This window comes from Erpetoichthys calabaricus, chromosome 9 (assembly GCF_900747795.2).
Source record: "Erpetoichthys calabaricus chromosome 9, fErpCal1.3, whole genome shotgun sequence".
In the NCBI taxonomy this organism is placed as follows: Eukaryota; Metazoa; Chordata; class Cladistia; order Polypteriformes; family Polypteridae; genus Erpetoichthys; species Erpetoichthys calabaricus.
The window spans coordinates 188,901,815-189,045,993 of NC_041402.2; the positions used below are offsets into that span (position 1 = coordinate 188,901,815).

At 42.7% G+C, this 144,179-nt stretch overlaps 4 protein-coding genes across 13 annotated transcripts in view; 2 read left to right on the top strand and 2 right to left on the bottom strand.

The window, feature by feature from the left end:
• Positions 1-5,443: 5,443 nt before the first annotated feature.
• Positions 5,444-39,880, bottom strand: LOC127529239 (uncharacterized). Of its 2 annotated transcripts, none has more exons than XM_051932294.1 (10): positions 39,749-39,880; positions 35,046-35,821; positions 34,893-34,953; positions 32,592-32,732; positions 27,779-28,434; positions 26,759-26,987; positions 26,483-26,609; positions 24,530-24,621; positions 24,325-24,455; positions 5,444-6,629 (listed from the first exon to the last, which is right to left on the bottom strand). In XM_051932294.1, exons 2-10 carry the CDS (start codon positions 35,752-35,754, stop codon positions 6,454-6,456), a joined length of 2,322 nt encoding a protein of 773 aa, XP_051788254.1. In that variant the 5' UTR covers positions 35,755-35,821; positions 39,749-39,880; the 3' UTR covers positions 5,444-6,453. The 2 variants fall into 2 exon arrangements, with proteins under 2 accessions (XP_051788254.1, XP_051788253.1); XM_051932293.1 differs by having other exon boundaries at positions 26,759-26,990.
• ntmt1 (N-terminal Xaa-Pro-Lys N-methyltransferase 1) lies at positions 22,163-68,387 on the top strand. 5 transcript variants are annotated; one of them, XM_051932324.1, is made up of 5 exons: positions 22,163-22,174; positions 43,138-43,244; positions 58,151-58,332; positions 62,431-62,683; positions 67,740-68,387. In XM_051932324.1, the coding sequence occupies exons 3-5, from the start codon at positions 58,171-58,173 to the stop codon at positions 67,994-67,996; spliced, it is 672 nt and encodes a 223-aa protein (XP_051788284.1). In that variant the 5' UTR covers positions 22,163-22,174; positions 43,138-43,244; positions 58,151-58,170; the 3' UTR covers positions 67,997-68,387. The 5 variants fall into 5 exon arrangements, with proteins under 5 accessions (XP_051788284.1, XP_051788286.1, XP_028664487.1 ...); XM_051932326.1 differs by lacking the exons at positions 22,163-22,174; positions 43,138-43,244 and adding an exon at positions 43,042-43,129; XM_028808654.2 differs by lacking the exon at positions 22,163-22,174 and having other exon boundaries at positions 43,117-43,244.
• Positions 68,388-80,843: 12,456 nt separating this feature from the next.
• Positions 80,844-109,012, bottom strand: asb6 (ankyrin repeat and SOCS box containing 6). Of its 3 annotated transcripts, none has more exons than XM_028808658.2 (7): positions 108,952-109,012; positions 98,985-99,149; positions 98,099-98,277; positions 97,074-97,180; positions 93,543-93,651; positions 84,953-85,039; positions 80,844-81,905 (listed from the first exon to the last, which is right to left on the bottom strand). In XM_028808658.2, the coding sequence occupies exons 2-7, from the start codon at positions 99,089-99,091 to the stop codon at positions 81,184-81,186; spliced, it is 1,311 nt and encodes a 436-aa protein (XP_028664491.1). In that variant the 5' UTR covers positions 99,092-99,149; positions 108,952-109,012; the 3' UTR covers positions 80,844-81,183. The 3 variants fall into 3 exon arrangements, with proteins under 3 accessions (XP_028664491.1, XP_028664493.1, XP_028664492.1); XM_028808660.2 differs by lacking the exon at positions 108,952-109,012 and adding an exon at positions 108,844-108,920; XM_028808659.2 differs by lacking the exon at positions 108,952-109,012 and adding an exon at positions 108,640-108,802.
• Positions 109,013-117,536: 8,524 nt separating this feature from the next.
• The window catches only part of LOC114656979 (rab-like protein 6), a 98,926-nt gene continuing 72,283 nt past the window's right edge, over positions 117,537-144,179 (top strand). For 2 of the 3 annotated variants that reach the window (XM_051932290.1, XM_028808657.2), the window contains exons 1-3: positions 117,623-118,044; positions 126,605-127,105; positions 138,618-138,752. In XM_051932290.1, the coding sequence (XP_051788250.1) occupies positions 126,976-127,105; positions 138,618-138,752 (265 nt within the window). In that variant the 5' untranslated portion in view covers positions 117,623-118,044; positions 126,605-126,975. The other variant, XM_051932291.1, reaches the window with a different exon arrangement.

Below are 144,179 nucleotides of genomic sequence, written 5' to 3' on the forward strand. Positions count from 1 at the left end.
CTATGGCAACTCCTCCAAGGACCTCAACAGGGTTGCCCACCAAAACTACAACCCCCATGTAGCTATGTGGGTGTCCAAATGGTAAAGCACACCAAAACCACAACTCCCATGAAGCCGTGCAGGTGTCCACATAGTAAAGCACACCAAAACTACAACTCCCATAAAGCCGTGCAGGTATCCAAATCGTAAAGCACACCAAAACTACAACTCCCATGAAGCCATGCAGGTGTCCAAATGGTAAAGCACACCAAAACTATGACTCCCATGAAGCCGTGCAGGTGTCCAAATGGTAAAGCACACCAAAACTACAACTCCCATGAAGCCGTGCCTGTGTCCAAATAATAAAGAACACCAAAACTACAACTCCCATGAAGCCTTGCGGGTGTCCAAATGGTAAAGCACACCAAAACTACAACTCCCATGAAGCCATGCAGGTGTCCAAATGGTAAAGCACACCAAAACCACAACTCCCATGAAGCCGTGCAGGTGTCCACATAGTAAAGCACACCAAAACTACAACTCCCATAAAGCCGTGCAGGTATCCAAATCGTAAAGCACACCAAAACTACAACTCCCATGAAGCCATGCAGGTGTCCAAATGGTAAAGCACACCAAAACTATGACTCCCATGAAGCCGTGCAGGTGTCCAAATGGTAAAGCACACAAAAACTACAACTCCCATGAAGCCGTGCGGGTGTCCAAATAATAAAGAACACCAAAACTACAACTCCCATGAAGCCTTGCGGGTGTCCAAATGGTAAAGCACACCAAAACTACAACTCCCTTGAAGCCATGCAGGTGTCCAAATGGTAAAGCACACCAAAACTTCAACTCCCTTGAAGCCATGCAGGTGTCCAAATGGTAAAGCACACCAAAACTACAACTCCCATGAAGCTGTGCGGGTGTCCAAATGATAAAGAACACCAAAACTACAACTCCCATGAAGCTGTGCGGGTGTCCACACAGTAAAGCACACCAAAACTACAACTCCCATGAAGCCGTGCAGGTGTCCAAATGGTAAAGCACACCAAAACTACAACTCCCATGAAGCCGTGCGGGTGTCCAAATGGTAAAGCACACCAAAACTACAACTCCCATGAAGCCGTGCGGGTGTCCACATGGTAAAGCACACCAAAACTACAACTCCCATGAAGCCTTGCGGGTGTCCAAATGGTAAAGCACACCAAAACTACAACTCCCATGAAGCCATGCAGGTGTCCAAATGGTAAAGCACACCAAAACTTCAACTCCCTTGAAGCCATGCAGGTGTCCAAATGGTAAAGCACACCAAAACTACAACTCCCATGAAGCTGTGCGGGTGTCCACACAGTAAAGCACACCAAAACTACAACTCCCATGAAGCCGTGCAGGTGTCCAAATGGTAAAGCACACCAAAATACAACTCCCATGAAGCCGTGCGGGTGTCCAAATAATAAAGAACACCAAAACTACAACTGCCATGAAGCCATGCGGGTGTCCACATGGTAAAGCACACCAAAACTACAACTCCCATGAAGCTGTGCGGGTGTCCAAATAATAAAGAACACCAAAACTACAACTCCCATGAAGATGTGCGGGTGTCCACACAGTAAAGCACACCAAAACTATGACTCCCATGAAGCCGTGCAGGTGTCCAAATGGTAAAGCACACCAAAACTACAACTCCCATGAAGCCGTGCAGGTGTCCAAATGGTAAAGCTCACCAAAACTACAACTCCCATGGACCAGTGTGGGTGTTCAAGCACACCAGAGGGATGCACAGGCCCTTTTAAAGCAGTGTTCCCCTTGCACATCCATTATATTGGCCTCCCAGCCAGGAAAGGTACCACTAACTAACCTGGTCAGGATGCCCGTTGACTCACATCCTATCATTGAAAGGCCTCACAGCCAGGTAAGTAAGGTGCAATCCCTCCCAGCTCAAATGCCAGCCAACCCGTGTTGTCCATTACTCTATAAATCCTTTGAGATGTGGAGGGAAATCCCACCGTGACAAAGAGAGAACATGCAAACCGCATAGGATAGAAAGAAAAAAGCACAAAGGCAACACACTGGGCACAGAATTAGGGTCGGGTCTGACCACTTTGTACACAAACCACAAAAGCCACGCATGTCTGCTTGAGCTCAGCCTCCATTACCTGCTGTCATGTCTCCAGCCACATTAGAAGTACAGCGCGATTGCAGGGAGGTAACTTGTGTATTTATTTTATTATTTATTGAATATTTTTTGTTGCACACCTCATTGTTGACCCCCAATAACCTCCCCCCACCCCCCCTCCCATCGGCTGGTGTTCTTCCACATCAGCCATATTGTCACTGTCACTGGCCACAGCCGCATTTCATTTGCAAACACTGGCAGTGTTTTATATGCCAGTCATGATGGCACAAAGCACACACTAATCATAAGGGGCTCGCTGTGCCAGTCTGTACCAGTGTGGCCACCCATGGGTTGCAAGCAAATGGCCCACATGGGCGTCTAATGTCCCTCCCCTCTGTCCACGCGGACGACTGTGCTGCTGTCATAAGAGATGCGTCTTTTTAATTATTAAGAAATTCCCCCAGGCATTTTAAAAATTAGCCCATAGCACAGTGGCATAGAGGGGCTGACATCACTTAGAGCACGGTGGTACAACATTTGTTTGAAATGTAATTTAAATTTTTTAATTATGGGGGAATTTTCCATATTTTATTAAAGACTTTTTAAATATCGTTATTGTATCGAGGTTAATTATCCAGTGGCAGACAACTATTTTATCTAATTTATTGCATTCTAACACAGTCTTCCTTTATGTAATGTGACACGGTGTCAGAGAATATTTTCTGCGTAATTAGCAGCATCGTGTCAAAGAAATCTCTAAATATAATTTTCTGTTCGGGAGAAAATATCTTTCTTAGTAATTAATTAAGTAGTGGCACAGGAAATCATGCGCCTGTCCCTCAGTTTCCTGACCTGCCGGGGGCCGCAGTCTCTCCTGTAGAGGGCGCTGCTCCACTGCCAGGCTGCACAAGTCTGTCAAAAGCCACAGATACGGGGGGGGGGGTGGCAGTGCCAGGCACTCTAACACCATGACAGCTGCGAGGAGATCTTTGAAATGCACATATTTAATTTTATGAAACTATACGAGGGGGAGTCGAGCTAAAGTTAGAAAATGGGATTTTCGGGTCAGAGAGGGTTCTTCTGGAGGGAGGCTCAATGGCAGGTGGGCTGAGAGGACCGTGGACAATATGTGTGTGTGTGTGTGTGTTTGCACGTTTGAATCCCTCAAAGAGCTGGCATGTTCTCCTGGTGTTTCACATCCCCAGAGACATGCAGATCTAGTGATTTGTTTTTGGATTATTGATTACTTTGGTTGATTGAAGGTTCCAGTTCCTTTTTCCGATTTTGTTTTCTAATGGGATGATGCCAGTCTCCCAAATTCACACTTGTTGTCACCTATCTGAAAAGGGAAGGCTGATCGCCTGGACTACAGCAACTACAAGGGGTTAACACTGCTCTCGGTGCCGGGTAAGGTCCTCACTAGGGTCGTCCTCAATAGAGTCCATGATCACTTGCTCACCTACCACTGACCGGAACAGTCTGGTTTTACGCCTATGAGGTCTACCATCGACCACATCCTGGCACTGAGGGTTCTCATGGAGCGCAAACACGAATATCAGCAGAGTTTCTTTGCAGTCTTTGTCGATTTTTGCAAAGCGTTTGACTCAGTTGATCGAGAGTGTGCCCTGTGGGACATCCTGAAGATTCACGGGATCCCCTCGAGGTTGCTAGATATCATGGCCGGCCTGTCCACTGGTACTGGGAGTGCTGTGCAGAGTGGAGGCAGGACCTCTGTGTTTATCCCACTTGATTCTGGGGTTCGTCAGTGGTGTGTTCTGCTCCTACTTTATTCAATGCTTGTATGGAGTGGGTGGTGGGCAGAGTCATGAGGTCCAGCGGCTGTGGGGGGCATCTGTTGATGAAGAGAGGTTCACGGATCTTGACATTACAGACGATGCTGTGATCTTCGTGGAGTCAATGGAGGCTCTGATCGGGGCGCTTGAGAGAATGAGTGAGGGGTCTGAGTGTCTGGGCCTGCGACAGTCCTGATAAATACCAACAGCCAGGCCTTTAATGACCTCTTGGGCACGGCCATCAGCAGTGTGTCTGTCTGCGGAGAGAGTGTCGACCTCCTCGAGGGGTTTACTTACCATGGCAGTGACCTTCATGTGTCTGGTGACTCTTTCTATGAAGTCAGTAGACGGGTTGGGAGAGCATGGGGGGGTCATGAGGTCACTGGAAAGGGGTGTGTGGCGCTCCTGATATCTCTACTAAAGGACGAAGGTGCAAGTCTTTAGAGTCCTGGTGCTCCCTGTTTGCGAGACATGGACGTTATCCAGTGACCTGAGATGAAGACTGGACTCCTGTGGTACTGTGTCTCTCCGGAAAATCCTTGGGTACCACTGGTTTGACTTTGTGCTGCTCATGGAGTCCTGAATGAGGCACATGACCTGCACTGTGAGGGAGCGTCAGTTACGCCACTACGGCCCGAGGGTGATCCCGCTCGTGAGATCCTCATTGTTGGGGACCCGAGTGGCTGGACCAGGCCAAGGAGTCGCCCACGTAACACCTGGCTGCGGCAGATAGAGGGTCATTTCCGGAGGGTAGGACTGGACCGCGTGTCTGCCTGGAGGGATCCCGAGTTGTTTCGTCGTGTGTTGGGTGCATCAGCGCTCTGTACCAGTGCACGCTCCCCAACTTGACTTGACTTGACTTGTTCTCTAATGGTTCAGAGCAGTGTTTCTCAATGGCTGGGGTGCGACTGACTTGCTTCCACTAGCCCACCCTTCACCTGCAGTATCTGCGTTGTGCTCGTTGAAATTCCACTCGTTTTACCGATAGGATTCCTTGATTTTTATATCCCATTTCCACCATGAGGTGCCCCCATCCCACACTTCACATTTCCAGATGGGATTCTCAGATGACAAAAACAGGTCAGATTCAGACCCGAGGCCATAAAGATTGAGAATCTTTGTAAAAATAAGCCTTGTTTTTGTCATTGTGGGCCAGGGCCTTTATATGGTTTTTCCCTCTTCCCTTCCCTTCCTTCCCTTCCCTTCCTTTTCTAAGGTTTGGAATTTTAAGCCGTGCCCATATATTTTTTTTTTTTTTTTTTTGCTCTTGGTTTCTAAATTTTGAGGTGAGGCTCCTCTTTGGTGGTAGGCCTCACTGGAGCCCTGGAGCCTGAGGCCTACTTCTGGAACCAAAGCCTGGTTTTGAATTTTGTGAACTAGCAGGAACTGTAACAGGAAAAATCTCATGAGTTCATGGATCTGTCCCACCAGATGGTGGTGCTATAATGTTTTTGGACATGTTGCCGTGACACTGTCTTTTGACAGTGACATTTTGTGATTTACGAGGAGTTGCTCTTGAGTGCTCCCTTAACTAGAACAATAATTAGTCAAGACCCAAGGTACAAGGTATTTACTTGGGAAATCCAGTATAGAGAAGAGGGTAAAACAAAAGGATGGGAACAGGGAAACATAAAAGGTCAGTCACATACAAATACACCCCCTGTGGGCCCGAATCAACACAAGCGTCAGGCTTTTCCAGCCCCAAACAATATTCTCCTTCCTACCTCTAAACTGTAGTTCCTTCTTTTATTTGATTTCCTCTTCCTCCTTGGCACTCCATCCACAACTCCAACCTCTCTGACCCTGATAGGCCGTCTCTTCTCAGAAGCACTTTCTGTATCGTCCTTTTTCCGACATCTTCATTTCTATACCTGCACAACACCCTGCGGAATTAGCACAGTGACTACATTTCCCAGAATTCTTTGTGGGCTCTGGGACTACCTGGAAGCGAAACATCAACTGCCCACTAGTGGGCTGGGGAACTGACTTCCTGAAGTTTGCAAATCTCCAGCTGTTCTTCCATTATGTGGGCATCCCGACTGGGCAAGGTACCTTTGGGAGTCCAAGCCAGGACATGCCAACCACTTCAGTTCCCTTCAAATTCCCACTGTGCACCTGAAATGGAATGGCATGGCTGGCAGCGGTATTCTCTGTCAATGGGCATTTCTTTAATATAATATAAACTGTCGGGGTCATAGTCATGAATTATTCATAATACATAGGCACCAAAACGGCATTAGTTGGGTGAGACCATGCCACACATCAAGAGACACGTTGGAGCTGACACCTTCACCCCTGTGACGGGTGCTGTCCTCACAATTCTGGCTAACTTGCTTTTAGTCAGTGGCCCCCTAGTGGACATGTGTGGAATTTATTAGAAAAGAAAAAGGCATGTGGGGAGAACGACATAAAAATGACTGGCACGTTCCCCTAATTTACTGTGCTGACACATCAGCTGGCTATGAATTTTGGCACTAAGTAGTTCTTCCGATATTTAATCTTTTTTTTCGAGACCTTGGTGGCTCAGTCTGAAGTTCACAGTTCCGAAACATCTGGTGGATTTCCTCACGCCAGCCCTGACGGCTTCACCAACAGTTGTACCCTGTCACTCCCAGACATCCGCCAGCTGATCTCATCCAGGGAGAGGTCTTCTGCGACACAGTCGTCAAACTTGAGGACCCGGTCTCCGACTCCCAGAATTCCTTCTGCATAGGGCACCGTCACCTGAGCCACGTAGACACCTATAGGAGTCAAGAGGGTAAGTGAATGAGCATCCTGAAGGATTTAGTGGAAGATGGGATACAGAATCACACAGTTACGTAGCACCTTCATGGGTACAGTGACCCAATTCTTCTAATGGGAGCACCAGGAGGTGACTTGGTGTTACCTAGAGAGTCAATGGAGGGCACTGAGCTGATGTTTAATGGCGCTATATAGTTCCTTTCACAGTAAATGACTTCCCATGATATACAGTGCATCTGGAAAGTATTCACAGCGCTTCATCACTTTCTCCACATTTGGTTATGTTACAGCCTTATTCCAAAATGGATTCAATTCATTATTTTCCTCAGAATTCTACACACAACACCCCATAATGACAACGTGAAAAAAGTTTACTTGAGGTTTTTGCAAATTTATTAAAAATAAAAAAACTGAGAAGTCACATGTACATAAGTATTCACAGCCTTTGCCATGAAGCTCCAAATTGAGCTCAGGTGCCTCCTGTTTCCCCTGATCATCCTTGAGATGTTTCTGCAGCTTCATTGGAGTCCACCTGTGGTAAATTCAGTTGACTGAACATGATTTGGAAAGGCACACACCTGTCTATAGAAGGTCCTACAGTTGACAGTTCATGTCAGAGCACAAACCAAGCATGAAGTCGAAGGAATTGTCTGTAGACCTCCGAGACAGGATTGTCTCGAGGCACAAATCTGGGGAAGGTTACAGAAAAAGTTCTGCTGCTTTGAAGGTCCCAATGAGCACAGTGGCCTCCATCATCCGTAACTGGAAGAAGTTCGAAACCACCAGGACTCTTCCTAGAGCTGGCCGGCCATCTAAACTGAGCGATCGGGGGAGAAGGGCCTTAGTCAGGGAGGTGACCAAGAACCCGATGGTCACTCTGTCAGAGCTCCAGAGGTCCACTGTGGAGAGAGGAGAACCTTCCAGAAGGACACCCATCTCTGCAGCAATCCACCAATCAGGCCTGTATGGTAGAGTGGCCAGACGGAAGCCACTCCTTAGTAAAAGGCACATGGCAGCCCACCTGGAGTTTACCAAAAGGCACCTGAAGGACTCTCAGACCATCACAAAGAAAATTCTCTGGTCTGATGAGACAAAGATTGAACTCTTTGGTGTGAGTGCCAGGCGTCATGTTTGGAGGAAACCAGGCACCGCTCATCACCAGGCCAATACCATCCCTACAGTGAAGCATGGTGGTGGCAGCATCATGCTGTGGGGATGGGAGACTAGTCAGGATAAAGGGAAAGATGACTGCAGCAATGTACAGAGACATATTGGATGAAAACCTGCTCCAGAGCGCTCTTGACCTCAGACTGGGGCGACGGTTCATCTTTCAGCAGGACAACGACCCTAAGCACACAGCCAAGATATCAAAGGAGTGGCTTCAGGACAACTCTGTGAATGTCCTTGAGTGGCCCAGCCAGAGCCCAGACTTGAATCAGATTGAACATCTCTGGAGAGATCTTAAAATGGCTGTGCACCGACGCTTCCCATCCAACCTGATGGAGCTTGAGAGGTGCTGCAAAGAGGAATGGGCGAGACTGGCCAAGGATAGGTGTGCCAAGCTTGTGGCATCATATTCAACAAGACTTGAGGCTGGAATTGCTGCCAAAGGTTCATCAACAAAGTATTGAGCAAAGGCTGTGAATACTTATGGACATGGGATTTCTCATTTTTTTTTATTTTTAATAAATTTGCAAAAATGTCAAGTAAACTTTTTTCACGTTGTCATTATGGGGTGTTGTGTGTAGAATTCTGAGGAAAAAAATGAATTGAATCCATTTTGGAATAAGGCTGTAACATAACAAAATGTGGAGAAAGTGATGTGCTGTGAATACTTTCCGGATGCACTGTATCATAGGTCTAATGCATTTGCTTCCATATTCCTTTAGTGTGAGCACTGAAATGACTCCCTCTGGGTGGTCAGTGGTGGAAATTAAAGCATTAACCCTTGTATTTTTATATAGCGCCTTTCACAGTAATCACAACTTCAAGGCACTTTACATGGAAAGTAACAGTTGTGACTGATTATCCCATGGCGCATTATACAGTCATGGCCAAAAGTTTAGAGAATGACACAAATATTAATTTTCACAGAGTTTGCTGCCTCAGAATTTATGGTGGCCATTTGCATTTACTCCAGAATGTTCTGACGAGTGATCAAATGAATTGCAATTAAGTGCAGAGCCCCTCTTTGCCATGATAATGAACTGAATCCCAAAAAAAAACACTGCATGTCAGCCCTGCCACCAAAGGACAAGCTGACGTCACTTCAGTGATCCTCTTGTCAATGCGGGTGAGAGTGTCGATGAGGATGAGGCTGGAGGTCACTCTGTCATGCTGGTCGAGTTACAATAGAGAGGTGAAGAAGGCCTCAGGGTGTCCAAGAAAGTCCAGCAAGCGTCAGGAGCGTCTCCTAAAGTTGATTCAGCTGTGGGCACCACCAGGGCAGAGCTGGCTCAGGAATGGCAGCAGGCAGGTGTGAAGGAGGCAACAACGTTTGGAGGATGGCCTGGTGGGTGTCAAGAAGCCAAGAAAAAGATCAGGAACAAACTGATATTCTGGGATTGGACTGCTGGGGTCAAGTCATTGTCTCTGATGAATCCCCTTTACTGATTGTTTGGGGCATCCAGAAAAAAGAAAAGGTGAGTGGCGCTATCATCAGTCCTGCGTCAGGCCAGCAGTAAAGCATCCTGAGACCATTCATGTCAGCCGAGGCAGTGCAGGGCTCAGAACACAGCCATGAATAAAGAATGGGACACAAACATCAACCGAGAGCAACTTCTAACAACCATCCAAGAACAGTTTGGCGACCAACATGACGGAGCACCGGGCCATAAGGCAAAAGTGACAACTAAGTGGCATCGACCAGGAAACTCCACATTGAGAAGAGGCGGGTGGACAAACAAAAACCCACAAATTCTGATTATGCAAGAATGGGCGGCGGCCATCAGTCAGGATTGGGCCCAGAAGTTGATGGACAGCCTGCCAGGGCGACTTGCAGAGGCCTTGAAAAAGAAAGAAGGGCCAACACTGCAAATATGGACTCCGTGCATGAACTTCATGTCATTGTCAATTAAACCCTTTGAAACTTCTGAAATGCTTGTAATCCTACTCCAGTACACCAGAGAAACATCTGACAGAAAGATCTAAAAACACCGAAGGAGCAAACTTTGTGAAAACCAACATTTGGTCCACGGCTGTAGGCCTAAAGCAGTTCCTTCTACATTCGTTGAGTGAGCACTTAGAGGTTTATTCGGGTTCTCACTGGGTTAACTACAGGGTCAGAGCAGGTAACCTTGTGCTTTTATATAGTGTCTTTTAGAATGAACTTTCACCCAGGATGTTTTACTGATGTAATAAAACTGACCGCCGGCAGGTGGGTTGACTCACTCAGCTCTTCATCAGGTGTGTCACTAGCTGCAGCATGAAGGGGTTATAGTAATGCCGTCACTTGTAAACGACATTCTGATATCCTCTGATGAAGGAAACTCCACTGTGATTATGTTGTTGGACTTAAGTGCAGCATTTGACACCATCGACCATTCTATTTTACTGCACTACTGCTTGGTTTAGTTCTTATTTATCAAATCGATTTCAACATGTACAGAAATGTGCTGACAGGACTCCATCATTATACACAGAAGTTCAATATGGTGTCCCGCAGGGCTCAGTACTGGGACCTTTACTGTTTTCACTGTACATGCTTCCACTGGGATCTCTCATTAGGAAACATCATGTTAATGTTCACTCGTATGCAGATGACACCCACTTATACCTTTCTTTTAAATTAAATGAAGTTTCTCCAATGTTGTCTTTAATTAGTTGTGTTAGTGAATTAAAGGAATGGATGGATGAGAACTACTTGTCTTTAAACAGATAAAACAGAGATGTTAATTGTTGGAGGGAATGACGCTGATCATAGCAATATTCTGTCATTATTTAACTCAGTCAGAATCCCCATTAATTTTACTGAATCATCCCACAATCTCAGTGTTATCTTGGACTCTAACATGTCATCTAAAGCGCATATTGCAAAGTTGTCCAAAACATGTTTCTTAAATCTTAAAAATGTTAAGGTGCTTTCTAAATAAACAGGATTCTGAGAAAATAATTCCTGCATTTATTTCTAGTAGGATTGACTACTTCAATGCAGTGTTAACTGGATGATCAAACTGTTCTCTATACAGCCTCCAGTTAATCCAAAATGTGGCTGCAAGAATTATTACAAGAACTAGAAAATACGAACACATCACTCTAGTTCTTAAATCCTTACACTCACTCTCGGTTAAGTTTAGGGCAGATTTCAAAATCCTCCTTTTAACATATACAGTAATCCCTCACTTATTGCGGGAGATAGGTTCCAAGGCCGACCGCGATAATTGAATTTCCGCGAAGTAGGGACACTATATTTATTTAATTATTTAACGTGTATTTGGACTTTTTAAACCCTCCCTGTATTGTTTACAACCCACCCTTTACTCTATTAATAACAGGGACAACTGCTAAGCAATATGAAATCGGTAGATAAGTTTACACTTACTGTATAGCGAAGTACACGTAGCTATATATGACGTGATGATGGTGATGAATATGCTGCGCAGTAAAAATGATGACGATGAAGGTGATGATCCCCTGAATGCAGTAGCAAGAGCACGTTAATGCTGAATGAGTGAGATGAGACTTCCTGGTTAATGCAGCACTCCGTCGCTGAGCCAATCAGCAGCACACAGGAACTTAACTGCATGCTGTGATTGGGTAGCATCTCAGCCATCCGCCAATACCATCTCTGGTATGAAATCAACTGGGCAAACCAACTGAGGAAGCAAGTACCAGAAGTAAAAGGACCCATTGTCTGCAGAAACCCATGAAGCAGCGAAAAATCCGTGTTATATATTTAGATATGCTTACATATAAAATCCGCAAAGTCGTGAATCCGCGAAAAGTGAACCGCAAAGTAGCGAGAGATTACTGTAAAGCATTAAATGGCCGAGGTCCGGCTTACTTGTCTGAACTTATCAAGACTTACAAACCAGAGCGCACATTAAGATGCCGGTCTGCTTGTGATTCCAAGGATTAATAAAATAACAGTGGGAGGTCGATCTTTTAGTTACAGGACCCCCTAAAGTGTGGACTGGTCTGCCTGCTACTATAAGAGATGCCCCTTCAGTCTCAGCTTTTAAATCCTGGCTGAAGACTCACGACTTCAGTTTAGCACACCCTGCCTAGAGCTGCTGATTAACTGTACAGACTGCATCTCTGTTGTTAGTCATTAGCACTATAACATCAGTAACATGATAGTTAGAATTGGATACTATTCACCTGTTCTGTTTCTCTTCTCGGTACTCAAATGTGCCACTTGGTTCCACGGCCCACCTGCCATGTTGTTCTGCCTGCCTAAGGAACAGTCATCCCTGATGGAGGATTACAGTAATTGTGGGGTAGAGGGGTCATTTCATCGGATTGGCTGACCCAACGCTATCTCAGCTGTGGAATGGCCAAATGGGGGAGGCAGCTTGATGGCTGAGGTCTCCAGGACTCTAAACAAATCCAAATCTTATTATGGGATATCATCTACTGTTAAATTCTGCTCCGTATTTCTAAAATTTTTATTTCTATACTGTATTGAGGATTTGTTCTGTTTTGTGTATTGTATTGTATTGACCCCCTTCTTTTTGACACCCACTGCACACCCAGCCTACCTGGACAGGGGTCTCTCTCTGAGCTGCCTTTCCTGAGGTTTCTTCCCTTTTTCCCTACAAGGTTTTTTTTTTGGAGTTTTTTCTTGTCTTCTTAGAGAGTCAAGGCTGGGGGGCTGTCAAGAGGCAGGGCCTGTTAAAGCCCATTAAGGCACTTCTTGTGTGATTTTGGGCTATACAAGAAATAAATTGTATTGTATTGTACTTCAATATATGTGTTGGATGGAAACCAGAGCGATTGCCATATGTAATGAGCCTGGCCCATGCAAAGGAAAGGAGGTTTTGCACAGTTGTCCATGCAAGTCGAAATTCAGAGCGGGAGGACGAGGATGGACAGGATTAGAAAAGAGGACATTAGAGGGTCAGCTCAGGTTGAGAGACAAAGTCAGAGAGGTCAGATGGTGTTGGTGTGGCCATGTTCAGAGGAGAGATGCTGGGCATATTGGGATAAGGGTGCTAAGGATAGAGCTGACAGGCAAGAGGAGAAGAGGAAAGCCTAAGATGTGGTGAGAGAGGACATGCAGTTGATGGGTGTGACAGAGCAAGATGACGAGGACAGGAAGATATGGAAGAAGATGATCTGCTGTGGTGACCCCTAACAGGAGCAGCCGAAAGAAGAAGAAGAGCAGCTGGGCTCTCGGACATCAGGCGCTGGAAGCCTAACTCAATTGGACTGGTTAGAGGTGGGGGTCTTTCAAAGATCAAGGGCTGGAAGCCCCCACCTTTAACGACACCGCTGTGGCACTTCATGCAGACACTGAGAGAACGTGCACAATCCAGCTGGGTGTGGGAATTGAACTCAAAGGCGGCATCACCAGGCACTAGGAACGGTGTACGGAGCAGTGGCTGCTCTGCATTCTCGACAGATGAGGCACTACTCCTGATCTGCCAGCAGATGGTGCTGATGTGCATGAATGGAATCAGTACTCCACTTGCCTCAATAATTGAACATGTTGTTAAAATATTTATAGTCAACTCAACTTAGCCGTCATAATCCAGTTTTCTAATTTCCATGATAGGCTCTGTGCAGTTTTTTGGTGCCTGGCACCGCTGGCCCTTTTTCTGATTGCTTGCTCAGGCCTTTTCACCCTGCTGTGTGTTCTGCCAGACTTATTGCTCAGGTGTGCGCAGGAGCAACCTGAAATTTTAAGTTCCGCCTTGGGGAATGAAGGCTGAGCCCTTTTGAAACGACCCACTGATTGATGTTTTTAGAGCACAATTTAAAGGGTGCGTGAACTTGCACGTCTCACGATTTTTGGAGTCTCTGTCACCGTTATTACGAATCAAGTCAATTATTTATCAACATTATGATCTAGCGCTTTGCCATTGAACGAAACTTGGAAATTTACAAAATTACTGATTAGTGCATTTGAGTGTTCAGTATTTGATGTTGCTGTCCTTTGACATTGATAGATCTTCATTTTGGGTGAGTTTGCTATGGCGTTATTTGGCTGATATTTTATCATCATTGGTGCTGGTAGACTAAGGAGGTGCCAAATGTGTCGTCTCTCTTTTGTCCCATCACAGGTTTAACAAGCACAGTCCCCCTTCTCTGCAGCCCTCCAACACCACTACTGCCCCTCCAATCTTCCATGATTCTTTCTATACAACTCCAATGATCCTTCCTCTACCATGTCCCCTACCTGTACATGCGTTTGACCCCACCTCACTCTGCTCACTTTAGGGTCAGGGGCAACACCCTTTACACTCACTTTCAAGATGGTAAGGAAAATCAACTTTTATATTTCAACTCGAATCACAAAATAAATATCAGAAATAGATTCTGCACATAGGAAAAAAAAAATTAACCAAAATTACGCATATAAAGATGTGGGGAATGGACCACCCAAGAAAATGGATTTAAACAGAGGAGCAGGTCACGGAAGTGCTGCTGTTTCAGTGCTTCAGCATCTGTCATTTGCTCTCACACATCCTATGCACACCTTCTCAGCAAGTCCCTGCCCCCTCCTGACTGCATCTCTATCAGACCCCACCCCTTCTGACAGAATCTCTCTATCAGACCCCACCCCTTCTGACAGATACTCTCTATCAGATCCCACCTCCTTTTGACAGCATCTATCAGACCCCGCCCCTTCTGACAGAATCTCTCTATCAGACCCCACCCCTTCTGACAGAATCTCTTTATCAGGCCCCACCCCTTCTGACAGAATCTTTCTATCAGATCCCACCTCCTTTTGACGGCATCTATCAGACCCCGCCCCTTCTGACAGAATCTTTTTATCAGACCCCACCCCTTCTGACAGAATCTCTTTATCAGACCACACCCCTTCTGACAGAATCTCTCTATCAGACCCCAGCTCCTTTTGACATCATCTATCAGACCACACCCCCTCTGACAGAATCTCTTTATCAGACCACACCCCTTCTGACAGAATCTCTCTATCAGACCCCAGCTCCTTTTGACATCATCTATCAGACCCCACCCCTTCTGACAGAATCTCTTTATCAGGCCCCACCCCTTCTGACAGAATCTTTCTATCAGATCCCACCTCCTTTTGACGGCATCTATCAGACCCCACCCCTTCTGACAGAATCTTTTTATCAGACCCCACCCCTTCTGACAGAATCTCTCTATCAGACCCCACCCCTTCTGACAGAATCTCTTTATCAGACCACACCCCTTCTGATGGAATCTCTCTATCAGATCCCACCTCCATTTGACACCATCTATCAGACCTCACCCCTTCTGACAGAATCTCTCTATCAGACCCCACCCCTTCTGACAGAATCTCTCTATCAGACCCCACCCCTTCTGACAGAATTCATCAGTCCCTGCCCCTTCTGATAGCATCTCTCTAATAAACCCCAACTACTTTTGACAGGCCCGACTCCCTTCTGACAGCATCTCTATGTGTGACACCCAACTTCTTTTGACAGCATCTCTCACTCAAGCTCAGCCCATTCTAGCAGCATTTCTTTGTGACCCCTAACCACAGCAGTCTATCAGACCCCACCCCTTCTGACAGCATCTCTCTGTCAGACTCCACCCCTTTTTCCAGTATCTCCCTCTGTGACCCCTGACCACTGCAATCTACCAGGCACGCCCCTTTTGACAAAATCTTTCTGTTAGACTCCACCCCTACTTAAATCTATATGACAAAAACTATGTTAGGCTCCTCCCCTTCCGTCCACACCTTCCTTCTCCTCCTGAGAATTTTTGTGTGTGTGTCTCTCTCTCTCTCTATCAACCCACCTTACACACACACACACGCGGAATTTTCACGTCAAAAACGCCCCCTAACGGAAGAACTTTTGTAACCAACAGGAATGGAAAAAAGAGGCTGATGTTAGCAACTCGATCACAGCTGCTTACTTGGCTGGCTGATTGAATTGCTCCTTTAATTTAAAAAAGTGCAAGTGAGCACAGTATTGTGGCATAAGTGTGGAGTTTGCGCTTTCAAAAAGTCTGCTGCTGCCCACCAGCTTTCTAGAAGATGCCCCTCCATGTTTTTCCGTTATGCTGAACTGCGCTTTAAGCCGGTGCAGATGACACGATATGATTTCAATTAATAATTATCCGTTTTATTCATATGGCGCCTTTCCCATGCTTAGAACGCTGCAGATGCAGTAGCGCACCAAGCTCTTATGGCGATCCTAAGATCGGCGCTCGTCGCAGACCTGCCACTGGGCTGGACTTGACTGGGCAGTGTCAATGGTCAGCAGGTTGCATTAGTGGAATATTCAGTTATGTTTGTGGGGGTCGCAGGATCATCTTTTCTGCCCCTGTCAAGGAAACCTACTCTGACAGGATCAGACAAATTATTCAAGAGGCCTTTTAATTTAAATGATTACTTTTTTATTTTCAGAGGAGGTTGGTTTTAATCTGCTTCCTATTTTCGTTGCTCCTGGGTTTTTTCCTAATTAGTCAGCAGCGCCGGTGTTTGCCGGAGCCTGCAGCCCCTTTACAGTTACTTAACCTGGCTGACACACTCGTGTACGTCGTAAGGTTGAGAGGCAGCCGCTCGGAGGGCCCGAGGTATCGAATTTATTACAATTAAACGCGCACTCGCTGCGCAATCCTGTCCTCTGCCACCAGGTGGGGGCAAAGTGCCGCGCAGGATGGTGACGATCACTTAACCCTCAAGAGTCATCCAACCCCAATTAAAGTCATGTAAATATGACAGAAGTATCAAAACACAGCGCTTCATTATAAAAGCGAATCTTCTCATCGACGCTTCCTATACTCGTCTTAGAAGAAGCTCTGCTGATAGTGACTGAGATGCAGATGTTTCGTGATTTTTTTTAAAATAAATGTCTATCTGATATATCCCGATATATTGTGTTTACAGATAAGAGCGCCCTAAACCTCTACATGTGCGACCGGCAGTTAACGGGAATTGAACAACGGTGGACACGAGACTGTGAATTTTGAATAGGGCGGCTGAACCGGTCACAAAAAGAAAAAGCAGAAACAAAATAACAGACGCCACCACGCAGACGTTACACATCCTCGTGTCACGCGAGTCGCTCGTTCATTGATAACTAATCGCGGTTCAGTCGCGTGTCTAATTTAAAAACGACTCCACGCGCCACAGCACAGCTGAAGGAAGGGAAATACTCGCCAGAACTATTTTATAGTTTATGGCAATGAAAACAAACTTTGAAGCGATGATCACTTCTTCCATAAATGTGTTTGCGGTGCTGGCCTGCCCTACTTGTCGATGGACTCAATAGACGGGCTGATACAGTATTTAAACGCTTCAGAAGAAGGCGCTGAGATCGGCTTGGCACAAACGGCACCACATTGCCACCTTGTGCTCAACCTGTCAAACTACAAGCCACTGACTGCATGCCGCTCTGAAAATGCTAACGATTTATGTCCGCAGAATAACAAATGTCTACTGTATAATGTGCTGCCTTTCGTGTCTGTCTATCTGTTATATAGTGCCTTTCACATCTATCGTGGGGCGTCATTTTTATTTTATACAGCACCTTACATGGCAGTCTGTCTAACAGAATGTAGATATTGCTTTTCACATTTATTTGCTAAATAGTTCCGGTGACACCTCAGCACCACACAAGTTCAGATGGAATGGAACCAGTGTGAGGTTTTTTATGGTGGCCAGAGTGCCAATTCTGCCACCAACCCCCTTTATGGTGTTTAAATATCTATTTGTCTGCGTCATTCTTTATTTTATATTGCATTTTACATGGCAATCTAATAATGTACATTGCCTTTAATATCTGTTTCCCATAATGGCCTTTTATAACTATCTATTATTTGGTGCCTTTCATGTCCATCTTATTGTCTGACTCAATTTTTATTTTTTAGCACCTTACATGTAAATCTACTAATATAATATGTAGTGCCTTTCACTCCATCCACCCATCAATTTGTCTGCTATATAGTGTTTTTAATACCTCTATTTATTATATAGTGCCTTTCATATCTCTGTCTATCTATCTATCTGTCTATCTATGTAATGTTGTGATCCTGCCGACTATACTAAAATTTCTATCTATCTATTATATAGTGCCTTTCATATCTCTCTATCTGTCTACCTATCTATGTAATTTTGTGATCCTGCCGACTATACTAAAATTTCTATCTATTATATAGTGATTTTCATATCTCTCTATCTGTCTATCCATCTATCTATGTAATGTTGTGATCCTGCCTACTATACTAAAATTTCTATCTATCTATTATATAGTGCCTTTCATATCTCTCTATCTGTTTATCTATCTATGTAATGTTGTGATCCTGCCGACTATACTAAAATTTCTATCTATTATATAGTGCCTTTCATATCTCTCTATCTGTTTATCTATCTATGTAATGTTGTGATCCTGCCGACTATACTAAAATTTCTATCTATTATATAGTGCCTTTCATATCTCTCTATCTGTTTATCCATCTATCTATGTAATGTTGTGATCCTGCCGACTATACTAAAATTTCTATCTATCTATCTATTATATAGTGCCTTTCATATCTATGTAATTTTGTGATTCTGCCGACTATACTAAAATTTCTATCTATTATATAGTGCCTTTCATATCTATCTATCTATGTAATGTTGTGATCCTGCCGACTATACTAAAATTTCTATCTATCTCTCTATTATATAGTGCCTTTCATATCTCTCTATCTCTCTATCTATGTAATGTTGTGATCCTTCCGACTATACTAAAATTTCTATCTATCTATCTATTATATAGTGCCTTTCATATCTATCTATCTATGTAATGTTGTGATCCTGCCGACTATACTAAAATTTCTGTCTATCTATCTTTCGATCTTTCGGCTGTATAGCCTTCCATATCTGCCTATCTGCTATATACTGCTTTTCATATCTGTTTATTTATCTAATATATACAAATCAATCTGCCTAGATATTATACTGATTATAGTGCCTTCCCTATCTATCCACACAATCCTCCAATCCAACTTCCACTGAGCTGTTCACAACTAACAAAGCAGCTTCCTTGTCGAGTCAATCACCATTAGACACCCACCTGGCTGTCCACCTTGTCTTCACTTCATTTAGATAGCAGTTCACTTACAGTATCCATCTTTCTGATCAGTGCTCACGCCACCCACCCACAATCTATGCACCTTATTGCTATCAATATATTTCTCAATTCAGGCAAGCAAACAAAGTGGCCATCACAGCAGCCAAACCATCGAGCCACTGGGTCCGTTATTCATCCATTGAACGAGCTGACAAGCTGCGCTTCTATTCATCCCTCCGTCCCTCCTTTTGTCACCGATACTGTTCATCATTTTTAGTGGGAGAACTTCCAGGCACAGCCAAAGGGGTGGAGGGGCTCTGTTTTGGTGAATTTAGGATCACATCTCTGGTTTTTACAGATGAGGTGATCCCGTTGTTGGCTTCATCAGATTGTGACCTCAGGTGTGTGCCGGGGAAGTTTGTGGCCAAGTGTGAAGTGGCTGGGATGCGGATCAGTACCTCCAAGTCTGAGGTCAAGGAGGGGAGTGGGAAGGAGATGCTACCTCAAGCAGAGGAACGTTAGAACAATCTGGACAAGAGCAGGCCATTCAAGCCCAACAAAGGTCGCCAGTCCAATCCACTTCATTCTTCCAAAATAAAGTCAAGATGAGTTCTGAAGGTCCCTAAAGCCCTGTTGCCCGACCACACTACTTGGCCACATATTCCATGTGTCTGTGAATCTCTGTGTGAAGAAAAACTCCCTCATGTTTTTGTGATATTTACCGTCCACATGTCCCCGTGTTCTTGATGAACTCATTTTCAAGTCACCATCTCGATCCGCTGGACTAATTCCCTTCATCATTTTAAACCCTTCACTCAGGTCTCCTCTTCATCGCCTTTAAATGTTCAGGTCTTTTAAACCTTCCTCAAAACTCATCCCCTGTAGCCCTGCAATCATCCTGGCTGTTCTTCACTGGACCTTTTCCAGTGCTGCTATGTCCTGTTGTAGACGTTTAGGTATTTCAGGGTCTTGTTTACAAGTGAGGGGAGACAGGAGTGGAAGATCGACTGGTGGACTGGAGTGGTAGACTTGCTACCGGTCAGTCGTGGTGAAGACAGAGCTGAGCTGACCAGTCAATTTGCGTTCCTACCTTCACCTATGCCCAGGAGGGTTAAGTAGTGACCAAGTGACCAAAAGAATGAGTCCATAGTCACAAGTGGCAGAAATTAACTTCCTTCACGGGGTGTCTGGTCTCACTTTACAGAAAGGGTGACGAGCAAAGACATGTGGGGATAAGCTCAAAGTAGAGCCACTGCTCCTTCACATCGAAAGGAGCCAGTTGAGGTGGTTTGGGTATCTGATTAGGGCCAACCTCGGGGGAGATGTTTCAGGCATGTCCAACCGGGATGAGACCCAAGATGTGCTGGAGTGATTATATCTCTTAGCTGGCCTGGGAACGTCTTGGTATCCCCTAAGAGGAGTCAGAGGAGGCGTTGGGGAAAAGGGACATCCGGGCCTCTCTGCTGAGATGGCTGTGCCGGCGTCCCGAACAGGATAAGCAGTAGAAAATGGAAAGAAGAATTAAACAGCATCTATAGGTAAAGGCGATGTTAAAAAACATCAAGCCACAATGACATTTTGAAGTCGATTGTATATTTGAAAAAGTAAGTGCACCCTCTAATTCCTCAAGTTAGAATGAGGTGCAAATGATCAGAACATCATGAGGGAGGATCTTGTCTGACTGTGTCTTATTTAAATTAACTCAGACTCTTCATAAGGTGTTGACGTGTGGGCTATCACCCTGTCGAGATCCAGACAGTCTCACTGAGGCCTTCAGAAAGAAGATTCTAGATGCCTTGGAGTCTGGAGAAGGTATTGTAAAAGATCTACAGACAATTAGAAATCAACCATTCCACTGTCCAGAAGATCATCTACTGTACAAGTCGAGAAGATTTCAAATAACTGCCAATGTATCCAGTCCAGGTGACCCCAGGAGGCTCAGCTGGAGAGCAGAACTCAAGATGCTGAAAGAAGTTTCTAAAGGATGATTTATATTTCTACGTCCAGCCTACGCCATACGTATGCCATCGCCTGTGTAGCCTGATGCACACCACCTCAAAAACGTGAATATGCATCACATTGACACAAAAACTATGCCAACCCCTATGACTCTGATGGGCCAGTTTGGTAACTTACATATTTCCTGACGTTTCCTTTCATCACCTAGTCTGAAAGTTGGCGAATGTATGAAAAAGTGGAAAAATGAGAGCGGTGACCATGGAGGGCAAAAACGTCCTGCATTCTAATGGATCATTCACTTTCCTTTGTGCTACAAATGCCACCAACGGGCGTTCAGACACGTGCCAGCGGCACAGCGTGACCCAGAAGTATTAATTACCTTCAAGAGCGCAGCCTCCGCACATCACTTACGGCGCAGGCTCAACATCCTTAAGTAGGCCAGGATTTCATCACGTGACCTCCGTGTAGCCCTTGACACTGTGGACGAGTCTACCACGCTAACGTTTCACAATGAACACCTTCTTAAAAAGTAAACCTCTGGAACGGACGAGGCAAAGATGGAGTCATTTGGCCACAGTACCAGAAGGCATGTTTGGCAACAAACCAAACACGGCATTTAAGCAGAAGAACTCCATCGTTCCTGCCACCAGTCACTGCTGTCCTCCTCCTGCCCTCTCCAAGCTTGTCAAGAAGTTTTGACAGAAGCATGAAGGTCCAAGTCTTTAGAGCCCTGGTGCTTCCTGTTTGTGAGACATGGACGCTATCCAGTGACCTGAGATGAAGACTGGACTCCTTTGGTGTCTCTTCGGAGAATCTTTGGGTACCACTGGTGAGACTTTATGTTGCTCGGAGTCCCAAATGTGGCACATGACCTGCATTGTGAGGGAGTGTCAGTTATGGCACTACGGCCATGTGGCGCGATTACCCGAGGGTGATCCGGCTCACAGGACCCTCATTTTTGGGGATCAGAGTGACTGAACCAGGCCAAGGGGACACCCACGTAACACCTGGCTGCAGCAGAAAGAGGGTCATTTCCAGAAGGTGGGGCTGGACTGTGTGTCTGCCTGGGTGGGGTTGCCAACCAGGATCCCAACCTATTTCGTTATATGGTGGGTACGGCAACACACTGTACCAGTGTCTGCTCCCCAACCTGACCTGACCTGAACTAAAACAAAAAGAAGTTTCACCAGCCCAAGTTGTGCTGAAAGTGCAGCCAGCAGAGTGTTTCAGTCTGTGTCCACAGCTGAAGGATCATGGGTTGGCTTCATTTGTCTCCAGGCAACCCACATGTAAACACCACCAAGATAAATGTGCTATCTTGATTTGCTACCCGGCAACACAACGGTAAATAAATGTGAACTCAGTGGCCCCCAACAGAAAATATTTGGCTTGGATGGAAAGGTAGAAGTGAGGTGGGACCAGGAGAGTGAAACTGTTGAAGGCTCCTGGCAAGAAAGGGCTGCAGAACTTCGGTTTAGTTTTGTGTGCTTGTTTAACCACTTTGGAGATCTGTGGAGAAAATGGGCATCGGCTCTGAAGCCACGACACCACTGGAGCAGGTAGAGATGTGTGACAACAATAGGAATGTTCTCAACCCTTTGTCTGACGGCACCGGACCCAATCCTGGACAGTACGTCATAGACATCTCACAGTCACTCACACTGGGACCATTTTAGGGTCTCTAAGCTGCCTGTCAGTGGAGATTTATGCAAATAAAGATGGGTGGGGCTTCTGTGCTGCTTGATGGATGGAAATATTGGGTCAGAGCTGGTCAGCAGGATATGTGGTGTGCACCCGTACTGTGCAAGAGTGGGACCTATGGACCTGGGACACTGGACTCTGATGCCCCTCTGATGATTCTGCAACCTAGGACCCTGGGCATCTAGTAGTTTGTAAACCAAATTCTCAGAGATGGAGTCAAAAAATAGGGTCATAAAATCTAAATAACACAAGAAAACTCACCAACACAACTTGAGCGCCTTCAGTGAACCGCAAGGAACTGTGGGTTGTACTCAGCCTTCATAGGACAGTGATGCCCATTGTGGCACTTCCTGTGTGATTATGGGCTATACAAAAACAAACTGTATTGTATTTATTGTATTGATGGGCAGGTGGGCCCCGCCTCCTGGGAACCACCCACAATACCTGGCTGGGGTTCAAATGCTCGTTTTGTGTCTTCGTTGCACATGTTTGATTTATTTGTATGTGTTGCTGTTTATTTTGTTGATGATCTACGCCATTCCTGTGATTTGTGGGTGCTCCCTCAAGAGGTGGGCACACCTGCCAATCAAGGCCTGGTGCTGTGCCCCTCCCATTGTAAATTGAACAAAAACCAACAATGTGTGAGTCGCACACCACCTTAACTCTTTGAGGGTTGAATATTTTTTCCAAAAAATGATGCTTTCACACAGAAATCAACATAAAACGTCTGTTGCTGCATGCTGTGGCTGCTGGTTTGCCAAGAATGAACGGCAGGCTTGCTGCCAGGCTGTCTTCACATGGCTGGGACAGCAACGGAGGCAGTCACGGTCACAGTGCATTACAATCTGGATTCTACCTCTTGTCATTTTTAAGTGGCAGTCCTCCCTGACGAACATTGTCAGTAACCCTACTAGCTGGGGACCGACCAGCTGAAGCTGGAACCTAACATTCATTTTCGATCACTTTTATCAAAATCTGAGTCCAACAAGGAATGGGCGAAACTGAAAGCAATAGCATTTTGCTTTTCACATTCGCTTTGATCTCTCGCCAGATCTCAGTGCTATTTTTGCCGTTGTGTGCGCCCTGCTACTCACGTGAGCGCAGGGAATCTCGGTCAAACCAATGAATCGAACTTTCCTTCTAGCAACGAGAGTCCAACGTAATGGTTGGTTTAGTCACAGTTTACAGTTGATTACCATCGTCAACTCCTCCTTTTGACAAAAGTTAACATCAGCCCTTAAAGAGTTAATGAACGGACACGTGTCGGTTTGTCTGTCTGTGTGCCCGTCTGCGTGTCTGTCTGATTGCAATGCTAGATGGCTGAAATACTGTATGACAGTTATCTGGGACGACATCCAATGGAGAAAATGTAAAGATATCTCAACGTAAACATCAAATACTCAACGCTGGGAATAAGAGAAGAAAATTTCCAATTTTTGATCAATGTTCAAAGTTGTCATTGATTTGATTCATGATGATGGTGATGACTACTCCGAAATAGTGGGCTCAACTCAGAAGTGAGCCACCGCCGCCGCCGCCCCAGTTTGAGGTGGTCTGCTCTCTGGAGCGGGTTTACTTCAAGGACCTCTCTGTGTCTGGCTGCATTTAGCCCTCCCTCAGCTGTGACCAGTCTCTCTGTCCATGCACCCCCTGATCCTGCCACCGCCATGCTCCACCGTAGGGATGGCACAAGAGAGGTGGGTGAGCAGTGCCAGCACCATCTGCCCAAAGAATTCACCAGACTCTCCGAGTCCTTTAATGTCATTTGGAAACGGGCAAAATCCACAAAGAAACCTAACAGTAGGAACAGACCTGTGCCACCATGCATGACAGGCGAGGATGATGTCCTGCCAGACCTTACCTCGATCAAAACCCTTGGAGAAGCCGATTCCTGCAGGTCCCCGTGTGGGGAAGCCCCATTCGACAAGCACACTGCCATCGGGATTCGTCCTCTGCACGACGGCCCAGCCCGTCCTGTGCTTGGCTCGGTCCCTATGGAAGTGCAGAGCACAGAATTACGCAATGTCCCCAGACCCATAGCAGCGGGTAAATGGGTATTCACGTACCCTTTAGCTTCCGACACTGGCAGGACCCCGTGCCAGCCTTTGGATCTGCCCTTCCTCAGAAAGGGCTGCACCTTCTTGGAAACGGCTTTCTCCTGCAGAAAACAAGAAGTCAGGTGAGGGAGAAACAAAGCACAAAATTGTGTTTTACAAACTTAAAGTCACAAAAGTATACCATTCATAGTTTATAAAAGAGGTGAATTATCCGAAAAGGAAACAGACCAAAAAAACAGTAAGTAATTAATAACCTTAAGAAATAAACAAGAAAATAAAACAAGGACTGCATGTCTCAAGGCTATATGTCCCCCCAAATCCACTAGATGGCAGCATCCCTGGGCTATGGGACCCATTCGGATACCTGCAGGGAATGCTGGGTAATGTAGTCCGGTAGTGCAGCCATGCTGGGATCCATTGGTGCCATTATAGGGTGTTGAATAGAGTACTTTCAATGGGTGAAGCCCTGGCACTGGAATAAAAGAAACTGCCGTGCCTTGTCCAGGTGAGTTGAAGCCATGAGAGGAGATGGGCAACACTCGCCTACGAGGAGTAGCAGTGGAGAAAGTGTGTGTAGAATTGCTGTGTGGATGTATTTGTTTAAACTAAAGGCCTTCATTTTAAACCCGGGATCTGTCTGTATGTCTGTGTTTGGGGTATGGTTGGGGTATGTAGCGCCCCCCTGTTGACCACAATATATGTAATAAAACAGAATGTCTGCCTGTCCCTCATATAATCATACACCCCTTGACCGATCTGGACCAAATTTTGTATATTTGCTCTGTAGGACAATGCGGACAAGACAGACCACTTTAGAACCCAAACTTTTGACCCTAGGGGTCCCAGTAGTTTCTTATGTGCTACAGTTTTGATTCCAGTGCCATCTGCTGGGTCAGAGCAAGTATTACAATCCTACCCGATTGAAAACATTACTGTAAAAATGTCTTACACTATTTAACAAAATGACAATAAAAGGCACTAGAAAGAAAGAAAGAAAGAAAGAAAGAAAGAAAGAAAGAAAGAAAGAAAGATATATAAGGTAGTATATTATTTAAAGAAATGACAATAAAAGGCACTAGAAAGAAAGAAAGAAAGAAAGATATTTAAGGTAGTATATTATTTAAAGAAATGACAATAAAAGGCACTCTTCCTCCTTAATACAAGGACAGGTCTGTGTGTCTGGATGTCCATCCAATTGCTGTGTCATACCAACAGATGGCACACTGCAAACAGTTGTAGTACTGCATTTTATTACTACACATATTGGTGGCGCGCCATCTGTTGGAATGACAAATGCAATGCCCAGTTACACTATGGTTAAGGATAAGACCCAAATAATGACGACTGTTCATTAAGTCAATTCCAGGTACTTGGAGCTCCAGGGTAGAGGCTTTGGGCTACAGAGATACCAAACTCAATTAATCGGCAAACAAAGTGACATGGCAGAAAGAACAAGAAAGGTAACAACATCTGCTGAGCGTCAAGTAAATCGCAGCGGCTGATGATACAACAAAGAGCCCCATAAGAGGATGAAGAAGAGCAGCTCCATCTACTGAGCATCAAGTGCAGGACATAGAATACAAGAATAACAAAGACAGAGAAATGCATGGGACTGAAGGTATGCAAGTTTTTTCACTCGTTAAACATTGAAATATGTTGGCATTCCAAACCTCAAGTAAAAATGATTCTTTGCAAATGGAAAGATGAATATCATAAGATTATTATTTTTTCTTAAAGATTCAAATGTCATAACAACAGCAATCTGCAGCCCACATAATAAGCACAGATTTAAGGGTGCTGCGCACCAATAGGGGCTCAGGTTGCAGCCTTTGTGCTCCAGAAGAGGCCAGCCACAGCGGGCAAGGCCACAATGTCTCCTCCCACTTCCCAACGACAGGGCAAACAACTTGTCCGGCATCGTGAGCTTCTCTCCACCCCCCAAGTGTCCCCATAATCTCTTACTATCTCTATTGAATTCAGGTGGGCTGCCCTCATCTCGTCCTCTTGGGTGTCACTGTCATGGAAAGTTGGCTTTCTCTGAGGAGGAGCACACTTTATGGTCCGTCTTACTGAGTCTTGCTTGCCATTTCTGGGAAGAGAAATAAAGTCTGCATCATTTAAGAATATGAGGACCACCTGAGGGGCACTCTGGTCACCATGACCCAGTTAGACTATTTATGAATCCCCCAACACGCTGAACAATTTTTAAGCAAGAAGAGCACACACATCGAGACCCACCTCGGTGCTGGAGATGGGTTGTCTCTCACAAGGTAGGGCCGCTCCTTTCTTGTGATGTGCATGGTGCCCTCTGACACACCTGCCCGCAGGACAAAGCCAATGCTGTCAAAGTCAGTGCCCCTGCCCGGCCATTGCTCAGTAGCCTTTGGCGTCTGCATCCTCTTCACAGTGGCTTTCAACGTCCGCTTCACTTTGGTGTAGAACTGCATCAGGTCTGTCGAGTCCCTCTCTGCTACAGGATATAGGAGACTGATAAGCTGGGCACAGCATGCAGGTGACAACTAAGATACGCGTTACAATGTTTTTGTTTTTAATTATAAACATATTTTCTTACACAAATAGTATTGTTAATATGTATGTGAGATTGCTCATTGATCCAATGTCTAACTTGCATGTACTGGTGAGGGTGGCGTGGTGGCACAGTGCTTAGTGTTTCTGACTTACTGGCCCTGGGTTTGACACTGTGCAATGCTCTCCCCCTCTTCATGCCGGGGGGTTTCCTCGTCCTCCTCCTCCAGATTTTCTCCCACATCCCAAAGTGTGCAAGGTTGGTTACTTGGTGATTCCCCTTTGGGCACATATGGGCAAGAGTAGACCCCGTGATGGGCCAGCAGGGTGGGCCCCCTACCTTATACCAAGTGCTGCTGTAACCAACCCTAAGCTGGATTCAGCAGGTTTGGAAAGGTTTAAAAATGACCAGGATTTGCTGCCATCTTGTGCTCAGTGTTGGCGTGAAGGGCTCCGATGCTGGCTTACCATGGTGTTGCTCTCATGTGCTTCTCCCAGCCCACCATTGTCCAGACATGTAATTTCTATTTGGACTTGCACTGCCCACCAAGCCCCTGACCCCCCAGTGCTCGATTATCCTCAGTTTGTCCATCATCAGCTCAGATACTGACTTACCATGGAGTTACAGTCACGTGTTTCCTCGTACCCACCATGCCCACTTTTGCCTCTGGTCATTTTCCCCAGAGGTCTGTGCTGCCCAGCTGACCCCCCATGCCCAGCCCTGACACTCACCTTTCTTCAGTCGGCTCTGTACCGACAGCTGATTCTCCACAGGGTTGAACTCCAGGTATTTCTGGCCAAGGCCATTACGCTGTTCAGGCATCGCAAAGTTCCGGGGGGCACTGTTTGTTCTAACTTGGCCTGCCACCTTCACGCCTTTCAGACCCTCTTTGTCATCAGAGTCAGCTTTCAGGTTGGCTTGATCCATGGGGAGCTCTGCGGAGTGAGACCTGGAAGCACTTCTGCTCTTCTCATGGCAGGTCTCAGCACCTTTGTCCGGTGCCCCTTCCTGTCTCACTCTCTTCAGGACCCCAGGGGCTGGACCTTGTTGCCTGTGATCAGTGTTCGAAAGCTGTTGACATGGTGGCTCCCTGTCTCCATTGCCTCTGGCCATGCTGTGTGGGCCGTCCTTCTTATTGTTCACCACAGGGGTCTTTTCTATGACTTGGTTGACCTCACTGGCCAAAGGTGCACATTCTTTCCTTGCACACAAGAGATCTTCACAGCTGCCATCTGTGGTGGTCCTGCTCTGATGAAATCTTTCCCTGAAGCGGGATTCTACGTCCCATATGGACTCATCTCGGAATCGCACCCTGGATGGAACTCGGCCTTCTTTCGCTGTTTCGGGACGGCCAGGGGGCTTCAGTTGTCTTGGGGACTCCTTGAGTCTGAGGATGAAGAGGAGAGAAGAGAGGAGACATCTTAGCTGTGGTTTTATGCAAGAGGCTGGTTTACCAGTTCACTTTAATCTCTGAAGACACTGTTAAGAGGGAGCTGGGGGGCTAATGGGTAACAACTTTTAAGTAAAGGGGTCATTTTTTAGTTACAGGGCCCCTAAACTGTGGACTGGTCTGCCTGCTACTATAAGAGATGCCCCTGCGGTCCCAGGCTTCAAATCCCGGCTGAAGACTCACGATTTCAGTTTAGCACACCCTGACTAGAGCTGCTGATTAACTGTGCAGACTGCATCTCTGTTGTTAGTCATTAGCTCTTAAGCCTAAGGAATATCCATCCATCCATCCATTTTCCAACCCGCTGAATCCGAACACAGGGTCACGGGGGTCGGCTGGAGCCAATCCCAGCCAACACAGGGCACAAGGCAGGAAACAATCCCGGGCAGGGTGCCAACCCACCGCAGGACACACACAAACACACCCACACACCAAGCACACACTAAGGCCAATTTAGAATCGCCAATCCACCTAACCTGCATGTCTTTGGAATGTGGGAGGAAACCGGAGCGCCCGGAGGAAACCCACGCAGACACGGGCCTAAGGAATATGATCGTTAGAATTTGTTACTAACCATCACCTGTTCTGTTTCTCTTCTTGTGTCCAGCAGGGAGCATTAGCTGGACATCAGCTCCCTGGGAATGAGTTCTTTTGTAATTGCGTCGTGTTACATAACCCGAACCAATATAGCTATGATATACAAAGGCGATCCCCCTCCCTTAGTGAGACGACGGTAAGAAAACACATAGGAGAAATAACTTAGCATTGTTTAATGTCGGCTTACACTGCATAACAGACAACGGAAGCCAATGGCAATGACCCAGTTCGGTCATTTTTGCTGCTGCATTGGAGGAATTTTCAGGATCGGATGACGTTATCTGCCATCCGTCCATTGGCTTCAGTGTCCCAAGGCTTTATACTCTTTCTTCTTCACCTTCTTTAGGTGAATCATGCCATTCCAAATAAGGCAAAAGAGGATACAGTTTCATGATGACTAACAATAGTATACAACAGTCCTCAGTCTGACTGGCCGCTTCCCAGTTCTCTCTGTCTGTCTAATGCTTGCCTAGCAGTTCTATATGATGAGCCCCTGTGCTAAATCTGGTTCTGTGTCAACTGTGCATGTGAGGAGGAAAAGGCAGATTTATAAAATATATTTGCACAGAGCACAGTGACATATTAAACTTATGCTCTTATTACACTTCTCGGTACTCAAATGTGCCACTTGATGCCACTGCCCACCTGCCAAGTTGTTCTGCCTGCCTGCTCCATACTTCTAATATTTCCATCCATCCATCCATTGTCCAACCCGCTGAATCCGAACATAGGGTCATGGGGGTCTGCTGGAGCCAATCCCAGCCAACACAGGGCACAAGGCAGGAACCAATCCCGGGCAGGGTGCCAACCCACTGCAGGACACACACAAACACACACTTGGGCCAATTTAGAATCGCCAATCCACCTAACCTGCATGTCTTTGGACTGTGGGAGGAAACCCACGCAGACACTTGGAGAACATGCAAACTCCACGCAGGGAGGACCCGGGAAGCGAACCCAGGTCTCCCAACTGCAAGGCAGCAGCGCTACCCACTGCGCCACCGTGCCACCCCTCTAATATTTCTATTGTACTGTTATATTGTACTAGCCAACCCGCAGCATAGCATACGCCGCATAATTATTTATTGATGGGTGAACACTTCCTGAAAGACACAGTTGTCCAAATGGGGTGGGTTTAAGGATACGACTGTAGGTGAATGAAAAGATGGAACTCTGGAGAGAGGATAGCATACAATTGTCCGTGATTGACAATTGGAGGACTGCCGTCATACGCTGCACACAGTGATTCACATCCGCGACAAACATGCCTCTTCTTAGATGGTCCTGCCGCATCCACCCTTGTTCTCGAAGCATACACACCGCCTGGTCATGTGCCCGCTCGCAAGAGCAGCTCACGGAGACCCGCCCACCAACTCTAAGACCATGGCGTGTAAAACAGTTTGCGATGGTGGACGCGGCTGTGCGTCATAATCGAAAAGAATAATGAAAAGTCAGCGTGGCTCAGAGGTGCATGTGGAGTGTAGCAGAGACGAACGCAAATGACGCCCTGTGTTGCGAGTTGCTGCATCTGAGTTGGTGGGCGTGGCTCTGCGAGTTGTCGTCGTATCCAATGGTCTTAGAGTTGGTGGGCGTGGCTCCGTCCTGCGTGCTTCCATGGGTGTCTTGCTTGCGCTGGTGGCTGCTTAGTGAATTATATATATATATATATAGATATTGTGTTCTGTGTATTGTGTTGTATTGACCCCTTTTTTTTTTGACACCCACAGCACACCCAACCTTCCTGGAAAGGGGTCTCTCATATATATTGTGACAGACAGGAGCGCTACCGTCCCCTTGAACCCTCGGACAACACGTACTGATACCAGATAAAAGTCCAACAATGAATTTATTGTAATAAATATGTGCACAAAGCACCTCTACTCCACAATACTCAAACAATAATCAATACTCTAATCACAATCCTCCTACTCCCAGCAGCTCAGTCACCCTTTCCTCCCGACTCGGCTTAACTTTTTGGTGTTTCCCATAGTCCTTTTATATCTCTTGACCCGGAAGGGCTTCTTTCCCTCAAGTCACTTCCGGGTCAGACGCAAACTCCTTCTTTTCTTCAACCCGCAAGTACGTCATTTCTTCTGTCCCCGTGACTGGGAAGTACTTCCGGGTTATATGGAAAATACAAGTCCTTGAACCTCCCTGCAGCGTCCCCTGGCGGCCCCCACGGTATCCAGCAGGGCTGTGATGAAAGACTCCAAGTTCCGTGATGTCCTGCTGGAATCCGGGGCCCCTCCATGTTGCAGGGATGGCTCCATCTGGCAGCTTGGGGGTATTGGCCGGGATAAACTGTCGGCCATCCCTCACAATATATATTATTAGACAAATATAAATGAGAGACCTGTGTGTGTGTATGGAGCAGTCTGCTCTGCTCACGCTCAACCACAGCCACTAGATGGCGCATGTATGCGCTTTTAGATTTTTCGACGCTTGCCTGCACCTTAGTTCTCACTATGAAAGACGTGTGTGTGTGTGAGTGTGTGTGTGTGTGTGTCTGTGTGAGCAGGGACTGGAAGGTATCTTTGTTTTAAAATGCTGTATTTACGCTGCACATACACACCACGACTAAAAAATAAATCCAAGCATATTGGGCCTTCAAAGTTGCTGCTACAGTAAAATATTTTATTACTTGTAAACTTTAAAGGCCCCGTCACATGAGATGACTTTATATAATCTTAGCATGTCACTCCAACTGTCCCCGGGTTCGATTTTGTCATTTGTCAAAGGGATAGCTCTGTGCATGTGACAGCTGACAACCAATGAGCACTCAGCCGGAATTACAGTGAATAGAAGGCAGCGATGAGGATTGATGAACATGTTGGGGGGGGGTGGATTTGGACCTGACAAACGGGAGAGAAGTTCGCCCGCCTGACGTCACGTGTTTTATGTACTGCGACAGAATGGAAAAAAGAGAACAGAAAACAACACTGTAGCTGTTAACCCTTCATATACTTCCAGCTCTGCTATTGGCTGTCACATGCAGGGGTGCGCAGACCTGGGCTGGAAAGTCCCTAAATTTATCACGTAAACTGTAAAGTGATGAAGTCCTGTCTGCAAGTCTGACTAACCCCGAGACTGTAAGTGGCATGATGTGACTCCAGAGAGCCACCGTGTGCACCAGCTGACACACATGGCGCTGCCCGTGTTGGTGGCACCATGTAAATGACAGAATGAAACGTAGCCTTGAGGTGTTCCCCTGTCCAGATCCGGGGGGGTGGGGGGGTAAGGTTTACCAATGAGGATTTGAATGCCAGACAAACACAAGCAGCTGTAACCGAGCATTGCACCGGATAAGTGGAAGAGCGACAACAAAATGTTGGATTGGAACGCAGTGTGTGGTCTTCTGCTGCACAAGTGGGTCTGTGTGCAAAACTTGGTGGAGACACATTGAATGGTGCGGATTTGCATACCAGATAAACACCTTTACATATCAGACAGAGACAGCAAAACCTCCAAAAAAAGAAAAAAAAAAAAACGGTACTTACGGGGCGCTGTACTTCGGTGGGATCGGGATGGTGTGGTCCGCCTTTAGGGGGCCTGTCTTGCCTTCTTTATGATGGGCGAGTATGCCAGTGCGATGGACGAGTGGGGCTTGTGGCCTCGAGGCTGACGAAACAGTTGGGGGGCTGAAGGGGGGGGGGGAAGAAAAAAGAAAACTGGAGCAGCAGCAGCAAATGAATGCGATATAGCGCCTTTACTCTAAAAGGGGTTACACACATTTAAAAACATGTCAGATACAAATACAGCAGGCAAATGGCAAATCTGAAAATCCCAACGCTTATCTTCTATGCTCAGACAGTCGTAACCTGGATGTTTAAGATTAAAGAATATTGATTTCATCTCTCTTGTATAGTGCCTTTCACTTTCCAGATTATCATAAAAGCGCTGAACAAGTGTTAGGTGCTTTTATCTGCAGGCACTTTACTGACCAAATGTAATGTTATATAGTGCCTTTCAGCAGAGGCTTTCCTGGTCCAGTGTCATCTTATATAGCGCCTTTCATAACTAAAACTACCAGAAAGCCTCCAGATTACCTGCAGACACTCTACCAATCAACACTCTTCTTATATGGTGCCTTTCATTATCAGCACTGCCTGCTAGCACCGGAATCATCAGCAAATGCTTAACCAATCAATCTTCATCTTCTACAGTATAGCGCCTTTCAGCCTACTCAGTCTTCATCTTGTGTGTTGCCTCTCTTCACTAAGACAGGCCAGAAAGCCTCCAGATTATCTGCAGGCACTTTACTGCCCAAATGTAATCTTATATAGTGCCTTTCAGCAGAGGCTTCCCTGGTAAATCTTCATCATATATAGCGCCTTTCATAACTAAGACTACCAGAAAGCCTCCATATTATCTGCAGGCACTGAACAAACATAATGTTATATAGCGCCTTTCACCAGAGACTTCCCTGGTCAATTTTCCATATTATATAGCGCCTTTCATCAGAGGCTTCCCTGGTCAATCTTCCATATTATATAGCGCCTTTCATCAGAGACTTCCCTGGTCAATCCTCATCTTATATAGCGCCTTTCATAACTAAGACTACCAGAAAGCCTCCATATTATCTGCAGGCACTGAACAAACATAATGTTATATAGCGCCTTTCACCAGAGACTTCCCTGGTCAATTTTCCATATTATATAGCGCCTTTCATCAGAGGCTTCCCTGGTCAATCTTCCATATTATATAGCGCCTTTCATCAGAGACTTCCCTGGTCAATCCTCATCTTATATAGCGCCTTTCATAACTAAGACTACCAGAAAGCCTCCATATTATCTGCAGGCACTGAACAAACGTAATGTTATATAGCACCTTTCAGCAGAGGCTTCCCTGGCCAATCTCCATATTATATAGCACCTTTCATCAGAGGCTTCCCTGGTCAATCTTCCATATTATATAGCGCCTTTCATCAGAGACTTCCCTGGTCAATCCTCATCTTATATAGCGCCTTTCATAACTAAGACTACCAGAAAGCCTCCATATTATCTGCAGGCACTGAACAAACATAATTTTATATAGCGCCTTTCACCAGAGACTTCCCTGGTCAATCTTCCATATTATATAGCGCCTTTCATCAGAGGCTTCCCTGGTCAATCTTCCATATTATATAGCGCCTTTCATCAGAGGCTTCCCTGGTCAATCTTCCATATTATATAGCGCCTTTCATCAGAGACTTCCCTGGTCAATCCTCATCTTATATAGCGCCTTTCATAACTAAGACTACCAGAAAGCCTCCATATTATCTGCAGGCACTGAACAAACGTAATGTTATATAGCGCCTTTCAGCAGAGGCTTCCCTGGCCAATCTCCATATTATATAGCACCTTTCATAACTAAGACTACTAGAAAGCCTCCAGATTACCTGTAGGCACTTTTCTGACCAAACGTAATCTTATATAGCGCCTTTCAGCAGAGGCTTCCCTGGTCAATCTTCATCATATATAGCACCTTTCATAACTAAGACTACTAGAAAGCCTCCATATTATCTGCAGGCACTGAACAAACATAGTGTTATATAGCGCCTTTCACCAGAGGCTTCCCCAGTCAATTGTCCATATTATATAGCGCCTTTCATTAGTAACACTACCAAGATAGCATCAGGATTGTCACACCAGCTAAGCTGGTCATCGAGTTTCTCCCCGTCGATGTGTGATTAAGAATCTTTCAACCTTCAGGCTGACCTTGCCAGCCCCCCCAAGAGAAGCAGCGGCCATTGATTATTCAATTACATGAAAGGTCAGCGGCTCATTAGGGGAAATGTCAAGCGGCTGCCCCCTGATTACCTGGACGCTGGGAAGCCCATGGAGATCCCTGAGTCGGCATCGCTGTCGGAGGCTGACAGTCCTGCACAGAAACAGAAGACGAGAAGAAGACCCTCAGTGACTGCAAATGAACATCAGCAAAGCGCCACTAAAGTGCAATGAAGCTCTGCTTACGGCTGGTGCTGCCCGGCTCCACGCTCTGACCACCTGGTGCCTCTTGAAGCTCCAGCTTAGGCTTGCTGGGCAGCAGCTCAGAGGTCCTGAAGCCCACAATCCTCACCAAGGACCTCGGGGATGAGGGGTCCTCCACCTCTTTGGGAGGCTGGACGGTGGCTCCTGAACTCTTTGGCTGGGCTGAACTTGGCTCCGGACTCCTAGGCTGGGTGGGAGGATGAGGCTTGACCAGTGGACTGTCCGGGGTCCTGGCAGCTGGACCAGTGTTGAGATACAGCCTGCGTCGTAGTGCCGCCCGGTTCTGTTCAACCTGGGTGGTCAGGGTGGGCAGCTTGAGCTGCCTGCTGCTGCCTTTGGTGTCTTCCTGGAGGACTGGTGCCACAATGCGGTTCTTAACAATAACGTGAGGTCGGGCACTGGCCTTGGATACCTGTGACCATCTGCTGCTACTGCTGTCCACCCGGTGAAGGATGTCCCGACCTTGTCGAGAATCTGGAGTTGTGGGGGAGCCACTGGGACTGGGGAGGATTCCAGGATGGAGAAGTGGCCTCTGCTCCAGGTGGGGCAGCTTCTTTAGAGGGGCAACGGCCTCCTCACGGCCCAGGCCTCCAGCCAAGGCAAATGTGTTGGGGTACTTCCTGCGGAGCTCGCTGTAGAAGCCATTAAAACGGGCCTCACGTTGGTAGGTTGGCACCACATCCAGAATCATGATGGCCCCTGGTCTGTGCTACTAGGAAGTGGGAGTCATTCCTGGGAATCTCCTAACCTTATGGGACCTGGAATGGGACAAGAGCACAGGTTACAGGCCTGACAATTGGGGGCGACCTGTCAGACACCATGAACCAGACCACCTTCTAAAACTCACAATAGTCGGCGGACCACAGTGAAGGATCTCCTGCTTGGAAACCAAATGTGAGCCTCGGGCAGTAGAGCAGAGGTAAGGGGACAAGAAGGACAGAGCTGGAGAGGAGACGTGCCTGCCAGGGCAAAGGACAAACTTGGTGTGTGTGTGAGTGTGTGAGAGTGTGTGTGTGTGTGTGTGTGCAGACGTGGTTGTGACGTACAAACTGGGCCAACAAAACATGGCAAATGTGAGGAGAGGCAGGCCAAAGACAGACCGCCATTGACCACGGGCCAACACAGAGTTCAAATGACCACCGAGGGGCAGGAGCCTGGAGGGAGAGCAGCAGGGCAGGAGAGCTCACCGGGTCAAATATGGAGGAGCCAGTGGGACTAGAGAGCAAGCTAGAAAGAAAGAAAGAAAGAAAGAAAGAAAGAAAGAAAGAAAGAAAGAAAGAAAGAAAGAAAGAAAGAAAGACATTACTGTAAAAATGTGTACCATTATTTAGCAAAAAAAACAATAAATGCACTATATATAAATACAGAAACCCGTAAGTATAAAAATGTATTTATACTATTTAAGCAAATGACAATAAAAGGTACTATATATAAAGAAAGTAATAAATCCATTACTTTATACATAGCATTAAGGAAATGACAACAAAAGAAACCACACAGAAAGAAATCACAATACCATAAAATGTGTTACAGTATTTAACAAAATGACAATAAAATGCACTAAAAAGAAAGAAAGAAAGAAAGAAAGAAAGAAAGAAAGAAAGAAAGAAAGAAAAATATAGATATGTATTTATACTATTTAAAGAAATAGCAATAAAAGGCACTATATAAAAAAGAAACAAACAAACCCATTAGTGTAGAAATAAACTTAAGGATATGACAATGAAAGGAACTGTAGAGGAAGACAAAAAACCCATTACTGCAAAATGTGTTACCATATTTAATGAAATAACCATAAAAGGCACTATCTAGAAACATAATTAAAGACTACTGTAAAAATGTGTTACACTATTTAACAAAATGACAATAAAAGGCTCTACATTGAAAGAAAGAAAGAAAGAAAGAAAGAAAGAAAGAAAGAAAGAAAGAAAGAAAGAAAGAAAGAAAACCCCATAACAAAAATGTATTATACTATTTAAGAAAATGACAATAAAAGGCACTATTCCACCTTAATAAAAGGACAAGTGTCCGGGTGTCTTCCCAGTTGCTGTGTCCTTCTCATTCCAACAGATGGCGCATCACAAACATTTGCATTACTGCATTTTATTACTACACGTGTTTGTGATGCGTCATCTGTTGGAATGACAAATGCAATGCGTTTTATTTCTACATCCATCCATCCATTTTCCAAACCGCTGAATCTGAACACAGGGTCACGGGGGTCTGCTGGAGCCAATCCCAGCCAACACAGGGCACAAGGCAGGAAACAATCCTGGGCAGAGTGCCAACCCACCGCAGGACACACACAAACACACCCACACACCAAGCACACACTAGGGCCAATTTAGAATCGCCAATCCATGTCTTTGGAATGTGGGAGGAAACCGGAGCACCCGGAGGAAACCCACACAGACACGGGGAGAACATGCAAACTCCATGCAGGGAGGACCCGGGAATCGAACCCAGGTCCCCAGATCTCCCAACTGCGAGGCAACAGCGCTACCCACTGCGCCACCGTGCCGCCTTTATTTCTACATGCAATACAAAATACATTCCAGTAGATACTGCACTGAAAACATTAACGCTGGGGTCCACGATGATTACTTTTATTTTAGCCCATCTTTGATGGGTATCACAATAAGTATATATATATAAATAGATAAATAAATAGACCCATTACTATAAAAATGGAATTAAGTAATGACAATTAAAAGCGCTGAACAGAAAGTAAGAATCACAATACTATAAAATGTGTTACAGTATTTAATGAAATAAACAAAAAAAGGCACTACTGTATAGAGAAAGACTACTCTAAAAATGTGTTGTATGATTTAACAAAATAACAAAAGGGCGCTGCACAGAAAGAATGAAAAAACAAAATCTCACAAGTATTAAGATGTATTTATACTATTTAAGGAAATGGCCATAAAAGGCACTAAACTGTATAAGAAAGAAACAAACAAATCCATTTCAGTAGAAAATGATTAAGGACATGGAACTACACAGGAAGAGAGAAACACAATGCTAAAAAATGTGTTATATTTATTGAAGTAATAAAATGGCACTGTATAGAAAGAGAATAAAAATATATTACAATAAAATCTCTCTTACAATTTACATACTGACAGTAAAAGGCGCTATATACAGTAAAAGAAATGAAAGAAAGAAACATGTAACTGTGACAATACACTACAATATGAGACCTCTTTCTTTTTTCCTATATTGTGCCTTTCATTGTGACACCAATGGCTTTCTTTCAGTATATGTCCTTGAAATAATTTTTTTGTGGTTGTCTTTCTTTCTTTCTATTTCCAGATGCAGCATCTGGCACAAGGCAGAAACACAATCTGAATGGGATGCCAACCACTTGCAAACAGTAACATTTTCAAACCTACTCGATCCAGTTTAAGGTCACAGGGTGCCAGATGGCATCCCGGGGGCACTGGGCATAAGGTGAGACCCAACCCTGGACAGGGTGCCACCAGTTATTTTTGAAACACAGCACATTCTCTGAAGGTCTTTGGACACTGAGCCTACCCCATCAGCAGCTTTTTACAAGGCAGGAAAGAACCCTGAAATGGATGCCAGTCAGTTGCACTCCCAGACCTGCTTAATCCACTTCAGGGTCACTATAGACTAAAGCCTATGCTGTCAGCGTCAGGTGCAGGACATGAGACGACCCTAGACAGGATGCCAGTCATTTCAAAATTTATAACATCATCATTAACATGCATAGTCCAGCTCAAGGTCCGTAGGGGCATCAGCCAATCTGAACAGCAGTAGATTCAAGGCAGCAACCCACACTGGGCTGGATGTCAGTCGTTTGTAAATAAGTGACATACTCGGCTCTTCTGATGCCACTTCAAGGCTGAGGCAGAACTAGAGGCTACGCTGCTAGGGCTGCAAGACGGCAATCAGTCCTGAGGAGAACGCCAGTCATTTCCAGATGGATATCCTCAAACCTGCAGCCTATCCCAGCAGCATCTGGCACAAGGCAGGAACCAAATTGAAACGGGGTCTCAGGCACTTCTAAATGATAACGTTTTCAAACAGGTTGCAATCCATTTCAAAATCACAAGGTACCTGGACTTATCCCATGAGCATCGGGTACAACTGTGGACTGGACTGGACTTGACCGACCACCACATAACCCAACAGGCACGTTTTTGAGACACGCATTGCCCTGACGGTGGCCAGGCTTTGACTTTGGAGTGTGCGTCCTCAAATATCATTCAGCCACATTTTAGTTTATATAGCACCTTGCAGGTCAAGCATTCGAAATGGAACAACACAAGTCAAAAACGAACGAGTACTGCAGTGCCAAAAAATTAAAAACTAAATCCAGTCGGTCAGATACAAGCTAGCAAGAAATGAGAAGGTCGCCTCAGTTTTAGGCGACAAAAAAGAGACCACTCATAAAAACCGAGAGGGGCATTTAAAGATGCAAACAGGGGCACGCCAGCAACAGTACGCCCATAAAAATATCAAATACAGGATGGCACTAACCTACAATCCACATTATGGGGTTACCCAAAAACAAGCGGCAACCTTTCACCCACCCCAGACTTCTCAAGACCCTCACCCACAACTTCACTGACCCACAAAGACACGCGGTCACCCGAACCCACTCAATGACTACCACAGCTCGGACGGGACAACCGTCGCCAGTTCGTGCACGCGTTCACCTGGTCATCGTGCGAACAGGAGCGGGACATCATTCAGGTGACCATGTCCGACGACGCCGCGCCCAACTCTTTCCTCTCCAAACTTTTTTGATCGGCAGTTAGGCTGGGTGGGATTGTTGCATTTGGCTGTCATGGTTTCAGAAACTCAGGTGCGCTCTCTTAAAGGGCCAGGCGAACGAGACAGAAGAAGCCTGAGGGTTAATGACGGTCCTGGTAGCGCTTCAGATTGTCAAAGTGACCGGCAATGATTAACCAGAAAAATGAAACACCGGAACAAGCCCGTACAGTCCGCGCTGTGTTTTCTGTGCCGTCCTGGGACACGAAAGTCAGCGTTCGGGTCCGCGGCGTCAGCTCGGAAATGTTCGGCAATCGCGTCTGATACGAAGCTCTGGCGCCCTTTCGTGTACATTCAACTGTATTACGAATGGTTTAGTTTATATATATATATATATGTATATATATATATACTGTATTTTAAACACACATACAGTGGGAATAGAAAAGAATCTCCCCCTTCGAAATATTCCCATTTTATTTGCTTTACAGCCTTAAATGAAAACACACAAACCAATATTTTTCCAGTTTTACTTACTCGAAGCAATCTCTAACATCCAAGTGAAAAATATCACAGCTACAGTTCAGAAAAATTATAAAAAATCAAAAACAAGACATACTGAGAATAACAAAGGATCTAATGTCAATATTTTGTTGACCCACCTTTTGCTTTAATGCCAGCCTTGAGTCTGTTGGGATTTTTCTCCATCGGCTTTGCCCACCTAAATTGAGTAATATTTAAGGACCCCCCCCCCCCCCCCCCCCTTCTTTACAGAACTGTTCAAGTTCGGTCAAATTGGATGATGAGCGCTGGTGGTCTGCTATCTTCAAATCCTTCCACAGATTTACACTGTGATTTAGGTCTGGGCTGTGACTGGGCCACACCAGGACATTCACTTTTTACTGTGTGCTCAATGTTGCTGTGTGTTTCATTTCGTTGTCATGTTGAAAGGTGAACTTTCTGCCCATCTTCAACTTTCTGGCAGAGAGTAGCAGGTTTTCCTCAAGAATTTGATGGTATTTTGTCCCATCCATTTTTCCTTCTACCCTAATGAGAGCCCCAGGCCCCCCACAACAGGATGCTACCCCCTCCTTGCTTTACTGTTGGTATGGTGTGTTGTGGATGGTAAGCTGCATTGGTGTACCGTTTGGTATTGAGGCCAAATAGTTCGATTTTGGTCTCATCTGACCAGAAGACCTTTTCCCAGTTGGCATCAGAATCTTCAAGGTGCATTCTAGCAAAGTTCAAACGAGCCTTAATGTGGCCTTTCTTGAGAAGTGCGACCCTCCTGAACAAGCCACAATTGTGGAGCGCTTGTCAAATTGTTGTCACATCCACACAATGACCACTCTTTGTCATCAAATCCTGTAACTCCTTCAAAGTGGTCATTGGCCTCTTGGTAGCCTCTCTTACCAGTTTCCTCCTTGCTCATCCATCCAGTTTGGAGGGACGGCCGGATCCAGGGAGGGTCCTAGTCGTACCAAACACTTCTTTATTATGGACTTTACTGTGCTCCTCAGGACTGATAAAGCCTTTGAGATTTTTTTGTCTCCATCTCCTGCCTTATGTCTGTCCACATCTCTATTCCTGAGATCTTCTGAAAGTGGTCTGCCACCCGTAGTCAGTTGCACTACCAAGCGAGGGAATGAACGCTCCTGGAACAGCTTCACTAATCCCACTCATTACAATTTATCACAAGTGGAAGGAAGCCAGTAACCGCAATGGAAATGGTGGGCACTGACACCTGATTGAGTTTAGGAGTTTGGGGGGGAATCCTTTATTAATCTCAGGATTTCTTGTTTTTTATTCTTTTAAATTCTTCTGATCTATCTATCTATCTATCTATCTATCTATCTATCTATCTATCTATCTATCTATCGAGTGGGTGCACTGCTGCCTCACAACAAGGAAACCAGGATTCACATTCTGGGTGTAATAGTTGTACATTTATTTCTTTATTTTCTACTTAAATTCCCTTTTTTGTCATTTTTGTTTAAATTCAAGTATTTTTCAGATGTGTATCATGTTTATTCATGATCCCTTTCTATTATGTACTTTAATTTTGTGTTGTTACATCTTCCCCTGTGTTAGGAAAATATAGGAGTCTCAAAAAAGGCACGAAAAGTCCCTCAAAACACTTTCACAAATGGCCACTAGAGGGGGATATACCTCCAAACCAAGAATAGATAGATAGATAGATAGATAGATAGATAGATAGATAGATAGATAGATAGATAGATAGATAGATAGATATGTGAAAGGCACTATATGATAGATAGATAGATAGATAGATAGATAGATAGATAGATAGATAGATAACGTGAAAGGCACTATATAACAGATGATATAGTCTAACAAAGTACACTGTCCTTCAGTTCTGATTTTATTAATAATTGTATTTTCATGACTAACTTCTATAAACAGAGAAACCTAACCTCACGTGACAAATAAAACATAACAGAGTTCGATGTGTTTTTATTGTTTCCCAAAAAGTAAGTAAATGTCCAGAGACTAATAGTCAATCAGAGTGATTATTAAAGAGTAGTTTTTAAATGTATGTTAATTATCAGTATTCTATTGAATATGATTTGTATGTCTTGTTTATAGTTTCACAGTCGTTGTTTTTTTAATTGTACGCTGTTCCTTCTGATGGGTCATAGTGCAATATTTTTGTTTCCTACGTGTATACCTTACATTTATTTAAACTAACTTGTATCTGCTAAGTTTCTGAAATCTGCACAGGTTCCTCTGTAAGAATTCTCCCGACTTTCCATCCCCTAGTTTGGTGACATATGTTTTCCAACTTGCTAGTAATATTTTTTTTTACCATGATCATTTATACAACCAGTATGATGTGGAGTCGATCAAATGGCGTTGGAACAGCTGAATCAGGTAAGTTGATTTGTGATTTCATAAAATAACGATCACGGGGCCGGAGAGCGGGCGTGCAGTTCGCACTTCCCCGTACTCGGTAGGCCTATATGTCACAATACCATTACTACTGCCACCTACCTCGCCCCGTCTCTTTCTATGATTTTGTCAATACACCACCTTAAGAAACCAAACAAACTAAGTCGTTGTTTTCTCAAAACATACAACACTAAAACAAAACTAGTCGTGTCGTTTGGAAATATTTTAATTTTATCTTTTATACATCAAAAAGCTGGACACCTCTAAAGGTTTAAATTAGCCGCTGATTTTTGCACTAGGACCGCCCTTCGGATACGTCACATCCGGTGACGCACAGAGCAGGAAATGACGACACTACCAACATGTGGGAGCCGCTTGTTTCGCGTGTCCGCCAGGGGGCTGGCTGGATGGTAGAAGTGTGAAGTGGCTCGTTTAGGTGGAGATCCTTCAGAGCTGAAACGGTGTCGGAGCTCTCTCTCTGTCCTTATATAGTGAGGGGCGGTGGCAGCCTGTTGACCGGCTTACTACTTTGTAAGTACGTGCGGCGTGCTTAACTTGGTGACACGTAAAGCACAGAGTGCTGCTACACCACGCGGCCGTTAACCCTGCTTGAATCGTCGCGTCTGCATGTTGAATTGCCCAGCAGCCGACAGTAAATCCAGACAATTGAATTGTAAATAGTGTTGTGAAGGTTGGGAAAATCTATACGTTTACTGCACTTGCCGGAACCTCGACTTTTAATTTCGGGATCTGTTTGCAGCTGGTGAGTATGTGGACAGTTGAATCGCGCAATGTTGTTTCGATCATCTTTATTGTGTCCTTGGGGCATCACATTATGTGGCACGGAACAAGTCGATGAAGCGCAACTTTATTGTCGTGATTTGTCTAATGACAGCTTGATTTGGAAAAGGCTTATGATAGAGTGGCACGTCAAGACGTCTGGCAGTGCATGAGACAGAAAGGTGCACCAAAGAAGTGTGTGAGGATTGTTGAGGGTATGCACGAGGGAGTGAGAACTCGGGTTAGAAGCAGGGTTGGGGTAACAGACAAGATCACAGGTCGTGTAGGTCTGCACCAGGGTTCAGGGAGGAGTTGACTAGTGGGATGAAAGACCAATCCTCCAGGTGCAGGCTGTTTGCTGAAGACATTGTGTTTAGCACCAAAAAGAAAGAAGTTGGATGAATAGAGAAGAACTTTGGAATGTAGAGAATTGAATATAAATAGGAAGAAGACAGAATATTTGAGGTTTAATGGTGAATAGGATTCAGAAGTTAGCCTGCAGGAAGGCCTACTGAAAAGATTACAGAAGTTTAAATATCTAGGATCAGTGGTAGCCCAGGGGCCTAAGACAAGGTTTATGGATGTGGTGAGAGGAGACGTGCAGGTGATGGGTGTAACAGAGCAAGATGCAGAGGACAGAAAGATGTGGAAGAAGATGATCTGCTGTGGCAACCCCTAATGGGGACAGCTGAAAGAAGAAGAAGAAGTGGTAGCTCAGGATGGAGAATTAGATGCACAGATAACTAAGGAGTGCAGCTTCAGGAGTATTGTGTGAATCAAGAATTAAGGTGCAGGTTAAATTTCACATTTTTCTTTTTAAGACCATGGTAGAAGCAACAATGATGACACAGGCAATACAGGGAGAAAAGGAGAGGTTTGTCATGGTAGAAATGAGAATGTTGAGATTGATGTGTGGAGTTACAAAAAAATGACAGAATTAGAAGAAAGCAATACAAAATTGGCAGAGATATCTAGGAAAGTACGGGTTGTAAGGTTGTGGGTTCAAATATCACCACTGACACTGTGTGACAATTAGCAAGTCACTTGACCTGCCTGTGCTCCAATTGGAAAACCAAAAGAAATGGAACCAATTGTATCATAAATGTTTGTAGTACTAGGGTGTTGTACCATGTTACATCTTGCCTGAAGATGGGGCCCAAGTTGCCTCGGAAGCTTACATATTGTAATCTTTCTATAGTTAGCCAGTAAAAGGTGTCATTTTGTTTGACTTCTCAGTATATCATAAATATTGTAAGTCACCTTGGATAAAGGCATCAGCCAAATAAATACATGTAAATGTACAGTTGTGCTTGACAGTTTGTAAACCCTTTAGAATTTTCTAAATTTCTGCATAAATATAACCTAAAACATCACCAGATTTTCACTCAAGTCCTAAAAGTAGATAAAGAGAAACCAGTTAAACAAATGAGACAAAAATATTATACTTGGTCATTTATTTATTGAGGAAAATGATCGAATATGACATATTTGTGAGTGGCAAAAGTATGTGAACCTCTAGGATTAGCAGTTAGTTTGAAGGTGAGGTGTCAGGTGTCCGGTGTTTTCAATCAATGGGATGACAATCGGGTGTGAGTGGGCACCCTGTGTTATTTAAAGAACAGGGATCTATCAAAGTCTGCTCTTCATAACACATGTTTGTAGAAGTGTATCATGGCATGAACAAAGGAGATTTCTGAGGACCTCAGAAAAAGACTTGTTGATGCTCATCAGGCTGGAAAAGGTTACAAAACCATCTCTAAAGAGTTTGGACTCCACCAATGCACAGTCAGACAGATTGTGTACAAATGGAGGAAATTCAAGACCATTGTTACCCTCCCCAGGAGTGGTCGACCAACAAAGATCACTCCAAGAGTAAGGTGTGTAATAATCGGCGAGGTCACAAAAGACCCCAGGGTAACTTCTAGGCAACTGATTGGCTAATGTTCACGTGTCCACCATCAGGAGAACACTCAACAACAATGGTGTGCATGGCAGGGTTGCAAGGAGAAAGCCACTGTTCTCCAAAAAAACATTGCTGCTCGTCTGCAGTTTGCTAAAGATCACGTGGGCAAACCAGAAGGCTATTGGAAGAATGTTTTGTGGACGGATGACACCAAAATAGAACTTTTTGGTTTAAATGAAAAGCGTTATGTTTGGAGAAAGGAAAACACTGCATTCCAGCATAAGAACCTTATCCCATCTGTGAAACATGGTGGTGGTAGTATCACGGTTTGGGCCTGTTTTGCTGCATCTGGGCCAGGATGGCTTGCCTTCATTGACGCAACAATGAATTCTGAATTATATCAGAGAATTCTAAAGGAAAATGTCAGGACATCTGTCCATGAACTGAATCTCAAGAGAAGGTGGGTCAGGCAGCAAGACAACGACCCTAAGCACACAAGTCGTTCTTCCTTAAGAATGGTTAAAGAAGAATAAAGTTAATGTTTTGGAACGGCCAAGTCAAAGTCCTGACCTTAATCCAATCGAAATGTTGTGTTAGGACCTGAAGCGAGCAGTTCATGTGAGGAAACCCACCAGCATCCCAGAGTTGAAGCTGTTCTGTACGGAGGAATGGGCTCAAATTCCTCCAAGCCGGTGTGCAGGACTGATCAACAGTTACCGGAAACGTTTAGTTGCACTTATTGCTGCAAAGTGGGGTCACAGCAGATACTGAAAGCAAAGGTTCACATACTTTTGCCACTCACAAATATGTAATATTTGATCATTTTCCTTAATAAATAAATGACTAAGTATAATATTTTTGTCTCATTTGTTTAACTGGTTTCTCTTTATCTACTTTTAAGACTTGAGTGAAAATCTGATGATGTTTTAGGTCATATTTATGCAGACATATAGAAAATTCTAAAGGGTTCACAAACTTTCAAGCACAACTGTAAGTAGATGGAAGTGGAATGGAAATGTGATGAGGAGAGCCAATGAATATGTGGGCAAAAGAGAGATGGAAATTTAAGTACAGGCGAAGAGATGGATCAATAAAGTAAAAGAAGATGTGAAAGAAAAGGATTTGACTGGGGAGGAGGTGCAGGGCCAAGCTGTATGGGGAAGGTTGATCAGGCACAATGACCCCATATAGAAATGTGAAGAGGGATAAGAAGAAGAAGAAGTAGGTTGAAAGGTTTAATGGATGGGACAGATCAACAGTGTGGTGTTTGATTGTGGAAATTGCATGTTATATATTGGGTTAAACTAATTTAAATGACAATGAGTAACATTTTCTGTTTAAAACAGATATGTGCATCGTGCTTATTCACAGATATCCAGGCACAGATTGAATTCTGGCAGATTTTCCTGTGGGGTTTTCAGGTTCCCACATTGTTAAAGTAGATATTGGGATTTCATTCTCAACTTCATGGACATGCAGGTGAACAGATTAGTACAGTTATGTGTGTTATACACTGGCAAACTGTCTGGGTGGTCTTGATCGATATAAACCGTGGCACTGGCTCCAGTTCTACTACAGCTTGACCAGAAAGGGGATGGCGTAGTATAGAATGGACGTGTGGATTTCTCAATGACTTGATTTATTTATGTACATTTTACCCCTAAGAAGTTTGCTTGAGCATTACTCTCACTCACTCTTGGCAGTCAGACTGACCTAGTGGCTAAAGGGACAGTGACAGGTGCATGTTCCACCACATTCTTAACTAGAGGCTGGCATGCAGCACGACTGAGTACATTAATAGCACTTTGCTGAGTGATCAGAAAGCCTTCCTAGCAGAGTGCACATACACACAGGACATCTGAAGTCATGTCATTCTGTCATGTACTTCCTTCCACATGCATCTATTGCTTCTTTGTAATAGGGCCTTCCATGTCTGTCTATTGCTCTTAGTTGTGATATACAGTACTGTGCAAACGTTTTAGGCAGGTGTGATAAAATGCTGTAAACAAAGAATGCTTTCAAAAATGGAAGTGTCAATCATTTATTTTCATCAATCAACAAAATGCAGTAAATGAACAGAAGAGAAATCTAAATCAAATCAATATTTGGTGTGACCACCCTTTGCCTTCAAAATAGCATCAATCCTTCTAGGTACACTTGCACACAGTTTTTGAAGGAACACAGCTGGTAGGTTGTTCCAAAAATCTTGGAGAACTAACCCCAGATCTTCTGTGGATGTAGGCTTCCTCACATCCTTCTGTCTCTTCATGTAATCCCAGACACACTCGATGATGTTGAGATCAGAGCTCTGTGGGGGCCATACCATCACTTCCAGGACTTCTTGTTTTTCTTTACCCTGAAGATAGTTCTTAATGACTTTGGCTGTATGTTTGGGGTCGTTGTCCTGCTGCAGAATAAATTTGGGGCCAATCATACACCTCCCTGATGGTATTGCATGATGGAGAAGTATCTGCCTGTATTTCTCAGCATTGAGAACACCATTAATCCTGACAAAATCTCCAACTCTATTTGGAGAAATGCAGCCCCAGACGTTCAAGGAACCTCCACCATGCTTCACTGTTGCCTGCAGACACTCATTATTGTACTGCTCTCCAGCCCTTCAACGACAAACTGCCTTCTGCTACAGCCAAATATTTAAAATTTTGTCTCATCATTCCAGAGCACCTGCTGCCATTTTTTCTGCACCCCAATTCCTATGTTTTCGTGCATACTTGAGTCTCTTGGCCTTGTTTCCACCGGAGGTATGGCTTTTTGGCTGCAACTCTTCCATGAAGACCACTTCTGGCCAGACTTCTCCGGACAGTAGATGGGTGCACCTGGGTCCCACTGGTTTCTGCCAGTTCTGAGCTGATGGCACTGCTGGATATCTTCTGATTTCGAAGGGTAATAAGCTTGATGTGTCTTTCATTAGTTGCACTAAGTTTCCTTGGCCGACCACTGCGTCTACGATCCTCAACGTTGCCCGTTACTTTGTGCTTCTTCAAAAGAGCTTGAACAGCACATCTTGAAACCCCAGTCTGCTTTGAAATCTTTGTCTGGGAGAGACCTTGCTGATGCAGTAGAAACTACCTTGTGTCTTGTTGCTGTGCTCAATCTTGCCATGACATGAAACTGTCTTCCACAACCTCACCTTGGTAGTAGAGTTTGGCTGTTCCTCACCCAGTTGTAAGCCTCCTAAACAGCTGTTTCTGTATCAGTTAATGACTGTGTTTCAACCTACATGTGACATTGATGATCATTAGCACCTGTTTGGTAGAATTGGTTGATCAGACACCTGACTAGAATCCTACAAAATCCCTGACTTTGTGCAAGTGGACCTATAATAATTGATGCTGGTTTGAAGGCAAAAGGTAGGAACACCAAATATTGATTTGATTTCGATTTTTCTTTTGTTCGCTCACTTTGCATTTTGTAAATTGATAACAATAAACAATCATTATTTATATTTCTGAAAGCATTCTTTTACAGCATTTTTTCACACCTGCCTAAAACTTTTGCACAGTACTGTACATAAAAGTTTATGTCAAATGAAAGTTAAACTAAGCTTAAGTAAACCTTAACTCCATTTTTGGGCCAGTGAAGACTAAAGCCTGCCATTTAAATGGGGTTTTGGTTGCCTGGGGTGAGGTCAATGCCAGGGATCTAAACCTGAATTAAGGGCAAGCCTGGCCTTTTGTGGGGGTTTTTGGAGGCCTGTTCCCCTTTTTTGTGCTTCTTTGTAGAAGTATCATATAACAACACTAGCTGTTTAAGTCCATGCTGTAAAATGCCTGGGGTCCTAGAAACTATTGAAATTGTCAGAAAAAAAATTGAAATGTTGAGATGTCAGGTAATTTTAAAGGAACTACTCTGGGTATCTCTCTTCTAGGAGGTCTCGTTTTGCCGATGTGCTCGCCTCGCTTGTGTATTACTGGCTGAGGGAGTTTCTGTTTCCTCGGAGGTGGAACCTTTACCCCGACTCCACCTCTCACTTCCGGGCCGAACAGACACACACACACACTTCCACGGATAGATGTTTATATACAGTATATGATGTACTGTAAATGCCATTGGCAAATTTTTCTCACCATAAAATATGAGAAGAATGGCTGGCTAATTAAACAATGAAATCAATTAGACATTTAACACACGAGAGGAGACCATTCAGGTCCAATCTGGGCCGTTGTGTTTTGTTTTTTTTGTTTTTTGTAGCTAATAGCTAAACTGTCCCTAGTGTCTCACCCAGATTCTTCTTAAAGGTTCTCACAGTTTCTTCTTCAACTCCATGTCTTGTTAGTTTGTTCCAAGTTCCCACAAATCTTTTTATAAAGAAGTGCTTGCTGGCTTCAGTCCTAAATGCACTTCTCTTTTCATGTCCACTGATGTCCTCGAGTGTGTGAGTCACCTTTTAGTTGAAAGAATTCCGTTGGATCTCCTTTATCAAAGCCTTTGAGAATTTTCAAGACTTAAATTAGGTCCCCACGCAGTACCCTCTGCTCGGGACTAAACAGGTTTAATTCTCTTGAGTCTGTCCTAGTCGGATTTGTCCGTAACTCCTTGGATTCACCCGGTTGCTCTTTTCTGCACAGCTTCAAGTGCTGCTCTGTGTTTTGTGTAGTTACTGTATGTTCAGTTCTACAATTTTGTGCAAGTTTGTGGATCTATAACTTATGTTAACACATAGAGAGTGGGGTTAGGAGCAGGCAGTGATACAGTGCATTGCTGCACCCACCACATGACAAACCAACTCAGGATCCCAGATTAGAACCCGAGGTGACACCTCAGCACCACACTCGTTCAGATGGAATGGAACAGTGGGTGGTTTTTTATGGTGACTGGAGTGCCAATTCTGCCACCAACCCCCAGGTTTTGTCCCTAAAGGTTGGAGGGGCCTACATGCAGGGCTGGATGCAGATTAACGTCATACCCAGGATGACACATAGGTCAGGCTAATATTGTAAATTTCCCTATGAACTAATAGGACATGTCTTAGCAAAGCATTGTGGGTGTGTAATAAGAGCAAAATAGAATATGTTTGCTTATCCAACTTTTTACTTGTAGCGTTTTAAATTTGTTTCACATAATATTCCTGGCCTGCAAGTACAGTACAGTTTACTATCAACAGGTAAATATGCATATTAGGGTTGTGCAATATACCAGTACTGGAAAAATACTGAAAACCCTCATTTTAAAATGGTACGGTACCAGCATTTCGGGATTTTCGGTACTTGAAGTAAATGTCAGCCTCCATTCAGCCCCTAGCCCTTTAACACTTGGTAGAGTAGATGGGGAAAAGCATCTGTTTTGTAGACTTCACAAAATAAAACTAAAGACTTCAATGCGGTGATGAGTTTACGGAGGAAATACCCGTCACGCTTTATTGCTTCGACAATTCTCACCCGGGAAATGGCAGATACTGTAGCTCATCTAGATATAATTAATATGTATTCTAGTCTGGTGTCTTCACTCATTCATTCTTTTCCAACAAGACATTACGGTGGTCCAAAACCTGGCAGTCAGAATTTTAGTACCGATCCAACACTAATGTATATAAGTTTGCTGAGGCATTAATGATATACTATACCACGGGTGTCGAACTCCGGTCCTGGAGGGCCGCAGTGGCTGCAGGTTTTCATTCTAACCATCTTCTTCATTAGTGACCAGTTTTGGCTGCTAATTAACTTCTTTTGCTTTAATTAACTTGACTCAGGTCCCTTAGTTGTCTGTTTTTCCTTAATTAGCAGCCAAACAATAATGAGACACAAAACAAGCCGCCACATGACCAGCTCACCTGTGCCCACAACACAATATCTGAAAATAAAGAAAGGTCTGGTTGATCTCTCAGCTCACCCAAAGATTTTGACCTTATTCTTAGGAATAACATGAAAAATCAACAGTTTTAGAAATGTCTGCTGTGGCAGAATGAGAGATGCAAACAAGCTGTGGAATTAAAGAACGGGTTTAATTAACAGCAAGAATTGGCTTCTCATTAAGAGATTGGCTGGAGTGAAATTGGTTGGAGTTTGAAGCCCCAGTTTAGCTGGTCATCTGTCAGCTCGTTTCAGTTTGGCTGTCATCTATATTACTAAACAAAGGTTGTATATATGCACGGATGCCAGAGGCACCGAAAACGCATGCGCACTGCGCCCCAGAGTCAAACCCAGCGGCTTCCCACAGTCAGTAGGTGGCGCCCAAACAACACAACACAACCTGTAAACTAAACTTCAGGTCACAATACAACCGCCGCCCGAACGTGAACGCGCACACCACTGCATATACAACCTTCGTTTAGTAATGTTTGTATATATGCAAGGATTGCAGAGGCCAGAAGCACCGACAGCGCACGCACACTGCGCCTCAGCGCCCCAGAGTCAAACCCATCGGCTTTCCAGAGTCAGTAGGTGGCACCCAAACAACACAACACAACCTGTAAACTAAACTTCACGTTACAATACAACCGCTGTCCGAACGCGAACACCACCGCATATACAACCTTCGTTTAGTGATGTTTATATATATATATATATAATATATAAACATGTATGCAAGGAAGAAGCACCAAAAGCGCACCTGCACTGTACCTCAGAGCCCCCGAATCAAACCCAGCGGCTTCCCAGAGTCGGTAGATGGTGCCCAAACAACACAACACAACCTGTAAATTAAACTTGAGGTAAAGCGTGCACGTCAGGTTGTATATATGCACAGATCCCAGGAGGCACAAGCAAGCCGTACACAGTACAACCGCCGCCCAAACAAGACCACGCACACCACCGCACATACCACCTTCGTTTACCGCATATGCCACCTTCGTTTAGTAATGTAGCCCTCCAAGCCCGGATCTGCCGCCATGGTCACTTCAGTACGCGAATCCACCGCCACCAGCAAACGATTTCTAGCTAACGACACAGCCATAGAAAAACAAAAACGAAACCGCATGGATAAAAACAATGAACGCCGGCGCCTACAACGTGCTTCTGAAACACCAGAACCAGATGAGTCACGGCTCCAAAAAGAAACCGCTTTAGTACAAATATATTTATTTAATTAAATGAAAACTTTCCCAGGACGCACCCACCCTCCATGATTTTTCTAATGTCCAAATATTGGAGGGAACAGAAAGTGATTGCCATTCTTGGATTTGCGATTCTTTCGAGAATCGCGGGTTTTCTGGTTTAATGAAGAAAGGAATCAATTCAGAGGACTGACTCCTTAAAACAGGGCTATTAAGATGAAGGGAAAAGGAGTTCACTAGCAGTGAAAAGTGGTCACTGATTAGGAAAAGGGTTAGAATGAAAATCTGGAGCCACTGCGGCCCACCAGACCTGGAGTTCAACACCCCTGCTCTAATCAAACTCGGTCCTGGGGGGTCCACTCTGGCTTCAGGTTTTTGTTTCAATCAGATTCGTAATCAGTGACAACAACTGATAACCCTGATCTCATTTAATTACGTGGTATTATTATTTTCTCTTCTTCTACATTCAGAAAAGCACAGCAGCAGGATTTGTACATTTATAAGGCATTTAGAAATATTTCTATTTTTTGCTATTGATTGAAATGTTTAACTCTCTTTGGTTGACTTCATTATATTTTACCCTTCCTCTGTGCAGTTTGTTCCCTTTGTTGTATCTTAATAATGACAATTAAAAATGAGCAGAGCAGACAGCCAGGCAAACAACACTGAATCGTGAAACGCTGCAACTACTTTAAGCGTCAGACCCACTAATTAGTCAATACTGGATTAATTAAACATTAAATAAAAATATTGTTAAAAAGAAAAAAAAAACATTATTCCCATATAACTTCTTGGTACATTTTAATAAAAACCTAGTTTTCTAATTTCTATATTGTTCCCAAAACGCAGAATCTGGGAAATCACAGTTCACTTAATGAGCCCAGGAGTCCAATTAAAAACAGAAACCAAATGGAACAAAGACCTTCAGCCACAGTGGACCCCTAGGACCGAGTTTGAGAACCCCTGCTCTAATCTGTATTCTAGTCTGGTGTCTTCAGTCATTCATTCTTTTCCAACAAGGCAAATGGCTGTGGAAAGTGCCGGCAGTCTTCTCCGAGCCCTTTAACTCACTTACTGAAGACCAGTTTAGTGTCCCCCATGAACCTGACGTATCTCTGGATTGTGGTGACAATGTGCAAACTCCACATGTGTAATTTATGTGTAAAAATCCATTGACTTGTTGGACCGCATATTTAAGTGACATTGGTGTTGACGACTTAAGACTCTGTGTTAATGGGAGCTCACTATGATTGGTTAGTCTTTTTTTTGTGTGTGGACCAAGTGAACGTATGTGACACCGCCAGACAGACCACATTCCATCCATTTGTGTGCTTGGATCAGACACAACCACTGTACGGCCAACTACGTATATCCTCACATGGAGGGTGTTAATCTTTCTTTTTTTTTTCATGCTGTTATTAAGGTTTTGTATTAATTTGCTTGCTGATTGTTATGCATTGATTGATTATATCTGGTTTAGTGTGTTGATTAAAAAATAAAAGAAACTGAGAAAATTGAACCACCCATCAAACTCTCAGTGTGAGTGACATCCCGTCTGGTCACTACTCTTTACCACTTTTCAGAGTGAGCGCAGTCACAAGGTACTTTTGAAGGGTCCTTCTCTGGACTTGTGTTCATCTGTGTCTTGAACAGATCTTTTACTCTGCAGCTTTACATTATTAGAATTTATACACTGGTCCACATTCTCAGTCTGGGTAATTCATGACACTTGGTGCTGTGTCTTCATAAAACGAAGCTGTATTAAAACTTTATTCAGAACAGTCCACACCTATTGTAATATGAAGGAGACAAAAATGAACGAGAGACGCTATCTTTTCCATCTTTTCACTTTAAACGGATACTCAGACATTCATTAAACAATGCCTACAACAGGAGACGCCAGAGAACCCAGCAAACAATCAACTCGAATCAGACCCCCCCATCTCACCTGGCACACACTTCCTTATCATCGCGGAGTGTCAGAATCCACGGCACGCATCCTGTCCAAATCAGGTATCAGAATAGCGCACAAGCCTTCGAACAATCTGCGCACAGTCCTTTTCAATGCCAAAAACAAGAAATCGACAGCAGAAACACGAAATGCAGTTTATAGGATTCCATGCAGTTCTTGCCCAGCGGTATACATAGGACAAACTTCAAAAAGAATCGCAACACGTATACAAGAACATCACAACGCCATCAGAAGGAAGGACTCACGATCACAGATCTATACGCATACAAAATCAACAGGACATAAATTTAACTGGGACAATGCACAAGTAAGATTTAAGGCCAGTACTAAAAGTGCCTGAGAGCTGGCTGAATCTTGGCTATCAAATGAAAACGCCATTAACAGACATTTGGACATAAACCCAGCATATACAAACTTAAGAAGAACATGTTCATAATAAATAAAATTTACGACCAATACTCCTCCCAACCCCCACCTCATTACCCCCCAAACCCCCAATTTTGCTATATATTGCCTTTGATTCTTGTATGTCTAAGCATTACCCTCTGATGACAGCTCCTGGCAGAGGCTAAAAGCTCAGGAATAATAACTACTTTATGATATGTGATTCATCTTCACCCTTTGTGGATCTCCAGCTGCAAATACAGTATATATATATATTGTATATTATATATATGTATGTGTATATATGTATATGTATGTGTATATGTTACTGTCAAAGTGCTAAATTAGTCATTTTGTAGAATGCCTAGGAAATCTATACAGTGCCGAAAATGGGACGTCAAAGTATGAAACGATTAAAATTTCAAACATTTCCTGGCATTCTATGCAATGCCAAAAGGCAAACTGGCAAAGTACTGTGTAAAATATTTCTGGTAGTGATCAGTGTTTCCTCGAATTAATTTCATAGGTGCACTGTATAATTATGCAATTTTGCAAAATATTTTTATGACAAAATTAAATATGCACAATATCTATGTTTTATCTGTAGCTAATATTAGTTTATCAGCAGAGTGCACAGGAAATAAAATACAATGCTTAATTTCATACAAAATGGTGCATGGCTGGGTCTTTAAGTGTTGTTTAGGCTTTATTTTGTATTTCTTTTTTATTTTTCTTTTCAATAAAGGCCTTTCTATGACTCGCTTTTCTTACTTTGCCAAAATAGTATTTGTCGTTCTGTACAATGCCTAGGTATTTTATACAATACCTAAGGAAAGTATCTCTTATGTATATTTCTCTTCTGGTTTGTCCTGCTTCCACTTCAAAACTGGTCCCGCCCACAGGCAGCCGACACGGCATTTCTCGATTCCTATTCGTCGTCTTCCATGTCATGCACTATACTGGCCTGCTGAACGTGTAATACATCCAACAAGTACTCGAGGTGCTGCTGCAACGGTAAAGTAGCTTTACCACCCTTGCGGGAGCCACCTGTGTCTTTACAACAGCTTTACAACAAACATCAGAAGCTAAAAATTATCGTGAACACATTTGAGAATACAACCGTTCTCTAGCGTTTGCTTCCATGGGTGCACAGATAACTCAACCTTCTGGCCACGGACCATACTGTTTTAAAATACACGGGCAAATTTATCACCAAATCTGTCTACTATACGCTAACACTTCTACCTCTCCAGGATATGAACAGTTGTATGTTTTTGACACAGCGTAAGCTACTGAAGTACGCTTACAAAATAAAGCAAACACTGCATGCAGCGAAAATGTACTTCTCCAGCTAGATTCCACGCTCAGAACCATCAACCTCTTCGCTAAATCATACAAACACATGCATGAAGTCGCTCAGTCCAATCCAGCAGCATCTGTATGAATGGTTTTCAAGGAAAACCCTAGGCAGGATTTACGACGATACAATGCCCCGACATTGCAGCGATTTTCGTCGGAGAAGATGGTGAAAGGCCTGCCGAAAGGGACATTTGCATCTATCCCATATGCAACTCCTGTAAACAGATTTCCACGCTCAATATGAATTGCGATCCCACTTTTATTACCCACTTTTATTCCCTTACGGAGACATTGGCTGGCACAAAGATTTACAACATGTTCCCGATAAAAGAACCGCCAAGTGAATAAGGCTTACTCAATGCTAATCCGTACACGTAAAATTGGCAATGAGGAATACATTTAGTATTTTGCACTCCAGCAGCAAACTATTCCAACAGTATGTCGTAGATGCGTATGTTAAAACAGAGAGCGCGCGTCTCAACTGTCTGATTACTATTAGACGCACTGCAAGCAAATGCTGAAAATAACAACGTACATGTAGGCAAAATGATCATATTACCGTACATATTTCCACGAAGTCCAAGATACATGTAACAAAACTATCAGGATGCCATGGCCATAGTATGTAAATTCGGAAAGCCTGATTTATTTCTTGCTTTCACATGTAATCCTGCTTGGCCGGAAATTCTATATGCACACTGCGTCTTTCAAGAAGTATTTATTTCTTCTTGATTTCTGAATTCCTTTCTCACTGTTTTCTGTTCCTATTCTTACACCGCCGTATGCTATGGCGGGCGTCAGCTAGTATAGCATATTAAAGTAACAGACTATACAATACCTGCTTTTTACAAATTTCTGCTAACATATATATACTGTACATATGAGAGTCTATTCCTGTCAGTCTCTTAAAGAAGTGATCATTTTAATTAGATATAATAAATAAATAATCATGGTAAATATTACTGTAATGACCGTCAAAAACACACTGGATGAGATTTTGCAAAAGGTGCAGGATTGGGCCTTATTCCTGTATTAGGCTGAATGGCCAGTTCTCCACAAAATTGTTCCTTGTTAAATGTATTAGGTGTGCAATCATATATATATATATATATATTTTTTTTTTAACAGACCACTGGAAGCATAGCTCCATATACACAAAGGATAATCTCACTGGCAAACAGTTGTAGTTATAGTTTAGTATTCCTCTGTGTTGGCTCTAAATCTCATCTGTAAAAGTTTTTTGGAGGATAGTAAAGGAATCTGGAGGTTCAACTACTGGTGTGGCTTCCACAACCAGCAGTTATCAAATAGAAAAATTAAGAGAAATGAAGGAAACCATTACCTGACTGAGTACTGTAAAAGACCCTCCATACCCTCCTGCATCCTAAAAGATGGTTTCCATATCACTAAATCTGCAGATATGCATCTGTTTGGTTTCAATTTGGCGTTCTGTACAATACCTGCATTTCACACTTTGCCACTAACATATATATGACTATTCCTTCCAGCCTATTAAGGTATTACAATCCTGGTAAATAGTAATCGAGGGTCTGCCAAAACTTGACTGGATGAGATGTTGTGAAAGGTATGGGATTAGGCGTAATGTTCTGTATTAGGCTGAATGGTCAGTTCTCCTCAAAATGGTCCCTTACTCTCTTTTATCTGTTTGCCCTTCCGCCTCCATTCCTATATGTGGACTGAAGCTGTTTTTAGCCGCAGTATCAGCCCCTCTGCCTTCTGTGCTATCGCATCAAATGCTACCGAGCTGCATGCCTTACAAGAGAGCAGATGACGGGACATGTCACAGCAGCAAAGTGTCATGCACTTATGCAAACTGTGGTAATGTCCTGAACTAATAAGTGTCACTGCCCCTTCTCTTTGGCAGTCTTTCACTTTTATCTTCTTGAAGCAGAGTCTCCATTAAAAGAATAATTCAAGTGCTGTCTATTGGTAATGAGAGTGTGACTGACGAACAGGAAATGAAGGGTTCGATTCTTTACCGAGTTTTGTTTGTGTTGCCCTTGCAGCTACAACTTAGAGGAGAAGGATGACGGCCGAAGTTGTGGAAGATGAAGCCGCCTTCTACTCCAAGGCAGAGATGTACTGGAAGGAGATCCCTCCCACGGTGGATGGCATGCTGGGAGGCTATGGAAACATCTCCAACGTTGACATAACCGGTTCCAAGAAGTTCCTGCAGAAATTCCTGGGGGTACGTGCAGTTCACTATATTTTAGACTAGGACTTTTATCCGCTTCTGATTTTATTTGCAGGTCCCACCTAATTCATCATTTGTCTAAGTTTGAACTCTGGGAATTGTACAAGGTTCCAATATTGAGATCATCCCCCTCTTTGTACAATTTCCTCATGGAGATGTTGTTTGAATTTGACAAGGTACAACTTAAGCCTAAAGCTTACACCTTTAAAAATCTGTTCTGATAGTTAAATGTATTAGATGTGCAATCAGATTTTTTTTTAATAGACCACCAGAAGCATAGTTCTGTATATGTAGGATAATCTCACTGGCAAACACTTGTAGTTTAGTATTCACCCACATTGGCTCTAAATGACTTCTGTAAAAGTTTCTCGGAGGACAGTAAAGGAATCTGGAGGTTCTAGTACTACTGATGTGGCCTCCATAACCTGCAGTTATCAAATGGAAAAATTAAGAGAAATGAAGGAAACCATTACCTCACGGAGTACTGTAAAAGACCCTCCATACCCTCCTGCATCCTAAAAGGTGGTTTCCGTATCACTAAATCCGCAGGTCCGCATCTGTTTGGTTTCTATTTGCCCATGCATAAGATTTGTTGTTTCAAGTAAGCTGTAAATAGCAAGAGTTCAGGGATTTAGAGCTCAGGTATTATGGAAGATTATTTGTGCCAAAACTAAATGCAATGCAGTGTGTTAACTACATTGCAGTGCAATGCATATCCACGTGGTGCATTTCATTTTGGCACAGATGATCGATTGCTTTTTACTCCCCCAGGCAATTTTCCCAACGGTTTAAAATGCAACACAGAAGTGCGTCATAACTAAAAGCAAAGCAAACGTAATATGTTTCACTTAGCGGCTCTACTGAGTCTACAGCATTTGGATTGAAGATCACACTTTAATCAACCCAAACTGAATGTACAAAAATGACCAGTCATTGTCATAAGGTGGGACAAGGGACATCAAGAGTATAATAATCAACATCCATCCATCCATCCATCCATTATCCAACCCGCTATATCCTAACTACAGGGTCACGGGGGGTCTGCTGGAGCCAATCCCAGCCAACACAGGGCGCAAGGCAGGAAACAAACCCCGGGTGGGGTGCCAGCCCACCACAGGGCACACAAACTAAGCACACACTAGGGACAATTTAGGATCGCTAGTGCACATATGGAGCACCATAATAATCAACAGTATAAGAATAATCTTCAATAGGGTAGAATGTACATCAGTTATTGTTGTACACGTGTAGTTGTGCCACATGCCCTGTTCCGGTGCTCACCGTGCTTTCGCAGCGTTCTTCAAAAACAACGAATCCATCATCACTACACAACGCGCCTTCCGAATGCACTTCAGCATTCCTCCTAACGGTGACGTCCCAAATCGGAAAACTTCTATTCAGTGAATGGCTAAATTTAGACAGACGGGTACAACACTGAACAGAAAATCTCCAGGCCGTCTTCAGAGATTTAAGAACGAATGAAAACATCCAAGCTGTAAGGGCACCGATTTTGCAGTCTCCTTGACGTACAGTGAACAAACGTGCTTCTGCCTTAGGCATTTCCAACACGTCTTTGAAGAGGATTTTGCATGAGGACCTTAATTTCCATCCATACGAAATGATGGGAGTGCAGGAACTCACTGAGACAGACTGGGAGAGCCGTAGAGAGTTGTGCGCCAACCTTCATCGAGATGCCATCGTCATGTGCAGCAATGAGGCCCATTTCCATTAGAATGGTTGTGTAAATAAGCAAAACGTTCGCTATTGGGCTGAAACCAACCCTTTGTGAACTTTATCAGAGACCCCTGCACAGTGAGTGTGCTGCAGTTTGGTGTGCCATTGCAGAATTTGACATTGTAGGCCCTTTTTTGTGGAGGGGGAGAGCAAAGATCACCATCACTTCAGAATGTTACATTGCAGTAGAGAAGTTTGTGCAGCCGCAACTGGAAGAAATGGATATGGTGGATGCCTGGTGTCAACAGGATGGAGCAACAGCTCATACAGCGCAGAGATACTTGCAAGTTTTGCGGGAGATGTTTCCAGGAAGGCTAGCTACACGACAGGGTTCAGCACCATGATCAGCTGATGTGGTACCTCATGTTCTCTTTCGATTACTTGCATAAAAATCGGAGTCTGACAACTCCAAACATGGAGTGTTTTGCTTTGTGCATTCGCTTCAGTCTCTCGCTAGATGTTGATGCCATTTTTGCCGTTCGCTACTCACGCGAGTGCAGGGAGACTCGGTCAAACCAATGAAGCTAACTTCCTTCTAGCAAAGAGTCCAACTATAACATAACGGCGGGTTTGGTCACCGTTTACAGTTGAGTACCACCGTCAACCCTTCCTTTTGACAAAAGTTGACATCCGCCCTGAAAGAGTTACATCCACTAAGTGGCCCCTGCCATCTGTCCCATTCAGTCAGCTAAGCACACAGGACAAATGTCATCACCTCGTTCACCAAATCATTCGCTCTGCAAACTCGGTCGTGTGGGCACTCTTATCTGATTGAACACATTTGTAAGTCACTCTGCTTCTGAATAATAATAATAATTCTTTGCATTTATACAGCGCTTTTCTCACTATTCAAAGTGCTCAGCAATTGCAGGTTAAGGGCCTTGCTTAAGGGCCCAACAGAGCAGAGTCCCTTTTTTGGCATTTACGGGATTCGAACCGGTAACCTTCCGATTGCCAGTGCAGATCCCTAGCCTCAGAGGTGATGTCGGATGGCCTCCCCGTTCACCTGATCTCGCTCCATGCGATTTCTTCATGACGGCTATCTCAAGTCAAAATTATACACACACCAACCTCAAAACCTTGAAATCCTCAAGGACACCATTCGGCACGAAATTGCCAATATTCCCCTTGAAATGGCCGAACGAGTCGTGTGAGCATTCAGAAATAGTCTCAAACAGCATATCACCGATGATGGCCATAATTTTTAAAACACAGTGAAAAAAATTTATTTTGTATACCCTTTCTTGTGTTGTAATGAAATTTATCTTGTAACTGTTATTGTAGAATAAACATTTGAAATGTGGTACTTCTTTTTAGTGGGGACTACAGCTGCCCTTTGGTGGAGTCACTACCTTAAAAGTTTTGGGAGAATAAAGAGAACAATCAAGGGGTAGTACAGTTATTTACGGGTAACAGTTTTTTTGTATGCAGTCTACATTAAAGGAAATACATAACATCTGTCTTAGCATGAAGAGACTAATGCAGTTGGTTGGATAAGCGGATACAATTCGCCAGGTGGTTCAAGAAGTGACTAAGTGTCACGTGCACAGTAAGACTTGCCAGTTGTCACGTATACAGAAAACTTCATAGAAGAAAGGTAAGAGCCGAACTTAAGAAATGTTTGAGAAGAACAAGAATATAGTAGAAATGAGACTTTAATTTGGGTGTGTAAGCCAAATGAAACAATCGGAGTGAATGCAACCTAGTGAACCAGTCAGAGTAAACAATAATTCAACAATGTTATGCAAATTTCATTTCCCTATTAAGAATGACTCTCTGTGTCTGTTCTGTGACCATCTGCTGACACCTCTGCTGAGGGCACTGTCCCTTACTAGACTGCTGTACAGGGTGCTCCCTCTTCCTGAAGAGAAATTAAAGACGCATTGAACAAGTTTCCTCCCGCCTGGTTCATGGATTACTTTCTTTAATACATTTCAAATTTAATTTGTATCAAACAGTGCACGCAGTCAGTGGGCAAACTATTCACTTTCCCAGCTTCTTGGGGACGCAACTTTTGGCCGTGATGGTCTACAACGTATGTTTGGCTTTTTTCATGATCCTATGGAATTTTGCATTGCCACATTTTACTTTTTTTCCCCGTTTTTACTGTGTACTTTTATTTATTTTTTTGCTTCTGTTAGGAATACTGCAGTGTTATGATACAGCATTTATTCCTAACCTGTAATCATTTTGTTTACCTCCTAAAATTGCCTTAGAGTGCCAAGTTCCCTCTGGTCTGTGTACTTTCTGTGCAGATTTAGCATATTTTACTTACATCCGTGTGGAATTTCTCTGGGGACTTTGAATTTTTTTCATTATACCACTGACTCATGCTGTACACGTTTGTCCACTTGACAGGAAGGTGCTGGTAAAACGGGGACAAGCTGCGCCCTGGACTGTGGAGCGGGCATTGGCCGAATTACAAAGCGGCTCCTCCTTCCTCTCTTCCAGACGGTGGATATGGTGGACGTCACCAAAGAGTTTCTGTCGAAGGCCAAGTCTTACTTGGGCAAAGAAGGAGAACGTGTTGGCAACTACTTCTGCTGTGGCTTACAGGACTTTCATCCCCAGCAGGGGCGTTATGATGTCATCTGGATCCAGTGGGTCATAGGTGAGTACTGTGGGGGGGGTCCACAGTTTTTGGAGCTATTTAATAGGGGCTCATTGTCATGTATCCAGCAAGCAATAGGCCATACTGAATAATTTTATGAAGTGAAGCCTTCAGAAGGTATGTTGTATTTCTAAGTTGTTATTCTCAGTAAACAGTTGGCAGCATCATTAGTCAAACTGTCAAGCTGATTCAATTTCTGTATCTCTTGTATGAAGAAATCAAATGTCCATCCATCCATTATCCAACCCGCTATATCCTAACTACAGGGTCACGGGGGTCTGCTGGAGCCAATCCCAGCCAACACAGGGCACAAGGCAGGAACCAATCCCAGGCAGGGTGCCAACCCACCGCAGGACACACACAAACACACCCACACACCAAGCACACACTAGGGCCAATTTAGAATCGCCAGTCCACTTGACCTGCATGTCTTTGGATTGTGGAAGGAAACCGGAGCGCCCGGAGGAAACCCACGCAGACATGGGGAAAACATGCAGACTCCACGCAGGGAGGACCCGGGAAGCGAACCAGGGTCTCCTAACTGCGAGGCAGCAGCACTACCCACTGTGCCACCGTGCCGCCCGAAAGTTAAATTTGCTTTTGTATGTTTTGTATAGAGGATGGCACATTGGCGCAGTAGTAGTGTGGCAGCCTTGCAACAAGGTGGCCGGGATTCACATCCCTGTGTAGAGTTTGCACATTCTGTCCACGTTTTCATGGGTTTCCTCCACTTTCCTTCCACAGTCCAAACACATGCAGGTTTGGTGGATCCGCAACGCTAAATTGGCTGAAGTGTTTGTGTGTCTGGGTGTTCAACTTGTGAGGGTCCTGATAAAAACCAAAAAGCCAGGCCTTTAATGACCTCTTGGGCACAGCCATCAGCAGTTTGTCTGTCAGCAGAGAGAGTGTCGACCTCGTTGAGAGGTTTACTTACCTTGGCAGTGACATTCATGTCTCTGGTGACTCTTCCTATGTTGGCAGTAGACGGACTGGGAGAGCATGAGGGGGGGTAATGAGGTCGCTGGAAAGGGGTGTGTGGCGCTCCTGATATCTCTGTAAAAGGATGAAAGTCCAAGTCTTTAGAGTCCTGGTGCTTCCTGTTTGCAAGACATGGACGCTATCCAGTGACCCGAGACGAAGACTGGACTCCTTCAGCACTGTGTCTCTTCAGAGGGTCCTTGGGTACCGCTGGTTTGACTTTGTGTTGCTCACGTCCTGAACGAGACACATGACCTGCATTGTCAGGGAGTGTCCGTTACAGCACTGCGTCCATGTGGCATGGTTACTTGAGGGTGATCCGGCTCAGAGGATCCTCATAGTTGAGGACCCGAGTGGCTGGACCAGGCCAAGGGGATGCCCACGTAACACATACAGGGTCATTTCCAGAGGGTGGGAGTGGACCACATGTCTGCCTGGGGGGTTGCCAACTGGAATCCTGAGGTGTTTTGTTATGTGGTGGGTGCGGCAACGCACTGTGCCAGTGCATGCCCCCAACCTGACCTGGTGTTCACCTTGTGATGGCCTGGCGACCTTTCCAGGGACTGTACCTGCTTAGTGCTCTATTCTTGCTGGGTTTAGCTCCAGCTTCCCCACGACTCTGTTAAGGATAAAGCCGGTTTAGAAGATGGATGTTTCAGATAGTAGCAAGTGCTGTACTTTGTCCCAATTAATTTTATACACCATGTTAATGGAGTCTGCTTCTTTTCTCGCACCAACCTATAATTTAATACACAATGGCACCATAGTATAATTTACTGAAGTCATCCAATGACCCTAGAAAGTCCACAAAGAAGTCTGACTGCAGTATTGTGGTGCGTGGAAAATAACTGGTCTTGATGTAAAGATTCCTATTGAACTGTCTACTTTTCTGTGGAACTACAAGGTCTGGGAGAGTTGGTAGGCAGCCATACCACCTACGTTTCAGAACAGGTTGTCCACCTGAAGCTAGCCATGTTCAGGCCTGGCCAGTACTTGGATGGGAGACTAACCACAAAAAGCTTGGGTTGCTGCTAGAAGAGTGTTTGTGAAGCCAGGAGGGGGCACTTACCCTGTGGCCTGAATGTGGATCCCAATGCCCCAGTGTAGTAATGGGGAAACTGCTGTAAAGATGGTGCTGTCCTGTGGCCGAGACATACAACTGAGTTTTGAAAAGAGTAGGGTTTATCCTGATGTCCTGGCTAAACTGCCCACCATGGCTTTAATCTATTCTGCCCCCCTAATCATCCCAGTTTGTGAAAAAGTACTTAAGAGTCTGCAGAACATTGAAAGAAGGTCTTGTGGACAGAGAAGACAATGGTGAACCTGTATCGGAGTGAGGGCAAGAGCAAAGAGTTGAAGACGAAAAGGAACTGCTCAAGATCCAAAGCAGACCACCTCATCTGTTAAACTTGGTGCTGGGGGTGTTGTGTCTTGAACATGTCTGGCTGTCACAGGCCCTGACACACTTCTCTTCATTAATGATGGAACTGCAGACGGCACAATGAAGTCTGAGGTGTGTAGAAACATCTGATTTGCTCAAGTTTCATTAAAGGCCTCCAAAGTCATTGGATGACACTTCAACGTACAACAAGATACTGAGCCAACCAGCCTGCTGAAGCAACACAGGAGTTTATCAAAACAAAAAAATGGAAAACTGTTTGGCCGAGCCAGTTACCCGATTTAAATCCAAGAGAAAACATAAGGGGACAAGCTCCCCCAAAACAAGCAGGAGCAGAAGAATGTCTGCATTAGAGAAGATCCTCACCACCTGGTGATGTCTGTGAATCGCAGACTTCAAGCAGTCATTGCACGTAAGGGATATGCGACAAAGTCCTAAATATGACTGCTTTAGTAGACTTGCCAAATATTATGGTGCCCTGAAACGGAGGGGGTACCGTGCAGAAAAAGTGTTGTCCTTTCTACATGGTGTGACCAAAATGTATGCAAAATCCCTTAAATGAAAGTCTGTAATGTGCACTTGAATCACGTCTGAATTGTGATTTGTAATTTTAAAAGTGTGGAGCTTAGAGGGGGAAATCAAAGAAAAATGTGTCTTTGTCCCAGACATCACGGCGGGCCCTGTATGTAAGACTTTAAATTAAAATCACTCTTCACTGACTAGTTGCCCATATTTCTTTGTCGCAATTCCCAGTGCCGATAGGTAAGGTAGTTAACAGTAACTTTAAATCCTTTATTTTTTTTTTTCCCTTAATATTTTCATGCATTAATACACATTTTCATTTGGGCAGTTAAATATGAAAAGGCCGAAAAGCCCCCCCCCCTTTTTTTTTGTTTAAACCACTAAAAGCATAACTACACATACAGAGGATGACTGCTTATCATCTTACTCAACAGACTGACTCATTCAGTCTCTGGCTCTGAGGCTAGAGATCTGCACTGGCAATTGGAAGGTTGCCGGTTCGAATCCCGTAAATGTCAATAGGGACTCTGCTCTGTTGGGCCCTTGAGCAAAGCCCTTAACCTGCAACTGCTGAACGCTTTGAATAGTGAGAAAAGCGCTATATAAATGCAAAGAATTATTATTATTATTCAGAAGCAGAGTGACTTACAAATGTGTTCAATCAGATAAGAATACCCACACGACCGAGTTGCAGAGCGAATGATTTGGTGAACGAGGTGATGACATTTGTCCTGTGTGCTTTAGCTGACTGAGTAGGACAAATGGCAGGGGCCACTTAGTGGACTTAACTCTTTCAGGGTGGATTTTGTCAAAAAGAAGGGTTGACGGTGGTACTCAACTGTAAACGGTGACCAAACCCGCCGTTATGTTATAGTTGGACTCTCTTTGCTAGAAGGAAAGTCAGCTTCATTGGTTTGACCGCGTCTCCCTGCACTCGCGTGAGTAGCGAACGGCAAAAATGGCATCAACATCTAGCGAGAGACTGAAGCGAATGCACAAAGTAAAACACTCCGTGCATGACGTTTTGCGTATTATCACTGAATTGGACTCTTGAGTTGTCGGACTCTGATTTTTATGCAAGTAATCGGAGGAGAACATGAGGTACCACATCAGCTGATCATGGTGCTGAACCCTGTCGTGTAGCTGACGGGGCAACGTTCGCCTGGGAAAACCTCCACTTACAATGACGAGGTACAAACCAGATAGTGCATCACAATGACTGGGACTGCCACCCCTGATGCCATGAAGACAGCCTGGCAGCCAGCCTACCACGCGTTCCTGCCAGCTGTCGTGCCGCCCGAGACTGCAAACTGGTGGCCACGGCACACAGCAACAGACATTTTATGTTGATTTCTGTGTGAAATCATTGCTTTGACTGGGCGGCACGGTGGTGCAGTGGTAGAGCTGCTGCCTCGCAGTAAGGAGAACCTAGGTTTGCTTCCCGGGTCCTTCCTGCGTGGAGTTTGCATGTTCTCCCCGTGTCCGCGTGGGTTTCCTCCCACCATCCAAAGACATGCAGGTTAGGTGCATTGGCGATCCTAAATTGTCCCTAGTGTGTGTGCTTGGTGTGTGTGTGTGCGCCCTGTGGTGGACTGCCGCCCTGCCCGGGGTTTGTTCCTGCTGGCTGGGATTGGCTCCAGCAGACCCCCCCCGTGACCCTCTGTTTGGATTCAGCGGGTTGGAAAATGGATGGATGTGTTTGTCTGTGTCGGGTAGGGTGGCGGGTACGCCCCCTGTTGGTGTCACACACACCAATTTGTAACGATACCCATCCACCTTTCAAGCCTGCTTATGCAGAGGAGGATCACAGGGCAGCTGGAGCCGATCCCAGCAAGCAGCAGGAACAACCCATCACTGGGTGACACACACTGGGGTCCCCTGTGTTAGGATATAGCGGGTTGGACAATAACTGACTGAATGACCAGAAAACGGAGTTTTTTTTGGAAAAAATATTCAGCTCTCAAAAGAGTTACGGTGAAGTGCAAGTCTTGAGTGTCTGTACAAATATGTCCTTAAAAAGAACCGGATAGTACGAACTGAGATGAAAAATGACTGGCGGAGCAGCGTTCCTAACATGATTTAGTGGTTTAAGAGCTGAACTGGTTTGGAAGAAGTCAGTGGCGACTGTTATTAATGTTGTCTCTTTTTTGCTCGCAGGTCACTTGACGGACGGACATTTTGTCCAGTTTCTGCGTCGTTGCAAGCTAGGGCTAAAGCCGAATGGAATCATCTGTATCAAGGACAATGTGGCTCATGAGGGAGTCATAATGGATGACGTGGACAGTAGTGTATGTCGTGATCTGCCTTCTGTTCATCGCATCATGAAGGAGGCTGGCCTGCAAATCCTAGCAGAAGAGAAGCAGGACAATTTGCCCGAGGATATTTACCCAGTGCAGACTCTAGCCCTTAGATAGGAGTTATTGCCCTTTTTTTGGTGACATCAAGAACAAATTGTGTCCATAGCACAGCTCAGAATCGTAATCAGGTTTAACAGAACTGTAAAGAAGTTACTTTAAAAAGAAGAAAATGGAGCCTAAAAAGAAGAAAAGTAAATTCAACTATGTGTGACTGTTCAACCACATCTGAGGATCTCAGTCTGCTGGAGGTCACTGCTAACTGATTTAGCCTAACAAAATTACAACAGGAGAGCATAAGTAAGCAACTCTGGTTTTTGTTAATCCCGACAGCAAAGCCGCCTTCCCTGAGGACCACCTATAAAACCAGATTGATCAAGCCATTACTGGTGTGGGGGGCTTCTCTGCAGTGTCTGTCTGTTCTCCTCAATAAATATCAAAATATTCCAGATTTGCCATCTCTTTCTGTCTCTCTCTCTACTATGAGGAGATGCGACTGTGCCTTGTATTCTTCCGAAAGGCCCTTCTCCCTTCTTTTCCAGTGCAACATCTTTTGAGATTTTGCGTATTTCGGTTGTAAGAAATGACCTCTGGAGATGAACCACCAAGTACAGACCATTGTGACCTCCTGCCTGTCAAACCAAGAGACTCCTCTTCTTATGCCACGAATGTCACCCACTTGGGGGATCTGTACACTGCCTTTAAATGGTTTCACCCAACAGAAGGGTCTTCCAGGAGCGAGCGTGCGTGCCTGGAGGATTGCACACGGAATGACGATCGTCGCTTTGGAGGCTCTCTTAACTGCGACTGTTTTCAATTTAAATTTTCTGATAGCAGATTTGCATCTGTTTGACATCCGCACAGTGGATTTTAGTTTTGGACTCTGCAATCTTTACTTTTTGACTTGATGATCCTTTCTACTCTTTTCATTTCGTGTGTAGCGTGTATGTTTGGATCACTAATTATGGTAAATTGGTCAGGTGTGTGTGTGTGTGCCCTGTGATTAGCTGATATGCCATCAGGGATGGTTTCCAGCCTTAGGCCTGATACTTAGCAGTTAGGTTCCACCTTGTGACATTGAATTGGACAACAGAGATACAGATCATGGTTTGACGATGAATGACATCATCCCATATACGAATATATTCACACACATTACAGTTTGAATCTAAATTCCTTTTCAGCATTTCTTATGAAAACAAAAGTAGGAGGACAATACACACGTCTTCAGTAGCACCCTTCTGTGTAAGGGGTGAATATTTAAGGCAGCTATTGTAAGGATTCTGTGCCCCGCTTATCTTTGATGATGCTTACCTTTATGTAGTAGACACTGTCTCTTATCACACATGACCTGCTTTTATAGTTCTGTTGTTGGACGGTTGTGTTTTACAGGGCAGGTTCTCTAAACAAGATAAAGAACATTTATAGGTACAAGTCACAAATACAGAAAGTATTCACAGCGCATCACTTTTTCCACATTGTGTCATGTTACAGCCTTATTCCAAAATGGATTAAATTAATTTTTTTCCTCAGAATTCTACACACAACACCCCATAATGACAACGTGAAAAAAGTTTGCTTGAGGATTTTGCAAACTTATTAAAAATACAAAAACTGAGAAATCCCATGTACATAAGTATTCACAGCCTTTGCTCAATACTTTGTCGATGCCCCTTTGGCAGCAATTCCAGCCTCAAGTCTTTTTGAATATGATGCCACAAGCTTGGCACACCTATCCTTGGCCAGTTTCACCCATTCCTCTTTGCAGCACCTCTCAAGCTCCATCAGGTTGGATGGGAAGCGTCGGTGCACAGCCATTTTAAGATCTCTCCAGAGATGTTCAATCTGATTCAAGTCTGGGCTCTGGCTGGGCCACTCAAGGACATTCACAGAGTTGTCCTGAAGCCACTCCTTTGATATCTTGGCTGTGTGCTTAGGGTCGTTGTCCTGCTGAAAGATGAACCGTCGGCCCAGTCTGAGGTCAAGAGCGCTCTGGAGCAGGTTTTCATCCAGGATGTCTCTGTACATTGCTGTAGTCATCTTTCCGTTTATCCTGACTAGTCTCCCAGTTCCCCACAGCATGATGCTGCCACCACCATGCTTCACTGTAGGGATGGTATTGGCCTGGTGATGAGCGGTGCCTGGTTTCCTCTAAACGTGACGCGTGGCGTTCACACCAAAGAGTTCAATCTTTGTCTCATCAGACCAGAGAATTTTCTTTCTCATGGTCTGAGAGTCCTTCAGGTGCCTTTTGGCAAACTCCAGGTGGGCTGCCATGTGCCTTTTACTAAGGAGTGGCTTCCGTCTGGCCACTCTAACATACAGGCCTGATTGGTGGATTGCTGCAGAGATGGTTGTCCTTCTGGAAGGTTCTCCTCTCTCCACAGAGGACCTCTGGAGCTCTGACAGAGTGACCATTGGGTTCTTGGTCACCTCCCTGACTAAGGCCCTTCTCCCCCGATCGCTCAGTTTAGATGGCTGGCCAGCTCTAGGAAGAGTCCTGGTGGTTTCAAACTTCTTCCACTTACAGATGATGGAGGCCACTGTGCTCATTGGGACCTTCAAAGCAGCAGAAATTTTTCTGTAACCTTCCTCAGATTTGTGCCTGGAGACAATCCTGTCTCAGAGGTCTACAGACAATTCCTTTGACTTCATGCTTGGTTTGTGCTCTGACATGAACTGTCAACTGTGGGACCTTATATAGACAGGTGTGTGCCTTTCCAAATCATGTCCAGTCAACTGAATTTACCACAGGTGGACTCCAGTGAAGCTGCAGAAACATCTCAAGGATGATCAGGGGAAACAGGATGCACCTGAGCTCAATTTCGAGCTTCACGGCAAAGGCTGTGAATACTTATGTACATGTGCTTTCTCCATTTTTTTATTTTTAATAAATTTGCCAAAATCTCAAGTAAACTTTTTTCACGTTGTCATTATGGGGTGTTGTGTGTAGAATTCTGAGGAAAAAAATTAATTTAATCCATTTTGGAATAAGGCTGTAACATAACAAAATGTGGAAAAAGTGATGCGCTGGGAATACTCTCCGGATGTACTGTATACAGGGAGATTCACTCGAAAAGGGCCCAGAATATTCTGTAATAACTCTTGCTAGGATGAAATAACGTGCAATGTGATCCTCAGTATTTGGAGTATTTGAACAAGCCGGGATGCCCCATGCGTCGGAGCGATTTGAGGTAGACGCCGGACAGCCGTCACAAAATTTAACCTCCATTTGTAACTTCTGGGTGCATCCCGCCCACCTGTACCCCTTCACTCAGTCACTCAACTTCTCATCAGCATGGTGGTGTACAGTATTGAGCAGCGCGTCTTCATGGTGCGAACCTATTGCGTCACCAATTCGTTTAAACGATGTCAGAATTGACTGGATGATCGTGAGTTAACAGAAGGTGACTTCCAGCAAGATGGAGCAACGTGTCGCACATCGGCAAGGAGCATAGCAGAAATGGAGTCCTCCTTCGGTAACGGGGTCATTTCAAAGGGGCTTTGGCCACCATGGTCGCCAGATCTGACACCACCAGACTTCTTCCTTTGGGGTCTGCTCAAAGGAAACTTCTATCAGAACAAGCCTTGCACTGTTGAAGATTTGAAGGAAAACCTCCAACGTGAAATTCCTGCTCTTCCCCACCCCGAGACGCTTGCAGATAGATATAGGACCATGGAGCGTTGCGTTGAAATGTGTCTGGCAGAAAACGGAAACCATTTCCAGCATTGCGTGTAATGCAATCGATTACACATACGTCAAGATATATGGTTCAGATTGCTACATCCTAACGGGAGTTACAACAGAATATTCGGGGCCTCTTTCAAGTGAATCTCCCTGTACTAGTAGTGTGCTTGAAGAAATGCAAATTCATTCAGGTCATGCAGTCTCAACAGCCTGGACTCTCCACTTTTCTGCATCATCATACAACAGTTAAATGTCTCTAACCTTAAATTATTTATTGGAATGGTAGGCCCAAAATCAGCTAGGAATAATCCCAGGGGAAAGAAACCGCCATAATTTCATGTTCTCTTCAGTGAACTTGACTAACTTTTGATTTTCTTTTCATTTCTTTAAAGAAGGAAACAGAGCAACTACAGTCATTAATGAAATTAGAGAAGAAAATTCACTTTGAAAAAACGGATACACGCATACCTCAGCAACTAGTTGTACAGGAGTAGCAGAACTCTTAATGGGTGTGTGAGTAGCCATCTTATCAGGGAGAGCAAGGAAGAAGGGAGGAAAACCAGCCGTGCTTCAAGTGCCACACTCCGTGTCCTTGTTGGTTTAAAAAAAAATGTCAAAAATTAATTGTGTGCTGCTCAATTTGCACATTATGTAAAGGAGCACTTAACCTGAACTTGGAATCCTGCTGCTATGGTTTCTCAGGTAGAAACTGTCATGTACCTAATAGTCAAAATACAAAAAAAAAAGAATTTTTAGGCAATGTTGGACTTAAAAAATATTACATTTTACACATGTCTTCAATGAAGGCGCATGGCCATTGAGATCTAGTGTATATTTTTTATATGAACACACTTTGTAATATCATTTGATACAATTAGGAAAAAAATATTTATTCTCTGGCATAACTGGCCATCCATCGTTTATGGTTTTAAATTGGCACATATGCAATATTTTTTAACATATGTTTTGACTGTTTACAGGATTGTACCAGTCTATAGAGAAAATGAACAAAATGGTGACATAAACTGGAGTGTAGGAAAGGGCACAGAAAATTGTACTGGTCGTCCCAATGAGGTGCAGAGAAAGCATCTCGTGATTCTGTTAAGTCTCACAGAATATGAAGGGGTGAGTGTTGGGGAGGCGAGTGCAACCAAACCTCCCGATATTTTTATAGCTTCATTCAACTCTTTGTAGTGTTTCTTGTTCTTGAGGGTTTTCATTTATGAATGTACACTAGCTGCTTAAAGTTAGGAATGGAATTTTTCTTCTTAAATATTCATTTAACGTGTTGGTGAATGGGAAAAGTTGTACAGTGGAACCTCGGTTTGCGAGCATAATTTGTTCTGGAAACGTGCTCGCAGTCCAAAGCACTCGTATATCAAAGTGAATTTCCCCATAAGAAATAATGGAAACTCAAGATGATTCATTCCACAACCCAAAACTATTCATATAAAAATGATTAATACAAAATTATCTATATATATATAATTCACTAAGCCACCGCCAGCGCAAGCAAGACACCCATGGAAGCACGCAGGACGGAGCCACGCCCACCAACTCTAAGACCATTGGATACGACAACTCGCAGAGCCACGCCCACCAACTCGGACGCAGCAACTCACAGAGCAGGGCGTCATTCGCGTTCATCTCTGCTACACTCCACATGCACCTCTGAAGAAGCATGTTTGTCGCGGATGTGAATCGCTGTATGCGGCGTGTATGAGGGGTATCCCATGGTCTTACAGTTGGTGGGCGGGTCTCTGTTGCTCTTGCGAGCGGGCGCACGACCAGGCAGTGTGTATGCTTCGAGAGCAAGGGTGGATGCGACAGCACCATCTATGAAGAATCATATTTGTCGCGGATGTGTTCCACCCTCCGCGTGCGGCCGCCATGCAGCCCCGTCCCTCGCTCTGGGAGGTGGGGGCGCGGCGGTGGTCCTCCAGTTTTCAGTCACGGACAATTGTATGTTGCTCTCTCCAGAGTTCCCTTACAGTTGTATCCTCAAACCCACCCCATAAGAAGAAGCATGTTTGTCGCGGATGTGAATTGCTGTATGCGGCGTGTAGAACAGTTTGTCACGGATGTGAATCGCTGTATGCAGCGTGTAGAACAGTTTGTTTGTCACGGATGTGAATCGCTGTATGCGGCGTGTAGAACAGTTTGTTTGTCACGGATGTGAATCGCTGTATGCGGCGTGTAGAACAGTTTGTTTGTCGCGGATGTGAATCGCTGTATGCGGCGTGTAGAAGTTTGTCACGGATGTGAATCGCTGTATGCGGCGTGTAGAACAGTTTGTTTGTCGCGGATGTGAATCGCTGTATGTGGCGTGTAGAACAGTTTGCGAGGGGTATCCTATGGTCTTAGCAGTGTCTATGCTTCGATGTGAATCGCTGTGTGCAGCGTGTAACATGCTGTATTGTATGTTGCCCTCTCCAGAGTTACATCTTTTCATTCACCTACAGTCGTATCCTCAAAACCAACCCCATTTGGACAACTGTGTCTTTCAGGGAGTGTTCACCCATCAATACATAATTATGCGGCATATGCTACGCTGCGGGTTGGCTAGTAAAGTAAAAAATACATAAAACAAATTAACCTGCACTTTACCTTTGAAAAGAATCATGGCTGGTGCGAGTGAGTTTCTAAACTCTTGTGGGATTCCACCCAACAGGACGACACGCGGAAGAGAGTCCCAAAGCAATCGCAGTCTCCCAGCGCTGTAGCAGTTCGCCGTGAAAGTGAATCCGAAAAGATTGCGGGCATGCTATAAGCACCTGCCATCGATGGGTGATACAAGGAACATTATCAATGCGCAGGGCACAGTACCACTTGGCCACGGCCCTGCCTGACTGCTGTGTCTGTGTGTAGGAGAGCGGCAGATCCCGCTACAGTAAATAACCGCGCTGTTGCTGTTTCAAGCAGATGTTGCTAAAGTACTGAGACTCTGCTTCGTGTTTTGGGGTGCAAGACGGGGACTCGCACATCACAGCGCACACACACACACAGTCACAATGCTGTAGTAAACAGTATACGCTCGTACGGATGTTGACTATATGAGTGAGGCACGCCGACTCAGACGGAGAATAGGAGACGATTACCCACAATCCCGCAGCGAGAGAGAGAAGCACCATCAGCTCAGTTGTGATCACATGACGCTCAGCAGACAAAGCGTATACATACTACTCGTATTGCAAGACCTCGCTCGTTTATCAAGTCAAAAGTTATTAATTTTAGCTCGTCTTGCAAAAGACTCGTAAACCAAGTTACTCGCAAACCGAGATTCCACTGTACAAGAAATTATTGCATGCCAAAGTCACTCAGGATGGGTTTTTTTTTTTTTTTAATGTTGAGAAAACCATATGTTTAAAACCCGTGAGTAAAATCAGGTTTTGGTGGTAACATGCTGGTGTAGCAGTGCATTTCTTTCTGGGTGGGGAAACCTTATTTGGTTTTACCAGCATTTTTCTGCATAACTCAGAGCAGTCACCACTCACAGATCATTACACTACAGGGAAAAATTGGTTCAAAAGTTGGGTGAATCTCTAAATAATAACACCTTAGAAAATACAAACCTGTGCATTTTGATTATACAGTTGTGTTCAGAATAATAGCAGTGTGTTTAAAAAATATGAAAACATGAGCACCACAGATGCAATGTTTGCTCTGAGGGTGTTGATGGAGAAGTATAGAAAAGACCAGAAGGAGTTGCATTGCGTCTTTGTGGACCTGAAGAAAGCAAATGACAGGGTGACTCGAGAGGAGCTGTGGTATTGTATGAGGAAGTCGGGAGTGGCAGAGAAGTATGTAAGAGTTGTACAGGATATGTACGAGGGAAGTGTGACAGTGGTGAGGTCTGCGGTAGGAGCGACGGAGGTGGGATTACATCAGGGATCGGCTCTGAGCCCTTTCTTATTTGCAATGGTGATGGACAGGTTGACAGACGAGATTAGACAGGAGTCCTCGTGGACTGTGATGTTTGCTGATGACATTGTGATGTGTAGCAATTGTAGGGAGCAGGGTGAGGAGACCCTAAAGAGGTGGAGATCTGCTCTAGAGAGGAGAGGAATGAAGGTCAGTAGGAATGGTGAGGATGAAATGAGTAGAGTTGGCAAAGGTGGATGAGTTTAAATACTTGGGATCGACAGTACAGAGTAATGGGGATTGTGGAAGAGAAGTGAAGAAGAGAGTGCAGGCAGGGTGGAATGGGTGGAGTAGAGTGTCAGAAGTAATTTGTGACAGACGAGTATCAGCAAGAGTGAAAGGGAAGGTCTACAGGAAAGTAGTGAGACCAGCTGTGTTATATGGGCTGGAGATGGTGGCACAGGAGACAGAGCTGGAGGTGGCAGAGTGAAAGATGTTAAGATTTGCATTGGGTGTGATGAGGATGGGCAGGATTAGAAAGGAGGACATTCGAGGGTCAGCTCAAGTTGGACGGTTGGGAGACAAAGTCAGAGAGGCGAGATTGCATTGGTTTGGACATGTGCAGAGGAGAGATGAGGGGTATACTGGAAGAAGGATGCTAAGGATAGAGCTGCCAGGTAAGAGGAAAAGAGGAAGGTCTAAGAGAAGGGTTATAGATGTGGTGAGAGAGGACATGCAGGTGATGGGTATAACAGAACAAGATGCAGAGGACAGAAAGATATGGAAGAAGATGATCCGTTGTGGCAACCCCTAACTTCAGCAGCCGAAAGAAGTAGTTTTAAAAAAAGTGAATAAAGCTCAAAATCCTTATAAAAGCTTTTATCACCATACACGCAAATGCACTGGGAACAATACTGCACATTCTATTCCAAATCAAAACATGAAGAAAAATGGATCAAATATGTGTTATTCCTTTACAGAAAGTGAAGAAAAGAGAATATTGGGCTGTTCAAAAAAAAAATAGTGTCTGCATTCTTCTTGACAAACTCAAAACATTCACTGTATAAACTGAAAAATGTTTCAAGATTTTGCTTTCCTTTGAATCACTGAACTAATATTTCGTTGTACAGCCACTGTTCCTGACAACGGCTGCCCATCTGTGTTGCATGGAATCGACCAACTTCTGGCACCAGGTACTCCAGCCCAGGATGATTGGACTCCCTTCCACAATTCTTCTGCATTTCTTGGTTTTTGTCTCAGAAACAGCATTTATGATATCAACCCACAGGTTTTCTATTGGATTAAGCTCCGGGGATTGGGCTGGCCACTCCATAACGTCAATCTTGTTGGTCTGGAACCAAGATGTTGCTCGTTTACTGGTATGTTTAGGCCCGAGTGTTTTTCTCTTGTTGAAACACCCATTTCAAAGGGCACTTCCTCTACAGTATAAGGCAACATGACCACTTCAAGTATTTATATTATATATAACTGATCCATGATCCCTGGTATGTCATAAATAGGCCCGACACCAAGTATGAGAAACAACCTCCTATCATGATGCTTGCACCACCATGTTTCACTGTGTACTGTGGCTTGAATTCAGTGTTTGGGGGTCGTCTGACAAACTGTCTGCGGGCCCCTAGACCCAGAAAGAACAAACTGTTGCGCCACTTCTCTTTAGGCCAGTCGTGTGTTGTTTGGCAAATTGTAACCATTTCAGCACACATCTTTGTTAAAAAAAAAAAAAAAAAAGGGACTTTGCAGGACTTCTTGCCGATAGCTTGGTTTCACATAGGCGAATTGTAATTGTAACACAGGTACTTCACAGGTAACTTCAGGCCTCCGATCTTCCTGGAGCTGATCACTGACTAAGTCTTTGCCATTTTGGCTATTCTTCCAATCCATTGCAATCGAATGCTAGTTTTTCCATTTTCTTCCACGTCTTTCAAATTTATGGTTGCCGATTTAAAGCATTTGTGATCATTTTAGCGGAGCAGCCCATCATTTTTTGCACCTCTTTATATATTTTTCCCTCTCCAATCAACTTTTTAATCAAAGTGCGCCATTGTTCGGAATAATGTCTGGAACGACTCATTTTACTCAGATTTTCAGAGAGAAATGCACTCCGACCAGCATGGACATTTGCTGCCTTCCTTCCTTAACCCTTTCGGCCCTGGATTTTCTGTTTTTAAAGTGAAAAATTATTTTGTGAGATATTCTACCTTTGGGGTGTCTAGGAAGCTCAAAAATGAAAAAATAAAAAAAAATGTTCATTATTATTAGACAATCGATGTCAAATACTTTGTGACAAAACCACTTGGGGGCGTACTAGCCACCCAACCTGGCACAGACTGACACCGGAGTTTCACTTATAAAAATAAACTTTTATTCTTTTCGTGTGGGGGCCACGTCTTCCCCCACAGGCACAACACAAAATAAATTCTTCTTTCCTCCACTCCTCTCTGGCAGCTTTGTCTCCCTCCTCCTGACTCTGGCTCCCGGAGTAACGACTGCTGGCTCCTTTTATAACACCCCTACTTCCAGCAGCACTTCCAGGTGTGGCAGAAATCCCGCCCAAGAGGGCTCAGCAGTTGTTCAAGCACTCCCTGGCGGCACCCTTGGATCCCAACAGAGCTGTAACTAACTCCAACTCCCGTGAAGCCCTGCAGGAGTCCAAAACACCACTGCAAACCAGGGGGCTGCCATCCCACAACTCAAGGGAGGTATTGTGCAGCCCATGTCTATGACCCCGGACCATGTACAGAAGGGGCGTCCCTTCTGCCACAACTTTAATACTGCTTGTTTCACTTTCGTATTTCGCGGACTGTATGCCAGTCTCTCCAGTCTTCACTAATAGTAGCGTGCCCGGTTCCAATGGCTGCAAACGTACCTGTGCTTTACAAAAACGGCTGCATATAATAGGATGTCAGGACCAAAAGGGTTAAAAATGGGCCGTAACTGACACCAAATGAAGGACCTCACTAATTGAACTCCACACTGCTATTATTTTGAATAGCCTAATATTCCCTTTTCTTCACTTTCTGTAAAGGAATAACACATATTGGACCCGTTTTTCTTTATGTTTTGATTTGGAATAGAATGTGCAGTGTTCCCAATGCATTTGCGTGTATGGAAGTAAAAGCTATTACAAGGATTTTGAGCTTTATTCACCTTTTTTAAATACACTGCTATTATTCTGAACACAACTGTATACTTATACTTTAAAGTTAAAATCAATGTGCTAAAAATCTTGGGTACTGTAGAATATGAAATCACCAGCAAGCCCTTCGAGAATCGCAAATCCAAGAATGGCAATCACTTTCTGTTCCCTCTGATACTTAAATAAACATATTTGTACTAAAGCGGTTTCTTTTTGGAGCTGTGACTCATCTGGTTCTGGTGTTTCAGAAGTGCGTTGTACGCGCCTTTGTTTATTGTTTTTATCCATGCAGTCTCTTTTGTGTTTTTCTATGGCTGTGTCGTCAGCGAGAAGTCGTTTGCTGACGGCGGTGGATTCGCGTGCTGAAGCGACCATGGCGGCGGATCCGGGCATGGAGAGCTACATTACTAAACGAATGTGGTATATGCGGTGGTGTGGGCAGTCGCGTTCGGGCGGCTGTACAACCTGTCGTGCACGCTATACCTCAGGTTTAGTTCACAGGTCGTAGCCATGGTAAAGTTTTCATTTAATTAAATAAACGTATTTGTACTAAAGTGGTTTCTTTGTGTGGGCGCCTTTGTTCATTGTTTTTATCCATACGGGCTCGTTTACAGGTCGTAGGCATACGGGCTTGTGTTTGTATTACTAATCGTTGAGCTCCTTCCATTTGGAGCGGTGACTCCTTTGCCTCTGCTGTGTCAGAAGCTCATTGTGGGCGCGTTCCTTCATTGTGTTTATCCATACGGGCTCGTTTTGTATTTCCGTTAGTTGAGCTCTTTCATTGTGGAGCCGTGATGTCTTTGCTTCTGGTGTGTCTGAAGTGCGTCGTAGGAGCCTCCGTGTATTGTTTTTATCCATGCGGTCTCGTCTTTGTTGTTCTGTGGCTGTGTCATTAGGTAGAAGTCGTTTACTATTAGGAAGCATACTCCAACTTACACACACTGACTGCTGGCACAGTGGATTAGAGCAGGTGTAGTTTACAGGCTGTGTTGTTTGGGCGCCACCTACTGACTCTGGGAAGCCACTGGGTTTGACTCTGAGGCGCAGTGCGCGCATGCGGTGCGTCCGCCGTCCGTGCATAAATTAAAATGTCATTTAGTAATATAGATATACTAATTTTTAACCACAAAAGTAGGCACAGTATTTTTAAACATTCATACTGAAAAATCTTCATTTAAGAATACAATCTCCTATGGCAAATTCATGTATACCATGACTGTGAACAAGACTAAAAAAAACTTTTGACTTGACAAATACTACTCTATACTTATCCTATAATCAGATTCTACCCTGCCTTCCTCAAAGGATCCCAAGTCCTCTAAATCAGGGACATCCTGCCAATTAATCAATTAGTAATCCTTCCAATCTCCACACTTAAAGGAGCACCATGGGTCCCCATACCTGAGTTGTGACCATTTGCTGCATTCTTTCAACCCGGTGGTGTTCCACAGACCTAACTCTTCTCTAAGACACCTCTGTCTCACTTTCTATAAGAAGGTATGGCACCTCTGACATTTCTCGGGTCATCTGTGCTGTACCATCCTGGGCCAACATTATACAACTCCACCCAGTGTGCAATTCTCTTTTGTTTGATGATCAGACATTTTCAGTGTTCTTTGTCAGTGTGCTTTTTCCTTCCTTCATCCCAAGGCTTTCAAGAGCACTTACCCTTATCACACTCCTTCCTTTGCTCCCGTCAAACAATATGTTCTATCCAGAGGTCCTGAAAGGGTAAAAAAAAAGAAAAAAAGGACCATTCTTTTCTGCTATTATAATTTGTAACAGGGCTGCAACAAGCGTGCTGTTCTTCAGGGCCATTGATTTTCACATTTAACTGATTTAACTGAACATTTAATTTAGCCTTTGCTGAAATTAGGCTGCTTTTCTTAAATGAGTCATTTATGAGGATGCAGAGTTAAACAGCAGTTTAAAGCTTACCTGTAAAATCTGAAGACTTTTTCGTATATATTCTTCATACTTAAGTTCAAATGTATAGAAGATACTAAAAAGGCAAAACAAAAATCTCAAGGAAGAATCCCCACTTTACATGTTGAAATTACATACACTTTCATTCACGGAAGCATTATCAACTTTAATCCGAAACATTCTCATATTGCACAAACCTTTGGAATTACACAACTACTACTCACCTTGATTGGAAGAAAAAGAAAAAAAAAAAAACATGACACCCTTGGGTAGAGGCAGATTTATTTATTGTAAGAAAAGCGCTGCTCGGCAGTGTTGAGCTTACACATGGAGCATATATTTACATGATAGTAGTTGGTCGCGTGTTTTTCTTATTTTTATTTGCTACTTGACTAAATTAGAAGCCCCCCCCCCCCCACCAAAATATAACATGCAAAGAAAAAAAAAATATACCAAGTCAATATATATGAGCCAGTCAATGGCTAAATCACTACTAATCCAATTCCAGTTTCTACTGTAAAGATCCACATGTTTAGCTAGGCATAGCCCTGTGAGCTTAGAGACAGTTTATTAAACAGAGCATCTGCCTGCAGAGAAGGCCTTTGTAAGCATTTAGGTCGTGTCATTTGGGTGTGCCCTGTGGCAGCCACTGAAAGTGCCAGCAGCCTCTGAGAACTGCAGTGTAGGGAGGAGGTACTCCTTCAGCCTGTCTGGGAGAGGCAGTCCCTCAACTTTCTGCTTCAGGTTTAAAAGTTGAAGGTGTTGGCGTATATGCAACCTGCAGATGTGTTTTAGAGGTGCGGGGGTGTGTTCAAGGTCTTTCAAGCGAGCATAGATGCTCAGGATCTTCTGGGCGTGAATACCACAGTTTTCAACAGAAATTACAAAGTCTTTTGGTATCCTGACATCCGGTGAAGTGGCAATCACAAAGTCCAGGATGGATTCCGCTTTGCGTATAACCTCACCGGCAGCAACAGTGTTATCTTTCAACTCCTGCACTGCAGAGCACAGTCGCTGGAAGATGAGCACAAAGCCAGACCAACAAGGTGGGCTGTGCATGGAGCAGAAGAACGAGGCACCGCCTTGTAACAGTTGCAAGGCCAAGGAGAAATGCAAATCGAAATGCTCCAAGCACGTTTCCATAAGCGAGGATTCATCTTCACGACAGCGACTGGGGTCTGCTCCATAAGTCAAAAGCAGCTGAGCCACTTCCTGACAGAAGTAATGAATATGTGGTGCATCTTCTGGCCTTCCATCTAGAGCCTCCTTAACGAGGAAAACCACGAAAGACAGCGCAGTTTCACCATCACGTGTCATGGCGTTTGCATCAGCCCCTGTAATAGATGGGATGCAAAGGAATTATTTATTAATCGAGCCTCGAGTTTAGTGGATAATGAAATTCTTACCTGCATGTCTTCCACAGACTACAGTAGCACAATACAAACTACAGACAGATGTAACAAACAGCAGGAAAGGTTATGCAATTAATTGTCAGCACATATAGCTGTTGAGAAAACATATGACCTAAGGACAAAAACGGTTACTGGTCATATGAGTGTTAATTGTCCAGAATAGAGAAAGAAAAATGTCTGCAGTATGGCCGAGTTCTTTTACAATAATGTGTTATACAGGTACATCGCAATACATTAGAATATCATCGAAAACTTCATTTATTTCAGTAATTCATTTCAAAAAGTGAAACTCATATAGATTCATTACACACAGAGTGATATATTTCTAGCATTTATTTCTTTTTATTTTGCAGATTATGGCTTATATAGCTAATGAAAACCCAAAATTCAGTATATCAGAAAATTAGAATATTACATAAGACCAATAAAAAAATACTTTTAATACAGAAATGTTGGTCTACAGAAAAGTATGTCCATGTACTCACTCATTACTTGATCAGGGCTCCTTTTGCTGCTGAATTTGTAAGTTTGCTCACTTACAAAGAAATGAACAGTCTTTAATTTTTATGGTAGTTTCATTTTAAATGAGAGAGACAGAAAATCAACCAGAAATCCAGAAAAAAAACACATTACATAAAAGTTATAAATTGATTTGCATGTCATTGAGTGAAATAAGTATTTGATCCCCTATAACCCAGCCAGAATTTTGACTCCCACAGATTGGCTGTGTGCCCACGTGGCACAAAGATTGCAATAAATCAATCAATCACAGATACTCCTGATCTCAGCTCGGTATGTGTATAAAGCACACCTTTCCAGAGAATCAAATTCTTCCATTCCACCCTCTCCACCACCATGGGTAAGAGCTGTCAAAGGACGTCAAGGACAAGACTGTAGACCTGTACACGGTTAGAATGGGCTACAAGACCATCAGCAAGAAGCTTGGTGAGAAGGTGACAACTGTTGGTGCGATTATTCAGAAATGGAAGAAAAACAAAATGACCATCAATCGCCCTCGGTCTGGAGCTCCATGCAAGATCTTGCCTCATGGGATGAGGATGGGAGGAACTTGTTAATGATCTGAAGGCATTTGGGACCACAGTCACCAAGAACATCATTGATAACACACTACACTGTAATGGATTGAAATCTTGTAGTGCCAGCAAGGTCCTCCTGCTCAAGAAGGCACATGTACAGGCCTGGATGTTCACTGGCAAACCTAAGATGGGCCTGTACATGTGCCTTCTTGTGCAGGTCTCGTCTCTGACGTCCTTTGACAGCTCTTTGGTGTTGCCTATGGTGGTGGAGAGGCTGGAATGGAAGAAACTGATTCTGTGGACAGGAGTGCTTTATACACATAAGGAGCTGAGATCAGGAGTATCTGGAATTGATTGATTGATACACAGCCAATATGTGGGAGCCAGACGTCTGGCTGGGTTGTAGGGGATCAAATCCTTATTTCTCTCAATGACATGCAAATCAATTTATAACTTTTATGTAATATGTTTCTTCTGGATTTTTGGTTGATATTCTGTCTCCCTCCATTAAAATCAATTCAATTCTTTATTGTCATGTGTACAAGTACCATGTACAATGAAATGCTTGCTTGCATGTGCCACCGCAGACAGTGAACATAGACAAAAAAAAAACCCACACACAATAAATAAATGAATATAAATAAGCAAATAAATAAAACCAGAATCCTAGGAATAAATAGAGACAGTGGCAGAAGTATATGTGCAGGTAGCAGTGGAGGTGACACAAGGTTACTGATTGTTCATGAGTCTGATTGCAGTTAGGCAGAAACTGTTCCTGAACCTGGAGGTGCACATCTGAATGGACTTTAGATGGGAGGAGGGTGAAAAGTGACAGGGCAGGGTGGCTGGGGTCCCGCCTGATACGGTTCACTGTCCTGAGACCGTGTGTAGTGTGGATGTCACGGATCGCAGGGCGCTGTGTGCCCGTATTCACCACCCGCTGCAGAGCTCTGCAGTCCTGAACTGAGCAGTTGCTGTACCAGGCTGTGATGCGTCCTGTCAGGATGGATTCCACAGTACACCTATAGAATCCGCCAGGGTTGTGGGGGACATCCGGGCCTTAGTCAGTCTTTTGAGGAAGTACAGGCGTTGTTGGGCTTTCTTGACTACTGCTGCAGTGTGACTTGACCATTTAAGGTCATCAGTGAGGGTGACTCCGAGGGACCTAAAGCTGCTGACCTGCTACACAGCCTCACTTCCGATGTAGATGGGGCTGTGCTCTGTTGCCTGTTTGCGGAAATCCACAATCGTCTCCTTAGTTTTACTAACGTTGAGGGTGAGGTTGTTATGAAACTACCACAAAAATTAGAGATTGTTCATTTCTTTGTTAAGTGAACAAACTTACAAATTCTGCACGGGATCAAAGCCTTATTTCTGCCACTGTATATTGTGAGACAGCTTCACCAGCCCTTGTAGTGCCTATGGCCCTGGACTGAGCAGGCTCCTTACCACGATGAAACACAGACAGTCACTACAGATTTTAAATGGCATTGATGGAAGTTCCTGAGCACAGATGGAGACATCTTTCCAAAGATGTCTGAGAAACTAAAGGCAATGGTGAGTTTTCTTGACAACGGTGAAAATGTTCTATACTCACTCCTGATTGTCAGACTAGTATTCAGTGGGAGTGTGGTAACTGAAGACCAAATAGAAGTTTAAGCAGCACTTGATAGCAACTTAAGAATCGCATGCATGAACTGCATTTTGTCTTTTTAATACCTGTTGCAGTTTTCTTTATAAACATCTCTTTTCTGATTTGAAACTTGTATGGTATAATTAATTGCAGTTCTTTTCAGTAATCCTGCATACCTTGAATCAGACCTTAATACAAACTACCAAATAACAAAAGGTAACTCCAGCACCTCACAAGGAAACAAAAGTGTATTTTCTATTGCACTCCAAGGAGGCAGCAAGGACAAGAAGACTACACACCTCTTTCCAGCAGCAAGCGAATATTCTCAATGTTGTGGACCATGACGCCATCACTGCTAGCCAACGCATGGAGTAAAGCTGTCTTTCCTGCAGTGGTAGGAAGAGAAACAAAAATGAAGAATATGAGCCACAAGTTGCTCCATGGCTAATAAGAACATCACATTTATTTTTTTGGATATTGAACAGGTTAGGCCACCCTGCTCTTTCTTGCGTACTTGTTGCAGCGTCTGCCTTATAAAAATGTCCCATCTGTGAATTGCACTGGCTCTTTTATTAAATTACTCAAAAGAAAGAGGTAAAATAAATAAATAAATAAAATGCAATGTTTGCATCTCTCAGTATTAGTGTGACAGCCAATGTTTCTGCACGGTTTTAAATTTTGTTCACTAAACAAAGCGGGCGACTTCACTGAATGTCAGCTTACTTGTCTCACAATCTCTTCAAATAATTCTCAGTTCTTCACCAAGGAAACCACTTGGGGATTTGTTACATTTATACATTCCAAGACTACAGAACATCTAATCCATTTTAAAATATTTACTTTTACTTAGCCTGAAACCAAGACAAATTAGCTCTAAACTCTTTTCCAAGCATTTGAACACACAACAAATGCTTAGTAACACTATAAATGAAAAATAGCCAGAAAAAAAAATTTGGATAAGTACCCAGTTATTAATAAATGACCGTGTCATGTAGCCACCCATGTTTTAACTCCAAATGCAACAGCATTGCCCTGAAGTAAATATGACCACCAGAACACACCAACACAAGGAGCACTCTAGACAGTGTAGTAATGAATATTCAGACTAATCAGTATTCACAAACCACTTAATACAGTAATCCCTCCTCCATCGCGGGGGTTGCGTTCCAGAGCCACCCGCAAAATAAGAAAATCCGCGAAGTAGAAACCATATGTTTATATGGTTATTTTTATATTGTCATGCTTGGGTCACAGATTTGCGCAGAAACACAGGACGTTGTAGAGAGACAGGAACGTTATTTCAAACACTGCAAACAAACATTTGTCTCTTTTTCAAAAGTTTAAACTGTGCTCCAGACAAGACAGAGATGACAGTTCTGTCTCACAATTAAAAGAATGCAAAACATATCTTCCTCTTCAAAGGAGTGCGTGTCAGGAGCACAGAATGTCACATAGATAGAGAAAACAATCTCTAGCAAACAAATCAATAGGGGCTGTTTGGCTTTTAAGTATGCGAAGCAACCGCGGCACAAAGCTGTTTGAAGGCGGCAGCTCACACCCCTCCGTCAGGAGCAGGAGAGAGAGAGAGAGATAGTGAGAGACAGAGTTTGTTTTTCAGTCAAAAATCAATACGTGCCCTTCGAGCTTTTAAGTATGCGAAGCACCGTGCAGCATTTCGTTTCAGGAAGCAGCTGCACAAAAGATAGCAACGTGAAGATAATCTTTCAGCATTTTAGACGAGCGTCCTATCGTCTAGGTGTGCGAACAGCCCCCCTGCTCAATCCCCATACATCAGGATCAGAGAAAGTCAGCGCAAGAGCGAGAGAAAAGTAAGCAATCTAGCTTCTCAGCCATCTGCCAATAGCGTCCCTTGTATGAAATCAACTGGGCAAACCAACTGAGGAAGCATGTACCAGAAATGAAAAGACCCATTGTCCGCAGAAATCCGCGAACCAGCAAAAAATCCGGGATATATATTTAAATATGCTTACATATAAAATCCGCGATGGAGTGAAGCCGCAAAAGGCGAAGCGCGATATAGCGAGGGATCACTGTACAGTCACGGGTATTTCAGCAGCACCTAAAAAATAGGCAGGATGCATCCCTGGATGGAGGTGTTAGTCTACTGCAAAGCCCATTCATGTCCATACCCACGTGTGGCCCATTTAGAAATGACAATTACCGTATATACTCACGTATAAATCGGGTCTTGAAACCCGAAAAATCAATCACAAAATCAGATCCCTACTTATACGCCCGTTCAAAAATGCAACACTTAATTTTCCTCCTCCAATCTCGCATCAGTTTCTCAGATGCATCGAATTTTGTTGCAGCAGCCCAGTTACCAATTTCTTTCGCTACTTCAACGGCATTTAATTTAAAACCAGCTTCATATTTTCTTCTGATGGAACGCTCCATCGTAGATACGGGATGCTTTTATGATAAAGGTGTATGAGGGTGTGAGATACAAAAAACACAAATCAGTGCAAACATTGCTTCGGATTAGTTCGGGTATTACCGTGTGGGCATGTAGGCACGAAAGAGAGAGAGGGAGGGAGGTTAGGAGCACACGCTGATATAGCTCATTGCTGCATCCATATGAAAAAAAAAAAAAAGGCCGTGTGCTCTGTAGTTACTCTCTCAGGTGGGTGGGCGCTAGCGTATCATAATCTCTTGGACCAATAGGGTGAGTTTTCCACATTCGACTTATATGACGGACATTATAAAATACCAGAAATTATACGATAAAATCAAGTCTCGACTTATCCACGAGTATTTTTTGGTATCCAAAAGCAGACTGTGATGACCTATGTCAGAGGCAGAGTGGTTGCTCTGAGGCTAGGGATCTGCACTGGGAATCGGAAGGTTGCCGGTTCGAATCCCGTAAATGCCAAAAGGGACTCTGCTCTGTTGGGCTCTTGAGCAAGGCCCTTAACCTGAAATTGCTGAGCGCTTTGAGTAGTAAGAAAAGCGCTATATATCAGTACCGTTTATAAAAATAAAAAGCAAATAGAAATAAAATCATGGACAGGAACAGTGACAAATAACCAGAATAGAAGGTAACAGCAAACACAATTAGAAGTGTGCCAGTAGGCCTTTTATGTTAATCGAATGCCTCACAAAAAACGCTGACAGTAAAGAGTAATATGGGTACTGTGCTGGGGAGTGTTTGTGGGGCAGGTTAACGTACTGTTTCAGTCCCTTTAAATGCATTCTAATTTGCAAAATGTGACACTTTTTATTTAACTATACTTTTTTTTTATATAAATAAGACAGTCCATCACATCATATTTAATAGGTTGCTGTTGGTTGTGAAGAAATATAAAGTAACTATTATGTATTTAAAAACCACTGAAATAGTTTTTATTGAAGTATTTCACTGTAAATATTAGCCTATAAATAACAAACAACAGGCAATAAATCATAATCTTATAAATGAAGCTCAATGTGGGTGTGTTTGTTTTTTACAACTGCACTCCCTTAGTCCAGTCTCAACTAAACTTTGCATACATATCCCACACTTTATCAGGGAGAGACAATAGACTACTATGAAGCTCAAAATTTAAACCCTGGGGGTCCCCTTGTACTACAAGTGAGCTCTAAAGACAGTGTCTTTTCCTGGATTTTGAGCCCTAAAATAAATTAAATTTATCTCTAGGAGGATACTTTAAGAAACACCATTTACTAAAGTTAGATAGTTCTGCCTTAAAATTACTTACTCGGGCAATGCTGGGTGCTGCCACTAGTTGCTTATAAAGATGGATTAAACAAAAGTACAATTAGACACTCTAAAAAACTTCAGGCATGTGAATGGTAATACTAATAATAAATCAGAGGACATTAACTGATCGGGAAATTGTGTAATACCGTGTTCTCAAACTGCTTGTATTTCACAAGTTAACTACTACCTTTTTAAGCAATTTCAGCTAATAGCCTGTTTAATGTTTTTATCGTTTACTTTGAAATAAAAAAGACTGCAGAAGTTACATTTGGCTTCGAAAGAACATTGTCACTCCTTATTATTATTCTTACCAAAGGTCACGAACGGGATGGCGTTTGGTCTCCCAAAGGCACTGTAACTGTCACTATGGGCAGAAGCTGTCCAATCACTGCTCAGAAAACCAACACGTATGGGTCATCTAGGGCTGCAGCATCTGCTATATGTGGATTTACTAATATATACCACTGCACATCTAAGGAAATTAACATTTGAATTGACAACTTGTGCTCTGACAGGCCTAAGTACATTTAAAAGGAGCTTTAGAAATTAACACAATTATAATGTAAAAATAACAAAGAAGGGCACCTAGGGAAAGTGAGAATGTTTTTGTACAGGAAAAAAATAAATGTTATAGATTTAATAGCTGTCAATCCAATTCAGTGTTAAGTACGGTGGGATCATTACTATCACAGGGGTGCCGTTCAAACCTCCAAATGAAAAGGAAGTAGTACACTGGTGGCTCTGCAGTCTTCAGTCTGAATTTAAACACCAGGCCAGAGAAACCTATACAAATAGTCAGGTATGGTCAAAAAGCTAAAGGAACATTTGCCAAGGTTTGCATGATGAACTTTTTGAATAAGCCTTAATACTAACACATTTTAAAATACCCATAGAAATGCACTGTAGTCATTCTTGCATTCAGTTGCTTATGTTGTACTGTTTTTCTGTATTGTATGCTATATTGGTATCTGTATTGTGTCTTTTTACTTTACTGTTTAATACTAGCTCTTACTAACAGGAACGCATGATGAAGAATACCAAAGTTCACATGACATGTGTATTACTCGCCAGATTAAACAAACGGAACAGTGGAAGAGAAATAGATCTCACATGACTAACCTAACAATTTTTAAAGAGCTGTGCTTTAAGGGACATTTACAGTATATATACATTACCACAAAAAAATACGCAAAAGAATGCATCATTTTATGGCGACTTTAATATTTAGCACATTAAAAAATGCTTTGTTTTGTGGCGATTTTCCAACTCTTTATTTCCACAAAGCAAAAAAAAAAAAGGCAGAATGGCTAGCACAATAATGTATTGAAGTGCTGTGTGACAGACATTCAATACAACAAAGTACAAAAGATGGGACAATTTTTAATTTATGCCCTAACCCTCTACGTATTATTCCTTCTACATAAGCACCAAACCACAAAGATAAACAACTGATGTTTTTTTTTATAAGAGTGATTTTGTTAAATCAATCCTAAATATAAAAAAGTCACTATATTCTAATTCTACATAGCCAACATAATTTAAATGGTTACTTGCTAAATCCAACTGAAGGCCCCCTCAGCCTCAGTATCGTAGTTTGACATGTTCTTCCACTTCACTCTTATCTTCAGCGCATACAATATGGCAGTTATCAATGTGTTTCGAAAGTACAGGAAAAGTGTAATATTTCAGTCTCTAAGATTAACATGTGTAGTACAATACTAGTAGGAAAAAATATTTCATTTGTCATTATAATTTTTGGGATTAAACAGAGCTTTAAGAGTTGGTAAGTGGAAGAAATCTAAATCACTTTGTGCATTCCGCTTCCAAAGTGAGCTTTACACTTTGATTTAATTCTGCCCTGCTGTTACAGACTCCAGCCATCACTCAGCAGTATAACCGTCACCACCCTGTTTATTGAATCTACACAACACCATGCCCCTCCCTGAAAGCAGCATCCCAAACGCAAGTTTGTTCAAGTTACTGCTTCAAAACTTCTTTCATTCTGGGTTAGTAGGGAAGGCTTGATCTTTTCAAGGTAAAGAAGGACATGGCCTATGCTTGTGAGCTATCTTTGTTTCAAGTCTCCGATGTACTGTATTTATGGGTAAGCAGAAACGGGTTAAATTCACTATACTGTACATGGTTTTGCTGCTTAATGAAGCATTGGTTCAGATATTTAAAAACGTACACTTTATACTTCATTTGACTAAATGTATACATCTTTAATCTGTGAAAATATACAGTATGAAACATACAGTTTGGAGGAGAAATCCAACAGCGGCTAACGTAAAATGACAGTGGGAGTCAACTTGGGCCAGCTGTGTTACACTTTCAACAGCTTACTAAATCCCCACCCGGAGGAATTCCAGCTTTTCTGTAGATCAATGGCCAACCAAATAATTATTAATTTCTGTTGGTATAACTCATTAAAATATTTCCTTAATGAGCATATAAAAAAATACTATTTCAAACTTGGTTGTGGGCTCACTTGTTAAATCATCTTTTGATCCGGTTTTCCCAAAACAAAAGTTTTCTCCATGGCAGCAATTTTCCATAAATAACACACTGCTCTTGACGTCATCTTTTTGGTCATCAGGGTTTAATCTTGTTTTATATTACAACAAATTTTGGCATCTAATAGAAACATGAGGTTGGATTATTTAGTGAATATTAGTTAATATCAGTATTTGGCATTTCTCTCAGTTCTGCTTTTAATATCCAAATACCATGTGACTCCACGTAAGCATTTATTATTCTGAATAATTAAAATATACAAAAATCAAAACTACTTTACGTATAAACTCAAACACACTAAAACTGGTTTATAAAAAAAATCTAATTCTAAGATTCATGTACAAGAAACAAAATAAGGGGTTGAAAGCACACTTTAGATTCAGCAACAACCTAAAGGCATTATTTAGGTCAAGATCAGGAAAGGATTTGTTTCATAATTTGGAGCATGCACAGTATGCAAAGTATTGCTAACAAGTCCACTCAACCATAAGGTTTGAGAAATCATCAATTACATGCACAGTAAACCTCATTTTATCCTGCTTATTTATACAGTATATGCCAAATGCTTTATTTTATATACATTTTAAATTACAATAACACATGCTCAAACCCATTTAATCCAGTTCAGGTTAGCAGGGGGCTGGAGTCTACCCTGACTGCACCAAGTACAAGGCTTGAAACAGCCCTGGACAGGGTGCCAGTTCATTGTAAAGCATCTCACACACACACAGTGGTCAGACATGGAGCCAATAATTAGAATATTGCAAATGTCTTTAGAGATCTAGGAGGAAAACCTACACAGAAGCAGGGGGAACATGCAAACTCAACATGGACGAAAATCTGTTGCGAGATTTGAACCTGTGACATTGAATCTGTGAGGTAGCAGAACTACTCATTATAGTGATAAAAAATCAGTTATAATTTTGGTTTTCTTTGTATTTTTTTATTTTACTTATCTATTTTTGTGCTTCCTTGCCTGTCTCAAAATGGCCCAGTTTTACTTTTACTACCCTTCACCAATTAGGCTATTTCGTCATTATGCAAGTTCTTGTCATTACTACACTGTTAGCCAAGAATATCTCTAAATAAAATTGTCTGTTTCTTCAGTCAGCAATGCAGTCATTTTCTCCAATCCCTGTATGTTCTTGATCATCACTGTCCTGTTTAAACATGTCACAATTTTAATAAACCTATAAATAGGATGTTACAAAACTGTCAACAGCTAATAATTAGCTCACTGTGGCTGCAATTTACTACAGAGTTACTAACTGTAATACAATTATTAAATTAAATTACTGATGACATTACTATTGTATGTTTCATCATCAAAAATGATGAACAAGCTCACAGAGGGGGAGATTTGCCTTCTAATACAGTGGTGCCAGGAACATACACACCCAAAACACACCCACACCCTTGGCACTTATAGTGTCACCAGTCAACCTTACACTCATGTCGTTAAGATTACACAATGAAACAACTACACTGACAGAGTCAAAGCCCAATATTCAAAATGAGGCTGTGATGCAGAAGTGCCAACTGGTCACCCCATATAAACACAGAAGTGCCAACTGGTCACCCCATATAAACAATGTCATAAATAACTTTCTTGCATTATTCATAATGGACTCTAGGGCAAAGTTCACAAACCTCACTCACTCCCAAAGGCCCTAAAATACATCTAAGATGGTAAACATCTATTCTTCTTGTTTTGGTCATCTTTTTCCATATTTTTATGTCCTCTGCATCTTGTTCTGTTACACCCATCACCTGGATATCCTCTCTCACCACATCCATAAACCTTCTCTTAAGCCTTCATCTTTTCCTCTTCCCTGGCAGCTCTCTCCTTAGTACCCTTCTCCCAATATACTCAGTATCTCTCCTCTGCACATGGCCAAACCAACGCAATCTCGCCTCTCTGATTTTGTCTCCAAACCATCCAACCTGAGCTGACCCTCTAATGTCCTCATTTCTAATCCTGTCCATCCTCGTCACACCCAGTGCAAATCTTAACATCTTTAATTCTGCCACCTCCAGCTCTGTCTCCTGCTTTCTGGTCAGTGCCACCGTCTCCAGCCCATATAACATAGCTGGTCTCACTACCATCCTGTAGACCTTCCCTTTCACTATTGCTGATACCCATCTGCCATAAATTACTCCTATCAGTAGAGTGTTGTATCGTGTTAGCCATAGATTGATACAGGAGAAAGTAGGGTGAAATGACACGTTGCCTGATGAAGGGGCCTTAGCTGCCTTGAAAGCTTGCATTTGTAATCTATTTAGTTAGCCAATAAAAGGGGTCATTTTACCCTACTTTCTCCTGTATAAATTACTCCTGACATTCTTCTTAATAAAAGTAAAAAATACCTAATAAAAAAGATTTTATGCTTTCGCAATGTGTGTCAAGACTGAATACTCTTGAACAATAAGATGTAGTGATTAACCCATAAGTTGTAACAGGAGCCTTCTAACATTTACTGTATAATGCCTTAGTCAGTAACTACTGCTAGGAAGTAGGACATCATGGTACAGTTTACAGGGTTTTTTTCTTTGTACAAGCACAGGCATGTTAGGTGTAGCATTATCTTTCACCCAAGATGAATTGCATTCTGCTTTTTAATTGAGTCAGAAAAGGTTTCTTTTCACAGCCTCACCATTTCTGTCAGCAGCATTGACGTCAGCTCCAAGGTCAAGAAGAGTTCTCAGGCAGGGCAGCCTTTCTGTTTCCTCACTAGCCAGATCCAAGGGGCTACTTTCATGAATCTGTCAGAGAAAACGGAAAAAAAAAACTCCACATCAATATGATTTAAAAAGTGGGGTTTTTTTTTTGGCATTCTGGTGATTGAACCCAATCTTGCAAACATAAAAACAAGAATGCATACGAGAGATAAGAGGTACTTAAACTGGGCAGCAGTCACATAATGTCTTAATTTTCTATCTTTCCCTTTTACTTCAACTCTCTGTGTAACAAAGACAGTATAAAGTTTCTTTATGTATCCATAGCAGGAACAGATACGATATGTGGCTCAGCCAAAAAGCAGTTACTATACTTCACTCTTAAAAATAAGAACATTTAGAACTGCAACTCCATTCACCTCATTCTAGTATGGAATTGTTCAAGGAGTGCTGACACAGAACAATGAAACATTTACAACTATAATAAGATAATAAAAGGTAGTAGGTAAGTGATAAACTATGTACATACAATAATCTTACAGTAAAACAGAAATTAATCTCAATGACAAACAAAGTTATGGTAATATAAAATGCTGTTAACTTACAAATTGAGATATGGCCAGCTGACAGTGGACAAAACAAAAACCGTTTAAAGCATTAATTGTAAATAAAATTCTGGGGCATCCACCACTGGTTATATCAGATCAAGTCACAGTTCGAATGAGCTAGGCCAACTGGCCACCAATTTAAAGGAATGTTCCACTCACAAATGATATTTTTTTATATGTAGCTTACCTCATATAGTCTGTAGTGCTGGCTGAGAAAAATTTTTAATTTCATGTTTTCGTGGAAAAGGACGAAGTTTCTAATAGAATGGGACCCAGTAGTGACAAACGCTGAACAATGGTAAACAATGTGCAAAGCATCAATGGAAAAAAATATTATATATATATATATATATATATATATATCTCACGTTACTCTTATCAAATTATCCATGTCACTTATCCAGGCATATGATCAAAATGTGCAAAAACGCATGCTTTTTTGCTAGTATATTACTTCCGGAATAAACAATGCAAATCATAAAAAAGGAAACTAAAACATCATGAGAAAGACTTTTTCAAATGAAGACTTGCCTCTTCCTCTCATTTGTTGGTCAAGATTCCCGCCTTGAACTCAAAAAGTCTTTCCCATGCAGGTAAGGAGCCTTGGCTTAAGCTGGGAGAACTTTTTGCCCGAGTTGAGCTCCGTCAATGGCGGGGATGGGATAGCAGGCTCCTTGCTACATGTGCTGTTCAATACATTTACAAAACAAAAGACGCTGATGGAAATGGTGCAAAGGAATTTAAGGAGGTCCGGGATTACGAGTTTTTTCACAGGCCTCAAGGATTCTAGTGTTAAATATATGCTGAAAACCATAACTGAAAAAAATAAAGTATGACGAGAACCAAACCGAATCCAGTTGAACCTCAAAGCTAGCTCTGATGTCTGATTTTAAGAAAAGGTAAGTGCATTAAATAAACATAAGTATAAACTCTTTAACAGTAGTTGATGTCAGGGGTCTTACAAGCAAGTCAAGATTACATTGGGATTGGCTAAAAAAGATGAATAAAATATAAACATAATGATTAGTCTAAGAAAGATTGTAAAAAAGCTTAGACACTGCTCTTCTGCAATGAGATTACAAAATTAAACCAGCCATGTTAAACTAGGAGAGGGCAAACTTCCCATCAAACCATAAACCGTTATAATTAAATCAAAAGTACAAGGAAAACAGGTAGCGATTTAAGATAACTGTTGACCACAAGAATTCCGCAAAGAATTATTCTTATGTATGCTCCCACATTTAACCACACAAACAAAAAAACAGTCTGTGGCGAACTCGGCACCCATAATTAATCAAAGCAGCCATTACTGTAAGAACAGCTGCAAGGCATATTTGCAATTGTGTCACAAGAGTTAACTCTACTGGTATCTAAAATACCAATTTTTCCAGGAGCAAATAACCATAAAAAATAAAAAGACTACAACAGCTTCACACTTTGTGCTCTTTGGAGTATACAGTGATGCCTTGGTTTGCGAGCATAATTCGCTCCAGAAACGTGCTTGTAATCCCAAGCACTCGTATATCAAAGCGAATTTCCCCCATAAGAAATAATGGAAACCTCAGATGATTCGTTCCACAGCCCAAAATATTCATATAAAAATGATTAATACAAAAAATATAAAGTAAAAATAGATAAAACTAATTAACCTGCACTTTACCTTGGAAAAGAATCGTTGCTGGTGTGAGGGAGACGAGAGAAGGAGGTGGAGAGTTATTGAGTAGGACGACTTTCACTATAACTAACGGAATCACTGCTGTCTGTTGGCTCACTGGAATCTTTTTCTTTTTTTGCGACTTTAACAAGGAACCTATCCAATGACAGTTGTTTTTGCCTCCTTTTGAGCATTTCATAGAAATGTGACATTGCACTGTGGTTAAACAGATCCATTACTCACAGACAAAATAAAAAATGCTTTACGCATGCACACACGTGGTCACAATGCTGTAGCAAACAGTATCCACTTGTACGGATATTGACTAAGCGAGTGAGGCACACTGACTGAGACCAAGCATGGGAGACGATTACCCACAATCCCGCAGCGAGAAACAGAGAACCACCATCGGCTCAGCTGTGATCATGTGACGCTCAGCAGACCAAGCGTACACGTACTACTTGTATTGCAAGACCTCGCTCGTTTATCAGGTTAAAATTTATTAAAAATTTTTGCTCATCTTGCAAAACACTCGCAGACCAAGTTACTCACAATCCAAAGTTTTACTGTATTTTGTTACACAATAAGGCTATTTTTCCTGTACAAGTCCTTCTTAAATAGTATTACATAAGGAAACATTTAACATCCTTAAATTGCTGATGCAATTTCATCAAGTTTTAGGTACACTACACTCTATTTTTGCTTCATTGTCGTGTATTCTTTTGCTCAGCCTTCCTGAAAATGATGTAGTGGGAGAGGAGCCAGAGTATCTGAGCAATGTGGTACCTTAAAAGAGACACCACTCTAACTTTGATGACAGCCTGAAAAAAGAAAGGCTTTAAAATATTTTACAGATTTTTTTCACTCTGAATTAAGCTACAAAACAAGGCCTACTTTTACCTCTTGTTGTTATTGTTGTTTTACTCAGGAGTTCTATTTTTATCCGTGGCCTGCTTCAATTCTGAAACTTCACCAATTATAAGAATGGTTTATGTAATTTGAGATATACTACCTAAAGTTAATGTTGTCTAAAATGCAATCATATTGTTAACCAGAGAAACAACAATAAATGGAATTCTGAATTTCAGACAGCAAAGAACAATAGGTGGGAACTTCAGAAATTCTCGTATGATGGCCAGTTTAAAGTCACAAGGCATCTCTACACTTGATCACTACAAAGATTGCATAGCTAATAGCACACATACATTTTAATACTGAAACTGCAATACAAATATCCAAAAACTCACCCGATCCCGTTTATTGATACTGGCTCCATGGCGCACCAATGTTTCTACCATTACAGCTTGATTTCTCAGAACTGCATTATGGAGAGGGTTGTAGTAGGAGACAGGATCTACAATGCAAATGATTATTTTCATATAAGAGTTTATTAAAAATTTCTTGGGAGTACTCATTTAGCTCCCAGAAGCCTGAAAGAAGATGTGCACCGTATATACAACATTGAGCAACTTGTGTTTAGAAAATGCATGCTGCTTAGTAGGCTTTCACAAGATCTTGGTTTGTACATATCTTTAGGCCCTTTACCCCACAAGATATTGTTGTCACTGGTGTGAATGCAAGTGTGCATAGAATTGGGTGGTCATAAACAGAACCCAACTGGACACTGGTATAGACTTTGTACAGAAACTAAATATGTGAAACAAACTACTTTGGTTAAGATGTAAGTCACACTGCACAATATCTTCTTTAGTGCCCTCAATTCAAACTACACTATTATCTCAACAGTTAGTGTTTTTGATTTTCAGTGGAAAAAATGCCATAATAAATAACAATAATAATATAATTAATAACAATAAAGAACTTGAAATGGCAAAACCAGCAACAAATAAATAACAGGATTTTACTATAAATAATTAACTTGAAAACGTGATCTGTATGGACACAAGGCAGGAAAGGCTTTAGTTAATTTAATTTAGTTTAAGGAACAATATAAAATGAAAATTACACAATTTGTATTTCAAAATCTCAACCAAATTTTTGTTGTAACTAATTAATTAATTGAAATAGAACTACTGTATGTCATATAAAATGTAATTTTTAACATTCTGCTGACTGCTCCTCTCTCTCTCTCTGTATTTGACAGTACTGCACTTCACATAATCTCTTGTTGACACTCAGGTGGTTTTTGCTTACATTGGTAGACAGTTTAAAAAAAGAATGTGAAATTAGGATAACTTATTTTTATCACTGCATCATCATATAAATAAATATAAATTTAATAAATAAAGCTGCATGGAGAAAAAGACTATACCTTCAAAGCTAAGATCGGCCTGATACTGAAGCAGCATCTCTGCAGCATTCACCAGCTGGGTCTCAGCAATCTTAAATAATGCATAGCTGATCCCCTCTTTGAAGAGGCTGGACTGGGACTCTCTCTCAAGGACTTCTCTCAGAGTGACGTAGGCACTGCCATCTATCTCTGAGGCCCTACTAAGAAAGAAAAAAAGAAAAAAAAAAAACTGGGTATAATGCTGCACATTCTTAGCTATGGAGGTCCACAAAGCAAAATAAATGTTTAAACGCTATAAAGTTATATACATTCCACTTTGATGAACCTGAATACATGCTACTTGTTTCCAAGAAAATGCCTACCAGCATGGGTAAGATTTAAAGTGTGGTTATTATGCATATTGGTGATGTACAGATGATGTTTGGGTATAAGTGGCAAATGGAGACTTTTGAATTAAAAGGGTGCAGTGTTTGATAAGTGACATGAAAGGACAGCAAGGCAGCCTCTCCTTCCCATAGTTCAGTCCAAAATAAAGTTTGTTATCCATATTGTGTAGGTTTTTCCTTCACCGATTCCCTCCACTTGAACATTTTTGTTTTAATTCTGATTTTTGAGCAATCACTGTCACCAAACGTTAACAAAATGTTCTGTAGTCTGTGTGTCAGGTTATTTGATTCTGATTTTACTTACATGTTATCAGGCGTAAATTAAAAAAAAAAAAAAAAACTGAAAGCCATTAATACCTTGGAAGCACAGCATAGGCAAGATACCCAGGATATTACATATATATTATATATATACATATATACATATACATATACATATACACACACACATTTTTATAGCAATCTGCAAGTGAAATTAACTTTCTTTATGAACTCTGTGTTACATCAAACTTATCACTCACCCGGCCTGTGAATCCACACCATCATCAATGCCTAATGCCTGCAAGATCTCATCAACAAGTGGCTGATATTCATATATGATCCTACGGAATCCGTGAAGGAAAGGCATAGTAAACTCAACATCAATCTTCAAGCTGCAGCCTGTCTAACATAATGGAATCATCCTCCTATGAATAGAAAAGACAGAAACTGTAAAAGAACAAGGTCTGTCACGTCACTAGATAGTGCAACCAAGTTGCTGGGGTTCTGGACAGTAAACTGCAACTTAAACTGTTGTTTCAAATGTGGAAATATGTAAACATCCATACTAGTCACATATTTTTAAGTCACCTTAGCCAAATCAAAAGTTAAATTCATCAACTTAGTGTTTTTGGATGTTATGGGCTAGCCAACTCAGGCAAATCTAGTTTAAAATTTATCACACACATCATCATTTATTGTTATAGTATCCTATGCTGAAAGTGATCTCAAAATCTAGCAAAGCTGCACCAAACCACTGAAATAAATGAAAAACACACATCTATTGTACATTCAATAGCAATAAAAAATGATGACAAAAGATGCAGATGACTGTCGCAGTAAAACTACAGTCAATGCTCATTTTTTTTCCAAGAGTTCCAACTTTGCAATACTGAAGCAGCACACTGGAGTGCTTGGCTAAGCTGCATTTTTTATTTTAAAGTTTTTTTTTTCAAGCCAACATCATCTGCCTCTAGGTGTGGCATACATTTTACTTTGAACAGATAAGCCAATTAGTCATACTGTAAATGAAAATCTAGTCTTATCTTGCACTGACAGATGCATAAGAAGTAAAATGGAATACAGTTGTAAAGATATTTAGTAAAGTGAACTTTGGCACCTCAGAAACAACTGGAAATATGTGACAGTAGGCAAAGTCTAACTAACATACAAAGTTACACATATAAGTATTATTTGAGGGCACAATTAAAGAATTTCTTTTTCTTCTAATCACACTATAATAGTAATTACTGTAAAGTAGTGCCAGTGTATTAAATGAAATTGCATTTAATATAAAGTGGAATCATTTATTCTATGAAGTTTTTCTAACTGATGGCTCTGCTCCTTGCTCAATTTGCTCACCAACTCCTAAGGGGGGATGCCGGCAATCGGCTGAGCCACTTAAAGGGCTTCGAGGTGCTCCTGTGTTATGAGAAAGAGATTGTTCTTAAAGAGATGGTGCATAGAATGGATCCTGATGAGGGTGTGAAAGCATGACCATATCACCCCAATCCTGAAAACCCTTCACTGGCTTCCTGTCCCACTCAGAATAGAGTACAAGGTCATTCTCCTCACCCATCAACGCATTTATGGACATGCCCCCCCTTTACTTACAGGAACTCCTTACCCCTCATACCTCCTCATGCATCCTCCGCTCTGTACACACTAACACTCTCCAAGTCCCTAGAACCAAGCTTTGCAGTATGGGTGATAGAGCTTTTTCATCTGTGGCGCCGAGACTGTGGAACGCCCTCCCTGACTACCTGAGAGCCCCACAGTCGCCTGATGTTTTTAAATGGAATCTAAAAACTCATCTTTTTAGAAAGATATTTTGTTAAAGTATAAATAGATTTTCTTGTTTTATCATTTTATTTTTACTCTTTTGCTCTTTGAGATTGCTAAAATATAAAGCACAATATAAATAAAATGTATTATTATTATTATTTATTATTAGAAGAGTACGGGGAGCAGGAGGAAGACAGTTTGGTGCTTAGTTATTATAGATTGAAAATCGGTTACTTGAGTATTTCACTACAACTGTCTGTTAAATACAAATGAATAAAAAAAATTAAAACGTAATAAAAAGTAAATGAAAACTTACATTAGTTTAACGCCTCATCAAAAATAATATTCTAAATTACTTTATCCTCTAACTTGCATTCTATAAATGTTGTTTTTTTGCATTTCTGTTCATATATTGTTGGGGACATTTTTGTCTTTTTCGTTTATTGAACGATTCTCTTTGTTCTTGATTTATATTATATGTAGTTCTTTTTTGTTCATTTTCTTTTTTTCCCCCACATTCTTTATCAGTTCTTGCCACTCTTTTTCTATTGCGATCTAAAATTCAACGTTCCTGAATAGATAATTTGCATTTCTGCCTTGCCATTATAACCGATTGCATTGAAGGGTGAGTTAGCACTGAGAGTGTCAAGGGGTGGTACAGACAAGAGGATGTGTGCAGTAGGAGTAATGATTGGGCAAGCAGTGTGGAGGGGCGTGGTCAAGGCTGAATATTGCAGACACGACAGATAACTTTTTTTAATAGAGAGATACAACTCTACCTGTCCAGAGTTGGTTCTTGCCTTAAATCTCCCCCAGCTGGGTTGAAAAATGAAATGTAATTGTGGGTTCCTATTCTTTATCAGCCAGGAGAGCAAAACTATAATCTATTAGTTGGCAATCTTGGTAGCACAGTGTTAGTGCTGCCTTACAACAAGGAGACTCAGGTTCAAGCCCCAGAGAACAGATAGAAAGTTACACCTAAACAGCTGATTAAAAAAAAATGAAATGGCAAATTTTCTTAGTTGTTATTGGGCTTATATTAATGAAACAGTTCAACTTTAATCAGCAACATTACAGAAAACAACAAAGCAAATTTTTTGACATTAAGAAACAAAATATTGTAGTTTATACCTTTTTACAGGTGTCATATCGAAGTGCTAGGTACAAATTTCAATGCGCCACATAAACACAAGTTTAAAATAATACAGCATATACATAGCCACCCCAATCACAACTGGAGCACTAAGAGGAAAAGAGGGATATATAGTAAGTGTTGTGTCCTACACTCCAAAGGCTTGGGCCCCTACGTCACACTGCCTGTAAAAACAACAGGAATCAAGAACACTTGAAAGGTTACCCAGTGACATATTCTTTTCACAGAATACAGTACAACTACAGTGGGGGGAAACAAAGATTTGATCCCCTGCTGAATTTGTAAGTTTGCTGACTTACGAAGAAATGAACAGTCTCTAATTTTGATGGTAGTTTCATTTTAATGGAGAGACAGAATATCAACTAAAATATCCAGAAAAAAAACACATTACATAAAAGTTATAAATTGATTTGCATGTCATTGAGAGAGGAAAAAAGGATCTGATCCCCTACAACCCAGCCAGAATTCTGGCTCCCACAGATCACAATCAATCTATCAATTCCAGATACTCCTGATCTCAACTCAGGTGTGCTTCATACACATCACGTCTACAGAATCAATTTCTTCCATTCCAACCTCTCCACCACCATGGGTAACACCAAAGAGCTGTCAAAGGATGTCAGAGACAAGATCTGCTCAAGGCGGCACAAGTACAGGCCCATCTTAGGTTTGCCAGTGAACATCCGGGCCTGTACCTGTGCCTTCTTGAGCAGGGGGACCTCACGGGTGCTGCAACATTTCAACCCATTATGGCATAGTGTGTTACCAGTGGTGTTCTTGATGACTGTGGTGGTCCCAACTACTTCAGATCATTAACAAGCTCCTCCTGTGTAGTTTTGGACTGATCCCTCAACTTTCTCATGATCATCCTCACCCCATGAAGCCAGATCTTGCATGGACGTCCAGGATGAGGGTGACTGATGGTCATTTTGTATTTATCTTCCATTTCCGAATAATCGCACCAACAGTTGTCACCTTCTCACCAAGCTTCTTGCTGGTGGTCTTGTAGCCCATCCTAGCCTTGTGCAGGTCTTGTCCCTGACGTCCTTTGACAGTTCTTTGGTGTTGCCCATGGTGGTGGAGTGGTTGGAATGAAAGTACTTGATTCTGTGGACAGGTGGGCTTTATACACATCAAGAGTTGAGATCAGGAATATCTGTGATTGATTGATTGTGTGGCACACAGACAACCAGTGACAGCCAAAATTGCCACAGGGGATCAAATCCTTATTTCACTCAATGACATGCAAATTAATTTACAACTTTTATATAATGTGTTTTTTATGGATTTTTGGTTGATATTCTCTCTCTCTCTCTCTCCATTAAAATGAAACTACCATAAAAATTAGAGACCGTTCATTTCTTTGTAAGTGAGCAAACTTACAAATCCAATCAAATCAGATCAGATACTTCTTTCCCCCCACTGTATTAACTATGCAAAATAAACTATGTTGACCTAATGCAGTTCCTCCATCTTTGCATTACTTTGGGCACTTAATTTGTCAAAAATAATAATGTTAAACACAAATCCCACTAATAAAATACCATTCATTCAGTTAATTCAGTTATCAGCACTTACCTCTGACTGCCTAACCTACATAAAATTCTTGTTCAGAGTGGTTGCCACAAGACAACAAAAATCACCAATAGACACTAACAGTCCTAACAGAGTTGCTGCAGTAATTTCAAATGTGTCTCCAATTATATCTGCCTGTTGTGAATGTGTCACACAGCCATGTTGCTTACATTTCATGATCAAGCTGAAAGATTATTCCACATTGTTAAAAAGTGAGCTATCGGTAATAACATCAAAAATTATGCAAAGATCAATTTCTCAGAAATATGAATTTTACTGTCACTAAGTGAAAATATATTATGAACTTGACTGAGAAGTGTTTTATGTATTTTTGTTTAGGAACAGAAGCATATCAACATACTCTGGAGTTCTTTGGTGTGTGCAACCTATTAACTAACACAGGGGTTTCAACCTGTGAGGTGCAGCCCCTTTCCTGTCAAGGCACAAAATTACGACACGTAAACATGCAAGTAAAATGAAAAACAAAGAACGTGGTGAGGATGACCAATTTGATTTTCATCCACTAGGTGGTGGTGTAGCAGCAGTCCGGCCTCTGTCACCAGCTGATCACGATACCCCCGTATTTTTGCCTATTTTTGTTATGTCTTGTACCATGTCATTGGGCGGTGAAAGGCACATTATAAATAAAATGTATTATTATTATCATCATCATCAAGCGATCGTGCAATCACCACAGTCAAAATGGACACGGCTTGCAGATTATTTCACGGAAAATGTACTGTAAGAACACTTAAGTGTTTACTTAATTTCAATAGAATATCAGATTCTCATTGTTAATTAGATTAGGATATTGTCTTTTACCCCCTGTAAGTTAACATTAAATAGAACCTTCTTAGCTGTCTCTGTAAAACTGAGTGTTAATTAACTCTTTCAGGGCCAATTATTTTTTTTCATTTTCTCCCAGGTCAGAATATTTTTCCCAAAAACTCAGTTTTCTAAAAAGTATACAAATCAAACACTATATGCATTTAACATTAAACAGTAGCTTTGTCACACTGCTTACATACTTACTACATACCTGTTTGTCTAACCATTTATATTCTGAAAGGCACAAAAAAACCACTTGCATCAAAATCAGAGTTTGATAAGTCAGAGCCCGATTCAGAAACGATATGCAAAATGCAAGAAAATAAATAATGCACACAGAGTATTTTGCTTTACACATTCGCTTTGCTCTTTTGCCTGACGTCAATGCCATTCTAGACGCTGTTTATGCTCCTCACACACACACACACACACACACACACACACACACACACTTGATGTCAAGTCAGTGAGTCTAACAGTCCTCCTAGCAAAGAGGGTCTACCTGTAACGTGATGGTGAGTGTTGCCGATGTCTACAGCTGATTATTACCCCCTGCCCCTGGATGTCGAGTAAAATCAACATCCAACCTCAACCCCTGCTGTCGACAAAAGTCGACATCCGCCCTAAAGGAGTTAAGCCAGTTAGGAAACATTCTCATTGCTAGCACGGTCTGTCAGATATGTTTGCCAACAGGAGATTGCCACACAGTATTCTGACTTTTTATTTGAACATCTGAAAATATGACTGTATGACCAAACAGAGAAATATGAAACCTTAAACAGAATTTTCTTTAAACAAGAACTTTTCCTTTCCTGCCTTCAGTTTTTTTTCTCTTTTTGTGTGAACTGTTTTGCTTTGAATTTTTACTAAAACTTTTAAAACGAAGATCTTTGGTCTGTAGAATTATTTAAACACGCATCACACTGTTGCTAGGACTGTCCTATGAGGCAAACTAAAAGCTGCTGAACTTTGGTAATTTGGGACAAACGCAGGTACATGTGCAAGAGGTCAAGATCAACAACTTCACCAAACCTACGGTAGAATATTTTCTGTCCCATTATCATCACTACAGTGCACTCTCTCTGGCACACTAACACGGAATACTTTCAGCCAACAAATTATTCCACAGAAGTGAGTCATGAAACAATGCGCCTTTAGAATGCCTTGCGGTAAATTTAACAAGTCAGAAATTTTCTTTTTAATTTTACTTTTTATTATTTGGGTGTGTGTTCAAACTATAGTGTGTAGTGTGTGTGGGTTATTTATTTTTAATTGATGAGCATCTGTAAAAACCCCAACTGGACAAGTAACGTTCACACAAACATTAGAAAGTTTTTCTTTAGAGTGAGAACTGTAGACACAGGGTATAAGATACCAAGTACTGTAGACAGACAGTAAGACTTCAGGAATCTTCAAAACTCGACTTAACGTTATTTTGGGGGATTTAAGTAAATAGGACTGGCAAGTGTTGTTGGGGTGAATGGCCTGTTCTCGTCTAAATGTTTCCAACATTCTATATAGCTGCCCTGAATAATGAAGTATCTTACAAGCAGACTGTAGTTTGCGAGGTTCAAAAACTACGTTTCTGAAACAGATGTGCGCAACACTGGAGCACTGCTAGGAACAGTCCTGTCTGCTTCTCTCTTCACTCTGTACACCTCCAACTATAAATATAACAGCAGGTCAGGTCACTTGCAGAAATCCTCAGATGATGCTGGCAGAGGAGAGGATTCAAGTGAAGAACTTTGCTTCTTGGCGAAAATTGCCCGCATGTTAACATCAGCAAAACCAAGGAAGTGGTTATTGACTTTCTCCGCAGCAAAAAGCCTCTATGTCTGATCACTATCCCGGAAGTGGATGTAGAGGTAATGAACTCTTTCAAGTATGTGAGGGTCCACATCAATGACAGGTTGTACTAGTCTTAGCACACAAAGGATCTATAGAAGAAAGGGTAGAACAGTCTCTTTTGTTCTTACAAGACTGCATTCCTTTAATATGAGTAGCAACATCCTTCACATCTTCTATATCTCTGTGATGGCCAGTGCAATTTTCTATGCTGTGGTATAATAAGCTAACATCACTTCAAGAGAGGCCCACTGAATTAACAAGCTAATTAGAAGGGCAGGCTCAGTTATGGGATACACTCAGGACTCCCTGAAAGTAGCAAAGGAGAGAATTAAAACAAAACCGAGTACCATTATGAACAATGCTACACATCCTCTCCATGACACACAAACACTGAGGACTTTCTGCCAATGAGTAATTCAGCAAAAGTGTACCAAAAAGTGCTACAGGGGCTCCTTTAAACCAACAACAATATGCCTGTATTTGGCCTTTGAACCCCTGCAGATTTTGTTTTTTTTTTTTTTTCTTTCTCCCATCTAATTGGAGTTTTTTTTTGTTGTTGTTTTTCTGTCCTCATGTCCATCTGACCTTACCATGTTTTGTTGTTACTAATTCTTTAATACTACTGCATAATCCTAATTGATTTTTCTTTTCTTGTAACTTTCTTTTTGCCATCTTGTAAAGCACTTTGAGCTACACTTTTGTATGAAAATGTAAATAAATATTGTTGTTGCTATATAGCTTCACACTGCAACTGGACCGCGAAGTTTTTCCTTTTTAATCATTCTGGTGGGTGATCAGACTGGAGTGTGTATATGTATGTGTGTGTGTGTGTGTGTACATATATATATATATATATATATATATATATATATATATATATATATATATATATATATATACACACACACACACAGGGAATGTCAAAATTATGTTAACATTTGAATGACGGAAACCATTTATCCACAAAACATACTTCATATGTGCAAGATGATTTACAGGAATGTCGCAACCTGTTCGCCATCATGTTTAACACATGTACCATATGTGGCACATAGATTGTCCACAAAAAATTATATATACATAGCAGTACCATTAGCGTTAACATAATTTTGACTCACCCTGCATATATCTGTTTATGTACGTATGCATGTGTGTATTTAATTTAAAGAGCTTCTATAAAAGCTGGCGCCTTCAACACCATCCAACCTCTTCTCCTTAGGGACAAGCTGACAGAGATGGGAGTAGATTCATACCTGGTAGCATGGATCGTGGACTATCTTACAGACAGACCTCAGTATGTGCGTCTTGGGAACTGCAGGTCTGACATTGGGGTCAGCAACACAGGAGTGCCGCAGGGAACTGTACTTTCTCCGGTCCTGTTCAGCCTACATACAATCGGACTTCCAATACAACTCGGAGTCCAGCCACATGCAAAAGTTCGCTGACGACACTGCTATCGTGGGGTGCATCAGGAGTGGGCAGGAGGAGGAGTATAGGAACCTCATCAAGGACTTTGTTAAATGGTGCGACTCAAACCACCTACACCTGAACACCACCAAAACCAAGGAGCTGGTGGTGGATTTTAGGAGGACCAGGCCCCTCATGGACCCCATGATCATCAGAGGTGACTGTGTACAGAGGGTGCAGACCTGGGAGTGCAGCTGGATGATAAATTGGACTGGACTGCCAATACTGATGCTCTGTATAAGAGAGGACAGAGCCGACTATACTTCCTTAGAAGGCTGGTGTCCTTCAACATCTGCAATAAGATTCTGCAGATGTTCTATCAGACAGTTGTGGCGAGCGCCCACTTCTATGTGGTGGTGTGCTGGGGAGGCAGCATAAAGAAGGACGCCTTACGCCTGTACAAACTGGTGAGGAAGGCAGGCTCTATTGTAGGCATGGAGCTTTTCAGGTTGACATCTGTGGCAGAGCGACGGTCGCTGAGCAGACTCCTGTCAATCATGGAGAATCCACTGCATCCACTGAACAGGATCATCTCCAGACAGAGGAGCAGCTTCAGCGACAGACTGCTGTCACCGTCCTGCTCCACTGACAGACTGAGGAGATCGTTTCTCCCCCACACAATGCGACTCAATTCCACTCAATGGGTGAACGTTAACATTATACAAAGTTATTGTCTGATTGTATACCTGCATTGTTATCACTCTTTAATTTAATATTTTCTTTATCACTATGCTGCTGGAGTATGTGAATTTCCCCTTGAGATTAATAAAGTATCTACCTATCTATCTATCTAACTATCTATCTAAAAGCCAAATATCCCCACGTGGACAAATAAACTTCTTTCTATTTAAAACTTTAATGAAGACATCAAAGCATTTAAAAGTAATGCCTCCAAGTAAGGAAGTTAAAGCAGACACAACAATTCAGCAAGAAGTGGAAATTCCAGCAAGAATAACAGGGACAACTTTGACATTTAGTGGCACTCGATCATTAATAATCTATTCCGTACTGCTCAGCAGACACAAATGCATTCCATTATTGTGTTAATAAATAATCTAACACGGTAAAGACAACTTCAGCCCCCATTCGGTATACCCTTTTATATTTAAATGAATTAATGTGATTAATAATCTAAAGTCGGGTGCTACGCCCTTCTCCTCCCGTCCCTCCTTACAGTCGCGTAGGTCACGTAGGCCCCCGCTGGAACGATTACTTCAACGATTCCGAGTTCATTTCTCACGATAATATCCCGTGTTACTTACAGCAGTTCCACACACCAACATAAACACAAAAGAGACTGCCCGCCAGGTGGAGGACGATTAGGCTCTGTAAATCCCCTTCGCTCGCACTGCAAGGCACGCTAATAATAAAAGCCGAACATCGGCGAGCGCGAGTTAGACAAACGCGGGCATGCAGTGGACTCTGCGCATGCGCCTTCCTTAAAAAAAAAAGCCAATAGCACTCACCACGTGCCTCCCGCGACAAGCTTCACTTGTCACTTTTATGCCATTACATTACGTTTGTTAACAACGTGGACAAAGCAAAATGCTTTCCACCGCCCCCGCTTTATTTACCTCTCCAAGACTGACAGCCACAATAAGTCGCTAGATATCAGGGTAGCAACGCCGCCGCACAACGGAAGCCGACGAGGGGGCGGGTCCCAGAACAACGGTCTGATTGCGCCCCAGAACGGAGTTGCTGCCCCCTAGCGGAGTCCGCCAATGGAGTGAAAAACACGTTAAAATGCTGTAGCACGTGTTCCACGTTTTCGATCTCATCATGACACAAAAATAAACAAACGCTTCCCTGCAGACTGTTCATTTATTGTTTTTTGAGGTGGTTTACTATCCATTTACTTAACCCCGATAATCCAGTAGTTGAGTTAGCATGGAATCGAGCCTGTCATAGAAGCATAGATTGAAATGATTTATCAATCATTAAAGTACTAGGGTGTTGTACCGTGTTAGCCATTACGACTGTAGAGAAAAGCCAAGCAAAATGACACCTTTTATTGGCTAACTAAAAAGATTACAATATGGAAGCTTTCGAAGCAACTCAGGCCCCTTCTTCAGGCAAGGTCATCTCTGCTCACCCCCTTGGGTCTTCTCAGCAGAGCCAAGAAGCCAGCAAATGTGGTGCCCTCTCTGGCTTTTACACCAGCCACTCTGTCACCGTCTCAACCATGCCCAATCTACGCGATAGGGGGTCTCTCTCTCTCTCCCCCTCTCTCTCATTCTTTCTATCTCTCTGAATTGCCTTTCCCAAGATTTCTTCCATTTTATTTTCCCTGCAAGGGTCTTTTTTTGGGGGGAGTTTTTTCTTCTCATTTTAGGGGGCTTTGGGATGTCAAAAAACATGACTTGTTTAAGTCCATTGCAGCATTCCTTGTGTGATTTTGGCCTATACAAGAAATGAATTGTTGTTTTTGTCATTGTCACCATCATTCAACATTTGCATGAGGAACAGCTGGAGATCTCCGGTTACTCCAGTTTCTATGCAGAACATTAATATCCCACCTCTGGAGCACCATGCCTCCTCTTCACCATGGGACACCCTGACTGCTTTGTCTCCTTTCTGATCACCCGATTCTGCCGCTCTCTTCTTTCTCCTCCATTCTTTTTTGTTTTTTTTCCTCTCAGATCTCAGACCCCTTTTGGCCTTGTGCATGGAGACGCTTTCCATAACAACCCACAGAGCGTCACTGAGGAATGGCTGTGCTGACTGCGCCCACACATGGACGAGAAATCAGCCAATTTCCCAATTAAACATTCCGGGGCAACACGACTTACTGCTGGCACGTACCAACACCCACTAACTGCTGGGGTGGACTCTGGACTTTTGAACAAATAGAACACAAAGAGTGAGCATCAATGACTGTTTCTCTGATAGCCTAAGTAAATCTGTGGGTGCTCGGCAAGGGTACCGCCAGTCTCCTCTTTTGTTAATCCTGTTTATGAATGACTGCAGGAGTTCACACACAGATAGACACATCCTGAAATTTGCAGATGACTCTGTCATTGTGAGTCTTCTATAAGATAAGGATGAGAGCCATGGCCCTATTGTCAATGAATTCATACAATGGTGCAATCGCTCTGATTTACGACTCTAATATTTCCAAGATAAAAGTTATGGTTATAGATTTCAGATGCTCCCCACCATCCACTGTCTCACCTTTAATTAAAGTGGACACAGTGGAGATGGTACAGCAATACAAATATCTGGGAACAGTCATTGGTAACAAACTAAACTTCTAGAAAATATGTAAAAAAAAAAAAAGGGCAGTCACGACATTTCTTGCTTACGAAACTCAACTGTTTTAAAGTGGACAAAACCACGATGACCCTTTTTGTATAAATCCTAATTGAATCCATTGTCACATGGTTTGGAAACCTCAGCAACAAGAATATAAATCATCTAAACAACATTATAAAAATCTGCAGTAGAATTATTGGTTCACATCCAATGTCTATCACAGAAATGTATTGCAAACAGGTTAGAAAGAAAGCCAGCTCAATTTTGCCAGACAGTAGCCATCCTCCTGTCTCTAAATTCCAGCTGTTTGCCATCAGGCTGCAGATTTAGGTTTCCAAAGGTAAAGAGTAACAGATTTAAGAACTGGAGCTATGAGCATTTTAAATTCTGTTACTTGTAGGGATGATGCTAAATGTTAAATTCTGCATTATTATTTTGTATACTGTTGAAAGTAATTATTCTACCTTGTATTGGTCTTGGGCGGCACGGTGGCGCAGTGGGTAGCGCTGCTGCCTCGCAGTTGGGAGATCTGGGGACCTGGGTTCGATTCCCGGGTCCTCCCTGCGTGGAGTTTGCATGTTCTCCCCGTGTCTGCGTGGGTTTCCTCCCACAGTCCAAAGACATGCAGGTTAGGTGGATTGGCGATTCTAAATTGGCCTTGGTGTGTGGGTGTGTTTGTGTGTGTCCTGCGGTGGGTTGGCACCCTGCCCAGGATTGTTTCCTGCCTTGTGCCCTGTGTTGGCTGGGATTGGCTCCAGCAGACCCCCGTGACCCTGTGTTCGGATTCAGCAGGTTGGAAAATGGATGGATGGATGTATTGGTCTTAAGAGTGTATTTATGCAATAACATTGGTTGTCAAATGTTGTGTCTGCTTGTCTATTGGGTCTTTGTAACAATGGCTTCTGCTTTTGAACTTGACTGCTGTAAACAAATTTCCCTCTGGGATAATAAAGTCTACCTAAACCTTAACCTAAACCTACACGAAGTCTGAGCTACACTGTTTTAATAAAAATCTTGCACCACCAAGGACCCTTGACACACTTCAACCAAATTTTTTTAATGATCCTGGTTTTCCATTTTTGGATTCTTATTAAGAAATACAGTATGGGCAGTGTTGTCACCCTACTGTGTTTGAACCCAGGTTTAACTCTAACTTGGGTTATCAGTTAACTACCTTAAGCCTGTTGTCTCTTTAGTTAATTCCAAAAAAATGATGCTGAGGCAGGTGTGACAGCAAAAACTTCATTTTCTTAGCAAGTCGAACTGTAGAACACCATACGGTGCCACCTGCCACCTACTTCTTCAGGAATGACCCTTTACATTTTTGGTTCCAAACTAAAACATCCGCTATAATTCCACAACCTAAGAGAATAACCAGAGTTCCCCTAATGCAATACAATATATAAGTAGTACCAGAGTCCTCCTAATGCAATACAATATATATGTAGTACCAGAGTACCCCTAATATATAACTAGTACCAGAGTCCCCCTAATGCAATACAATATATATGTAGTGACAGAGTTCCCCTAATGTAATACAATATATAAGTAGTACCAGAGTCCCCCTAATGCAATACAATATATATGTAGTGACAGAGTTCCCCTAATGTAATACAATATATAAGTAGTACCAGAGTACCCCTAATATTTAAGTAGTACCAGAGTTCTCCTAATATATAACTAGTACCAGAGTCCCCCTAATGTAATACAATATATAAGCAGTACCAGAGTACCCCTAATATTTAAGTAGCACCAGAGTTCCCCTATTGCAATACAATATATAAGTAGTACCAGAATTCCCCTCATGTAATACAATATTTAAGTAGTACCAAAGTTCCCCTAATGCAATGTTTCTATATATGTAAAATCCAACGTCTGTCTGTATGTCTGTCCGCTTTTCATGAGAGAATTACTTAACGGTGTTAGAGCAGGCTTTTCTCTATAATTTGCTTGAACATTCCGGATGATTTTGAGTCCAAGGGGAGGGGGAGGCAGGACCTCAGGAGTAGGGAGCCAGGCAGGGCAGGGCCCTCCTCACTCACGTGCCAGCCTCCATTCGAGTTGGTCTACCTGTCGCCACGTGCTGGAGCGGGCCTTCCCTCTACTAAGTTAACAACACCTGTTTGTTCAGCAGACATTATCATCTACAGATTGTTAAGGAGTAACGTTTGATGTTTTTGAGAGAGAGAGATCAGAGCTGTGTGTGTTTTAGAGGGCACCTTCTCATTGGAAGAGATATCATGGCCACGTGCTGTTGTCCCCACACGGGGGACGCTCTCCCATCAGAGCTGAACACAATCAGATACAGTGCCAACATTTGATGTCACAGCATACCTACCTTCCACTTGGCCTGAGATACCTTGACAACTTTTTACATTTTTGGCAAAGAGGTCACAAGCTACATTCCCTCCTCTGATAGCAAAACCAAAAATATTATATAACAAGAGGGCCTTGTGTATGATAGCTATCAATATAAATTCTTCTCAATACAAATTATTACATTTTTTTTTATTGATTTATAAAGTTTGTCCTGTTGCACTACTACTTGGGTGGAGCCGCTGGGGACAGCTAGTAATATATAAGTAGTACCTCACTTTACTACAGAACCAAAGCAATGATATCTGATGCACTGATGATCTGAATTAGCTTGATTTGGACAACTGTACCCTACATCTTCTCCAGGGTTACTTCTTGATTTTGGTAATTGCAATCGGAGTTAAGCTCCTGTACAGGCAGTGGGTGAAGCTGGCATTGTGTATGAGCTGTTTGATTTGTAATAGCCTGGGATGTGTCCTGAAGGTGTGTGTGTGTGTGAGCATGCTCTCTCTGCCATTTTCTATCTTGTAAGGAGTAGACCAATATCACGATCTTAAGAAAGTTGACCAGAAAGAATCGAGTATAACTACATGTTTATGTGCACCGGAAACTACACATTTAGAATTATCAGGTTGTATTGTTTGGGTTTGCAAAGCCACATTCTATTTGCTTAACATGGCAATAGTTATAAAAAAACATACTATCTATAATACATAATTAAGTGATCAAAAAGAACAGCGAGTCTGTGTTAAATTTTGTTTTCTCTTAGGAAAAACAGCTGCTGAAACTGTAGTGATGCTTGAAACTGCTTTTAAAGAGGAAGCTTTAAGTAAAACACAGGTCTACTAGTGGGTTTCACCTTTCAAACAAGGGGAAGTGTCACTTGATCTTTGCTCCGTGCGACTGTTTCTTGTTGCCGCGTATGAAAAAAGAACTCAAAGTAAAGTGTTTTTGTACCGTGAAGGAAGTCAAAGAAAAATCACCACAGGACTTGGACAACGTTCCTCTTCAGCAATTCCAAAAATGTTTCCACCAGTGGGAAAACCAATGGGACAAGTGCATTCATTTACATGGAGAATACTTTAAAGGAGGGGCGGCACGGTGGCGCAGTGGGTAATGCTGCGGCCTCGCAGTTACGAGACCCGGTTTGCTTCCAGGGTCCTCCCTGCGTGGAGTTTACATGTTCTCCTCGTGTCTGTATGGGTTTCCTCCCACAGTCCAAAGACATGCAGGTTAGGTGCATTGGCGATTCTAAATTGTCACTAGTGTGTGCTTGGTGTGTGTGTGCCCTGCGGTGGGCTGGCACCCTGCCCGGGGTTTGTTTCCTGCCTTGTGCCCTGTGTTAGCTGGAATTGGCTCCAGCAGACCCCCGTGACCCTGCTGTTAGGATATAGTGGGTTGGATAATGGATGGATGGATACTTTAAAGGAGACTAAAGTTTCAATAAGTAAAAATTATTAAAACATTTTTTTTTTCAATTCCAATTATTTTTGGGTACCCCCTCATATATATCTCTCTATTATAATAAAAAAAATCCTGGGATGAAACATGACTTTTTCAGAGAGATACTTTCATGTCTCACGAGACGAGACTTTGTGTCAAGAGATTTAACCACATCCGGAGCTGGAAATAAAAGACAAAGAGTAGATGACAAAGTAGAACGTCGTAATGAATTCAAAAACATTGGCATGATACACATGCAGAGCAGGTTAGTGACAATGAAAGTACTAACATTCGAAAGTTTCTGAAAAATTGATAGTAAAGGTTGCATTAGCACAAACAAACAAACGGAAATTATTACTCGGTGAAATAACGGAACAGCGAAAAGAGATTGAATATATTGTTTGGTCTTAAACTTTAAGTCGGAGACTTGTAGATCATCTAATTCGTGTTGCCATCAGGGATAAGTAGTGTTTCTTCCCAATGAAGAGGCCTATCTGCGAGAATTAAAAGATTTGTTGTTTGGTGAAAGTGAAATCCACATATGCGAGTGGCAGAGACACGAAGTTGCTGGTGCGTAGCGCAGGCCGAGGGGTGGGCGAGCAAAGCGAGCAGGGGGCGTATATATAAATATAATATGTAAATATCTATAAACTGCTCAAAAAAAATTAAAGGAACACTTTGAAAACACATCAAATCTAAATGGGAAAAAAAATCCTGCTGGATATCTCTACTGATATGGACTGGGTAATGTGTTAGGAATGAAAGGATGCCCATCATTTGCTGGAAATGAAAATTATCAATCTACAGAGGTAAAAATTCAAAGACACCCCAACTCCAAATCGTATACTCAGTAGTTTGTATGACCCACCACACACCAGTCATGCTGAATAATGTTACATGCAGCATAACGTTCTCCACGGCTTCTCCAGACCCATTCACGTCTGTCACATGTGCTCAGGGTGAACCTGCTCTCATCTGTGAAAAGCACAGGGTGCCAGTGGTGGACCTGCCAATTCTGGTATTCTATGGCAAATGCCAATTGAGCTCCACGGTTCCCACTAGAGGACGTCAGGCCCTCAGGCCACCCTTATGAAGTCTGTTTCTGATTGTTTGGTCAGAGACATTCACACCAGTGGCCTGCCTGCCTGCTGGAGGTCATTTTGTAGGCTCTGCCAGTGCTCATCCTGGTCCTCTTTTAATACCGGTGGGTCCTGCTGATGGGTTACGGACCTTCTACAAGGGACCCTGTCTAGCTCTCCTAGAGTAACTGCCTGTCTCCTGGAATCTCCTCCATGCCCTTGAAACTGTGCTGGGAGACACAGCAAACCTTCTGGCAATGCCACATATTGATGTGCCATCCTGGAGAAGTTGGACTACCTGTGCCACCTCTGTAGGGTCCAGGTATCGCCCGCCTCATGCTACCAGTAGTGACACTGACTGTAGCCAAATGCAAAACGAGTGACAAAACAGATGAGGACCTTTTAAACCATTCACTCCTGTTTTGGGAGTCCTCTCATTGTTGCAGGTGTCCAAAACAGAGCCACACCACATCCATCTATCATTTAGGAGGAACATCTGTCCTTGGAAGGCCATCTCTCTTTTACCATCCAGGATTCTACCTGTCCTGATAAGGGGGCGTCATGCAATCCGTCTATTATTTTGTCCTTCCATATAAGACTCCTGGCTATGGGGAAGAATGTTGAACCCCTGTCTCAGGATGTACGTCCACCTTCTTTATAGCCTCCCATCCAGGTAAGGACAAGCCTGCCATCCCAGATGTGATGCCTCCTCATCCATAACAAATATAGAGGAGTGGGCAAATGTAGGTTTACATTTATGAGTACACAAAACAGGGTTTATTCTTGTATTATTATTTATTTTTTAATTATTGTATTATTTATTTGTCCTGTTCTATTGAGTTAATAAAGTTAATAAAGCTATTGTAATAATCATAACCTGCATGTCTTTTATCATACGAACAACTGTAAATCTAGTTTTGCCCACCCTTGTATATATTGTATACATAAGATAGGCTCCAGCTTCCCTGTGACCCTACTTTGGATGAGTAGGTTTAGAAGATGGATAGATAGATGGATATACAGTATGTACATATACATACAGATAGAGAGATAGATAGTGTAAACTGTTTGTATATATGTATAGTGCCTTTTGTAATCATCATGGCTGTCCATCCATTTGTCCATCTTTATCACTGACCCTCATTTGTGCAATGGTGAGAGAGCAGTCCATTTGGGACAGGCAGATTCGGGGCAGGATGGGCAGGAGAATTGCCCCCCAGGCACAGCAGGTCATGTCAGTAGAGATGTCTTGCCACTCTCATATTCTCTTGTTAGATAGATAGATAGATAGATAGATAGATAGATAGATAGATAGATAGATAGATAGATAGATATGAAAGGCACTATATAATAGATAGATAGATAGATAGATAGATAGATAGATAGATAGATAGATAGATAGATAGATAGATAGATATGAAAGGCACTATATAATAGATAGATATGAAAGGCACTATATAATAGATATATAGAAGACACAATATAATAGATAGATAGATAGATAGATAGATAGATAGATAGATAGATAGATAGATAGATAGATATGAAAGGCACTATATTATAGATAGATATGAAAGGCACTATATAAAAGATAGATATATAGAAGACACAATATAATAGATAGATAGATAGATAGATAACACAATATAATAGATAGATAGATAGATAGATAGATAGATAGATAGATAGATAGATAGATAGATAATTTCCTAATGAGGAGACTGGCAAGGCACGTATATAACGACAATTCAGGATTCATGATAGTTAATATACTGTACTATCATTTCTCATTTGAAAGGGATGCCGTGGTTACGAGATATGGGGATTTTACCAACCAAGAGGGTGTCCGATCCCCAATCCAGACGATCTTCTGCCATATTAAATGACAAAAGCGGATTTTGAATGTAAATGAGCGAGCGTGATCTTCTTATCTCTTCTGCAGTAGGCAAACCCGAGAGTCGCTTCACGCGTGCCTACGGTTTATGAAAGGAGGAAACCTCGGGCATAATGATGGGAATTACCACTAGATGGCGTTGCGCAGGCTGCGCTCTGCTACAGCGAGGCCGAGGTTTGGTCGTCTTGATTTCGGCGTTTTGTTTCTCTCGATTTTTTTTTCCGCGCAGAGAGAGAGGAAGGAAGGAAGAAAGGTAGGTAGGTAGGTGGGTGACGGGGTTGCACTTTTAGTAATAAGATGGGGCGAGATGGACTGCTTTTAATTGCAATTAATACAAGCAGAAAGTCGTGAAGCAGAGAGCGGGGAGAAAGAGTTAGAGATAAGGGATGACGGGAAAGAGTGTGCGTGAGAAAGAGAAAGAGGGAGTGAAAGCACGAGCTTGAAACTGGCGGCGAGGGGTGAGATTTCATATTTAAAACAAGAGTCCATTACCTGAAGGAAGCCGTGGAGGAGACACCGCAGTGTCCTCGTTCTCTCGTTCTCCTTCCTTGGACGGAGGCAGCGTGCCTTCGTATGCGTTCGGTGGTTCTTGGATGAGGCTTCCGTGGGAGTGAGAGCCACGTCGTAAAGCCGAAGGGAACACCGGAGTCGCACGGGGGAGAAGCCCCTTCGTCACCCCGAAGGTGAGAATCCGCAAGATATTTTTTTTTTGAGGTGTACGGGAATTTGCGCAGAAGTGACATCTATAATTCAGAGCCGTTGCGGCGGCCCAGACCCGTGCTTAAGAGTCCCCGATCGAGGCGCCCGTTCTCCGGTTACTCGTTATCCAGTTACTGCGACGTGTGACATTGCGTCGCGCCCGCTGCCACACAAATCAATTCGATGTGGGCATGAAACGATAAAATGTTCAAGCCGACGAAACGGGCGAGTTATTTAGCGAACCTACCAATAAACACAACACGTAACTTACTGTTTTTTTACTTGTCATAAATTTCATCTCGTGTAGACTGTCGGTAACTCGCTAGCAGTACAAACGATTTTGCAATCAGTGTTTGCAAATGCTGCTGTAGTTGTTCATTTGTATTATTTTTGTTATGTTAATTCGACGCAATTGGCTTTTTGTCCATACTATTTTAGATCAAGTTTTCCATATACGTGCATTGTAGTTAATCATTCTGTATGCCGTTGTATTTTTTTTTAAATTAAAAATTCCATCGCTAGTTTAAAGTATCCATTTATCATAATTCGTTTAGTGGCACTTTTCCACTAAACCATAAGTTACAATTTTGCCTTAAAAATATATATTTATTGAGTAATTAATAGAAATACGGGTTTGACTTATCCTTTTGAGAGCAGTACATAAAAGTGCTAGTGAACCAAGTTTATTATAATTTGTATTATCATTATTAACATTCACAACTGTCCTATGGCACATTTTTGAAGTGGTACATTCTTTATTTCATCTTTGGCATTTCCGTCTGATACGTGACTGATTGTTCGCAGTTTAATAATAGGCAACTTGGTGGCGCAGTGGGTTGCACAGCTGCTTTACAAATCCAGTAATCTAGGTCAGATGGAGTTAATGTGGAGTTTGCATGTTCTAGTGTTTTTTGGTGGCGGGGGTCCTGTTATCATGCTGGTTTTCCTTCTTTAATCATTGATCCCAAAATGGTGCCATGATGGGATGTGTGTGGGCCCTGTGATGTGATCACTCAGCCGTAGAATTGCGTGGTATACTGGTGTCAGGATTTGCTGTGATATTGAGATGCCACTACAGACAACCCCCGAAATTCGTGGGGGTTACATTCCTAGAGTGCCCGCGAATTGTGAAAAACCATGAATTTTGGATGTGGTAAAAAAAAAAAGCCAATTTTTTTTATAGTTTAACACTAGAATTACCAAAGCCTACAAATAAATTGTAAATCCATCCCACCGTAAATCCCTTCGCACCTCTCCGTCAGCGTCTTTTGTCTTTTAAATGTGTCGATAAGCAGTAAGCTATCACATCCCCCCACTGCCGCACAGTTTTCTCAGCTCAAGTCTTTTTACCTGCGTGTCAGTTGCTTAGAGTTTTATAGACTAAATACTATATCGTTATTTGCATTTCATGTGCGTTCCGTGTCTACAACAATCTATGTAAACACATCATTAAAACAGAAACGTTTTGTCATGTTTTAGTAAAAATTGACAAAATGTAGACATGAAGCGTATAATATGTGAAGCCTGAAGTCCAGATATCAAACACTTTCACAAAAACAAGTGCACTTTTATTCAAGAATATAACTGGTATGCGCTGTCGTTTTCTGTGGTATAAGTTGGGTAAATACGTAATAATTAATAAAAATACAGTAAAATTTATGGCTACTCCCCAATAATGAATGATATTGATTGAAGATGATGATGATGAATTAATATATAATCCAAGGATTAATAAAATAACAGTGGGAGGTTGAGGTTTTAGTTATAGGACCCCTAAATTGTGGAGTGGTCTGCCTGCTACTATAAGAGATGCCCCTTCGGTCTCAGCTTTTAAATCCCTGCTGAAGACTCACAACTTCAGTTTAGCACACCCTGCCTAGAGCTGCTGATTAACTGTACAGACTGCATCTCTGTTGTTAGTCATTAGCACTAAAACATCAGTAACATGATAGTTATAATTGGATACTATTCACCTATTCTGTTTCTCTTGTCGGTACTCAAATGTGGCACTGCGTGCAACATCAACACGTCTTTAACACGACTGCTTTGGTGACGTAACGGTAAGAGCTGCTGACTGGTAACCAAAAGGTCACAAGTTTGATCCTGCACAAATCCGTTTTGAGAAGTGAATTGCTCTTAACTATTATACAATAAAAACATACATTTGATTTGAGCCTGTAACAGCCGGTGTAAATTTATGGTACTTGTAAAGATAAGCGTTGTTTTTTTTTTTTTTTTAATTCAGTTTTATTCTCCCAGTTACATTCACACATGATCTGACACTGCTGTTTTTCAAAAAGACGCGCTATAGAAGAGGTGAACTCGGATGATGACGAGGGTTCTACATCGGAGAAAGAATGCATGTCGCCCTTTTGCCATCGCTGTACTTTGTGTATGTACACGGGAAGCTCTGCAGTCTACTTGTGACTGTAGGAAGTTAAGTAAGTAAATCAAGGTAAATAACATCAGATCTGGCTCTTATATACAAAGTACAGCGACGGCAGCTTCCACCTGCAGCTATAGACTCTTCAGTACGCGAGCAACTCTCCACGCTAGTGTTTAGATCTGGACGGTGTATTTGCCCAAAAAAGAAGTCTGACTGTATTCTCGCACCATTGCTCACGTACTGAAGTGTCAGCGTGCACTTTTCGTAGCATTACACATGTATTTTTTGAGCATGCCCATGTTGATCAAACACAGGAAGCTCTGCAGTCTACTTGTGAGTTTACGCTGTAGGAAGTAAGTAAATAAATCAAGGTAAATAACATTCGATCTGGCTTATATACAAAGTACAGTGACAGCAAAAGTGCGACGTGCATTCTTTCTCCGATGTAGAGCACTCGTCATCATCTGAGTTCACCTCTGTTATAGCACAGCACGTGTTTATTTGAAACCGGCAGTGTCAGATCGGGGGGAGTGTGAATGTATCTGGGAGAATAAAACTGAATAAAAAAAACAATGCTAACCTTTACAAGTACCATCAATTTACACCGGCTGTTACAGACTCAAATCAAATATATGTTTTTATTGTATAACTAGCACCTGGGAGCCTGATCGAATCGGGCTACAAATTCTACGTTTGTGAAATCAATACTTTCTCTGCAAAGGATTATTTGTTTTTTTAAGTCCCTGAAATGATTTTGTTCTAATATATAGATTTGAGCAAATTTTGGTGTTTCACCCTCTCCGGGGTGCAAGGGTCCAGATTGATGGTATATTTGGCCATGTATTCTGTAACAATATGGACCATGGCCTGGAGGCAGGGATATTTGTTCACCCATGGATGCACAGGCTAATGCACTGTTGTACTTTCTGATATTTTCCAAGAAGTGCTTGGAGTTTGGGTCTAAATATGTCAGCAGGTTCTTAAATCTGTCAGGGTATCTGTAATGGTTAATTCGAACTCGACCTTTATGGCAGCAATTATATTCTCCACTTTGCTTGTTCTCACAGGTGAAGTTGAATGAGTTAAAATGTTTGCACAGGTTGTTGAATGCACCAGAGTGGTGCTCCGGAACTTCGTCCTCAATAATATCTGTGTGATTGCACATGGCAATGCCGTGCCGCTGAGCATTTTCACTCCGCAAGGCACTGGCTGCTCGATGTCTTTCAACCTGTGGTGCATTTGCAGCTGCTTGAGATTCTTCAGTCGCTTGTGCACAGCTGCCACGATTTCTTTCAGCGTTAGTAGAATTCTGTAGCGCACGTTCTTCATCGGTCCTTTGTGTTCGATTTGCATGATTTCTTTCAGCGTTAGTAGCATTTGTAGCCGCACGCTGCTCATCCGTTTGTTGTGTACGTCTGGTCACATTAGCAAGTCTACGTTCCTTGTCAGTCATGTGACTTTGTTTCCTATGCATCCTTTCCGCGGCCGCTGCTGTTGTGGCTGTGTTGCGATCATCACTCATTTTGGATCTGAGATCGGCTAAAATTTAAACAATGACCGTTGTTAATACCCAGCCGTCTTTACTCATGCTTCTAACTTGTATTGAGTTGAGGTGTTGACGTGAACACCATACATATGGATACTATCAAATTATATATAAGGATAATTAAGAGCAGTTCACTTCTCAATACAGAGTCGTGTGGGATCAAACTCATGACCTTTTCATTACCAGTCAGCAGCTTTTACCGTTTCGCCACCAAAGCGGTCGTATTAAAGACGTGTCAATGTCGCACCCTAACGCGGGTTCTTTTTCTGCAGTTATGTTCTTGAATAAAAGCGCACATGTTCTGTTATATTTGTACCTTTTGTGAAAGTGTTTATTTGATATTTGGACTTCAGGCTTCTCACATTATATGCTTCATGTCTACATTTTGTCAATTATTACTCAAACACGGCTAACGTTTCTGTTTTAACGGTGTGTTTACATAGATTGTTGTAGACACGAAACACACATGAAATGCAAGTGATCCAAATAACTATTTACTCTAGTCTATACGACTCTAAGCAACTGACACACAGGTAAACAGACTTAAGCTGAGAAAACGTTGTGCGGCATTGGGGGGATGCGATAGAAGGCTGCTTGCTTCTTACTGACACATTTACAAGACAAAAGTCGCTGACAGAGGTGCGAAGGGATTTAAGGTGGAATGGATTTACAAGTTTTTTCATAGGCTTTGGTAAGTCTAGTGGTAAACTGTAAATATGCCCCCAAAACAGTTCAATTTCATTTCAAACTCAGCTTAATACATTACCCTAAAAAAAATGTAAATCAGTCTAATGTACAGTACTGTACTGCTATGATTCCCGCTGTGCTAGAATGTAAAACACCAATGTTGCCCCTATATGTACTGTAATTCATGCAAGCATGTTTTCTTTGGTATGCGCTGTCGTTTTCTGTGGTATAAGTTGGGTAAATACGTAATAATTAATAAAAATACAATAAAATGTATGGGTACTCCCCAATAATGAATGATATTGATTGAAGATGATGATGAATTAATATATAATCCAAGGATTAATAAAATAACAGTGGGAGGTCGAGCTTTTAGTTACAGGGCCCCTAAACTGTGGAATGGTCTGCCTGCTACTATAAGAGATGCCCCTTCGGTCTCAGCTTTTAAATCCCAGCTGAAGACTCACAACTTCAGTTTAGCACACCCTGACTAGAGCTGCTGATTAACTGTACAGACTGCATCTCTGTTGTTAGTCATTAGCACTAAAACATCAGTAACATGATAGTTATATTTGGATACTATTCACCTATTTTGTTTCTCTTGTCGCTACTCAAATGTGGCACTTGGTGCCACGGCCCACCTGCCAAGTTGTTTTGCCTGCCTAAGGTAAAGTCATCCCTGATGTAGGATCACAGGAATCGTGGGGAGGGGTCCTTTCATCGGATTGGCTGGCACAGCGCTGTTTCAGCCGTGGAATGGCCAAATGGGGGAGGCAGCTTGATGGATGAGGTCTCCAGGACTCTAAACATATCCAAATCTTCTTATGTGATATCATCTACTGTTAAATTCTGCTACGTACTTCTAAAATTTTTATTTTTATACTGTATTGAGGATTTATTCTGTTCTATGTATTGTATGGTATTGTATTGACCCCCTTCTTTTGACACCCACTGCATGCTCAGCCTACCTGGAAAGGGGTCTCTCTTTGAACTGCCTTTCCTGAGGTTTCTTCCATTTTTTCCTACACGGTTTTTTTTTTTTGTGTGTGAGTTTTTCCTTGTCTTCTTAGAGAGTCAAGGCTGGGGGGCTGTTAAGAGGCAGGGCCTGTTAAAGCCCATTGCGGCACTTCTTGTGTGATTTTGGGCTATACAAAAATAAATTGTATTGTATTGTAATTAGCTGTGCAGTACGATGAAGGTATGTAATGAAGATAATGACTGCACAGCAAAGCAGAGGATTTACAGCTCCTTAGGTGAGGCCTCTTCTTCAGACACTTCAGGAGGAGTCATATCTTCTGACGGGTCTTCTTCTGGTGGGGTTTTGTGCTGGCTTTTCTTGATAGGTTTGAGGAACATTGTAATAGGAAGTTGCGGCATAACTTTTTAGTTCCCGGAGCAAATCCAGTAGTTCAAACTCCTCCTGGAGTGTTTTAAACTTCTTCTGATGCTTAGGTTCATTGCCAGAAGCCTTAGAAGGTGCAGGGTGTTTGGGCGGCATCTTAGGGCTTATGAAGAACAAAATGAAAAACACGAGAACACTCCGTGAAACACTCGAGATAGCTACACGTGGTAAACTGTTATGATGCGGGAATGCTGGGTTGCATCTGCTGGAGATACGTCACAGGGCAGCAGCCAATCAGCAGCAAGCAGAAATGAATAACGCTCTCGGATTGGCTACTTTCAACATCACAAGCCACATTTTCCTCTACGGTTGCTTTGTGTTCTCTCTATGGTACAGTCTTGCCAAGAAAAAAGCCATTAAAAAATTGCTGAGGATATTTGCTGTTTCTGCTAACAATTATTAGTTAGGTTCAAAGGAAAAATCCGTGAACGACTTGCGCTGCGAACTCTGAACCGCGACTTTGCCGGGAATCTACTGTATTATTGATTTCATTCATTAGGTCTGCTTCCAGCGTTGCTAGGGGCGTGGCCTCTGAGGTTGTGACCTATGTGTAATCAACCAGACGGGACAAAAGGACGGCTATGAGTTGAAATCATTATTCTATCTGCGGATACCAAAACTCTATAAAGAAGTTGGAGTTTATCTTTTGGTTTTGACGCTCTTGTTCTCTCGAGCACAATTTTTGTCTCTCATACTGGGCTTCTGTTTTGTTTTGCTTTCTGCCTTTTTTTTTTTTTTTATATATAAATTACCAGGTGTCTTCGCTCGCCCACCCCCAGGTTTGGTTATCCGGATATACAATTTAAAGAGATTGTTATTTTCATGGAAATTGTTACATACTCTTTCGATTCTGTATTACATCGCTTCTCCGTGATCATAAATATACACCCGACCGAATTGTGGTTTCTTCGAAATTAAACTTGCTGTAGCTTTAACTGTTGTGGGACCACAGATTCTCATTATTGTGTAAATCTTGTTTTGAGCATTGAATGATGCGAACACGAAAAGATTATTGTAGACTCTGATTTTTTTGCCTGTAGTGTTTGTGGATTTCACTTTCACCAAAGAACACATCTTTTAATTCTCGCGGATAGGCCTCTTCATTGGGAGGCAACAGTACTATTCTCTGATGGCAACACGAATTTGACGATCTACAAGTCTCCAACTTAAACTTTAAAGCCAAACAATATCTACATACTTCTGACATATAACTTATGTCCATATATTCGATCTCTTTTTGCTGTTCTGTTATTTCACTGAGTAATAATTTCCATTTGTTGGCGCTCAAGTGATCTTTACTATCAGTTTTTTGAGAATTTCGAATTTTGTACTTTAATAATCTCTAGCCTGCTCTGCATGTGTATCGCGCCAATGTTTTTGAACCTATTTACGACATTCTACTTTGTCTTCTACTCTTTGTCTTTTATTTTATTTGGAGCTGAGAGCGCAGGAACTGTGTCTGACAATAGCATTCACACAAATGAGAAATGAGTGGACTGTGGGTGTGGTTGTAAATGTTTTTGAGGGGGGCGGGACTTGTCAAAATCTCTTGGCAAAAAGTCTTGTCTCACGGGACCTGAAATTATCTCAGAGAATGTCTTGTCCCAGGATTTTCGTTTATAATAGATACAGTAGATATGCCTCACTTTAGAATACAATGCATGTGGCTAACTTATATATACAATGAACACCACCAGACGTATCCTTTTAATCTGACATGTAGATCCTTGGGGTGTAATGTTTGGGGTGAAGGATAATTTAAAAGATCTTTTATTGGTTTATGTTTGCCTCTTAATAATGAAAAATGTAAAACTTCAAGAAATAAGATGTTGAACTCACTTATATGACTCTAATGGAAGAATTTGCAGTTACTTTGTCAATAAGCAAAGGGTGTGTCTATTATTTTTACTTTTTGGAAACTACTTTAAACATACTTAAGGGCGAGTATAATGTAGGTCCAACTGAGCAACCGCCATCGACATGGGGAGAACATGCGGACTCCACACAAGTGACCAAGCAGCTACCCTCTAAAAGACACGTAGCTCCGATCTCTCTCTCAAAAACGTCAAACATTAGTCCTTAACAATCTCTAGATGATAATGTCTGCTGAACAATCTGGTATCGCTAGCTAAGTGGAGGCGAGGTGCGCTTCAACACATGGTGAGAAGTAGGGAGACTTGAATGGAGACTGGCACGTGAGTGAGGAGGGCCGTGGCCTCTCTCTCAGATTCGGGCAAATAAATCGGTACCTGCAAGCAAACTATGATGAGAGACTGCAACCGCCATCGACATGGGGAGAGCATGTGGACTTCATACAAGTGTCCAAGTGTAGGATTTGAACCCAGGGCTCCGGACCTGTGAGGCAGCATCTCTAAGCACTGTGCTGGCCCAAAATTTGAATTTTATTAAATTGTGACTAGCAGTTTTGACCCTCCGCCTCTTAAAAATAGGGATGCATGTTCTCCTGCCCAACTCCTAACTTTACTCAGTCTTCTGTCTTCTTTTTGTGACTTCTTTTCACAGATGACACGCATGGAGAATGCAGCGTATGGACCGAGAGCAGGCCTGTCCCGATAAGTTGGTCTCCCTAACCGGACTCTGATCTGATTTCCCAGCAAATCCTGCATTCTGACACCTGCAACAACCCCCGTCGATGTGCCACAGGATCTAATGGTTTAACTGAAATGGAGTAATCCAGGCTGTGGAGACGTCAGATGGAGCTCGACTCGCCTCCCTCTATCTCGTTGGCTAATCCGTGATGATCCAGACGCGAGCTCTGATTTGGTACATTTCAAACTGATCTCGTGTGCTGAGATCGAGAGAGCAGCTCTGTCAAGCCTGCAAAGCGACGGCCCTCATTTGACTCTTAACTGACCTGGCTTAACGTTCTCAAGATGTTCTCTGCCCTGAAGAAGCTTGTGGGCTCTGAGCCCGGACAATTGAGGGATAAGAACATCCCAGCTGGGCTACAGTCCATGAACCAGAGTCTACAGAGGCGTTTTGCCAAGGGTGTCCAGTATAACAGTGAGTGTTGCATGCATCATTTATGGGGGCCAGAAAAAAAGTCATGTAAACTGTTCTTGGGACGTTGTGACATTTGTAAAAAGTGTGGCGCGGCTGCATATTAGAATGAGAGCTGCAATCGAGTGCTTCAGAAACAAACCTGCAGGAGAACTCGGCCATTTGATCAGCTGTCATATGTGTTATATAGCACCTTTCACAGGGATTACAAAGCAAGAAATTAACCAGGCTTTATTTTATATAGCGCCTCTCCATGCTGCGTGATTTACTGAGCAATGACAAGTAGCATTCATTTGCATGGCAAGAAAATACTCATTTTATGTGGCGCCTTTCACCTTGTAGCCAGTCGCAAAGTGCGTTCAGTGACTCAGGGCAGGAATATATAGTGCCTTTCACTGTGAAGCCAGTCGTAAAGTGGGTTTAAATTATTAACTGTTATAATAATTTTATATCATGCCTCAGTCGGAAAATGTGTAACAGAACTAGGAAAACAAATGAAAAAGTAGTATTTATTTATTATGATTATCATAATAAATTAATATTGAATGTAGCGCCTTTCACCATTAACCAATTGTAGAGTCTGCTAAAAGAGCCAGGAAATGAAGTGAAAAATATCTTTTAACTTCATTATAATATTCATTTTATATAGTGCCTTTCATCATAAAGCCATTTGTAAAGTGTGTTAAAGCTATGATAAGATAAGAAAAGCAGGGTTCATTTATTAATTATAATATTAGTTTTATATAGTGCCTTTCGTCGTGAAGCCAGATGTAAAATGTCTACTTTTTTTTTCAGTAAGGTAATATTCATTTTGTTAAATGCATTGCCTCTTACATCTGGCCATAAAGTGAACTAGGAAATTACATGAAAAATAGCATTCATTTATTCATTATCATAATATTTATTTTATATAGTGCCTTTCATCGGGAAGTCAGTGATAGTGTGTTTTAATTTATTCAGTAAGATAATATTCACTTTGTATTGGGTCTTTCACTGTGAAGTTGCTTGTAAAATGTGTTAAGTGAACCTTGAAATGAAATGAAATATCACATTAGTGTATTCATTATGATGAAACTCATTTTATGTAGTGCCATTCACAGTGACGCCAATCACGAAGTGTGTTTCATTTATAAATGACTAGCTGTCCTCCGCGGCTGCGCTCACGTAGTAGTGAAACAGGACACACTTTAAAGATCCGTAGACGTTGCCACTGTATCTGATCATGTTTAGCTCTGACAGGAGAGCATCCCCCGCGTGGTAATCAGCAGCTACCCTCCAAAACACACGTAGCTCTGATCTCTCTCTCTCTCTCTCTCTCTCTCTCTCTCAAAAACGTCAAACGTTACTCCTTAACAATTTGTAGATGATAATGTCTGCTGAACAAACAGGTTTCACTAGCTAAGCAGAGGCAAGGTCCGCTCCAACACTTGGCGAGAGGTACAGTGACTTGAATAGAGGCTGGTATGTGAGTGAGGAGGTCCGCGGCCTCTCTCTCGGATTTGCACAAATAAATTGGTACCTGCAAGTGAACTCTGATGCTCGGCGCGATGAGAGAAGTCACAAAATCAGCTGGAATGTTCAAGCAAATAATAGAAAAAAAAAGACGATCTAAATCTGTGAAGTAGTTCCCTTGTGAAAAGTGGACAGACAGACGTTGGATTTTATTTATATAATGCACTCTCCACGTAGGGAGGACCTGAGACGTGAAGCCAAGACCTCCTTATTGCGAGGCGGCAGCTCTAGCACTGCACCACCTGTGTGGATGGCCTTTTGGTCCCTCATTTACTCTTAAGGCCTCTTTAAGTTGACAGAGTGTCAATTCACAGCAAAGTGATGTCAACTGCAGCATCTCCCACGGTTTTTGGTCGACTTCAACTCCAGATCACTCCATCCATCCTATGGCTATAAGATACTGGGGTCTCATGGCTTAGGAGACCACTGCATTAGGCTGGTTTTACTGTAGATAGATAGGTACTTTATTAATCCCAAGGGGAAAATCATACTCCAGCAGCAGCATACTGATAAAGAAACAATATTAAATTAAAGAGTGATAACAATGCAGCTATAACAGACAATAACTTTGTATAAAGTTAACGTTTACCGTCCCGAGTGGAATTGAAGAGTCGTATATTATATTATTATATATTATTATATTATAGTCGTATATTATTATATTAGATTTGTGAATTTCCCCTTGGGATTAATAAAGTATCAATCTATCTATCGATCGATCGATCGATCGTGTGGTGGAGGAACGATCTCCTCAGTCTGTCAGTGGAGCAGGACGGTGACAGCAGTCTGTCAGTGGAGCTGCTCCTCTGTCTGGAGATGATCCTGTTCAGTGGATTCTCCATGATTGACAGGAGTCTGCTCAGCGCCCGTCGCTCTGCCACGGATGTCAAACTGTCCAGCTCCGTGCCTACAATAGAGCCTGCCTTCCTCACCAGTTTGTCCAGGCGTGAGGTGTCCCTCTTATTTATGCTGCCTCCCCAGCACACCACCACGTTGAAGAGGGCGCTCGCCACAACCGTCTGATAGAACATCTGCAGCATCTTATTGCAGATGTTGAGGGACGCCAGCCTTCTAAGGAAGTATAGTCGTCTCTGTCCTCTCTTGCACAGAGCATCAGTATTGGCAGTCCAGTCTAATTTATCATCCAGCTGCACTCCCAGGCATTTATAGGTCTGTACCCCCTGCACACAGTCACCTCTGATGATCACGGGGTCCGTGAGGGGCCTGGTCCTCCTAAAATCCACCACCAGCTCCTTGGTTTTGCTGGTGTTCAGTTGTAGGTGGTTTAAGTCGTACCATTTAACAAAGTCCTTGACTAGGTTCCTATACTCCTCCTCCTGACCACTCCTGATGCAGCCCATGATAGCAGTGTCATCAGTGAACTTTTGCATGTGGCAGGACTCGAGAGATGTATTGGAAGTCCGATGTATATAGGCTGAACAGGACCGGAGACAGTACAGTCCCCTGCGGCGCTCCTTTGTTGCTGACCACAATGTCAGACCTGCAGTTTCCAAGACGCAATACTGAGGTCTGTCTGTAAGATAGTCCACGATCCATGCCACCAGGTATGAATCTACTCCCCTCTCTGTCAGCTTGTCTCTAAGGACAGAGGTTGGATGGTGTTGAAGGCGTTAGAGAAGTCCAGAAACATAATTCTTACAGCACCACCGTCTCTGTCCAAGTGGGAGAGGGATCGGTGGAGCATGTAGATGATGGCATCCTCCGCTCCCACCTTCTCCTGGTATGCGTACTACAGAGGGTCGAGGGCATGGCAGACCTATGGCCTCAGGTGGTGAAGCAGCAGCTGCTCCATGGTCTTCATCACATGTGATGTCTGGGCGACAGGCCTGAAGTCATTCAGCTCACCAGGACATGATACCTTTGGGGACTGGGGTGATGCAAGATGTTTTCCAAATCCTCGGGACTCTCCCCTGTTCCAGGCTCAGGTTGAAGATGCGCTGTAGAGGACTTCCCAGCTCCAATGCACAGGTCTTCAGCAGTTGTGGTGATACTCCATCTGGACCCGCTGCTTTGCTGGCCCAAAGTCTCTTCAGCTCTCTGCTTACCTGAGCTGCTTAATTGTGGATGGGGATGTCTCTCCTATGCTGGTATCAGCAGAAGGATGGGTGGAGGGCGCAGTACTCCGAAGTGAAAGTGGGTTAGGGTGGTCAAACCTGTTAAAGAAGTTGTTCATCTGGTTTGCTCTCTCTACGTCTCTCTCGATGGTGGCACCCCGCTTCAAGCTGCAGCCAGTGATGATCTTCATCCCATCCCACACTTCATGCTGTTATTCTGCAACTTCTGCTCCAGTTTTCTCCTGTACTGCTCCTTCGCCCCCCCTGAGCTGGACTCGGAGTTCCTTCTGCACGCGCTTGAGCTCATGCTGATCACCGTCTTTAAAAGCCCTTTTCTTCTGGTTCAAAAGGCCCTTGGTGTCACTTGTAATCCATGGCTTGTTGTTAGCATAGCAGCGTACTGTTCTTACTGGAACTACAATGTCCAAACAGAAGTTGATGTAGTCAGTAGTGCAGTCAACAACCTCCTCAATGTTCCCACTATGTGATCCCTGCAGGATATCCCAGTCCGTAGTTCCAAAGCAGTCTCTCAGAGCCTGCTCTGCCTCAGGGGACCACTTCCTGAATGAGCGCGTGGTTGTAGGTAGGACCCTCACTCTTGGTTTGTAGTGAGGCTGAAGCAGAACCAGGTTATGATCCGCTTTCCAAAGCACAGACAGCGGGGTGGCACTGTATGCGTCTTTAACGTTTGCATACAGTAGGTCAATAGTCCTATTTCCCCGGGTGTTACAGTCCACATACTGGGAGAAGGCAGGTAATGTTTTGTCCAGCGTCACATGGTTAAAGTCTCCAGCGATTAGCACAAGCTCCTCGGGGTGCTGCGTTTGTAGTTTAACAACAGCAGAATGTTGCACTCCAGTACTAGCCATTATGAATGTAGTGAGAAGTCAAGCAAAATGACCCCTTTAATTGGCTAACGAAAAAGATTACAATATGCAAGCTTTCAAGGCAACTAGGGCCCCTTCTTCGTGCGAAATACAATACAGAAACTGGAGTTCCCTGTGTTTATATACACACTAGGACAGATAACAACATTGGTAAATCATTTCCTGTTGCACTCCAGAATTCTCCTACCTCATTGGCTGAGGAGTTTACAGACACCAGGAAGTGATAACCTGCACACACCCCCAAAAACTCTGTTGACCCCTTTTTGAGATGCATCCTGTGGCTTGTGGGGTTTTCATGATATGCTTATCTTCTTATTAGCAGTGTTTTGTATTCCCTTAGCCCTGCTCATGAGGGTCTCTAATTTTTCTTCCTTCCCTGTTCGTCCAGGTGCCACATGGTACTTTTTTTTTTTTTTTTTTTAAAATAACTGCACCATTGACTTTAATGAGAACTGCCTTCAAACAAAATGGTGTGCTCTGAAGTGTGAAATCACGGTGATAATAACGCCTGCTCTTGATTTATTTGCGTTGAAATTTGCCCCCCCCCCCCCCCCCATAGCTGATGAATGTCGTTTTGTGTAAGACCATCGAATGTGAAAAGACCTGCTGCCTATTCAGCTTTCCCTGTGCGTCTGTCTGAGGTCGAATGATTTGTTTATTTAACTGCAAAGTAGAGCCCAACCTCAGCAAGGCCGAGACCGCCAGACCCCCATTTACTACTTATATACGATCTTGAGGAGTTGAAATGCAAGGCCGAGTCTTGAATCGGTTTAAAAGTTCACGTTTTTTAATTGCGGGGCTTCATGGCTTGATGTTACTTTAGTTTTATAACATTCATAGACCCGCCTAATCCAAATCAGGGGGCTGGAAGGATTCTGTCTAAGCAACATCAGGTGGAAGATGGAAACAAACGCTGAATGGGATGTGAGTCATTTTTCCAAATGCAGTTTGGGATTGCTGGGCCTATCTTGACAGCTTTGTGCATAAGGCACAATCAAAATCTGAACAGGACTGCAGTCTTTTCTAAATACATAATTATTATTATGTGTTTATAATAATAAATTATAAATAATATAATAAATAAATAATAGTGTTATACTTCCTTAGAAGGCTGGCATCCTTCAACATCTGCAATAAGATGCTGCAGATGTTCTATCAGACGGTTGTGGCGAGCGCCTTCTTCTACGCAGTGTTGTGCTAGGGAGGCAGCATTAAGAAGAAAGATGCCTCACGCCTGGACAAACTGGTGAGGAAGGCAGGCTCTATTGTTGGCATGGAGCTGGACAGTTTGACATCTGTGGCAGAGCGATGGGCGCTCAGCAGGCTCCTATCAATTATGGAAAATCCACTGCATCCTCTAAACAGTGTCATCTCTAGACAGAAGAGCAGCTTCAGCGACAGACTGCTGTCACTGTCCTGCTCCGCTGACAGACTAAGAAGATTGTTCCTTCCCCAAACTATGCAACTCTTCAATTCCACCCGGGGAGGGTAAATGTTAACATTATACAAAGATATTCTCTTTTCTACCTGCATTATTATCAATCTTTAATTTAAAATTGTTTTTTTGTATCAGTAAGGTGCTGCTGGAGTATGTGAATTTCCCCTTGGGATTAATAAAGTATCTATCTATCTATCTATCTACCTACCTACCTACCTACCTACCTACCTACCTACCTACCTACCTACCTACCTACCTAAGCCTGCTTAATCCAAATCAAAATGTCCGAAACTGAGCCCAGTATATTAACATTGGGAAAGAAGCCAGGAATCCGACCTGGAAGGGCTGCCACTCGTTTCCAAGTGCATTACCTAAAAATCTCTTCATCTTTTATTGAATTTATTAAAACCATATAACATTCCATACAGTCAAGTCAAACTTAACAAAACTAAATTCAAATCCCCACCCATGAGAAAGAGAGGAAGGCCAGCAGCCAGAGCAAAACTGTTTAGAATAGTAAAGAGAGAAAGGAGTCTTTTTTCCCCCAATTTAAATGCTTATTCTAAAACGTTCTTGATTAGATCCTATCAAGTTTTGAAAAAGTTTTGCACAGGCCCTCTAAGTGAGAATTTGATTTTTTTTTTCCCCCCAATTTCAAATAGTATAGAACAGGGGTCCTCAATCACAGTCCTGAAGGGCTGCAGTGGCTGCAGGTTTTTATTCTAATCTGGTTGCTTAATTAGAAAGCAATTCTTGCCAATAATTTAATTTCATGGCTTGTTAGTGCTTTAACTCTGCTATGTCAGGTAATTCTTATCCTTAGAAAGGGAAAGAAAATCCAGGATATATCATCCAAACGATTTGAAGGCTAAAATGGATGAGTAATTCTCAGTCCTTCACTTTTTCCTCTTCAATTTCCTTCCAAGTATTTAATTTAACCCAATAGTGCATGGTTACACACAGGTGTAAATGGTAACAAGCTAAACGTAGAAATGCTGGTCTCTTTTGTCATTTGCATGTTATTGCTAATTAGGAGCAATTAAAAACCAAGAATATGGCTGTTTAAGACTAAAATAAGCAATAAGGGTTCAAAATCTTAACGAGCGAGACGACTAAAGTGAAACAGAAGTGTTACTTGAGCAATAAGTGCTTTTTATTAAGCAATTGGGTTGGAGCAAAAACCTGCAGCCACTGTTGCCCTCCAGGACTGTGATTGAGGACCCCTGTTCTAGAACTTCAGTTACCTTCTGACCTAAAAATCTTAAATTTGCTTAGGCCAGGTTTATACTTCACGCAATGTGATGTATGCTCCAGCGGACGCTCAGGCTATGCAAGCATTTTACTGTTTATACTTGCGCACGTACTTTATGTAAATCTGGAAGAATCCACCAGGTGGCACTGCGAGATATCATCATGGTGAGAACAGGTTCGGCTTCGCTGTGTTGTGAATTGCCTGGAACATCCATTACATTCCGAGGACACCTTACCGCAATATCTCTGAAAAGGATGTTTAATGATTAAATACATCAATCGAGGAATGTGTGAATACAAGCACTCACATACACGCTGCCGTCATTTTAGCGTCACCAAATCTGCATATCTTTGGAAGGAAACCGGAGCACACTGTGGAAACCCACCAGGAAAACATGTAAACTCCAGGCAGAAAATACCAACGACGTGACTCCCTGCGAGACAGCAGCTCTACCGCCCCACCACCGTGTGTGTAATTATTAACAGTATTCATTATTTAAATGAAATTAACGATTTATCTGTAAAATGTAACATACATACATTAATGCATTTCATCATGAAAGTGATATCAAGTATAAATCTAAGGATTCTAAATGTGCAGATAGTTAGAAAATCATACATTTAATGTGTTCTGTGTGGCGATCTGTTGCTGTTTGCCGCTGCTGTCGGGTCAAGAGGAAGCCCCAGAAATAAAAGACGGCACAAAAGATGGTATGCAAGACTTTTAAAATGCATCGTGTCATTACAATCAGGAATATGCGACGCTTGAATATAAAAGCACCACGAATGCATCTGTATGTTGGCATTTTGCTTCATCACATCGAACCATTCATCAAACATCGAAGCGCGCACATTGATCCCGGTGGACCCGCATAGAGGCTTTCTGTCACATGTAGATAGTAAACAGAGACTCTGACGTGACGTTCCGACTTTTAGCACACTGCGCCCCCCGACTTTTTGCTGGTACTGCAACTCGCGCACGCGTCACGTTCATTTCTGAGGATGCGTCAAATGAACACTGGGAACGCGTGGCAGCCATGATGTGTGCGCGTACGCGTTCTGAGCGTGAAGTATAAACGAGCCCTTAATTGGGCATTTCGGAGTGGAGCCTATCCTGACCATATCTGGAACAAGGCAGGAACACAGCACCATTTTCAAATACATGGGATTCATAAACCTGCTTAATCCAATTTGTTTTCAGTTACGTTTACTTACTTGGCAGATGCTTTCATCCAAAGCGACTTATGAAAGAGGTCAACTTTATTGTGAAAACATCAGTCTGGCTCACGGTTTGACGACAATTGTGAAAGGACAAGGTTACAAAGTTGATCATCACAAAGAAAATGCAAGCGAGTTATCAGTTAGACGTTCACCAAACGAGAGTCTTCAAGTGCTTCGTAAACACATTGAGGGAGTCAGAATTACGAATGGAGGTGGGCAGCTACTTTTACCAGTTAGGAGCTATGAATGAAAGAAAATCGTGCGTGCATTCCCCTTGACTTTCTCATATACTGAGATAGAGGAAAAGATCATCAGAGCCACTTCAATTGTGCAGTATTCCTCAAATCTCATCTTTGTTTCTCAAATCAAATCTTTGTTTCTCATCATAACTAATTGATAATATCAATACACAATCAGTCAGTCATCTTCTAACCCGTAATATCCTAGCTACAGGGTCACGGGGGGTCTGCTGGAGCCAATCCCAGCCAGCACAGGGCGCAAGGCAGGAACAAATCCTGGGCAGGGTGCCAGCCCACCGCAGGGCACACACACACACACCAAGCACACACTAGGGGCAATTTAGGATCGCCAAAGCACCTAACCTGCATGTCTTTGGACTGTGGGAGGAAACCCATGCAGACACGGGGAGAACATGCAAACTCCACGCAGTGAGGACCCGGGAAGCGAACCCAGGTCTCCTTACTTGCAAGGCAGCAGCGCTACCACTGCGCCACAGTGCCGCCCAATACACAATCATTTATCTTTATTTATAATCAAACTTTATATTCAAATGATATTTTTGCACTTAGGGAGGTCGAAAATGGTGGTATAATTTTATCATTATTATATATGAATTGTCTCGATTATGTGCAAAGTAAAAAGAGTTTACCTAAAAACATTGAAAAAGTGTTACTATTATATAATATTTGTTTGTAATAAGTTGCTGTAGGTAAAACTGCATTTAGCTACATTTAATTATGATAATGATGGCGGAAATAAAAAAAAAAAAAATTATAAAATTGAATGTATTACCAGGAACACGACAGGGACGTAGCTGCTTATTGTTCCCATTGCATCTTTATATTTACACGGCATGTTCAATGCTTACACTTTATTGTTAAACTAATAATGTATAAATTAAAATAAAGTTAATAATCATTATTGAAAGAATATACATTATATTGAATACAGTTTTTAATATCGTGTACACATTTATATTTCCATGATACAAAAAATTTGGATGGTTGTTTAAATAAAATACTACTTCCAGTTGAGTAATTTTTCATAAATTTCATATCTGTTTGCTTTTTATCATTATAATTATCTACACAAAATTTGAATCATCGATCTGTAGTTATAACCACAGTTTACTTGAAAATTTGAAAGTATTCAGTTAAAGTACTGGAAGTGGCCGAAAAGTTGATAGGATTCCTTATTTTTGATATAAAGCAGGGGTACACAATCCCATCAACTGAGGACAGAGTGTTTTCGAGTTATCTTGTTTTCACACACACACACAGACAGACGGACATGATTTCAAAAATGGTATTTTCTGACTCGGGAAGGTCTAAAACGTTGAGTTTCATCCAAATCTCAAGGTTGAATTTTTTCGCGATTCCTATACTTTCTCTATACTATGTATACGAGAAAGTAAAAGTCTGGATTGAAATTTCATGCCACACAGAGGTGGTATCACCAGGCACTGTTTATCAGCAGAGCTGAGTGGGCAAGATGGATCACAGGGCCTCACGAGTATATAGGCGCTGACCCGTGGACTTCTAGTTGAGCATCAGGGATCTGAATCTTAATATGTGCCATTGCAGGGATCCAATGTATTGATCTGAATAGAGGAGTGAATACCAGACGTGCTGCTGCATTTTAAATCCTCTGTAGTGGTTTGGTAAAACATGCAGGTACTCTTGCCAGCAGAAAATTGCTGTAGTCCAGACATGACAAGACCAAAGCCTGGAGCAGGAGTTGTGCTGCATACTCTGGTCTGATCTTGCAGAGGTTGTGCAGAGTGAATCTGCAAGAATAACAGACTCTTGAAGCCTGGTCAGTGAAAGAGTGCTGGTCATCGATCACCACCCCAAGGACGGGTAGTTTTAGTGAGCAGAGCTGCGCAGAGATGAGGTGCCAAATAGACAGATGAGCTGGGATAACAAGATGGTTGGTCCAAGCCAGGTTTGAGCTGTAGATGGTGCTTCATCATCCAAGCTACAGTATCAGTGAGACCAGCAGTGAATCAATCTGATACCGTACGGTCTTCTGGAGGGAATGACAGGTACTGCCATGTATCATCGACATAGCACTGATAAGAGAAACTATGGGACTTGATGATTGGGCCTAGTGAGGAGGTGTATAGAGAGAAGAGGAGAGGGCCCAGCACCAATCCTTGGGTTACCCCCATGCTTGCCTGGTGCACCCCTGACATCTTTCTTTACCAGTAGGATCTGCCAAAGTGGATTCAAACCAGTTGAGGGTTGCAAGGAAGATCTGATGATTGGCCATGTCGAAGACAGAGGTGAGATTTAGTAGGATGAGCAAAGATGACATGTTGGTAGCTCTATCCAGTCGTGTAATGCGTCCGCAACAGAAAGCAGAGCCATCTTGTTGCAGTGGCCTGTCTTGAGCCCAGACTGATTAAAATCATGCAGTCTGTCCTGTAGATGGAAGTAACGGACATGGTTGGAGACTGAGCGTTGTAGCGTTTTGGATAGAATGGAGAGTTGACTGGTCTGCAATTGCCTACTTGAGATGGGTCAAGTGTGGGCTTCTTGAGAAGAGGAGTTACTAGGGCCTGTTTGAATACCGTATGGAAGTTAACTGTGCAGAGTGTGGTGTCGATGTCGTGTGTAACTGCAGAAATGAGTGAGGAAGAGAGAGAGAGATCATGGAGGAGATGTGAGGGGATGTAATGACACTATAAACATTTCCACTCATTTTTGAGTGATACATGCAGGGCTTGAATAAGATTCAGAAACCGTCAGTGAGCCAGTGCACTGTTGCTGGCAATGGGGTCACCATCCTTAAGAATGCAAGTCGGCAGGTTGAGCTCATGGTGTTTGTGACTGACAGTTCTTCCTTGCATTTACCGTTCATCACTTTTAATTTTTTTTTTTCCTCCACAGTGAAAATTGTTATTCGAGGTGACAGAAACACAGGCAAAAGCACACTTTGGCATCGGCTGCAGGGGAAGAAGTTTTTGGAGGAGTACATCCCAACACAGGAAATTCAAGTGACGAGCATTCACTGGAACTACAAAAGTAAGTGAAGTTCAAGTTCAAGCCCTTTATTGTCATTGTGTAACACAATGAAATTACTTCTATGACAACCCAAATGGTGCATTTAAAGAATTGAAGTGCCAACTGATAAACAGAATTCATATGTTAGAAAAAGGGAAAACACAATATTCATTCAAAATATGTCATATACGGGTGCAGCTCAATAAATTAGAATATCATTGAAAAGTTAATTTAGTTCAGTAATTCAATTCAAAAAGTGAAACTCATATATTATATCGATTCATTACACACAGAGTGATATATTTCAAGTGTTTGTTTTCATTTTGCTGATTATGGCCTACAGGTAATGAAAACTCAAAATTCAGTATCTCAGAAAATTAGAATATTACACAAGACCAATAAAAAAAAATGAATACAGAAATTTTGGCCTACTGAAAAGTATGGCACTGCACTCAATACTTGGTCGGGGCTCCTTTCGCCTGAATGACTGCATAAATGTGGCATGGCATGGAGGCGATCAGCCTGTGGCACTGCTGAGGTGTTATGGAAGCCCAGGATGCTTTGATTGCGGCCTTCATCTTGTCTGCATTGTTGGTTCTGGTGTCTCATCTTCCTTACAGATTCTCTATGGGGTTTAGGTCAGGCGAGTTTGCTGGCCAATCAAGCACAGTGATACCATGGTCATTAAATCAGGTATTGGTACTTTTGGCCATGTGGGCAGGTGCCAAGTCCTGCTAGAAAATGAAATCAACATCTCCATAAAGCTTGTCAGCAGAGAGAAGCATGAAGTGCCCTACAATGTCCTGGTAGACGTCTGGCTGCGCTGACTTTTGACTTGATAAAACACAATGGACCAACACCAGCAGATGATGTGGCTCTCCAAATCATCACTGACTGTGGAAACTTCACACTGGACCTCAAGCAACTTGGGTTATGTGCCTCTCCACTCTTCCTCCAGACTCGGGGACCTCGATTTCAAAATGAAATGCAAAATTGACTTTCATCTGAAAAGAGGACTTTGGACCAGTGAGTGACAGTCCAGTCCGTTTTCTCCTCAGTCCAGGTAAGAGGCTTCTGATGTGGTCTCTGGTTCAGGAGTGGCTTGACACAAGGAATGCTATGACAGTTGATAGATAGATAGATACTTTATTAATCCCAAGGAGAAATTAACATACTCCAGCAGCATATTGATAAAAAACAATATTAAATTAAAGAGTGATAAAAATACAGTTATAACAAACAATAACTTTTTATAATGTTAACGTTTACCCCCCGAGTGGAATTGAAGAGTCGCATAGTGTGGCGGAGGAACAATCTCCTCAGTCTGTCAGTGGAGCTGGACGGTGACAGCAGTCTGTCGCTGAAGCTGCTCCTCTGTCTGGAGATACTGTTTAGTGGATTCTCCATGATTGACAGGAGTCTGCTCAGCGCCGATCGCTCTGCCACGGATGTCAAACTGTCTAGCTCTATTTCTACAATAGAGCCCGCCTTCCTCAGGCGTGAGGCGTCCCTCTTCTTTATGCTGCCTCCCCAGCACACCACTGCGTAGAAAAGGGCGCTCGCCATAACCGTCTGGTAGAACATCTGCAGCATCTTATTGCAGATGTTGAAGGACGCCAGCCTTCTAAGGAAGTATAGTCGTCTCTGTCCTCTCTTGCACAGAGCATCAGTATTGGCAGTCCAGTCCAATTTATCATCCATCTGCACCCCCAGGTATTTATAGGTCTGCACCCTCTGTAGCCCACGTCCCCGATACGTCTGTGTGTGGTGGCTCTTGAAGCACTGACTCCAGTCACAGTCCACTCCTTGGGAATCCCCCCCCAAATTCTTCACAATCCTCTCAAAGCTGCGCTTATCTCTGTTGCTTGTGCCCCTTTTTCTGCTGTCACATTTTTTCTTTCCACTCAACTTTCCATTAATATGCTTGGATATGACACTCTGTGAACAGCCAGCTTCTTTAGCAATGAGCTTTGGTGGCTTAGCCTCCTTGTGGAGTGATGGTCACAATGATGGTCTTCTGGACAACTGTCAAGTCGGCAGTCTGATTGTGTGGCCTACTGAACCAGACTGAAAGACCATTTAAACGCTCAGGACCCTTTTGCAGGTGTTTTAGGTTAAGTGGAGTGGGACACCAGGAGTCTACAATATGGAACTTTTTCACAATATTCTAATTTTCTGAGATACTGAATTTTGAGTTTTCATTAGCTATAAGCCATAATCAGCAAAATCAAAAGAAAAATGCTTGAAATATATCGCTGTGTGTGTAATGAAACTGTATAAGATAGGAGTTTCACTTTTTGAATTGAATTACTTAAATAAATTAACTTTTCAATGATATTCTAATTTATTGAGATGCACCTGTGCCGTGTTAAGTGATCAAGTAACCAGAGTAAATTATTGTTGTCCAATGTACAGCAGCATAAATTGTAATTGCACCTATTAATGAATCTGGTTGGAACAAAAACCGGCAGCCACAGTGGGTCCCCAGGATCAAGTTTGGGAACCAGTGCTCTAGGTGACTGTGACTATAGCACGATAATTGGCATTTTGGCTCTAGCATCTTCCAAGTAGTTGTCGTCCAGGGCATGTCATGCAAATGGTTTCAAGGATTTAACAGCAAATGGTTCCAAAAGCAAAAAAAAAAACTAGCGTGGCAGGTGATCCTGTGTTTGAAAAAAAAACAGCAAAAACAGGTCACAAATTAAGAAAAGGGTTAGAATGAAACCTTCAGCCACTGCGGCCCTCTAGGACCACTTGAGTTTGAGACCACTATTGCAGAATGTAGAATCCTTGGCTAGACAAATTCATTCTCTTCTGAAGCAAAAGAAGGCAAAACACGCTTGATAGGTGGACATGAAAGTGGAGGGAACCCAGGATCCCCCTATTTCTCCAGTCGGGTACGTGGTTTCCTGGTTGCGTGTGCCACTTGAGGACTTCTTCCTGCACTCAGGATGCCAGCCACTTGGTCTGGTCACTCTTTTGTGACCACCAGAAGAGAATTTTCAAGCCAAAGAACATCAGATGCACAACAAGTGCATCCTGATTCACTCAGTCCTATTATGCTGCATGGTATTTACAGCCTGCATGGGAACAAGAACGGTCTCAGTCTCTGAATTACACACAATTACCTTCTGTTTTACATTGCCCTACGGATGCCCAATATTTTGCTTTCCTTTATGTTTATTGCTGTTAATTTCCATTAGCACTGTTTGGCAACCTTGAGCTTTGACATTTCCATCCAGTCTAAGAGTTGCCAGCTTGTGGACAATGCAGATTTGTGTTTAATAAAAGGGCAGCTGGATTTATGATGCTTTGTAATTTATAGTGATGGTGCTGGCTTGCCAAAAGCTCTGGAGCGTGGCAGTTTGGGCCGTTAACTAATTGTGAACGCTCGATCAGTTCTGCTCAAAGACGCTGCAACTTCTTGTTATACAGAAATGCTGACACATACACTTCTGCCACAGAGTTAGGGTGGACAGGCTACCCCTTGGCCTCTAGAGAACTTGTTAGTGGCTGTCTAGATGCTGACGAAGAACAGCAAACGGGTAGGTGGCTGAAGTGTTGGCACCACCTGAGGGATTGACCCTCAATTGGACATCATGTAGTGCCAGTTTGTGTCTTTGACCATTTTGACTCATCAGGTGAATGTTAAGTTAATTTAGGCAGGAGCCGGTTAACTCCTAGCAAAGTCCTCCCGCATTTCAATTCATTCATTCATTCATTTTTATTTTCTGCTGCTTAATCTGAAGCTGGGTCATGGCGGCAACAGCCTTAGCAGTGAGCCCCATATGTCCTTTTCCCAAGCCACACTTGCCAACTCATACTGTGGGATCCCAAGGCGTTCTCAGGTCATCTGGGATATATAATCTTCCCAGCAAGCCCTGGGTCTTCCCCAGAGTCTTTTCCTAGCTGGTTATGCCTGTAAAACCTCCACAGGGAGGCATTCAGAAAGCATCAATATCAGATGCCTGAACCATCTCAATGTGCTCCTCTCAATGAGGGGCATCAACAGCTGTACTCTGAGCTTGTCCTGGATGTCTGCACTTCTCATCCTGTCTCGTTTCAGTTCCATTTAGATTATTTTTATACAGTATAGCATTCTTCCCTGAGTGCAGGCTCTGAGCATTGTAACAATTTCACAGGTCAGATAAGTGTATATGCAAACTTCACAACGGTCCAATTACATAATGAGTACATATAGACACATTTGTGTAAACAAACTGGAAAACAAAGTGATTTGAAATAGGTTTACATAAATGGAGCCCAGCAGAGTCTGTCCACTAATTGACTGTTGAATTATAACCAGTTAACAACTGAGGTCAGGAAAATAAACTCCAGTCAGCAGGTTTGGGGTGGGGGGGTTTGATTTGGAGGGAATCTTCTTTCAGTTATCTCAGACACAGTTACAGTCCTGGAGGCCTTGGCAAACCCACCTACTTCTGGGAATTCTACAGTAGAGTCTGTACCAGGCAATCTAACCTGACAAGAGAGACAGGCGGTCACTGGAGGAGATACTCCATTGTGGAATGTTGATCACAATGTGTGCAGGACCCACTTTCTATGAGGGTGTAGTCATTATGGGCAATGTGGTCCAGAGGGTAAAATATTGAACTTTATTTCCAACTAGCCTTCCCCCGCAGATCGGCCCATCGTAGTAGTGAAACAGGACAAACTTTAAAAATCAATAAACAAAAAGGTATCACTAGCTAAGCGGAGGCAAGTTACACTCCAAAACGCAGAGGTAGACAGACTCCACACTCCTGATGTCACGCTTCCCTTCCCTCTCCTTGGCCTGCAGCCTCTGTCTCGGATTAGCATGAATATATCGCTCCTGTTAGCAAACTATGATTCTTAGTGCGGTGAGAGAAGTCGCAAAATCAACTAGAATGTTCAAGCAAATTCTAGAAAAAAGCCAGATCGAAATCCGTTAAGTAGTTCTCTCGTGAAAAGTGAACAGACATACAGACAGATAGACGTGACACGTGTTTCACCCTAATTCTGGGCTCATCAGGCGTACACACTCACTGCATCCCCTCTCGGGAATCGAACGTCAGCGCCAGAGGCAAAGCCCCTAACGCTGCGCTACGGCGTGTGGTTCGTTCATTTGACAGCATGTAGATCGGGGTAATTACATTCATGGCATTCGTAGTCTGAATCACAATCTGATTGTATGGGTGGAGCGTTACCTGGTAGGTAACCACCACCAAGTCCTGTCTGATCTGTGATAAGCACTAAATTGCAAAAGAATACTCTTTTATTATTATTATTACAAGGGGGCTTCGCCCCCTGCCAGCGGCCGCCTCTCCGAAACCCCTCTGATACAATGGGAAACAAATACATTTTTTTTAACTCCTCTTTGCTCGAGCAGCTTCTGGCGTGCTGCTGCTGCCTTCACGCGTGATCTGCCATTTGCTCACCTACAACTCAACCCTGCCAACAGTAGGCTCC

Excerpts from the sequence above, each read along its gene's own strand:
- asb6 (XM_028808658.2), bottom strand. The coding sequence starts at position 99,091 with ATGCCTTTCCTTCACGGATTCCGTAGGATCATATATGAATATCAGCCA. Across the intron at positions 93,652-97,073 it reads GTATCAATAAACGGGATCGG|ATTCATGAAAGTAGCCCCTT; the intron begins GTGAGTTTTTGG and ends TTTCTCTGACAG. Across the intron at positions 81,906-84,952 it reads TCGCTTGCTGCTGGAAAGAG|GGGCTGATGCAAACGCCATG; the intron begins GTGTGTAGTCTT and ends CATCTATTACAG.
- ntmt1 (XM_051932324.1), top strand. The coding sequence starts at position 58,171 with ATGACGGCCGAAGTTGTGGAAGATGAAGCCGCCTTCTACTCCAAGGCA. Across the intron at positions 58,333-62,430 it reads TCCTGCAGAAATTCCTGGGG|GAAGGTGCTGGTAAAACGGG; the intron begins GTACGTGCAGTT and ends TCCACTTGACAG. Across the intron at positions 62,684-67,739 it reads CTGGATCCAGTGGGTCATAG|GTCACTTGACGGACGGACAT; the intron begins GTGAGTACTGTG and ends TTTTGCTCGCAG.
- LOC127529239 (XM_051932293.1), bottom strand. The coding sequence starts at position 35,754 with ATGATTCTGGATGTGGTGCCAACCTACCAACGTGAGGCCCGTTTTAAT. Across the intron at positions 26,991-27,778 it reads ACAGAGCCGACTGAAGAAAG|CAGAGAGGGACTCGACAGAC; the intron begins GTGAGTGTCAGG and ends TATATCCTGTAG. Across the intron at positions 24,622-26,482 it reads ACCTGAATTCAATAGAGATA|GAGAAAGCCGTTTCCAAGAA; the intron begins GTAAGAGATTAT and ends TGTTTTCTGCAG.